This window comes from Gorilla gorilla, chromosome 8 (assembly GCF_029281585.2).
Source record: "Gorilla gorilla gorilla isolate KB3781 chromosome 8, NHGRI_mGorGor1-v2.1_pri, whole genome shotgun sequence".
Taxonomy (NCBI): domain Eukaryota; kingdom Metazoa; phylum Chordata; class Mammalia; order Primates; family Hominidae; genus Gorilla; species Gorilla gorilla.
This window is the reverse complement of record NC_073232.2, coordinates 145,533,829-145,669,706: the sequence shown is the minus strand read 5'-3', so window position 1 is coordinate 145,669,706 and position 135,878 is coordinate 145,533,829. Positions and strand designations below refer to the sequence as shown.

Sequence of the window (135,878 nt, the reverse complement as noted above, 5' to 3'; positions counted from 1 at the left end):
GTTGTTGAAATATTTTCAAAAGATACATTAGTGATGTGGAAATATTATTTCTTTACTAATGGACCAAATAAAATCTGGTATAATGGGCACCTTTAAAGAAAGCACCTTCACACTTGAAGTGCGTAAATGATGTTTGAAGTTGTTCAGATGACGACGTGGAGATGTCTGGTTTCTGTTAATGTTGGCCCCGCCTACCCCACACGAGCATCATTTTGGGTGTCAGGGCCCCACGCACCCCATACGAGCATCATTTTGTTGCCTGGGCTCATCATGGAAGGAAATGCTAAATTCCAAAAAGAGGCGGGTGCAGATAAAGACAAATCAGTTTCCCACCTATCTCTGCGGACCGTACATTCTCCCTGAGCCCAGGTTAAATACTCCATTCCAGAGCGAGGTTTGTAGGTTTGTTGGTTTTCTTTTTTTTTTTTTGAGGCAGTCTCGCTCCGTTGCCAGGCTGGAGTGCAATGGCATGATCTCGGCTCGCTGCAACCTCCACCTCCCAGGTTCAAGCGATTCCCCTGCCTCAACCTCCCAAGTAGCTGGGACTACAGGTGCACACCACCACGCCCAGCTGATTTTTTGTATTTTAGTAGAGATGGGGTTTCACTGTGCTGGCCAGCATGGTCTTGATCTCTTGACTTCGTGATCTGCCCACCTCAGCCTCCCAAAGTGCTGGGGTTACAGGCGTGAGCCACCGTGCCCGGCCCCTAGGTTCGTTTTAGCCGAGAAGTGTTGGGGTTACAGGCGTGAGCCACCGTGCCCGGCCCCTAGATTCGTTTTCGCCCACAGTTGAGAAGTACCTGGTAGATTAGGCTTGGCCCTTGTGGAACGTTACTTGGAAGTGTGCTGGCCTCTGTTAACGTCCCTGCGCACTGCCGGCCTGGAGAAGTGTCGCCTGCCTCAGGCGCCCTTGCTTTGCCTGTGACCGAAGTGCTCCCTGTGGTTTTAGTGAGTTTATGGTCGAGGAGCACGAGCTGCGGAAGGAGAGGATCCAGGAGGATTACAACGACAAGTACTGGGACCAGCGGTACACCATCGTCCAGCAGCAGATCCCGTCCTTCCTGCAGAAAATGGCGGACAAGATCCTCAGCACAGGTGCGGGGCAGCGGGCGGGGACCTGGGGTCCGCGGTGCAGCGGGCGGGGACTTGGGGTGCGCAGCACAGCTCTGCCTGGAGAGTCTCCTGCAGCCCAGGCCCTCCCACCGGGAGCCTGCGCCTCAGCCTGTGGGCGCCCTGAGCCCTGGTGTCCGTGAATGTGGGGCCGAGGTCAGGACTGGCCCGTGGGCTGGGCTGCGGCGCTGAGTTAGGCCTTGAGATGGTCTCTGTTGCCAGGTTACCTCAGGTTTCCATCACCAGGACTCTGTCCCTGACCCCGCGAGGCTCTCTCACAGGTGCCTTCTCTATTTCTGTTTCTGATTTCTAAAACTCCGCTAGCATGTCAGGAAAAACCAGCAAAGACACACGCCTGGCGGCCGGTAGTGTTTCCAATCTCTGACCACACAGGTTAGGGCCTGACCTGGACCCGGGGCAGTGGCGCGGGGACTTGGACTCGGCACGTCGGGGCCGTCACGAAAGGGCTGGGAAGCGATTAGCCATCCGGTTCTCATAATGCCTGTTCGAAATTATTTCTGTGCCCTTGGTTAGAAAATTCCAGATGTGCAGAGCCACGGCAAAGCCCTGCCACCACCAGCTCAGTCTGTAGCCGCTGACAGTGATTTACCGGGAAGGGGCAAGGGTGTGGAGCCGCCTCATGCAGCCCAGTTTCCATTCCACTGCCTCCTGTGTAGACAAAGACAGCTGGGGCCTGAGATCGACCATGTGGAGAATAAAATTTTGAATTTCTGTGTTTGCAGGAAAATATCTAAATGTGGTCAGAGAGTGTGGCCATGACGTCACCTGCCCAGTGGCTAAAGAGATCATCTACACGTTAAAAGAGCGGGCGTATGTGGAGCAGATCGAGAAGGCATTTAACTACGCCAGCAAGGTGCTGCTGGACTTCCTGATGGAGGAGAAGGAGCTGGTGGCTCACCTCAGGTGATTCCGTGCCCTGTCCCTGTGCGGGCGCTCGCCTCCCTCTGAAACCGCAGCAGGTGATTCCGTGCCCTGTCCCTGTGCAGGCGCTCGCCTCCCTCTGAAACCGCAGCAGGTGATTCCGTGCCCTGTCCCTGTGCGGGCGCTCGCCTCCCTCTGAAACCGCAGCAGGTGATTCCGTGCCCTGTCCCTGTGCGGGCGCTCGCCTCCCTCTGAAACCGCAGCAGGTGATTCCGTGCCCTGTCCCTGTGCGGGCGCTCGCCTCCCTCTGAAACCGCAGCAGGTGATTCCGTGCCCTGTCCCTGTGCGGGCGCTCGCCTCCCTCTGAAACCGCAGCAGGTGATTCCGTGCCCTGTCCCTGTGCGGGCGCTCGCCTCCCTCTGAAACCGCAGCAGGTGATTCCGTGCCCTGTCCCTGTGCGGGCGCTCGCCTCCCTCTGAAACCGCAGCAGGTGATTCCGTGCCCTGTCCCTGTGCGGGCGCTCGCCTCCCTCTGAAACTGCAGCAGGTGATTCCGTGCCCTGTCCCTGTGTGGGCGCTCGCCTCCCTCTGAAACTGGAACCTGTGGGACCTGGGGCTGAGATCGCTGGGTTTCTTCTGGCAGCTCCGCCTTGTCTTTTTGAAAGTGGGCAATGCCGGATGGTCTCTAGCTCAAGGACCTGGCACTCACAGTGGGTGGTGTAGGCCCCCGGTCACCTTGTCCAGGGGCCCCAGCTCCCCTCCTTGCCCAGGGCCCACCAGCCCCTTCTCAGCTCCTCCTGCCACAGCTTGCGTGGTGGTTGTGCAGCCCCTGCCTGAGAGCCAAGCGCTTAGCCTGTTGTAGTGTGTTTTAGGGTGATGGCTATGGCGAGCATCTGCGGGTGGGCACGTGCTCACGCCTGCTGTGGCGGGCACCTGCGGGTGGGCACCTGCTCACGCCTGCTCCCTGGCTGTGGCGGGCACCTGCGGGTGGGCACGTGCTCACGCCTGCTCCCTGGCTGTGGCGGGCACCTGCGGGTGGGCACCTGCTCACGCCTGCTCCCTGGCTGTGGCGGGCACCTGCGGGTGGGCACGTGCTCACGCCTGCTCCCTGGCTGTGGCGGGCACCTGCGGGTGGGCACCTGCTCACGCCTGCTCCCTGGCTGTGGCGGGCACCTGCGGGTGGGCACCTGCTCACGCCTGCTCCCTGGCTGTGGCGGGCACCTGCGGGTGGGCACGTGCTCACGCCTGCTCCCTGGCTGTGGCGGGCACCTGCGGGTGGGCACCTGCTCACGCCTGCTCCCTGGCTGTGGCGGGCACCTGCGGGTGGGCACCTGCTCACGCCTGCTCCCTGGCTGTGGCGGGCACCTGCGGGTGGGCACGTGCTCACGCCTGCTCCCTGGCTGTGGCGGGCACCTGCGGGTGGGCACCTGCTCACGCCTGCTCCCTGGCTGTGGCCGGCACCTGCGGGTGGGCACGTGCTCACGCCTGCTCCCTGGCTGTGGCGGGCACCTGCGGGTGGGCACCTGCTCACGCCTGCTCCCTGGCTGTGGCCGGCACCTGCGGGTGGGCACCTGCTCACGCCTGCTCCCTGGCTGTGGCGGGCACCTGCGGGTGGGCACGTGCTCACGCCTGCTCCCTGGCTGTGGCGGGCACCTGCGGGTGGGCACCTGCTCACGCCTGCTCCCTGGCTGTGGCGGGCACCTGCGGGTGGGCACCTGCTCACGCCTGCTCCCTGGCTGTGGCGGGCACCTGCGGGTGGGCACGTGCTCACGCCTGCTCCCTGGCTGTGGCGGGCACCTGCGGGTGGGCACCTGCTCACGCCTGCTCCCTGGCTGTGGCGGGCACCTGCGGGTGGGCACGTGCTCACGCCTGCTCCCTGGCTGTGGCGGGCACCTGCGGGTGGGCACCTGCTCACGCCTGCTCCCTGGCTGTGGCGGGCACCTGCGGGTGGGCACCTGCTCACGCCTGCTCCCTGGCGCAGGTCCATCAAGCGCTACTTCCTCATGGACCAGGGCGACTTCTTCGTGCACTTCATGGACCTCGCGGAGGAGGAGCTCCGGAAGCCGGTGGAGGACATCACGCCCCCCCGCCTGGAGGCGCTGCTGGAGCTGGCGCTGCGCATGAGCACGGCCAACACCGACCCCTTCAAGGACGACCTCAAGGTGGGTGGGGGTGCCGGGGGCTGTCCCCTGTGGCAGAGGCCTCGGAGGGGCTGGGAGGAGAGCGCAGCAGAGGCCAGCCCTGTCCCCCACTCCCCGCCCCGGTGAGGCGACCGCAGGGTCTGTTTCCTTCACTCGGCTACGGGGGCCGGCTTGCCGGGATCGGGGGTCTTTGTGCCTGTGCTCTGGAGGGGCGCGGGTCTCGGGTTTTCCTGCAGTGCCCTCGTCCGGGCCTGGCTTTCAGGTCATGCTGGCCTCGTGGAATTGTTTTTACGTGTCCCTCCACCTGTCTTTTGAAAGGGTTTCAGGTCTTTTGAAAGGGTTTCAGGAGTGGTGTTAATTCTTTTTGTTTTTGCCTTTTTGTTGTTGTTGTTTTTTGTTTTTTGTTTTTTTGAGATGGAGTTTCGCTCTTGTCACCCAGGCTGGAGTGCAGTGGCATGATCTCGGCTCACTGCAGCCTCCACCTCCTGGGTTCAAGTGATGCTTCTACCTCAGCCTCCCGAGTAGCTGGGATTACAGGTGCGCCCCACCACGCCCAGCTAATTTTTGTATTTTTAGTAGAGATGGGGTTTCCCCATGTTTCCCAGGCTGGTCTTGAACTCCTGACCTCAGGTGATCCACCCACCTTGGCCTCCCAAAGTGCTGGGTTTACAGGCATGAGCCACCGTGCCCAGCTGTTTTTTAAACTATATATATATTTTATCTGTTTTTTACTATTTTTAATAGAGACGGGGGTCTATGTTGCCCAGGCTGGTTGAACCGCTGGGCTCAAGCGATCCTTCATCTGCGCCTCCCCAGGAGGGTGTTGATTCTTTGGATGTTTGGCAGGGTTTGCCTGGGAGCTCTTGGGCCCTGGGCTTGTCTTTGTTGGAGACTTTTGAGGGGGACTTGGCCCCTTGCTGGCCACAGGTCTGCTCATCCCTTTCCTCTTGGTCGGCCATCCGTCTCGCATCTTGTCTGGTGCACAGTTCATGGGTTTCTAGTATCTGCTTTTTATTTCTGTAAGATTAGTAGTTATATTCCTTCTTTTTCTGATTTTAGTAATTTGAATCTTCTTTCGTCTTAGCTGATGTAGCTAGAAATTTGTCGATTTCATTGATCTTTTCAAAGAACCAACTCTTGGGTTTGTTGACTGTATTTTTCTGTTTTCTCTCTTCTGTCATCTTTGTTACTGCTGTCTGCTGCTTAGGGGTTCAGTGTGGTCTTCTTTTTTCTAGTTTCTTAATTTGCAAAGTTAGTTTACAGCTGTAAACATCCCTCCGAGTGCAGCCTTCGCTGATCCCCTAGCGTCGTCATTTCTGTTTGTCTGGAGATGTTTCTGATTCCCTCTGATTTCTTGTTGGAGCCGTGGGTGGTTTATGTTTAACTTCCACATGTTTGTGAAGTTTCTGGTTTTCCTTCTGTTGCTTGTTTCTAACTTTATCTCCTTGTTAGAGAACAGACTTTTTGTGATTTCAGTTTTGTGAAATGTATTGATTTGTGTAGTGGCCCCACATCCATCCTGGAGAGTGTTCCGTGCGCGCGGGAGGAGGACGCGCCCTCGGTGCTGTTGGGGTGGTGTTCCGCAGGTGGGTCCTGAGGCCGTGTCTTTCCTCACTGATCTTCTGTCCGGCGGTTCCCTCCGTGGTTAGAAGTAGGGCACTGAGTCTCCCTGTCACTGAAGAACTGCTTTTCTCCTTGTCATTCTGTCTATTCTTGATTCAGATATTTTGGGGTCTCTTGTTAGGAGCAGGAATATTTTCGTAGGAAAAATTCCTGGTAGTGAAATTGTTGGGTCACAATACATGGCCCTTGTATGACTAGGCTGACCTTGCTGGAGTTGATGGAGTCCAGTCTCAGGACGCTGCTGTCTGCACACCTGCGAAAGCTCCCACCTTGGCTACTCGATGGAGAAGTGATGTCAGGGGCTCATTTCTGCGTTCGTGACGGTCACGATTTCGTCTGTCCGCTGCTTGTTTCTTCTTGCTTTATCCCCTGCCCTTCATTTCCTGTCCTGTCGTTGTGCGATGGTTTTATAGGAACTCTGTTGCGGGTGGTTGGAACTTAGCAAATACTTGAATGATTAACGTGAGGACAGTATTACTTGCTTATAATAAGTACTATGTCCCTCATCAAATACGCTTCATTTTTCAACCTGGGCCTGGTGCTTATCATGGTACAAAGGTTTTCGTCCTAAGAAATCACGTTTCTTTCACCGTCCTTAGCGGTTTTTCCCTTGTATCACCCACAGCAGCAGTGGGTATTTACAACGTAATTCATCTGAATTTTTCTTGTTTTGTTCTGATGGGAAGTGGTTCAGTTTTGAATTTGATTTATCAGTAGATGTTTGGGTTTTTGAAAAGCCTCTGATATTTAGAATCGGAATGTAGGGAACCTTACGTCAGCGCTAGGTCTGTGAGCGAGGATGGCGATCGGGACGCGACTTCGGGTCTTTTCCTTAAAACTGGATGCTTTGTTTCATTTCCTTCCCTCCAAGATCGACCTGATGCCCCATGACCTCATCACTCAGCTCTTGCGCGTTCTGGCCATCGAGACCAAGCAGGAGAAGGCGATGGCCCACGCCGACCCCACGGAGCTGACGCTGAGCGGCCTGGAGGCCTTCTCTTTCGACTACATCGTCAAGTGGCCCCTTTCGCTCATCATCAACAGGTGCGGGTTGGCTGCTCGGGCACTTGCTAGATCTTCACTCAGGTTTGGCAGAAGCGAGAACTGTGCCACGCAGTGGCCACCTCGTCCCACAGAGGACCCAAGGCGGCTCTCCCCGGCCTTCAGTGTCTGGGAGATTCACGGGCTGTCCAGGGGCCACGGTGCAGACTGTGGAGTACGGACGCCATGTCCACGACGCCGCCGGTCACGGAGGCCCGCCTGAGGTGCCGCCACGTCTCTTGCAGGAAAGCCCTCACTCGTTACCAGATGCTCTTCAGGCACATGTTCTACTGCAAGCACGTGGAGCGGCAGCTCTGCAGCGTCTGGATCAGCAACAAAACCGCCAAGCAGCACTCGCTGCACTCCGCCCAGTGGTGCGTTCTTCCTCTGCCCCCTGCATGCCCTCCTGAAGCAGCACTCGCTGCGCTCTGCCCAGTGGTGCAGCGCCCCCCTTGTGCCCTCCTGGTAGACAGCTTTCTAGGCTTCTGGAAGTGCACGTTGGTAGCTTTAGATCCATAATGCTTCATTGCTTCATTTTCCTGTCTTGGGGCTGCACGGCACTGCCGTCCACCCCACAGGGGATGCTGGCTCTGTCCCTCAGCCCTCTCTGGAGCCTTGTGGTGACTGCACGGGCATGGTGACTGCCCAGGTCGGTGTGCAGGACACTAGCTCCTCCCGAGAGCGGGCAGCCACATCTTGCTTGGACCAGAGGTGCTTTGCAGCTGGTCTATGGCTCTAGGGTGTTGAAAAAAGGGGTCGATGGCAGAGCTTCTTAAGAATTTGTCCAGTCGGGTGCGGTGGCTCATGCCTGTAATCTCAGCACTTTGGGAAGCCGAGGTGGGAGGATTGTTTGAGCCCACAAGTTCGAGACCCGGCTGGACAATGTAACAAGAGCTCATCTCTTAAAAAAAAAAAAAAAAATTATTTTAATTAGCCGGGAATGCCTGTAGTTCCAGCAACTCAGGAGGCTGAGGTGGGAGGGTTGCTTGAGTCCAGGAGGTCAAGGCTGCAGTGAGCCAAGATCGTGCCACTGCACTGCAGTCTGAGCGACAGCAAGACCCTGTCTCTCGAAAAAAAAAAAGAAATTAGAAGAAAAAGAACTCATCTCGATGATGAAGCACAAATATGCATCTGTTGTGTGGCACTTTCCTGGCGTGGGCTCCGAGGGGTCCGTCCACCAAGGAGCCCGCATCCCAGTCTCCACCGTCCAGCTGGCTGGGGGTGTCCCTGCAGGGCACAGGTTGGTAGACGGTGACAGCTTGTGCTGGGCAGACGCAGGAGCAGCGGCCGTGAGTGTCTGGTGTGCTGGGAGGGGCGCCTGCTCTGCAGAGGAAATACCCACGTCCAGAGAACGTCCTCCATGGCTGTCCTCCGTCCTCCGTGTCACTCGGTGGGCGCTGTCGGGGCTGCGTCCTCCATGGCTGTCCTCCGTCCTCCGTGTCACTCAGGTTTGCTGGGGCTTTCACTCTGCGGCAGCGAATGCTCAACTTCGTCCAGAATATTCAATACTACATGATGTTCGAAGTGATGGAACCGACCTGGCACATCCTGGAGAAAAACCTGAAATCCGTGAGTTTTAGCTCCACAGATAATAACGTTTGAAAGCCACTTTCTTTTCACAGGGAGACAGGAAGTGCAGGAGAGGCAGGGAATGCAGGGAGAGGCAGGGAGTGCGGGAGAGGCAGGGAGTGCAGGGAGACCGAGTGCAGGAGAGGCAGGGCAAGGGGAGAGGAAGGGATCCCTCGGGGCGGGGCTGCACCCACATTGCTGGCCACACACGGGACCCCTTGCTGCCTGCCGTCCTCTGGGGACTCTGAGCCGTCTTTGCCCCCAGGTTGTCCCTCCCACATTGCGCATCTGAGGCTGAGGGGCCTGAAGGCAGAATCTGTTAGTACCAAATTCCAGAAGCTGCCGCAGCCTCCCTTCCTGTCTTCTGCCTTAAGAACTGAAACCCCTTCGGGGTGTGCCCATCATTTTTTTAGTGGTGTTTGGAAGTTTTCCCCTAAAAGCCCAAGGCCCATTTAAGAGGTAGAAGTGCGTAAACAGGAATATGCAAAGCCAGAACTGAGCACGTGCGCACGCAGGGCCCGTCTGTCAGCCACGTCTTTCTGAGAAGGGGCTTGGCCTGTTCCCCGCAGGCCTCCAACATTGACGACGTCCTTGGCCACCACACAGGCTTCCTGGACACCTGCCTGAAGGACTGCATGCTCACCAACCCCGAGCTGCTGAAGGTCTTCTCCAAGCTCATGTCTGTGTGCGTCATGTTCACCAACTGCATGCAGGTGCGCGGGTGTGGGTAGCACCATCGGGTGGGCAGGCGCGGGTGGGGTGGGCAGACCATGTCCCGACCGTGGCCGCACGCAGCCTGCTCACGTTTTCCTGCCCTTGTGTTCGTGGAGGAGCCGCTGGGATCTGAGTGTTTCCAGAACTCCTGGTCTTCCTGGCCGGGTGGTTCCCTCCTGTAGCCCCTGCCCCGGCAGCGTGGGCAGAGCTGTGTTCCTCCCGAACCATCCCTCAGCCTCTGTGGTGCTGGTCTCTGTCCGGGGCCTTTGCTTATGGCCCTTGCATGCTCTTTTCCTCAGCACTTGAGCTATTTGATTCCGTTAAGGACCTGCAGGCACTAGTCACAAGCAGCTGCCGACTGGCGATGGTGCAGAACCTGCGCGTCTAGTGGCAGAAGCAGGGGTCTGAGAATGAGGCTCTCCAGGCAGTGCCATGGGGAGGATCCAGAGGAGGGCGAGTGGGGAGGTGGAGGAGGGCATGGGCACTGCGAGCTATTGTGAGCCATTGCTGACACGTAAGAGCCACTTCAGGGTCCCAAATAGGGAAACACCAAAATAACTGTTCTCAGGAAAATCAGTTGGTCACCGTGGAAGGCAGACCCGGGAATTCTGTCGGCACAGATAAGTCATTTCCCCTGCAGCCTCAGAGATGCTTGTGTGTTCCTCCAGCCGCAGGCTACAACAGAGGTGCGGAGGGTGACGTGCCTGCAGGACTTGTTTTTTCTGCAAAGCGTTGTGGTTGTAACTAACAGAAGCATTTCCTTGCGACTCTCCCCCCCCAGAAATTTACACAGAGCATGAAATTAGATGGCGAGCTGGGTGGGCAGACGCTGGAGCACGGCACCGTCCCGGGGCTGCCCGCAGGGGCCGAGGAGCGGGCCCGGAAGGAGCTCGCCAGGAAGGTGCGTGGCCTCCAGGGTTGGCCAGAGAGAGACGCTTCCTCCCGGTTGGGCGGCAGCCTTGGTGTCCTGACGCAGGGAGAACAAACCTCCCCCCTTTTACTTCCGTCTCCTCTCGGATTGAAGAAAAGACTTAAAATTAGCTTCCAAGCACAAGCACAAGAGGCTCTCACAATCTTCTCAGCTCTCTGGTCCCCACTTCAGCCAGTCGGGCTCGAGGGAACCCCCACAGATCTTCAGAGCAAGCGCTGTGCAGGGCGCCCGGGCGAGGGCAGGGGCCACACCCACTGTCCCTGCTGTGCGCGGTCCTGAGTTAGAACCGTCAGGCTCTCAGCAGGCACGGACAGGCCGCATGTCCTCGGAGGCATGGCCCTGCGGCACCGGCTCCGGGATGGCGTGGTGGGGTGGGCAGTCCCGTGTTCACACGCTGGAGCTGGAGCTGGAGCTGGCAGAGAGGAGTTGGGTTTGGAAGCATGTGGGGGCCGGAGGTGAGGGACACTGAGAGGCGCCCCGACCTCCTTGCTGAGAAGCGGCTGGGAAAGCTCGTGCTTTGCTTGTAGATCTCACCCCAAAGAGTGACCACCTCATCCCACGAGGCCTGGAGTGTTTCTCTGAGTGCTGGGTTCTCAGGAATGTTTTTTGATGTCTTTTTTACCTTGAATCTCCTGAAAACATCATGGAACCCATGTTTTCTATTTAAGAAAAGGGGAAGGGAAAGGACACCGGCCTGCTGGGAACAGTGTGGAGCCGAGAAGGCCCACGGTGGGGGTGGGCATGGCTCACGCGCCCCGGCTTTCTTTCCAGCACCTGGCTGAGCACACGGACGCTGTGCAGCTGGTGTCCGGCTTCGAGGCCACCATCAACAAGTTTGACAAGAACTTCTCAGCCCACCTGCTGGACCTCCTGGCCCGGCTGAGCATCTATAGCACCAGTGACTGTGAGCACGGCATGGCCAGCGTCATCTCCAGGTGGGTGGGCGCCACCCAGGCTCAGCCCTTCCTCAGCTCAGTCCAGCGCCTGCCCCTGCCCAGCACCGCCCTGGCCCAGTGCTGCCCCGGCTCAGCCTTCCCCCAGCTCAGCCCAGTGCCTGCCCCAGCCCAGCACCTGCCCCGGCTCAGCCCTTCCTCAGCTCAGCCCAGCATCTGCCCCAGCCCAGCGCCACCCCAGCTCAGCACCTGTCCCTGCATCCAGGCCCCATCTCCCCTGCACCCTCCCCTGGTCTACCTGGTGTAGCCTCCTTCAGAAGGTGGGGCAGGTCTGTGTCCTGGTGCTAGTGCTGGTCATATGCCACTCCCTGAAGTCAGGCTAGCCCGGCTCTCCCTGGGGTGTGACATTCTGTGCAACTGGGCTGCCCCATTGGCACCCTGCGGCTGTGTGTGTGTCCTGTGGGGCTGATCAGGCCTGGGTCAGCTTCCCTCATGCTGCACTAACACCTAGCCTGGGGGAAAGGGCCAGGTGGCCAAGCTGCCAGCCTGGAAGGGGTGGTGCCCTTGGGGGTGCTATCCTTGGGAAGGTGCCTATTTGTGCTTTTGGACCACCCTGTGCCCTGTGCCCCCCACAGATGTTCTGATTTTATGAGCAGGGGTTTCTGAGGCCACCCTGCATTGAGAACCACTGCTTGGTTCTCCAAGCCCCTGACACCTCAGGCCCCATTGCTAGGCCCTGTTGGGGTGATGGGAGCCCCAACTTTCTGGGGCCAGGAGAGAAGAAACCTGTGTTTGTGCCTTTGAGCAGGACTGAAAACCTTCCTGTGGAAACGTTAGTTAGGAGCGTGCCTCACCCTCACCCCTGCAGGGCCTCTTATGGTCTCTGTAGCTGAACACTTCCCCATGGTAGGAGCAGGGCTGCTCAGGACGCACCCACAGAAGGGGTGTGCACCCTAGCTCCACTGTGCTTCCACAGCCCTGCTGCCCAGCACGCACCCGCAGAAGGGATGTGCGCCCCAGCTCCACTGTGCTTCCTCACAGGCTTGACTTCAATGGTTTCTACACGGAGCGCCTGGAGCGCCTGTCTGCAGAGAGGAGCCAGAAGGCCGCCCCGCAAGTGCCTGTCCTGCGGGGGCCCCCAGCTCCTGCACCCAGGGTCGCAGTCACCGCACAGTGAGCCCTGGCTGCAACAGGAAGGAAGGGTGTGGGGTCAGCAGGGACTGGTGCACATGGGTCCAGAATTTTCAAATCGAATGCTCTGTGTTCTGTCTTTGCAGTTTAAATATAAAGCAGGAAAGATTGACTCAGCTCATTTTGTTTCTCAAGGCGCTGGGTTTCGTTTTATAGAAGCTGCCCAGGCAGGGTGGATGTCTCCCTGGATTTGCTAATCTGTTTGCTTTTTGAAATTACACTATCACCTTTTTGGGTGTTTTTGGCCTCAAAGTGGAAATACATGGTGTTTAAGCCAGGAGCAAGCAAAGATGCATGTGGGGTAAGATCCAGGCCTGGTGTCCACATCTTTCCGGGTGAGCTGGGGCCGGGCTTCCTGAGGTCTGTCGGAACCGGGACAAGCCTCTGGAAACGGTCAGGGAGTTGCGGAAACCCACCGGGCATCGGGTGTCGGGTTTGCTTTGGCCCCAGAGGCAGCCCCGTTCCTTCTCCTGAGGACTCACCCGCCTCCACACCCCTCCTCCTGCTGCTGCTCCAACTGGTCCGGGGCAGGAGGCCACAGACAGGGCCCTCAGGCACCCTGGGAGCCCACACCTCCCCCTCCATGGGACGCAGCCACTGAAGAGTGGTCGAGAGGCAGGCTCTGCTGCTGGCTGGAAACCCCACCCCGCCCTATCCGGTACCGCCTTGTTACGTAGAAGTTACTCAGCAGACGGACACCCTACCCAGTCCCCCTCGGGCAATCATCTGCCCTGTCTTCCCACCTCCAGAGCTACAGTGGGCAGCACCGCCATCCCCAATGTGACAGGGCCCTGGGAGCCTCAGGGCTGCCCGGCCAGGTTGGTCTGCTCTGGTTACATTCTGGCCAAGCTGCCCCTTCCTGCTGACCTGCATGTGTATTGCTGTCACCTTCAGCTCTCAGCACCTCGGCCCCCTTGGGCAGTGAGGAAGGGCCCTGGAGGCGAGGTTGGGAGAAAGGATAGCTAGAATAGGATCCTGCGGGGAACAAGGGTGTGGGTGGCTCTCACCCGGGGCTGCCTCACTGAGAGCACCGCCGAGTGGGGGTGGGGGTGTCCAACTCTCCAGCCACAAACCGCTTCCTCCTTGTCTGCAGGCTGTGCAGGTCTGGCCTGTGAGTAAACACATTTATCAGCAACCCAAGCTGTCACAGTCTCAGTGTTGTGCAAATGCCGGACCGGTGAGCAGAGGAGCCTGCTAGCTTTCCTGCCTGGCCCCGAGGCCCAGAAACCCCTGATCTTGTGTCCTGGGCTCTGGGAAGCCCTGGGCCTTGAGAAGTGGGGTTTGCAGATGGTGACAGGAGGAGGGGAGGGAAGCCTCCAGGGCTGTGGGGTTCAGGCTCCCAGGCCCCCCGGCGCCTGCTGGAGAGGAGAGCTGTGTTCTGTGGGATTGGGTGGAACTTCCTCAGCCCGGGAGGAGCCTGTTCTGGCCCGAGCTGGCCCTGTCTTTTTAGGAATAAATCCCTGGTAGCTCAGCATCGGCAGGGGCCTTGCTGTGCCTGATGTGGCCAGCGTGCCGCCTTTGCACTTTGCTGTTGTGTAACTTGCACCACGAGGTCAAGGAAGGGAAGTGTGATCGCCAGCTGGCCATTGTTTTATAATAACAGGGTCACCTACATGAGCTCAGGCAAAGGCCAGTATCCCCAGCCCTACCTGGGAGCCTCTCGGCAGCCTGGGGGACCTCGTCCTGTGCCACACAGGCAAGCGGACACACCCCCAGGCAGCAGAAGTCACCTGCGGCCCAGTGCCAGCCCTTACTTTCTTGCTTTTCATGCCATTCACATTAGGGTAAGAATGGCTTTGAGACAAAATGTGACAGCATCACTCATGCCAGCTTAGATCCTCAGGGTTCCCTGTCCTCCCAGGATAACGTCCGAGGCTCCGGCCTCTTCTTGCCACTGCCCCTTGACCTCTGTCCTCTGCCCCTAGGCCTGTGCAGTTCCCTGACTCGCCCTGCCCTGGTGCCCTCTCTCCAGGCAGGACTCCCTCCAGCCCCTGGCTGGCCCTGCCCTGCCTCTCCCCAGGGAGGCCCTGAGGCCACCCCCCCCGCCATGTGATCTCTCGAGCAGCGCCCTGTGTGGTCATCTGAGCTGCCTTTCCTGCCACCACCACTGTTCCCACCCCAGGAGGGCAGCCTGGCTGTGAAAGCCCCAGGGAGGGGTCCTGGGTGGACTGTCTGGGGAGCTGTGGTGTCAGCCCAAACCTGCACCCTCGAGGCTGAGCCCACCACGGGGAATGTGGCCACCAAGGGCAAGCACGCTTGGCCGCAGGCCTGGAGACGCCAGAGCCAGGCCACGGTGGGCTGCTGCAGGCTTTGGTCCACGTCGGCCAGCGTCAGCTGCTGTCTGGGGATCTTAGGCTAGGGACAGCCCCTGCACCTGCCATCACCTGGGCTGGGACCCCCACCTAGGGCTCCCCCTCCCCACTTGGACGCCTGCGGGCCCATGCCTATCCCACTTCAGTGAGGCCTCAGCCTGGTGGAGGGGGCGCAGGCTTGGGGGGGAGGGTGGCAGAGCTTCCCACAGGGCTGAACCTATGCCCACAAAGCCATGACTTGCCCCTGCCTGAGGCTTTCTGTTCCCCAGGAAATCAGAGACCCCCCTCTCCTGAAACCACCAGGTGGCCCTCACAAGTCCCTTCCCCTCCAGGACCTGCCTGGCGCCACCTCCTTCCAGCCGCCGGGTCCGCCGAGAGGCCCCCTCTCAGGGCTCTGGCCGGACTTGGGACAGGCTGTGCCTGAGTTTCCTCACCTGTGCAAGGGAGGATGCTGGATTGTGGGGGGAGGGGAAACGGACCCCGCCCCCAGGTGCCGCGCGCCCCGCCCCTCCCACCGGCCGAGGGGCCCATTGGCTGCGGGGCGCCGGGGCGGGGCGCGCGGAAAAGAGCCTCGGGCCAGGAGCGCAGGAACCAGACCGTGTCCCGCGGGGCTGTCACCTCCGCCTCTGCGCCCCGACCTGGCCATGCGCGGCCTCGGGCTCTGGCTGCTGGGCGCGATGATGCTGCCTGGTGAGTGGTTCCAGGGAACCGTCCCGGGCGCAGCGCGGGGCAGGGTGGCTCTCCCCGCAGGACGCGAGGCGGACCCCGAGCCCCTGGCCTGCCCGCACCCCGCACCCTGGCCCGGCTTCGGGCTGGTCCCTGGGAGCGGGCCATCAGGTGCACAGTGGTCTCTGGGTGGAGAGCCCCGGGCCGGGGAGGCCGGGGAGGTCGGAGGGAACCTTCAAAGGTGAACTATGAGAGGGAAGTCCCGCCTCTGAGCTTGTTAGTGGGGTCGGGGCCGGGCCAAGCAGGACGCTTCACCTGCTGCGCGAGGCGCCCTGGGTTCCTGGGATTCACCTGTGGGGCTACCCACCCCCACTATTTAGCCAAGGAGGGAAGGGAGGGCAGACAAGCTGAGGCCTGGAGTGCAGGGGTGTGGGCTGAGGGGACCCGTCTCCTGCCTAGGGGAGGACATGGGGCTGCTGACCCTGGATCCCACCCCTGCTCCTGGAGTGACTTGGGCTGGGGTGTGCTGAGGAGCTTCAGGCTGGAGGCCGGGTTGCTTCCCGCCAGTTTCCTGGGCGGATGGGGGCTGGCTGCTCCCCTGCTGCCTCTCCAGGTTGGAGATGTGGTCATGGAGACACGTCCACTATTGTGTTTTAACGGGAGCAAAGGGTCCTGGGGTTGGTGGTCTCCGAAACCCTGCCCATTGCGTGCTGGGTCCCTGCCCTCTGCTCTCGGATACCAGGGAGTTTCCAGTTCTTGGGAGGTGAATAGCCTCTGGGAGGCCCTTCCTGCTCCCCAGTTAGATGTGATCAGATGATCAGAAGAATGGAGGAGGAGATGGAAACGGGCAGGTCAGTGGCCCGAGTCCTCCTCCCTGGGGGGAAGGTTCATCCTTGCCCTCGGGCCCCTCCGGAGATCTGAGACAGCCTGGAGACCTGTGGAGTCACTGGCACCCGCTGGCACCCACAGCGTCTCTGAGCACTGTGTGTGGGTGCTGCAGGACACAGGCCCACCGGCCATGCCTGGGGGCACTCCTGGGGTCTTTTAGGCACAGAACCCTCACTTGAGTCTTTGTCCCCGAGCTATCTGGTGAGTTCCCCAGGGGAGGGTCAAGCCCAGCAAGAGACAGAATCTGAGGGCCCAGGAGGCCTCTGGGAAGGAAACCTGCCCCCCGGCCCCTCATGCCTGCTGACCCTCCCTCCTGCAGCGATTGCCCCCAGCCGGCCCTGGGCCCTCGTGGAGCAGTATGAGGTCGTGCTGCCGCGGCGTCTGCCAGGCCCCCGAGTCCGCCGAGCTCTGCCCTCCCACTTGGTGAGTCTAAGCTGGCCTGGGGAGGGTCCCTGGCTGGCCCCTGCGCCTATTTCTGTGAAAGGAGCTTTAGCTTACGGAAAGTGGTGAGAGGCCAGTGGGTGTCTGGGGCTGCCCTGTACAGCTCTAGCCCCCTGGGGCCCATCTCCCTTCCTCCCTCCAGCACTGCCTGAGGGCTCCCAGCCTCCTCGTTCCTTCAGGAACTCTATGGACCCCTGGAAGGGAGCAGGGGCAGGTTGTGCTGGCCCCAGGCCCCTCCCCAGTTTCACTTGGCGAGGCTGATAAGCCAAATTCCTCTTTGAGAAGTGACGCTGGCTCACCGCAGAGTTGACACACCTTCCTGTGTTGGGGGGGGGGCCTGGCGGGGGTTTCCCAGCGCTAGAAACTGAGAATGGCCCCCCTCACCGACTGGGGCTGCCCGAGGGTGATTCCTGAAGCCTGAGTGGGTGGGTGTGCACACATGTGCACGGCATATGCATGTGTGTGCCTGTTTCCAGGGAGGGCAGTTCCTGCCCCAGCCCTGTCCTTACCTCAGCATCCGGGGAACCTACTACCGACCTGCCCGCTGCCCTGGGCTCATCCAGCCGGTGGCACAGCTAAGGCTGTCCCAGGGCTCAGCAGGCTGAGCCCCAGCCTGCACATGGGGGCTGGAGATGCAGTGGTCGAGGAGGAGGCTCTGCAGGCCGAGCCCCAGCCCGCACATGGGGGCTGGAGACGCAGTGGTCGAGCAGGAGGCTCTGCAGGCACCACCAGGTCTGGCAGCTGCTGGAAGGGATGGGTCCTGGAGGCAGGCAGCTGTCGCTGGAGGGGCCTGTGCGTGCTATCCCCGCCACCGACCTCCTTTGCTGCCTGGCTGAGGCTATGCCTCCCCCACCCTGTGCTTTCTCGGGGAAGGGGCATTGTCGTTACCCATGCGTGGTCAGATGGGGAAACTGAGGCCTGGGAGGACCGAGGAGCACCGTGTCCTTCCTGTCTACCCAAGTGCTGGGCTCCGCCGGTCGCCTTCAGCACAGCCACGCCCCCTACCCTCCACCCTCCAACCCCTGCCCCCCACCATCCAACCGCCACCCTCCAACCCCACCTGCCACCCTCCACCCCCCGCCCCCCACCCTCTGCCCTCCGCCCCCCACCTCCACCCTCCACCCTCCACTCTCCACCCTCCACCTTCCACCCCCCATCCCCTGCCCCCTACCCTCCACCCTCCACCCTCTACCCTGCCTGAGGCTGTGGACCCTCCAGGATGGAGCCTTGACCTGGGGCTGGAGGCCGGCACCCCTTCCCCCCCAGCTGAGCTTCTCTGGCCCCCAGGATTGAGGTGGGCACAGCCCGGGCAGGCTGCTCACCTGAGACCCTTCCCTCCTCGCTCAGGGCCTGCACCCAGAGAGGGTGAGCTATGTCCTTGGGGCCACAGGGCACAACTTCACCCTCCACCTGCGGAAGAACAGGTGAGTGGGTCTCGGGTCGGCCCCCCTGCCCGGGCCTGGCTCCAGCACACTGGTGTCCCCGGCGTCCAGCCTCTGGGCCAGCCTCTCTGCACCGAGGGGGCCGAGGCAGCCACAGCACTTCTTTTCCAGGGACCTGCTGGGCTCCGGCTACACGGAGACCTATACGGCTGCCAATGGCTCCGAGGTGACGGAGCAGCCTCGTGGGCAGGTATGGGTCGGGCGGAGCAGCTGGGCGGGCAGGTAGGGGCTGGGCGGCCCTCCCCGAGCCTGTGGGGCCATGGGGGCACAGCCTGTGGACCCCTCTCCTGCTTCCCCCGCAGGACCACTGCTTCTACCAGGGCCACGTAGAGGGGTACCCGGACTCAGCCGCCAGCCTCAGCACCTGTGCCGGCCTCAGGTGGGTGTGGCGGACGAACGCCAGGGCTCCCGCAGGTGGAGAGGAAGGCCTAAGCCTGTGGCGGGGGTGGGGAAGGGAGGCAGGGAGGGTGCCTCCTCCTCCCACTCAGGCCTTTGCTGTCTTGCATGGGGGTCTGCTCAGGGGACGCCAAGCCCAAGAGCCTCACCCTCCTGTACCCTGGGGCCTGAAGTCACCTGCGGGGGGCTGCTGGTGGCAGGGTAGGGGGAGCTGTAGGCAACAAACTGGAGCCTCTGGTCCTTCGGGGCAGGACCAGGCCGCTCTGAAGCCCACGACACACCCGGCTCCCACTCCCCTCAGGGGTTTCTTCCAGGTGGGGTCAGACCTGCACCTGATCGAGCCCCTGGATGAAGGTGGCGAGGGCGGACGGCATGCCGTGTACCAGGCTGAGCACCTGCTGCAGACGGCCGGGACCTGTGGGGTCAGCGACGACAGCCTGGGCAGCCTCCTGGGACCCCGGACGGCAGCCGTCTTCAGGCCTCGGCCCGGGGTGAGCACCCTTGTCTCCCGTGTTTGGCTGGTCCTGCCGGTGTCCGCTTGCCTGGCCTGTGAGTCCTCCTGGCTCCCCATGCGCTGGGTGCTGCCCATTGTCTGCAGCCTGGAGCAGGCCTGGCCACGCTCCCCCAGCACTGGACAAGCGCTGGACAGTGGCCCCCGGTCCCTGAGGGAGGGTCCAGGCCCTGGCGCTGGGAAGGCTGACTGGCTTCTTGTGGCTGTTCCCCAGGACTCTCTGCCATCCCGAGAGACCCGCTACGTGGAGCTGTATGTGGTCGTGGACAATGCAGAGGTGTGCTGGGGGCAGGGAAGGTGGGAGAGCAGCCGGCGGGGGCGGGCATGGGGAGTGTGTGGGCTCCAGCCTGAGGGTCTCGTGTCCCCAGTTCCAGATGCTGGGGAGCGAAGCAGCCGTGCGCCATCGGGTGCTGGAGGTAGTGAATCACGTGGACAAGGTGGGCAGCAGTCCTGGCTGCAGAGGTGCCGGAGCCCCTGGTGGGAGGTGGGGGGGTGTTGCCACGGGGTTCATTCCACCTGCTCCAGCTCTGCCCGCCACCTGTGCCTGGCCCCACCTCGCCGTGGGACAGGTGCATCCTCCGCCACCCACCCTCCCTGCTGCACCTTCCGCCACCCCGCCTGACCCCCAGGACTCCACCACCTCTCCAGCTATATCAGAAACTCAACTTCCGTGTGGTCCTGGTGGGCCTGGAGATTTGGAATAGTCGGGACAGGTTCCACGTCAGCCCCGACCCCAGTGTCACACTGGAGAACCTCCTGACCTGGCAGGCGCGGCAACGGACACGGCGGCACCTGCATGACAACGTACAGCTCATCACGTGAGCTGGCGGAGCGGGCAGGGTGGGGAGGGTTGGGGAGGGAGGGCGGGCAGGGTGGGGTGGGAGGGAGAGCAGGGCTGGGGTGGGAGGGAAGTGGGGAGGGAGGGCGGGCAGGGCTGGGGTGGGAGGGAGAGCAGGGCTGGGGTGGGAGGGAAGTGGGGAGGGAGCCGTGTCCAGGGCATCTGTGTCACTCCCACTTCCAGGGGCGTCGACTTCACCGGGACCACTGTGGGGTTTGCCAGGGTGTCTGCCATGTGCTCCCACAGCTCAGGGGCTGTGAACCAGGTGAGGGTGCTCCTGCCCGGGTTTGCCAGGCCGAGGCCAGAGCTGGATAGGGGAGGGGACGCTTCGGTCCAGGTCTCTGGAGCAGGCCACCTCTCCTCAGGCCAGGTTTAATGCCTGGTTTAATGCCTGATTTTATGTTTTAAGGTGGTGTTGGCGGGAAGCTATGCCAAGTCCTGGGCCCTGGTGGGGTGAGGGTGGCAGGCGTGGGGAGTTGGCCACATGGTTCCTGAGAGCACAGACCCTCCTGCAGGACCACAGCAAGAACCCCGTGGGCGTGGCCTGCACCATCGCCCATGAGATGGGCCACAACCTGGGCATGGACCATGATGAGAACGTCCAGGGCTGCCGCTGCCGGGAACGCTTCGAGGCCGGCCGCTGCATCATGGCGGGCAGCATTGGGTGAGGCGGCCAGGCCCTGCAGAGCCAGGGTATGCTGGAGGTACGAGGTGGGTGGAGAAGGGGCCGGGCCGCCTCCCCCAATACTGCCCCGCCTCCCCAGCTCCAGTTTCCCCAGGATGTTCAGTGACTGCAGCGAGGCCTACCTGGAGAGCTTTTTGGAGCAGCCGCAGTCGGCCTGCCTTGCCAACGCCCCTGACCTCAGCCACCTGGTGGGCGGCCCTGTGTGTGGGAACCTGTTTGTGGAGCATGGGGAGCAGTGCGACTGCGGCCCCCCCGAGGTGCGTCCATGCCCCATACCTGCTCCCGTCAGCACTGGGTGCCACAACCTCTGTCCCTTCAGGTCAGGGTGACCGCTGCACATCCACATGTGGAACTTGGGGCTCCCTGAGTGTCCAGAGCGGTCACAGGGAGGGAGTGGCTGCAGGGCACGCCAGTGGTCAGGGGAGGCGGCCAGGTCCGCCCTGGAGCCCAGCCCGGCCCCAGTGCAGCCTGCCAAGGCCTTTGCCGTCGCCCCAGGACTGCCAGAACCGCTGCTGCAACTCTACCACCTGCCAGCTGGCTGAGGGGGCCCAGTGTGCGCATGGTACCTGCTGCCAGGAGTGCAAGGTGAGTGCAGCCTCCCACCGGGGACCCCCAGAGCCCATGGCTGGCAGGTGGGAAGGGACCCTGGGGCGCCAGGGACCAGGCAGCTTGCGTGGACCTGTCCCCCTGGTGAGCTGTTCTCTGCTGGGCCAGGTGAAGCCGGCTGGTGAGCTGTGCCGTCCCAAGAAGGACGTGTGTGACCTTGAGGAGTTCTGTGACGGCCGGCACCCTCAGTGCCCGGAAGACGCCTTCCAGGAGAACGGCACGCCCTGCTCCGGGGGCTACTGCTACAACGGGGCCTGTCCCACACTGGCCCAGCAGTGCCAGGCCTTCTGGGGGCCAGGTGAAGTGGGCACAGAGCTGGCCTGGCAGGGTGGCTGCAGGCCTTGCCAGGGCTAACCCGCTCCTGGTCCCACAGGTGGGCAGGCTGCCGAGGAGTCCTGCTTCTCCTACGACATCCTACCAGGCTGCAAGGCCAACCGGTACAGGTGAGCTTCTGAGACCGCCCTGGGCCCAGGACATGTGCTGTTCCCACAGCGGGGTCAGCCCCAGAAGGGCCTCCGCAAAGGGTCCTGCTCCCATGAGGGTCTGCTCTGGACCCATGGACCCCAGGCTCAAGCGCACCGTGTTGTGGGAGGGAGGTGGGTCACTGTGGCCCCAGCCTGCTGTGGCTCCTGGGCCCCCCAGCATGCGCCCGGGCAAGCTGGCCCACGACCTGCCCTCCATCCACAGGGCTGACACGTGTGGCGTTCTGCAGTGCAAGGGTGGGCAGCAGCCCCTGGGGCGTGCCATCTGCATCGTGGATGTGTGCCACGCGCTCACCACAGAGGATGGCACTGCCTATGAACCAGTGCCCGAGGGCACCCGGTGTGGACCAGAGAAGGTGAGCCCCTGGCTCAGAGGCCGCGCCACCCCCCCAGGCATCCTGGGCATGTGCCCCACGTGGGTGCAGATGCGTTTCTGAGCTTGGCAGCTGCTTGAGGCTGTGGGAACAGAGTTCTCTCCGCGCTTCTAGTAGAGACTGAAAGGTTTCCGGGGGTGGGGAGAGACATGGCTCTCAGTTCATCTGATGCCCATCGCCGGCGGCCACGTGCCCCAGGAGGGCCATTTCCCAGGGGCTTTGGGGGTAGGCAGCCGGCAGATGGGCTGAAGCACAGCCACCTTGGACGTGGTGACCATAGCCCACCCCCAGCTTACCCCGCAGTTTCAAGGGACACTGGCGGGGCAGAGGTCCAGAGCGACTGCCTGAGAGACGCCTCCTACCCCCAGGTTTGCTGGAAAGGACGTTGCCAGGACTTACACGTTTACAGATCCAGCAACTGCTCTGCCCAGTGCCACAACCACGGGGTATGTGTGGCCTCTGGGGACAGGGCCCCTGCACAGAGGCTGCCGCTCTGAGGGAGCCGGTGCTTGGGACAGCTATGGACACGGAAGCCTGAGGCTGGGGGAGCCTGGCGTGTCCTGTCCATGGGGGTCTCTGTGGAGCCCCTGTCGGCTGAGGCCTGGCCTGGGTGGCCTCCGTGGATGGAACCTGCATGGTCACCGGGCAGCGGGCAGGGGCTACATGGAGAAGCCTCGCCGTCGGCGCATGCGGGCAGGGACCGAGGGGCCCTCGGGGGTGGGGCTGGCCCGGGGCCCTCATGCTGGAGGCACGGCCCCCACGGCCCCTTGGGGTCCACAACAGGGTTGGCCCTGAGCCCAGCCATCCCCGCAGGTGTGCAACCACAAGCAGGAGTGCCACTGCCACGCGGGCTGGGCCCCGCCCCACTGTGCGAAGCTGCTGACTGAGGTGCACGCAGGTAGGCCTCCCTGGCCAGCGCGGGTGGGGCTGGGGTCCAAGCTCAGAGGGCCCGAACAGAGCCCAGGCAGAAGCCGCGGGCCCGGGAAGCTGGTGGTGTTCACGGTGCCAGTTTGCTACCACAGGCATCGACACACAGGTGTAGGCAGAGCCTGTCTGCCCCCAGGCTGATGTGAGGAGGAGAGAGCCCTGTCCCAGAGGGAGGCAGTGGCCGAGGGCAGGGCACGGCGGTGAGCTGAGACTCCAGTGTCCTCAGCCTGTGTCTTCCAGCCCCTCCTCGGCCCGGGGCCCTGAGGCCACCCAGCATTTCCTCCCCGGCGGCCACTGAGCACGTGGTCGTCCAGAGCATCAGGCCTCAAAGGCACAGCCGTGCCCACAGCACTGTGGCCCAGGGCCACCCTGCCAAGCTCTCCAACCTGTCACTGGTGAGCTGGGAGTGCCAGTGTAAGGTACCAGGTCCTCCCTGAGGGGTCCACAGGGCACGGCCTGGGGGTGCTGAGAAAGACCATGTCTCTGGGAACCTCCCTGGCTCCTGCCTGAGGTCGCGGCCTGCCTGCCTGATGTGGGGCCGTGTGTCCCACAGCGTCCGGGAGCCTCCCCGTCTTCGTGGTGGTGGTTCTGGTGCTCCTGGCAGTTGTGCTGGTCACCCTGGCAGGCATCATCGTCTACCGCAAAGCCCGGAGCCGCATCCTGAGCAGGTGAGGGTGGCAGGGGCTGTGACGGAGGGTGGCGGGGACTATGACGGAGGATGGCGAGTGCTTCCTGTGCTCAGCTGCCAGAGGAAGGAGTGCCCAGCAGGGGCCCATGGTGGACGGCACGGACACCCAGGCTCCTCTGTGCCCCGACGTCGTGACACCCCCCGGCTTGGGCTGAGTTTGAAGGGCCTTCCTGGCTCCACTCGGCCAGTGCCACTCTGGACTCCACCTTCCCCCGAGGCTGGGGCGTTGGGCTTGGGGGAAATCCAGAGAGGCCCGGTGGGGTCCCCCATACCCTGACCCAGCCCCGTGAGCACCCTGCCAGTTTCCTGCTGAGCCCTGCTCTAGGGACCTGGACCCCCATACAGCAGGAGACCCCCACGCAGCAGGACACACTGGCCCCACAGCCTCCAAGCATCTCCCGCCCACATGATTGGGGCCCCCAGGACATGGAGGGGGTGTCCCTGCCTCTTCAGGGTCCGCCCCGCCTCCTGGGCCTGTCTGTCTCTCATGGCCGCAACCTCTCGCCCTGAAGCCTCTCGGGTCGGCTGGAGCTGGGAGGGACAGACTCGGGGTGTGGTGCTGGGGCCCCATGGCTGGACACTGACCACGCGCCCTGTGCTTCCTCCCCAGGAACGTGGCTCCCAAGACCACCATGGGGCGCTCCAACCCCCTGTTCCACCAGGCTGCCAGCCGCGTGCCGGCCAAGAGCGGGGCTCCAGCCCCATCCAGGGACCCCCAAGAGCTGGTCCCCACCACCCACCTGGGCCAGCCCGCCGGACACCCGGCCTCCTCGGTGGCTCTGAAGAGGCCGCCCCCTGCTGTAAGCACCACCCCTGGCGGGTTCATAAGGCTGAAAGCAGTGCCCAGGCCCCATCCTGCGACCCCAAGTGCAGCCCGAGGCCAGCAGAGCCTTTTCATTAAATTCATGCACAGGCCAGCGGTGGCCCCGAGGCCCAGAGCAGCTGCTGTGGTCGCCCTGCTGGGAACACTGAGGCTTTGGGAGTGGGCACTTCCCAGACCCCTTTGAGCCATGACAGAATCTGAGCTTGAACTTAAACTTGGGGGCTCCGAGCCCAGGGAAGCTTCCTGGCCTCCACAGAGCCCATCTGAGGACAGTAGTGTCGAGACACAAATGCTCTCTGGCCCCCTGCTCGGGATCACACGGCTGAGGGGGGAATGGGGTGGGGCCTCATCTGGGGTGGGGCCCTGTGGGCCACGCAGACGCCTCCAGCACACACAAGAGGCAGGAACCTCGGATCCTGGAGCTGGGGGTGCTGGAGGGGCACGGGGGTCCCAGCTCTGACCCAGGCTCTCGGCCCTGTCTCCTCCAGCCTCCGGTCACTGTGTCCAGCCCACCCTTCCCGGTTCCTGTCTACACTCGACAGGCACCAAAGCAGGTGAGCAGTGGTGATTGGGCGGCCAAGCCGTCTGAGGGTGTCCAGGCCTTCCTGATGGGATTGGGGTCTGTGCACTGCACCGGGGGCCAGGGATCCCCAGGTGGCCCCCCGCTGTGCACAGAAGGCTGGTTAGCCCGACCTCATGAGGACGTCAGACTGAAAGGCGGTTCAGCGAGGCCATGGGAAGGCAGGAGCTCAGTCCTGCCCTGCGTTGGAGCTGGTTTGGGGGTCCTGGCTCCTTCTCCTTCCACTCAGACGTGCTCCGCCCACCAAGCCCCTCCCAGAGCTGAAGCTCTGGCAGAGAAGAGGACTCCCTGGGGCCCTGCAGGACAGATGGGTGGGTGGGCTCAGGGCAGGGACACGTTCTGCGCTTCCCTTGGGTTTGGGGGCTTTGGGGGTTTTGGAAAGATCTCTCAAAACCCGAATCACTGGAGCCCTGGCATGCTGAGGGTTAACTCCCAGGCCTCCGTGTCCCCCCAGGGTTGGGGTCCTGTCCCTGTGCCCTGGCTCCCACCTCTGGGCTAACCTTGGAGCCCTTTTTGGACCCCATGGGGGCAGCTCATTGGCCTCAGCCCTGGGAAACCGCTCTGGCGGTGGGTGGAGAAGGACCCTTGAGCTCCCTTCCTGGGGCCACTGACTCAGCTAGGGCAGCAGAAAGGGCCAGGCTTTCTCTCTGGGGCCTGGCACGGGGCCCCAGTGGTACCATCGATATCCACCTGGCATTGCGGGACATTGTGAGCAGCCTCTGTCCTCAGAGAGGGCAGGACGGTGGCGGGCAGGCCGGGGCTGGGGAGGTGCCTGTGTGAAGAGGTCCCACGGTGCATCTCCGGGGACCCCCTCCACAGAGGTTCGTGGTCAGCCCTAGGACTGGGCTGTGCAGGGAAGACCTGGGGCAGGAGAGCCCCTGCCCTCTGGGTAGAGGCTTTTTTTTGTTAACATTTAATTTTGAACAAATTTTAGACTTACAGAAAAGTTGCAAAAATAGCCTAGAGAATCCTGCATGCCCTTCGCCTGGCCTGCTCCCGAATGGCCACAGTGTGGGCGCACAGCCAAGGCGTCACGTATGGCCACAGTGTGGGCGCGCAGCCGAGGCGCCACATCCCGGGTCAGCTCCCGTATGGCCACGGTGTGGGTGCACAGCCGAGGCGTCACGTCACCCGTGCGACCCAGTCAGTACCGCCCGCTCCCTCTGGACGCCCTTCTCCAGCCATGGTCCCCCCAGGCACTCAGCCCCCAGGCACTCAGCCCCCGGCCCCTCTGCTTTTCCTCAGCTTGCACTTTGGAAGTGTGGCCAGCAGTGCTTTCAGAGTCCCTCAGCCTGGGTTTGTCCCGTCTTTCCTCGTGTGGATGAGGGCCGTGCACTGTTGGCGGGGGCAGCACTGGACACACCCTTCCCCAGGCACAGCCCAGGCCTGGCCCACATGCAGCTTCGGTCACGGGTGATGTTGACACAGTGCCTAGTTGGAGCAGCGTCCACAGATTTTTCCTTAGAAAGCTCCTGTCTTCTTTTTGTAGTGAGCAGATGCGTTGGGGAGATGCCTTGAGACTCTTTGAACCTTAAGCTTGGACCCACTAGTTTTGGCACCCATTGGTGAATATTGGCTGCAGTAGTTGTTCTGTGCTGTTTGCCTAATAGTGATTTTCTCTCTTTTTTTTTTTTTTTGAGATGGAGTCTCGTTCTGTCGCCCAGGCTGGAGTGCAGTGGCGCGATCTCGGCTCACTGCAATCTCCGCCTCTCAGGTTCATGCCATTCTCCTGCCTCAGCCTCCCAATGTAGCTGAGACTACAGGTGCCCGCCACCATGCCTGGCTAAATTTTTGTTGTTTTTTTTTTTTTTCAGTAGAGACGGGGTTTCACTGTGTTAGCCAAGATGGTCTTGATCTCTTGACCTCGTAATCTGCCTGCCTTGGCTTCCCAAAGTGCTGGGATTACAGACGTGAGCCACCATGCCCGGCCCTAAGAGTGATTTTCTATTTCTCTCTTTCCTTTTTAACTTTTTATTTGAACTAACTTCAGACTTGTACGTGAGTTGCAGAAATAGTCCTAGAAGGGGTCTGGACAGGCAAAACGGGTGCCTGAAGGGGGCAGAGAGATTTCTGGCCAAGGAAGTTATGGTTACCAGGCATGGCGGTGGATGGGGCAGAGGCTGCAGCAGGAGCTGGGCGTGGAGATAGATGGGGCACAGACTGCAGCAGGAGCTGGGCGTGGAGGTAGATGGGGCAGAGGCTGCAGCAGGAGCTGGGCGTGGAGGTAGATGGGGCAGAGGCTGCAGCAGGAGCTGGGCGTGGAGGTAGATGGGGCAGAGGCTGCAGCAGGAGCTGGGCGTGGAGGTAGATGGGGCAGAGGCTGCAGCAGGAGCTGGGCGTGGAGGTAGATGGGGCAGAGGCTGCAGCAGGAGCTGGGCGTGGAGGTAGATGGGGCAGAGGCTGCAGCAGGAGCTGGGCGTGGAGGTAGATGGGGCAGAGGCTGCAGCAGGAGCTGGGCGTGGAGGTAGATGGGGCAGAGGCTGCAGCAGGAGCTGGGCGTGGAGGTAGATGGGGCAGAGGCTGCAGCAGGAGCTGGGCGTGGAGGTAGATGGGGCAGAGGCTGCAGCAGGAGCTGGGCGTGGAGGTAGATGGGGCAGAGGCTGCAGCAGGAGCTGGGCGTGGCGGTAGATGGGGCAGAGGCTGCAGCAGGAGCTGGGCGTGGAGGTAGATGGGGCAGAGGCTGCAGCAGGAGCTGGGCGTGGAGGTAGATGGGGCAGAGGCTGCAGCAGGAGCTGGGCGTGGAGGTAGATGGGGCAGAGGCTGCAGCAGGAGCTGGGCGTGGAGGTAGATGGGGCAGAGGCTGCAGCAGGAGCTGGGCGTGGAGGTAGATGGGGCAGAGGCTGCAGCAGGAGCTGGGCGTGGAGGTAGATGGGGCAGAGGCTGCAGCAGGAGCTGGGCGTGGAGGTAGATGGGGCAGAGGCTGCAGCAGGAGCTGGGTGTGGAGGTAGATGGGCAGAGGCTGCAGCAGGAGCTGGACGTGGAGGTAGATGGGGCAGAGGCTGCAGCAGGAACAGGTGTGGCAGTAGATGGGGCAGAGGCTGCAGCAGAACTGTGCAGGAGGGAAGTCACTCACTCTTCACTCCCACGGGCCTCCCCTGGCTGCTCAGTAGGGTCCTTTGGAAGCTGCTGAAAACTGCAGATGCTTAGCCCACCCAGGCTCTGTGTGACACAGCCAGGAGTGAGCTCCACAGCTCTGTGTGGTGGACATCCAGCCTCCCTACCCTGGGAAAGCTGAAATGCAAAGAAACACGTGTTTTAGTAGCTAATTATTGGCCTTTGAGCTTCCAAAACACCACATTCCGGCAATCTGTAGAGCTCTTCAGGCCAGGCGCATTGGCTCATGCCTGTAATCCCAGCACTTTGGGAGGCTGGGGCGGGAGGATCACTTGAGCCCAGGAGTTCAAGACCAGCCTGGGCAACATAGGGAGACCCCGTCTCTACAAAAAATAAAAAATTAGCTGGGTATGGTGGCTTATGCCTGTCGTCCCAGCTACTCAGGAGGCTGAGGTGGGAGGATCGCTTGAACCCAGGAAGAGGAAGCTGCAGTGAGCCAACATCACGCCACTGCACTCCAGTCTGGGTGACAGGGAGACCCTGACTCAAAAAAAAAAAAAAAAAAAAGGAAAGGAAAAAAGCTCTTGGAGGGTAATATGGGGGTTGGTTAGGGAATGTGGATGGTGTACTGGGCAGGTGGGCCCAGGATGGCGTTCTGCCACTGATGGGCTTTATTCTGTGGGCAGTGGCAGCCAGGAGGGCTTTTCTGTAGCGAGCTCAGTGGGGGCGGAGCCTGCAGGCTCCCTGTGGGGCAGAGCGAGGTCTGTGGGGACCTTTGTTCCAGGTCCAGAGAAGGTGATGTCCAGGCTAGAGCCGGGACTGCCTGGGGGACCCATGTCAGCTGTGTCTGTTTCCTCCCAGGTCATCAAGCCGACGTTCGCGCCCCCAGTGCCCCCAGTCAAACCCGGGGCTGGTGCGGCCAACCCTGGTGCAGCTGAGGTGAGGCCCCAGCACACACCAGGCAGAGTCCACTGTGCAGTGGACGGCACAACCTCCCCACGGGGCTGACGGTGGCACGGCCTCCCCACGGGGCTGACAGTGGCACTGCCCTGGAGGGTGGGGCTTTTTTCTGATTATCTGTGGATAAACTTGGGTGACTGAAAGAAAAGGGAAAGGCATTGGCAGTGGCTATACTGTGATATCTGTGCTGTGATCAGAGGACTTCTCAGCAGATGCTGACCCCGGCTGTCAGTGGTGCCTGATGTTCCCCCAGCAACTGCAGGGAAGAAAGTCTGTCCTCTGTGAGCTGTATATACTGTGACTGCCACACCTGCCATTGTGTGCATGGGCCATGTTGTTGGTGGATGAACCAAGAATCCACATTTTAAGAAATGTTAAAGGACGTAAAATTTCGTTGTACCCTTTATATACCTTTTATAGCAGGTAGTTTTTCAACATCGGTTATCTTTTCCTCCTCCCAGGGTGCTGTTGGCCCAAAGGTTGCCCTGAAGCCCCCCATCCAGAGGAAGCAAGGAGCCGGAGCTCCCACAGCACCCTAGGGGGGCACCTGCGCCTGTGTGGAAATTTGGAGAAGTTGCGGCAGAGAAGCCATGCGTTCCAGCATTCCACGGTCCAGCTAGCGCCGCTCAGCCCTAGACCCTGACTTTGCAGGCTCAGCTGCTGTTCTAACCTCAGGAATGCATCTACCTGAGAGGCTCCTGCTGTCCATGCCCTCAGCCACTTCCTTCTCCCCTCCTTGGCCACGGGTAGCCCCAGCTGTCTGCAGGCACCAGGCTGGGATGAGCTGTGTGCCTGTGGGTGCGTGTGTGTGTACGTGTCTCCAGGTGGCCGCTGGTCTCCCCCTGTGTTCAGGAGGCCACATATACAGCCCCTCCCAGCCACACCTGCCCCTGCTCTGGGGCCTGCTGAGCCGGCTGCCCTGGGCACCCGGTTCCAGGCAGCACAGACGTGGGGCATCCCCAGAAAGACTCCATCCCAGGACCAGGTTCCCCTGCGTGCTCTTCGAGAGGGTGTCAGTGAGCAGACTGCACCCCAAGCTCCCGACTCCAGGTCCCCTGATCTTGGGGCCTGTTTCCCATGGGATTCAAGAGGGACAGCCCCAGCTTTGTGTGTATTTAAGCTCAGGAATCGCCTTTATGGAAAGGGCTATGTGGGAGAGTCAGCTATCTTGTCTGGTTTTCTTGAGACCTCAGATGTGTGTTCAGCAGGGCTGAAAGCTTTTATTCTTTAATAATAAAAAATATATATTTTACTAATAAATTATTGACCGAGTTCTGTAGATTCTTGTTAGATCAGCGGGGAAGGATGGCGGGCTTCAGTTCACGAGATACAAAGGTCGGCGCTTGGTAAAATGCAGACTGCGAATAGATGAGGTCAAGCCACCTTCCTTTCTCCCTGGATTTCTCAGGCCCTCCCCAGCGTAACTAACAGTCCCGCCCCTCCCGCGGGCAGACGATCCGATCCAGGAACCCACGCCCAAGAAGACTTCGCCGCGATGCACGGAGGAGCCCGCGCTCCCCCCGCCCCGCCCCGTCTCCGGGCAACGGCCCCGCCCCGTCTCCCGGCAACGGCCCCGCCCGCGCCCCGCCCATTCCGTCTCGTCTCCCGGCAACGGCCCCGCCTCTTCCGGCCCCATCCCCTTGTCCGGGCCACTGCCCCGCACGCCCGCCGCCATGCTGGGCTCGACCCCGGCCCCGCGCGGCCTCCACGCCTGGCTGGACGCGCTCCCGCTCAGCCACCCACGCGCCGCCTGGCCCGGGACCTCAGCTATGGCGGTGGGCGCGCGTCCGCGAAGTCGTGGAGTCCGAGGGGCCCCCGCGGCAGGGGCCTGCGCCCTCGGCCCAGGAGAAGCGGCGAATGGCCCGCGGCGCCCCTCCCGGCTGCTCGCTGACCCCCCCCCCCTCAGAGTCTGGGGCTGCGAACCCCGCTTCGCCTTTGCTGCATCCGACTCAGCCTTTCAGATCTGTAGGATCCGGGACTCCAGTGTCCGACCACAGGGCGGGGCTCACGGTCCACACGCGCCGCAGTACCCAGCCCGATGCGCACGTTCCCTGTGGGCACCCCCTGAGAGCGTCCTCGTGGTGCCAGGCTGGCGCGCTGGCCTCTGAGGAGGCGGCTTCTGCTCTAGGCACCTGAGCAGCAAGTCTGAGTGGGCGCCCACGGGGCGGAGGCTGTTAGGACGCATCTGGTGCTGCACCGAGGAGGCCTGACGTCCCCTGTGGCCAAGCCCCCACACCCATGGGTGCTGCCTCCGGGTGGCTCCTCCGAGGCAGAGCCCTGAGCTGATAGCGCCCATTCGTTTCGCAGGCCTGCCACGCCCCCAGCTCCCTTCAGCACGAAGAATGAGAGCGTTCTGGAGGGGACAGGCCACTGCACTTGCAGAGGGTGGGTTCCTGTCTCTCAAGCTCTCCAACCGCCCATACCTCCCTTCCTCCCGATCTCCCCAGCCTCCGCCGCCCACCCGATTTCCTCGACAGTTAGATTCAAGGCTGGTGTCTGCCTTGTAGTGGGGACCCAGCCGCCGGGCGCCAGAGCACCCAGACCCCGGAGTCCAGCAGCTACTGGAGGACAAGGAGCAGGCACTGTCCTTTCCGCAGGAGACAGTCAGGGTGCAGGCGACCTGGCGCCCTTGTTGCCGGGACACCCTGTGGCTGAAGGACTGGGAAACGGCCTGTGCCGAGCCTTGCAGAGAGGGCATGGCCTTCATTTTCTCCAGCCCTCCCCAAAATGCAGACATTTGCTGAGTACCTGTGGGCACCAGCTCTTATCACCTGGCGGTGCTGGCTGGCAAGTCTGCCTGGCTGCCCTCCAGCCAGAGCCGAGCCCCTTCTCCCATCCCCAAATGCACAGAAGACAGCCAGAGAGCCAGGGTCCTGGGCAGCACCTGCCCAGCCCAAGACTCCACATGAGCACTTAGATATGCAGTGCACACCTGGCTCTCTGTGCACACCTGGTTCTCAACAGACACCTGGCTCTCCATGCACACCTGGCTCTCTGCACACCTGGGTCTCAACAGACACCTGGCTCTCCATGCACACCTGACTCAGTGCACACCTGGCTCTGCAGTGTACACCTGGCTCTCTGCAGACCTGGTTCTCAGCGCACACCTGACTCTCTGCAGACCTGGTTCTCAGCGCACACCTGACTCTGCACACACCTGGTTCTCAACAGACACCTGGCTCTCCATGCACACCTGCTCTCAGTGCACACGCGGCTCTGCAGTGCACACCTGACTCTCTCTGCACACGCGGCTCTGCAGTGCACACCTGACTCTCTGCACACCTGGTTCTCAGTGCACACCTGGCTCTGCAGCGCACACCTGACTCTCTCTGCAGACCTGATTCTCAGTGCACACCTGACTCTGCACACCTGGTTCTCAGCGCACACCTGCTCTCAGTGCACACGTGGCTCTGCAGTGTACACCTGGCTCTCCGTGCACACCCGGTTCTCAGCACATACCTGGCTCTGTGGTGTAAACCAGGCTTGACAGGCTCTGTGGACCCATGCCTGGCTCTGCAGGTGCACACCTGGCTCTTTCACCAGGGGTCTCCAGTTTTCCTGCGTGCAGGAAGCCCCTTGCCATACCTGCCTCCCCCAGCTCCAGCCATCAGGACCCTTAAGGGATGCTGGACGGGAGCCCGGGCTCCACACAGACGTTCACTCCAGGCCTGCTGGGCAGTGCACGGCCACATCCAGAAGAATCCCTCTCACCCCGGGCACCTGCCTCGGGCACAGTGGCCATAGGAGAGGCCTGCTGACTGCCTCCTAAACCTTCCTATACTGGAAGCACAGACCCAGCCAGTCTCCAGCAGCAAACAACGTGACCCACTGTGGAAAAGCTGAGCTGCCTCAAAGGACATTTCCCAGGTGAAGCCCAGGAATGACGGCCACATATGGGCAGAGCTGGGTGGCAAGGGGCAGGCCTGTGCTCAGTAGACTCAGCCGGACCAGGGCCCCCATGTGGACCCAACGCCACTCGCCGGTCATCCCAACAGTGTCTCTCGCTCAGAGACAAACTCCAAAGGGCAGGGGGGCCTCGGCCTGCACGTGAGGAGCACGGTCCAGGCTGCTGGGCCTCTGCCAGAGGACACAGGAGGTGCCTGGTCTTCATGGCCCAGGCCACTCACTGCCCCTGCCAGGGGGTCTCTGCTCACTCCTCCAGGGCATCCATCTGACCCCATGCTGTGCAACAACTAAGCCAGGGCACTCCGTGGAGTTGCCTTAAACTGCAGCTTGAGCTGCTTTCCCTCTGGGTGTCATAATGCAGCTGTGATTCATGCTGCCACACGTGGACCATGGAGGCCGTGACTGGGAAGCCAGCAGCTTCACTTCCTGCCACCATTCCCTCTCTGCCAGGCTGTGGTCAATCTGAAGCCACAAAATGACGTCACTTTCCTGCTTTCTCCGGAAAACAGCTCATCCAGATCTGGATGTCGCTCAGGAACCGTGATGTCGACATCATTTCCGAGAGCCCCTTTGACCCCGAGGCCCCTTGGGCACAGCCTGCACACCTGCCCCACACACTCTGTCCTGTGTCCCGGGCCCCTGTCTTGAGGTTCTGCCCTCCCTGGTGCCCCTGAGCCAAGGGCTTAGTCCCCTGCGGGGTCTCAGGAAGGAACTTCAGGGCCACAAACCTCAGGAGGGTTCCAAAGCCGCCTCAGGAGGCGAGGCGAAGGCAGCTGAAAGCAGCCGCTTCCTCCCTGAGCCAGAAGGCAAGGCCCCCTCCCCCTGCACAGCCAGCTGCTGCACTGCCCTGCAGGGGGACTGAGGCACAGCCCTCTCCACCCAGTGTCCCTGCAGTGCATAGGCTGAGAGGGAGGCTTCCCAAAGACTGGCCTGGTCAGGTGTGGTCAGCTACCCGGGGCCGCCTGTTCCCAGAGCCCCTCTGGAAGCCAGGCCAGGGCTGCCTCTAGGAAGGGGCCATTCCCAGGGGAGCAGCCTCTCAGTGCCACAGTGGGCTGGGGAGGGCCCCAGCAGGTGCCAGCCCCCAGGGTCCGCCGCTTCCCCACTGTCAGGGGGACTCTTGGTCCTGGCTCAGGAGTCCGGGTCATGCTGGGTCATGCACGTGGCAGGCTGCAAGCGGTGCTCCTGGAATGAGGAGACTCAGGTTTTCTGGAGTCACTGCAGTGACCCCTCAGAGACAGGGCTCCCACAACACAGATTTCAGCAGGTCCTGCAGCTGGGGCTGGGCAGGAAGTGCTGGGGAAGGGCCTGGCCAAGAAGCCCGAGCCAACCCAGGCCCAGGCAGCTTCCGTCAGGAGCTGTGGCAGTGCCAGACCCTGCCCTGCCACCCCGGGTGGTGACAGCACAGGCCACCGCTCAGGTCCAGGTGCCCCCACACGCTCATGCACACACAAACAGGGCTGCCTGCCACCTGCGAGCAACCTGCTCTCTCCAGGGACTCAGAAGCAGGCGCCAGGCCAGAGACACACCACAGCCAGAAAGGCAGGTATCAGGAGCCAGCGGGTGCTTGGTGCCTGGAGGCCACACCCCAGACACCCACAGGCAGGGCCAGCTCAGCTGCCGGAAGACAGGCCCAGGAGGCCCTCTGCAGGGTCCCTAGGATGACCAGGGCCCTGGTGGCATGAGGCTGGTGGAGGGTGTTGAAGCCAGGAACCCTCTCGATGGAGTATGGACCCCATCCTGGCTGGAGGAGAGGTTGTCAGGGCGGGGCTGGCCCTTGGGAGGCGCCACAACCCCTGTGCAGGGTACCCCAACTGGGGAGAAGCCACCAGGCCACGCTGGAGTGGGAGCCAGGACCTCAGCGCCAGGTCCCCGCCGCGTCTGCCATGCCCACCCCTAGAGGGTGCTGAATCCCGGCCCCTCCCAGCTCTGGGTGTGTGGTGGGGAGGAGCTGCTTCTCTCCGTCCTCACCCAGCCTTGCCCTCGGCCAGCGAAGACCCCAGAGGAGAGTGAGACCCTTGGGAGCTCCCTGGGCTCAGGGGTTCTGAGTGCCTGTGCTGGGAACTTGGACGGCCAAGACGCCGCTTGACTTCCACCTCCTGTCCTCCGGCGCCCGCCTGCACCTGGTCCTCTGCCTGCCCACGCGGCCAGCTAGAAAGCACGCGCCCTCCAGTGGGAAGGAGAGCAAGGAGTAAAACGTCCCGCCAGGGAGTGGGGAGTGTCAGGAAATTAGGAGGAAGTGTCGGGGCTGCGGCTGGCTGGGATGTAGGAGCACAGGCCCTAGGGCAGAGGAGGGGCAGGGGCAGCCGTGAGAGGCCCAGAGGGAGCAGGGGAGGTGGAAAGGAGCTTTCCCCGGTGGAGCTGGCAGGAAGAGTCCCAGTCGCAAGGAGTGCATTTTAGAATTCCAGGACTCGGGAGGAAACCTGCAGGATGAGGGCTCCCCTTGGGGGCGGCCTGCATTTCTCAGCGGGAAGGTGGGTGTGGGTGCCCCCACATCACCTGGCGTTTATTTTTGCATGTGTGAAATATAACAACAATTTCCTAGGGGAAAACACCCTAGGGTGCACAAAAGTTGTAAAAATGGGAACATATGGTCCGAAACTCACTGCTGTCATGAAATTTACTTCAAAAACCCCTCATGGAGTACAATCTTGGGTAGACGAAGGAGAAAAAAAGTAAAAATGAATTAAAAAATCTCTTAAAGCTTCTGTTTTTTGTTTTTTATTTTTGAGACAGATCTGGCTCTGCTGCCCAGACTGGAGAACAGCTCACTGCAGCTGGAGCCGTTCTCCCACCTCAGCCTCCGGCACGTGCCACCACGCCCAGCTAATTCTTTTCTTTTCCTGTTTTTTTTTTTTTTTTTTTTTTTTTTTGAGACAGGGTCTCACTCTGTTGCCCAGACTAGAGAGTAGTGGCACAATCTCAGCTCACTGCAACCTCCACCTCCTGGGTTGAAACGATTCTCCTGCCTCAGCCTCCCAAGTAGCTGAGATTACAGGCGCCCGCCACCACGCCCAGCTAATTTTTGTATTTTAGTAGAGACGGGGTTTCACCATATTGGCCAGGCTGCTCTCAAACTCCTGACCTCAGGTGATCCGCCCGCCTCTACTTCCCAAACTGTTGGCATTACAGGCGTCAGCCACTGCGCCTTGCGTAATTCTTTTCATTTTTTGTAGCAATGGAGGGGAGGGGGTCTCACTGTGTTGCCCAGGCTGGTCTTGAACTCCTGGGCTCAAGCGATCCTCCTGCCTCTGCTTCCCACGGTGCTGGGATTACAGGTGTGAGCTACTGCGCCTGGCCAGCTTCTTTAGATCAAGCTGTAAATAACTTCAAATAGTAAATTAGCAGAGCAGACACGACTGACTGAAATTATTAGCAATGAAAGCACAAAGGAGTAAGCAGGGGAGAGGCCACCCTGAGCATGTCTGGACGAGGAGCTCGCGTGGGGAGTCCACGCTCAGAGCACCCCACAGGTGTGCAGGAACCGGCGTGATCCACAGTGATTGCCTTTGGTGGCAAAACTTATTTCTTTTCTGCAGTACTCACAATTCTCCATCATTAACAATGTGTCGTTTTACAAGCAGGAATAAATGAAAACGATGGCTGTTCAAAGCTTGCTGGAGAGAGGCGGCGGCAAAGCTCTGCTGCTCCCCGTGTTTCTGGAATCTGTTGACAGTTGTATCTGAGCTTCTCACAGATTCTGAGAAGGACACGTATGTTTAACAAATATACATAACTTCCTCAGAGAACCACTGAAGGCCAGGTGCGGTGGTTCATGCCTGTAAACCCAGCACTTTGAGAGGCCGAGGTGGGCGGATCACCTGAGCTCAGGAGTTCACGACCAGCCTGGGCAACACAGCAAAATCCCGTCTCTACAAAAAATACAAAACTTGGCCCGGCGTGGAGCCCGTAGTCCCCTCTACTTGGGAGGCTGAGGTGGGAGGATCGCTTGAGCCTGGGAGGTGGAGGCTGCAGTGAGTCGAGATTGCACCCCTGTACCCCAGCCTGGGCCACAGAGTGAGACCCTGAAATAAAGAAAAGCTGTCGACGTGGCTGAATCGTGTGCACCGCTGACCCCCAGCACGCGGGCCTCACCCACCATCCACGCGATGCCCTCGCCAGGAAAAACAGAGCCATGTGACCGGGGAGGGTTGATGGGGGTGCCCAGAGGCCAGAGTGCCCTGGCAGGGTGGCCCCCACCCCATCTGTCCCTGGAGGCCTTTGTCTCCTTCTGTGCTGAACTCCACCCTCCAACAGCTCCCCGTGGCTGCCCAAGCAGGGGTGGCGGGGTGTCAAGGAGGGTGGGCGGCGGGACCACGGGGCAGAGGGGCTGTACATCTTGGGTAATCCCACCCTCGCCCTGGGTGGCCACCAAGCGGTGCCGGCAGCTGGACCTGGGTGCGGAGTGTGGAGCCGAGTTCACCTGCCTTTTTGTGGCTCCCAGAGGAACACGCAGAGACCCAACTGAGGCCAGCCTAACTGGGGCTGCTGAGGGTCAGCCCCGGCATCGGCTCAGGGCACCAAGGACCCAAGGAGACTGAGCAGGGGCTGCAGCCGCTAAGCGGGGGTTGGAGGTGGCAGAGCCCTCCTCAGCCTGGGGGAGCTCCTCCCTGTCCTCAGTGAGAAAGACCCCAGCCCCCGGCAGCGGACGGCAGTGACCACACAAGGGCCTGAGACCTGGGACTGGGACCTGGGCCGAGTGTGGGTTCCAGACCCAGGTGGTAGAGAAAGGGGTAGGCTCTGCAAGTGAGTGTGTGTGCATGTAGTGTGCTTTGTGTGTGGGGGGTGTGTGTGTAGTACTAAACACATCATGTGATGTGTATATGTGTGTGATGTGTGTCTACATGTGGTGTGGTGTGTGGGGTATGTATATATGTAGTGTGTACATGTGTGGTGTGTGGGGTGTGTATATGTGGTGTGTATGTGTGTGGTGTGTGGGGTGTGTATATATATGTGTGCACATGTGTGGTGTGTGTGTTATATGTGGTGTGTATGTGTGTGGTGTGCAGGTGTGTATATATATGTGGTGTGTACGTGTGTGGTGTGTGGGGTGTGTATTATATGTGGTGTGTATGTGTGTGGTGTATGGGGTATGTATATATATGTGGTGTGTAGGTGTGTGGGGTGTGTATATATTTGTGGTGTGCACGTGTGGTGTGTGGGGGGTGTGTGTGTGGTGTATGGGGTATGTATATATATGTGGTGTGTACTGGTGTGGGGTGTGTATATATATGTGTAGTGTATACATGTGTGGGGTGTGTGTTGGGTGGCACGTGTGCACATGAGACACAGGGGGTCCAGCCTGGTGGCCCCAGCTCCTGGCCAGGCGCTCCCAGGGGACAAAGGCTCCTGGACAAAGTGGCTTTGGCCCCTTCCGCCCGCCGTGGCCTTGGAGGGCAGAGGAAAGTTCTCATGGCCCAGCGAGTGCTCCTGATATGTGGGTGTGCACAGGAGAAGAGAAAGAAAATATCAAGAAGCCGTGATTATCTCCTCTGAGGGAGTCACAGACACGCAGCCTTGAAACGCCGGCCCTGAGCTTAGGGCAGGGCTCTCCCAGCGCCGGGGATTAACTCTTTGCTTCCCTCTCCCTCCGGGGCTGGGGGCTGCCTATGGTGGCTCAGCTGAGCCCCTGGCCCACCAGCCCCTTGAGACCATCCCAGACCCTGCCAGGGGCCAGGCGGTGATCAGCCTCTGGGCACAGGCCCAGCCCTCCATCTCCCCTACAGCCGGCCTGGAGCACAGATTCCAGGGCCTGGCTCCCAAGGGGACATCCCATGGGGTCCCAGGGCCTCAGGAGCCTCAGGGCCCGGTCACTCAGCTGCACTGCCCTCCACACGTGATCTGGGGCAGCCCCAGCACGCCTCAGGTCCTCAGTCTGACCTGGATCCCGGGAGCCCCCTGAAGACAGACGAACCGACCTGGGTCCTGGTCACTGCTCCAAGCTCATGCCCTCTCCATAAACTCGGTGTGGGGCCACCAGACGTAGCAAGTAAAAATTCAGGACACACAATTAATTCAAATTTCAGTGAAACAATGAAAACTTACAGTGTGAATGCATCCTACATATTTCATGGGACATATTTATCCTAAGAAATGGTCTGTGTTCTTCCGAGACGCAGATCTGACCCTGGGCCCCGTGTTATTCTGACCAGGGCATCCCGGGGTCAGCCGACCACCGCAGAGCGGGCACCCCCACGGCTCCGCCGCACAGCCCCAAGTTGTATTTCTATTTTATTTATTTTTTGCGGAATAAACAGTCTCAAGTGCACAAGCCCAGGGCTCTGGCAAATGCGTCCAGTGCGTAACTACCTCCTCCTCAGGCCACGGAACATTCTACCGGGGGGGCACTGTCACCCCATGTGGTTTGGCCTGCTCTGGGGAGGCCCGAGACCCTGTGTGTCTGCTTCTTTCTTGTACAGTCATCATGATTTTTTATCCATTTCTGTGTGGATGAAGGAGACTTGGGGACTTGGAGTGGTTCCTGTTTGAAGACCTTCTCCTTCTCCTTCTCCTTCTCCTTCTCCTTCTCCTTCTCCTTCTCCTTCTCCTTCTCCTTCTCCTTCTCTTCTTCTTCTTCTTTTTTTTTTTTTATACAGAGTTTCACTCTTGTTGCCCAGACTGGAGTGCAATGGCGCAATCCCGGCTCACCACAACCTCTGTCTCCCGGTTTCAAGCGATTCTCCTGCCCCAGCCTCCCGAGTAGCTGGGATTACAGGTGCCCACTACCACGCCTGGCTAATTTTGTATTTTTAGTAGAGACGGGGTTTCTCCATGTTGGTCAGGCTGTCAGGCTGGTCTCGAACTCCCGACCTCAGGTGATCCGCCTGCCTCAGACTCCCAAAGTGCTGGGATTACAGGCGTGAGCCACCATGCCCAGCCTTCTTTTTTTTTTTTTTTTTTGAGACAGGGCCTCGCTCTGTCACCCAGGCTGGAGTGCCTTGGACCATCACAGCTCACTGCAGCCTCGAACTCCTGGGTCAGATGATCCTCCCGCCTCAGAGTCTCGCGTAGTGGGGACCACAGGTGCATCCACCACACACAACTAGCTTATTTTTTAATTTTTTGTAGAGACAAGGTCTCACCATGTTTCCCAGGCTGGTCTCAAACTCCTGGGCTCAATCAATCCTCCTGCCTCAGGCTCCCAGAGTGTTGGGATTACAGGCATGAGCCACTCACCGCACCCGTCCCAGAGCATTCTTACTGAAGTCTTTCTGGGGACGGATGATTTCATTCCTCTTTGCAAATGCTTAGGAGTGGAATTGCCAGGTCACACGGTGGACACAGGTTTCATTTGTAAGACTCTGTCCATCTCCGAGGGAACCCTATTTCCAGCACCTCCTTTGACAGGTGGGGAAACTGAGTCCAGGAGCGGTCAGCTTTGCTCTAGGCCTCGGCTGCTTCTCTGGGGTAGCCATTGACATTGCCCGGCCTGCAACTCAGGGGTCGGTGGGGCCAGCACATAACCTGAGGGAAGTGCTGACTCCCGGGACACTGGACCTATGGGGTGGGGGCTGCAGGGCAGGGTCAGGAGCAGAGAGGGACAGGGTGCAGGGCAGGACAGGGTGCAGAGAGGGATGGGGTGCAGGGCAGGACGGGGTGCAGAGAGGGATGGGGTGCAGGGCAGGACGGGGTGCAGGGAGAGCTGGGGTGCAGGGAGGGATAGGGTGCAGGGCGGGCCGGGGTGCAGGGTGGGCTGGGGTGCAGGGTAGGCTGGGGTGCAGGGTGGGGTGGGGTGCAGGGAGAGCTGGGGTGCAGGGAGAGCTGGGGTGCAGGGTGGGGCGGGGTGCTAGGAGGGCTGGGGTGCAGGGAGGAATAGGGTGCAGGGCGGGCCGGGGTGCAGGGTGGGCTGGGGTGCAGGGTGGGGCGGGGTGCAGGGTGGGCTGGGGTGCAGGGTGGGGCGGGGTGCAGGGCGGGCTGGGGTGCAGGGAGGGATGGGGTGCAGGGCAGGCCGGGGTGCAGAGCGGGGCATGGTGGGGTGCAGGGTGGGATAGGGCAGGATGAGGTGCGGGGCAGGACGGGCTGCTGGGCAGGATTGGGCCCAGCCTCAGGGTGTGGCCAGTGTAGACTGAGGTCTCCACGTGCGATGCAGGAGGAGCAGGCCACCCTCTTTGGGAACTTCAGCAGGGACAGTCCACCAAGGGTTAACAGTGGGCTGCCTTTGGCCAGAGACAGCTGCAGGGACACCCCCGCCACCTGCCTCCACCAGGCCCCACAAGAAATGGAATGGAGGGAGTGGAGCCGCCTGAAGGCCACCCGTTATCACCGCCAGCTCCGTGCCAAGCACGTCTGCCAGACCCACAGAGATCCTTTCTGTTTCTGGTGGAGGGAGGGAGGGTGGCTGGTGTGTTTGGTGTGGAGGGGCTGCTGTTGGGGTCTGAGGCACCCAGGGAGTGTCTGGACCCACAGCGGGGCCCCTGCCCAGGTGGTCATCCTGACCCCTGCTGATGGGGGAAGGACCAGGACACAGTCCCCGGCTGGTGCTGGCTGGACTGCTGAGGCCTTCTTGGGATGGGCGGTGCAGCAGGAGGCCGCGGGATGGTGGGAAGGATGCCCAGGGTGGGGGTCGTCTGCTTTCAGGCCCTTCCACCCCTACTCTGCAAATCTCCGGCAGGAGGTCCCCAGGATGGGTGGGAGCCAGGCTGTGCGGCCTCCAGTGGGTGAGGTGGGGCCCTGTCCTCCTGCTCACAGGCTGGGTTTCATTCAAAGCACTGGGGAGCCACAGGGAGCTCGGGACGGGGGCAGGTGTGTGGGGTGTGCCTGTCGGGAAGCCTGGGGTCCACCTGCGGGTGGTCCCTCGGCCCTCAGGGGCTGGGGTTTGCTCTGAGTCCCTCCCTTCACCTCACAGAATCCCCTGAGGGGTCTCAGGACCTCCAGGACTCGTAGCCAGGATGGCCAGGCGACACTGACACCTGGTCCCTCGGCTGCCTGCCCCTCTGACCAGTTCCACCCGGCAGCCCGAGCCCAAGACAGCACAAGACAGAGAGACAGAGACAGCGGGGAAGCAGGGAGACAGAGAGACACACAGAGAGAGACGGAGACAGCAGGGAGGCTCTGGGCTATTCTAGGGCATCGCCCAGTTCCTCACTTTGTTTCCCTAGCTTTTTTCTGGATTATAAACCCACACCTGCTGATCAGGAAGCACTTTCATCATCCACACAGGTTTAAAGGGGCATCCAGGGACCGGAGGGTCGGGCTGTGCACAGGTGTGAGGACGGCCACCCTCTGCCCACTGCCTGGCCCACAGCCTTCTGTGGCTCCTTGCGGCCTAGGGGGAAACAGAGGGGGGTCTGGGCCCCCACCCAGTTGTCACCCCAGCTCCCAGGCTCCAGCCGATGGGGCCAGCAGGAAGACGGGCCCTGGGTTCCTCCACCTGCAGAGGCAGCAGAGGGTGGCCGTCCTCACACCTGTGCGCAGCCCGACCCTCCGGTTCCTGGATGCCCCTTTAAACCTGTGTGGATGATTAAAGTCTTCCTGATCAGCAGGTGTGGGTTTATAATCCAGAAAAAAGTTAGGGAAACAAAGTGAGGGACTGGGCGATGCCCTAGAATAGCCCAGAGCCTCCCTGCTGTCTCTGTCTCTCTGTGTGTGTCTCTCTGTCTCTGTCTCCCTGCTTCCCCGCTGTCTCTGTCTCTCTGTATGTGTCTCTCTGTCTCCCTGCTGTCTCTGTCTCTCTGTATGTGTGTCTCTGTGTGTGTCTCTTTGTCTCCCTGCTCTTTCTCTCTGTATGTGTTTCTCTGTCTGTCTCTGCCTCTCTGTCTCCCCACTGTCTCTGTGTCTCTGTCTCTATCTCCCTACTGTCTCTGTCTCCCCACTGTCTCTGTCTCTTTGTTTGTCTCTTTGTCTCTGTGTCTTTGTCTCTCGGTCTCTGTCTCCCCACTGTGTCTCTCTATCTCTGTCCGTGTCTCTCTCTCTTTGTCTCTCTGTGTCTGTTTGTCTCTCTCTCTCTCTGTCTCCCCACTGTCTCTGTCTCTTGGTCTCTGTTTCCCCACTGTCTCTGTCTCTGTCCCTCTATGTCTGTGTCTCTCTCTGTGTCTGCTGATCTCTCTCTCTCTGTCTCTGTCTGTGTCTCTCTCTGTGTCTGCCTCTCTCTCTCTCTGACTCTGTCTGTGTCTCTCTCTGTGTCTGTTGGTCTCTCTGTCTCTGTCTCTCTGGCCCTCTGCCTCTCTCCTCCTTCCCTCTTGCAGAACCGAGGTCAGGAGCCCAAGGTCAGGGTTTGCATTATGTGTTTCCCAGAAGCCTCGCCGGGCAGCTGTAAACGGGGAGAAATGGGGAGAAACAGGGAGGACTGATGCTGGGCGGAGGCTCAGGATGGAGGGTTCTGCAGGGGCCTTTTGAGCCCAGGGCCCCGAAGTGTGATGCTGGGGTTCTCTGTGTAGGTTCTAGGTGTCTGGAGGAGTGGGGCCCCTCCCCTGCTAGCCCCCCAAGGACCCTTCCTCGGATCCGCGGACCTCATGGAGGTGGGGGACCATGGGCGTGTGTGAGTGAGGGTAAGCATAAGTGTGTGAATTGTGCATGCGTGTGTGTGTGGATGTGAGCGTGCCTGCAGGAGTGAGTGTGGGTGAGCCTGAGTGTGTGAATTGTGCATGCACGTGTGTGTGGATGTGAGCATGCCTGCAGGAGTGTGGGTGAGCCTGAGTGTGAGCATGCGTGTGTCTGAGCTCCACGTTCCCTCCTCCCCCAGAAGGCAACCCTCAGCCTGCCAGCAGGTGGACGGAGCCCAGCAGCCCCCTGTGCCCACTCTGGGCCTCATTGTGGGAGCCCAGTCCCCAGCCCCGTGTCCCCACCAGGAGGGCTCGTGACCGACTGATGTGCTCACCCCCACCCCTCTGTGGCCATCGCTGGTTGTGACGATCACCTGCTTGGCCTGGCGTGCAGATGAACGGTTTGCACAAGGTGGGGGCAGAGGCTGCTCCCGTGGGGGGTCTGCAGAGCGGCCTGGCAGGTGGCTGGGTCATCATCCATCGTCCATCATCCCCATGGTCCCTATGGCTCCTCCTGCCCAGCAGGGCCCACTCGTCCTTCCCCAGACGGGGCTCCTGGCCTCCTCGGGGGCCATCAGGAGGGCGCTGGATGGTCTTACAGCCCCACCTGGCCCCTCATGCCCCCCGTGCCCCTCCCCACTCAGGGGACAGGAGACTCTCGCGTACAACAGCCAAGGCCCGCCGCACCTGGGGGGTGTGTGGGTCCATTGTGTGCGTGTCTGTGTGTGTCTCTGTGTGTGCCTCTGTGTACATCTGTGTGTCTGTGTGTCTACATGTCTGAGTGTGTCTCTGTCTACATGTCTGTGTCTCTGTGTGTGTCTATGTGTGTCTGTGTGTGTCTATGTGAGTCTGTATGTGTCTACGTGTGTCTGTGGGGGTCTCTGTGTGTCCCTGCCGCATGTGGGTGCTGCATTGGGTCAGTTCTGAGACTCTGGCCCTACAGATCACAGGTGCTGGGGCCAGGCACCCGCATGGGCCTGCCTAGCGACGTTGAGTCTCCCCAAGGACATGGTCACTGCAGAGGCCTCTGAGGCCTCAGCCTTGTTCCTTCGCCAGCCTCCACTTGCCTACGTCCTGGGGAGAGACCACTGGCTGGGGTTCAGAAGCCCTGTCCCTGGCCACCTGTGGAAGCCCCGTCCCCTGGCCTCCTCTGGGCCTCTTCCTTGTGTCCTGAGCCTGGGACACAGGGACAGCCCCAGACCTGCAGGAGTTCTGCTGCCTGCCTGGGCCCTTCGGCCGGGGGCTCCCTGGCCCTAGGAGAGGGTGTCTGCCTGCCTGTGTGGTCTCGCTCTGTGTGGGCAGCTGTGGGTCTGGCCAGCTGTCCCTGAGGGGCCCTCTCCCTCCGACCCTGCACTCTTGCCCCCAAGGCTGCAGAGCGTGGCCCCTCTCCACGTGCTCGCGGGCTCTGTGGCCCGGGGAAGGCTCTGGGCCTCACTGGACCAGTGTCCGCCTGATGCCGTGAATCCTCAGGGAGCCCCAGCTGTGGAGGCCGCCCCAGGCCAAGCAGGGCCACCTACCCTGGAGGTGGGGTCTGGTTCCCAGTGGCCAGGACAGTGTTGGACACGCTGGCTGGGGGTTCTGAGAGCCCCTGTGAGCCAGGAGGCTGCGGGTGCAGCCCAAGGTGCTGCTTATTGCTGAGCTGGGCAGGCCCAGGAAGGAGAGTCGGCCCCTTCCCCGGACAAGCGATTCTTGCTCACGTGTGCTTTCCGGGCCCATGACGCAAGCAGAAGCGCGTGGGGAGATAAGGGTTGGAGGAGGCGGGGGGACAGGCTGGCCCCGTCCCAGCTCCCGGGCCAGCAGCCCCCGGCCCACAGCCCTCGCCGCCCGCCCGCCCGGCCCTGGCTCAGCACTCTTCTCACAGCAGGTCTTTGTGCCCCAATCTGGCAGGTGCGGGGGTGCGACGGGGTCCTTGGCACAGAGCAGCCCTCTGGTTGCATGTGACAGCGGCGGCCAAGGTCTCCCCTGCGCATAAATGTGGAGCTCGCTCGGCGGCAGCAGAACTCCCGGCTCAGAGAGTTCTCCACCGCTCCTCCCAGGCTCACGAGGCTCACAGACTACCCAGCGCCAGCGGCCCAGGAGGCTGGACCACAGGTAAGACGAGGCCCAAGGCCTGCCTCTGGGAACTCGGCCTTGGCTTGGCTCTGCCCTCCTCACTCCCACAGGATCTCTGCGCCCACCAGGCCTCAGTCCCGACTTCTCCCTGCTGCCCGGCACGGGACCCTCCCCCAGGACAGACACCTCCCGGTGCTGAAGAGCCGGCCCTCCTCAGAGTCGCCCGCCGTTCCTTTTTCCTATGCATATACTTCTTTGAAGATCTGGCCTAAAGAGGTATAGGGCATGGGAAAACGGGGCGGTCGGGTCCTCCCCAGCGGCACCTGCACCAGTGCACCTGCACCTGCTCCAGCAGCACCTGCCTCCTGACTTGGGACTCCACCTGCTTCCTCTCTCCTCGGCCGGGACCCCCGGGGCTTTGACCCCCGCATCCTTGGGGCAGAAAGGGGCCAAATATTCTAGAACAAGGAAAACGTGGATGTGTGCTTTTGTGTGGGTTCTGGAAGTGTCTGGGGAGGACGTGGTCCAGGCCTCTGCCCTGGGTTGATCTCTGCAGCCCCCGAGCTGGGACCCAGGATGCAGAGAGGAGGGCTGGAGCTGGGCGGTGCTCTGTGACCAGTATGACCGGAGTTGGGGGTGGACGCATTACAGGAGGTGGCGGGAGGGACAGCCTGGGCTCTGGGGCCGCCCGGTGGTCGGGGGAAGTGGGGCGGGGTGCCTGGGATCTGGGCTCTGGCTGGGAGGATCCACAACTCATTCTTTGGACATTTTCTTTGCAGACTACGAAGCTGCACCGTGTGGGGCCCACTTTTTATACAAGCAGGTGGCGGTGGATCCAGGCGCACAGACGGGAGTGAGGCGTGGCGGAGACGCGTGCACGCTGGGTCTGTGCGCTTTTGCTGCTGCCTTTTTTTTTTTTTTTTTGAGATGGAGTCTCGTTCTGTCACCCAGGCTGGAGTGCAGTGGCGCGATCTCGGCTCACTACAACCTCCATCTCCCGGGTTTAAGCGACTTTCCTGTCTCAGCCTCCCAAGTAGCTGAGACGACAGGCGCCCGCCACCATACCCGGCTAATTTTTGTATTTTTAGTAGAGATAGGGTTTCACCTTGTTATTCAGGCTGGTCTTGAACTCCTGACCTCATGATCCACCTCACTCGGCCTCCCAAAGTGCTGGGATTACAGGCGTGAGCCACAGCGCCCAGCTGGCTGTTGCTTCTTAACACCTTTATTACTTTTGTAATCATGAGTATGAGTTGATTTTCTGGTCAGAAATTTCAGTAGAGCTAATTTCATTTAAATGTGTGAGATGTGGTAAAGTTTTGACAATAAATACAGATTTTGACAAAGCAGCTCTGTCGTGCTGGTCTCCTCTCGTTCACAGTGGTTGGATGTCACATTAGTCACGTGTGGACTTGGGGGAACTTAGTTAAAAATGCATAAACACAGCGGGGATGAAACAGCTCCTGGGGCCTTAGTTGGGGGCCTGGGCTGGGCACTGGTCTGGGGCCACACCCTTCTGATGACCAGAGCCTGGGACCGGCCGGCAGTGTTGGGAGAGCCCAGAGGGACGGTTTGTGAGGGTGGGGGGCACTGGTCTGTCCTGGGCGGGGGCCCCGCGGCTTCCAGGCCTCCACAATGGCCAGGGTGGGACTGCGGTCTTGACTTCCCACTGAAGAAAAATGGACAGGGGGTCCCTCATCAGCCCGGTTTAAAGAATGACAGTCGGCTGCTGTCTTAAAAGGAGGCCTGAACGGGAGTCGGGAAGGCCCCACCCTTCAGCCAGAGTCCTCGTCAACCGGCAGGGCCACACCCAGGTCTTTGAAGGCCGCAGCCTTTATCACCAATGAGCCCAGCAAATGGAGCAATGAGCTGGCTGAGAGGCCCCCAGGCCGGTTATCAGGGGCTGCCTCCCCAGGCTGCACCTCCTCTCCAAGCCTAGCACTAATCTCATCTGATAGTCACCTCCCACCTCCCTCACAGCCCGCAGCCGGGGTGTCCGAGGGGAAAGATCAGGCAGCAGGCAGAGGGGTGGGTGCTTCAGGCCGGGGGGGCCGCAGGCCACATGGGGAAGGGCAGCCACGCCCCCCACCCCAACGAGCTCGGCTGCCCCCCTGCCCCCTAGGGAACGGTGGAGGTCGGGCCAGCTGGGGAGTCTCTTGCAGGCCTTCGAGTCACTCTCCTGAACATAGGGTTTTAAATCTGCACAGATAAAGCAGGTATTACCTCGCTGTGCTGTGCGGACATGCAGCAGCAGCTGTTACTCCAGACAGTGTCGGCAGAATGGGGATGCAGGCACGGCTGGATCCAGGGAGCCAAAGGCTCTGCCTCACTCTGCGCTCGTACCCCGCCCGGCTCCGTCCCTCCGCCTCGCTCTGCGCTCATACTCTGCCCAGCTCTGTCCCCGCAGGGCTGCGGTGTAATTAACAGCACCTGCTGGGCTGTGACAGGAGAGGCCCCACTCTCCAGTATGGTGCTCATTTCCCCAGAAGAGCTGTGGTTCTGAGGGCCATGCCCTCCCTGGGCTCTGGGCTGGGTGAGCTGGGCCGTGTGCCCTCACCTGTACTGCAGGGTGGGCGGCTTCCTGGGCAGGGAGAGGGGTGAATTCCCCCAGGAAGATGGGCAGGGCTCCTGCCAAGACCCCACCAAGGTGGCTGTCCAGGCTTGCCAAGACATGCCCACGTATCAGGTCCAGCCGCTGAGACCCTGCTGAGGGCATTGGCAGGAGCACAGGGGCCAGGACGGGGCTGGAAGGTGTCCCAGAAACGGAGGCCTCCTGGCCACAGCCCCCCGGTCCTGAGGCCATTGTCCTGTGAATGGTAGGTGGGGGCCGAGGGGCACCATGGGGGAGTGGCTCACTGTGGCTTCTGTGGACAGCCAGGCTGGGAATGAGGGTCCTCCTGGCCTGGGAACAAGAGGAAGCCCTCTGAGACCCTGCCTTGAGGAGTACTCAGGAGCCCCAGGAGTCCCCTGAGAAGCTGACCGCCACTCCGGGGAATGAACGGAACCTTTCTGAGGTGGGGGTGGCAGAGCCTCCCAGCCAGGCTGCAGAGGCAATGGGAGGAGGGCCAGCGTTTCTGGTATTTACGCTTTTTTTTTTTTTTTTTTTTTGAGATGGTGTCTTGTTCTGTTGCACAGGCTGGAGTGCACTGGCACTATCTTGGCCCACTGCACCCTCCGCCTCCCGGGTTCACGTCATTCTCCTGCTTCAGCCTCCTGAGTAGCTGGGACTACAGGTGCCCGCCACCGTGCCCGGCTAATTTTTGTATTTTTAGTAGAGACGGTTTTCACCATCTTGGCCAGGCTGGTCTCAAACTCCTTACCTCGTGATCTACCTGACTCGGCCTCCCAAAGTGCTGGGATTAAGGGTGTGAGCCACCGCGCCCAGCCCAGGTGATTTTTCTTTGACTGGGGGCTGTGCAGGGCCCCACCAAACACCCCTAAAGGAGGCCAAGGCCTGCTTTTTGTTCAGTGAGCCCACTTTGCTCCAGAGGTCCTGGCGTGGCCTAGGAGGCCCTGAGCACTCTGTCACTTCCTCACGGCCTGGAAGCCGACAAGTCTGGGCTCAGAATGGGAGTGAGTGCTGGGCCTCGGAAGAGACGCTGGGGCCAGCTAGGGGCCGAGTCCAAGCAGCCTCTTCCCTGCAGTTTCCTGGATAGTCTCAGGTGCAGAATCGAAAAAAGAAGTGCACGAGCCCTGTGGACTCCCCACGGAGAGGGGAGTGGATATTCTGCCATATTTATGTCATGCTATGTCTTGAACCCTTTGAATGTCAGTTTCAGATCTGAGGGCCTGAGCGCTGCCTCTGGAGACGGTGTTCTCCACACCTGAGGACCTGAGGACTCCCCAGCACCGTCCCGAGCCCCTTGGAATCATCCCCACCAGCTGTGCAGGGCTGTGCTTTCCCACACTTCTTTGTCAGGGCTCATGTGTGCACCTGCGGCTGCGTCTCCCCAGCCTCTGCATGAAGGGCACCCCGCCCTCTCTCACAGAGGCTTCTGCAGGAGCCCAGCTGAGCGCCCTGGGAGCCCCCGAGGGTTCCTGTCCACTGGAAGTTAGATGTGCAGGTTCCCAGAGATTCTTGGCAGGACTATTTCATAGCGACTGCACCTCCCACCTGATCCCGTGGGGAAGGAGCCGGCATAGCCCTCGGCCCCATGCAGTTGGGCAGCTCAGAGGGAAAGGAGGGTGAGCAGGAAGCCTGGTGGCATCGCAGGCCCCGGGCCCGTCGGCAGCCTGAGTCCCCGGCGTCCACACCCGGCCCCACAGCCTCCCTGTCCTGACAGCCACTCGGGTTACAGAGAGGACAAGGCAGAGTTGACAAAGTGTGTCTGGGGCTTGGGAGAGACACACAACATATGCACAGCACACACGTTCACTACACACGACACACGCACAGCGCACGCGTTCACTACACACCCACGCACAGCGCACGCGTTCACTACACACATGCACAGCACAAGCAGACACGACACACACGTGGTGCATACAACACATACACAGTACACACATTACACATGCACACAGGACATGCACACGCTACACACAACACAGCACACATTACACATGTACAGCATACAAGATAACAGTAACACCACGCGTGCATACACTACACATGCACCAACACATATACACCCCACATCCAGAGCACAACACGGAATTCTCACATCCATGACATGTACGCACTCACATCACACGTGACACACCCACTCACACGCCACGTGCAGCACGGGTGACACACCCACACGTGACTCAGCTTCGGCAGGAATCACTGTGGAGCTCAGGAGTTCTGGCATCTAAAGACAGTTGTTTCCGGATGCATCTTGGCTGGACCCCAAGACTTTCTGTCTCGCAGAGAGCTGGACCCTGAGGGGCCCTGTCCTACGCCCTGACCCCTGCCCTCCGGCGCGTCCAGGCTGCACCCCTCGTGCCCAGCTGTGCTGAGACCTCCTCACAGATGCAGCTTCTGACCGCCTTCCTCTGCCCGGGATGTGTGGGTGTCTCTGCCCCGCCGCCCCGCGCCCCCAGTCAGGTCAGTACCCCCAGTGCTCGTAAGATGTCCACATGGGGATGTTGAGTGGGGTGGAGCCAAGAGCACCTGGGGCACTGTGCTTGTGGGGGCAGCTGGGGGCATCCAGGAGCAGAGGACTTGTCAAACTCTGGGACTGACGTCCAGCAGTCAGCCAGAGGACCCCAGGGGAGAGCAGGAAACAGGCTGTGGGGATGTGAGGAAGGCCCCAGGGGAGAGTGGAAACGGGCTGTGGGGATGTGAGCAAGGCCCCAGGGGAGAGTGGAAACGGGCTGTGGGGATGTGAGCAAGGCCCCAGGGGAGAGTGGAAACGGGCTGTGGGGATGTGAGGAAGGTCCCCAGGGGAGAGTGGAAACGGGCTGTGGGGATGTGAGCAAGGCCCCAGGGGAGAGTGGAAACGGGCTGTGGGGATGTGAGGAAGGTCCCCAGGGGAGAGTGGAAACGGGCTGTGGGGATGTGAGCAAGGCCCCAGGGGAGAGTGGAAACGGGCTGTGGGGATGTGAGGAAGGTCCCCAGGGGAGAGTGGAAACGGGCTGTGGGGATGTGAGCAAGGCCCCAGGGGAGAGCGGAAACAGGCTGTGGGGATGTGAGGAAGGTCCCCAGGGGAGAGCGGAAACAGGCTGTGGGGATGTGAGGAAGGCCCCCAGGGGAGAGCAGAAACGGGCTGAGGCCAGCGGAGTGGTCACTGCATCCCGGCCAGCTGTGACGCAGCAGGTGGGTGGAGTAGGGCTTGGGGGCATCTTGGTCTTCAAGGTCCACCCAGATACCAGCAGCCCATGGGGCCTGGGCCAACTCACTCTGCAGCCCCGGATGGGGGACAGGGAGAGAAGTTTGGAAGTCACGGGTGGCAGAGCCTTCCCTGGGCCTGAGGGCCTTGTGGATCCCCCAGAACTCAGGGTCTAGGTCCCTGCTGGACACTTAGAGCCCGCCCCACTCCTCAGCCTCCGGGACTTTGCCCTTTTCCAGAGCTCCTCATCTGCAGGATGGAGCCAGGGCCCTAAGAAGGCCCAGGTGTGCCTCCGAACAGGCCCAGCTCGGCCCCAAGGGGCTGCCCACCTTGTAGGGCCCAGTGTGCTGGCAGGACCTCGAGACACCACCAGGCCAGGGCCCTTACTCACCGGGAGAGTTCAGGACCAAGACGGTGTGGTTTGTGGCCTGGGGCCACACAGAGGACCAGAAAGCAATCTCCACGGGCGGTGAGGGGCACTTGTACTTTTATCATGGACAACGTGCCCCCATCCACATCCACAAATCAGTGCTGTCCAGGCCAAACCCAGTAGCCCCTGTCCAGCTGCTGCCCTCCGAGGGCCTTGCCCAGGCTTCCGTCACATTGTCACTCGCCAGGATGATGTACAGCAGCTGTTCCCCTCTTACCTGACGTTTAAAAGCACATGCCAGTTGTAAACACTTCCAACAAGGGAGAAACGAGCAAGGGGAAAGTGAAACTCGCTGGGGACACAGCTGCAGGACCCCACTTCTGTTCCTGTTGGGGTGCCCGGGTGGGTTTCACAGGTCGCCTCCAGTTCTGCAGGCTGAACCCGTCTGCCTGGGCACCCCGCACTGCCTGCCTCCTGGGCACTCTGGGGCGACATGGAAGGAATTGCACTTGTCTCAGGTTTCATGCACACAGTCAGGAGTCTGCACCAAGAACGGTCCATCAACGCGGGAGTCCTCCCCAGGAGGGGCTTCTGTGCCTCCCATTCTGGGCACTTCCAGACCTTCTGCGAGAAGTGCTGTCCTTGAGTCATTGTTTTGTCCCGAGGCTGCTGCGAGGAGGGGGACAGGTGAGCACATGTTGGAGGGTGGGGACCTGTGAGACAGCTTCAGTCCAGGCACAGCCGCAGGTCCCGGCTGCCCCGCTTTCCCTGGCCCGAGAAGAGCAGCCCTCAGCAAGCTGTGGGTACAGTCCCGGCTCACGCACGGCCTAAAGCGCACTGCAGGGCCCCAGCATCCTCGCCTTCATTTTCACCTTTGTTCCCTCCTGCTTTCCAGCTTTGGAGTTCTTGTTAAGAGGGACTTGAACCACAACGCTGTAAACACACCTGCATTCCCTGTTTTCTTTTTTACACACAAAGCTTACAACCTTTACTGTTTCCAACTGGAAAACCAGTTTTTCCAACCCCTTTTAAAAAACAAATGATCCTTTTATCGTACGCCGAAAGCCCTACCCATGACAAGCCCACTTCTGCATTTGACTCTTCACTGACCCTTCGTTTCCTTCCTAAACCGACTCTTTCGGTAACTTTCAGTGAAGAGGTGGCTTTAATAAATATATTCTCAGGGCCGGGTGCAGTGGCTCACGCCTGTAATCCCAGCACTTTGGGAGGCCGAGGCGGGCGGATCACAAGGTCAGGAGTTTGAGACCAGCCTGGCTAACATGGTGAAACCCCATTTCTACTAAAAATAGAAAAAATTAGCCAGGCGTGGTGGCGGGTGTCTGTAATCCCAGCTACTCGGGAGGCTGAGGCTGGAGAATCGCTTGAACCCAGGAGGTGGAGGTTGCAGTGAGCCGAGATTGCGCCATTGCACTCCAGCCTGGGTGACAGAGCAACACTCCGTCTCAAAAAAAAAAAAAAAAAAAATATATATATACACACACACATATATGTGTATATATATTTATATATATACGTATATGTATATTTATATATATTCTCCAGAAATCTCCAGAACCTTTGTGTGGGTCAGGGTGAGAGGTGCCACCAGGATGTAAACAGAACAACTGAGTCCTCCAGGTAGGAGCCAGGTGCGATCAGCAAGACCGCGAGTGTGGGAGTCAGAGGTGCCTCCTCAAAATGCATCCCCTGTCTGTGGCACGGCACACAGGCCCCGGGGCCCCGTGGACAGGGCTGGTCCCAGCGTAGGCCGGCCTGGGGTAGGGGGGTGGGACGCCAGAGGTTGCCTGCAGCAGGAAGCTCCCGCAGATGCCAGGGCCTCTTGTGCCACTTGGCAGAGACCCCAGAAGGAGCCAGGGGGCAGCATCAGAGCCTGGGGCCCGGACAGGGGTGCCCAAGGGCACAGCAGCTGCAGGCCATTGGCAAGGCCAGAAGACGGTGAGTAGAAAGCTGGGGGCGCGTGGAGAGACCCCGAGAAGGGGCTGTGCAGCTGGGGGTCCTGCATTTGCCGTTTGTGTTTCATCCGGCGATTCTGAAACCAGGTTTTTATCTGTAGGAAAAGCAAGATCAGAGCAGGGGTGAGACTAGGCCACCGGCCCACCCCTGCCCACCCCAGCCTGTCCGGCCCACCTCACCTGGACCTCTGAGAGCTGCATCTCCCTGGCCAGCCTCTTCCGCTCCAGAGGGCTCAGGTACTGGTGGTGCTGGAAGACGCCCTCCAAGGTGCGGACCTGCTCCATGGTGAAGGCTGTGCGGACACGGGGGGCCCGCAAGGTATTTGGCTCCTTACTCAACCCTGACATAGAGGGTAAGGGCATTTGGCTCAACATGCCACCCTGTGGGGCAAGCTCGCGCCCACGGGTAACAGGTGAAGACAGCCATGCTGGGGGCTGGGCAGGGCAGATCTTCTCACCTCACAGTGACCAGCAGCACCCCCGCCGCCTCCCAGGTCACGTGCGGAAAGGGGACTCAGAGAGGGGGCTCAAGAGGGGAGGGAATGTTAACAGCAGCTTGGGCCTGCCCTCCGCTCAGTCCACTCAGTTCCGCCCCATCCCACACTTCCCTTCCAGAAGCCGGTTCCCAGGATGCCCTTCCCGCAGCCTTCCAGGCAGGTAAGGTAAGAATCCATTATATGCAAAGGCCTGGTGACCCACCCAGGGGCACCCATCCCTGTCCCGGCTCCGTCTCCTCAGCCAGCGGAGACCAGCTCAGTTAATCCCCAGGCCCACTGTGGTCAAGTCTGTTTCCTAATTTCTAGGTTAAGGAATGAGGGCTGGCACTGAACAGCCCCAGGAGGTGGTCTGTGGAGCTGGGTCTGGGCCCCAGGAAGGAGGCCAACGAGGCCAGTCGGGCTCGACATTAAATGCAAGTCTGACCAAAATGCTCACTGGAGTTTCTGCGGAAGGAAGCGTATTTTACAAAGTCTGTCTTAACGTTAGCCTGAAAGCACACGGTAGACCCAAAAAGCAAATGCCTTCTGGCAGGGAGGGCTGTAGGACTGGCATCAGAAAGGGGGTTGCGGGACAGGGATGGCTGGCTTTTTTGGGGTGGGGCAGGATAGCTAGCTGGGGAGAATACATTTAAATTTTCATTTCCCTTAAGTACAAAGTCACTCCATAAGGATCAGTCAAATTTTTAAAAATGAAAACTTGTAGATGATGTCAACCCCACTTTTGACCAAGTACTACCTTAAACCTAAAAGTGGTGATGATGTCACAAAGACTAAAACACAAACGCAGAGAACCTTTGTTCTCAGCAGACAACAGAGCATCTGGGCGGCCACAGAGGGAACTTCAGAGTTTCTGCAGGCATCGGGGTCACCGCCACCCCTGCAGCGAACCTGCAGGCTCTTTAAAGACAGCTGTGCTCCAGGTGACCTAGAATGGGCTTGAGCCTAGACGCTGAGCAGGCACCGGCTTTGCTGGGGGGCGGGGGCGGAGGGGCTTGGCAAATCATCGAGACTTTCAGTGAGCGCCCGGAATCAGGGCAGGGAGGTGCGGACAGGGACCCCTTGGACGGTCCCTCGGCACCAGTCCGGGGTGGGGGACGAAGACACAGCTGAGGAACGGGGTGACAAAAGGAGGCAGAGGAGCCCACCGGGGGCTCAAGGAGAGGAAATCCCCGTCAAGGCTTTGGTTTCGAGGGAAGCTGCGCTCCATGAGGGCGCTGGCAAGGCCTCCGCCGGCCCTCATGGAAACGCCCCCGGCCCTGACCTAGTCGGCAGGGCACCGCGGGGAGTGCAGCCGCCGGGCTCCTGGCCTCTCCCCCACTCCCATCTCCACCTGGGAAGGAAGGGACCCCCCCCCCCCGCCCCCGGACCTACCGGCCACGGTCCTCTCCGGCGCAGGCAGATTTGAGGACCTGGCGGCCTCCTTGATGCTGACGGCTTGAGGGGGCTCCCGGGCGCCGGATGTCTGGCCCGGGCCAGGGAGGCTCCCCAGGGAGAAGTCGGCAGGCCTGGGGGTGTGGGTTGGCCCTGAGCAGCTGCTCTGGGAGAGCCAGTCCACGGAGCCAAAGCTGGAGAGCTGCTGCCGGCCACGAGGTGGGGAGGAGGAGAGGCGCATGGCGGCCAGGTGGGCCGGAGGGAAGGCCAGGCGGGGCTGGCCAGGCGCAGGATCCACCTCGGGCCTCGCCAGGCGGCGGCGTTTATAAGCCCGGGAGGAGGGGGCGGGAGCCCGGTTTGCATACACGGCTAATGCCCAGATAAGCAGCGCCTAATTGCCTTCGATTCAGAGGCACAAAGGAGGCCGTTCACACCTCCCCGGCTCCTCGATGTCTGGGGGAGGGGCGGGGCTGCGGGCCCTGGTTAATGGAGAGGTGATGGTTCGGGATCGGTCATCTCCTTTCATCTCTCCCAACCCCCCACCCCGCGGGCCGAGGCTGCGGGAAGGTAGGAGGGTCCCACTCCCACTTGGGCCTGTCCTGGGAGGTGCCGGGCGACCTCTCCTCTCCAGGGGGACGCTGGCGCCTGTGCCCAGCCCGGACACCCGAGGGCGAGCAGGCTTCAGGCTGGGAGAGTCAGGGCGGACTTGGGTTGGGAGCAGGCTTCAGGCCGGGAGAGTCAGGGCGGACTTGGGTTGGGAGCAGGCTTCAGGCCGGGAGAGTCAGGGCGGACTTGGGTTGGGAGCAGGCTTCAGGCCGGGAGAGTCAGGGCGGACTTGGGTTGGGAGCAGGCTTCAGGCCGGGAGAGTCAGGGCGGACTTGGGTTGGGAGCAGGCTTCAGGCTGGGAGAGTCAGGCCAGTGCCCGCGTGCGCTGCGTCCAGGCTGTGCGGCCGCGCAGGAACCGAGGGAGGCTTTCCCGGAAAAGAGACGCGGAGGACCCGGGGAGCGGCGCGCGGGGACGGGAATGTCGGGAGGGGCCTCTCGGGGGACTCGGCCGCCTCCAGCCCTAATCCGGCTTCTCTGGGGGACTCACTCCCGGGCCATCGCAGGAGCCTCTGCATTCGGGCGCGGGCGGCTCCCTGACTCCATCCCGAGCTGGAAGGGCCGGAGCCACTGCCTCGCACGGCGGGGTGGGAACTCCGCGTCGGCGGCGGGACTGGTGCGTCCCCGCCAAGCCAGGCTGTCCCCACTGTGGCCAGGCCGGGGGCAGAGCCGCCGGTGGCTGTGGCGCCCAAACCTCACGGGGACGCCCTGAGCACGGGCCCCCGGGACGGTCATAGCCACGCCCGGTCGCTGCTCCCACGAACCTGAGTCCCGAGCTGTCTGCGTCTCCGCGTCCCCGGGTCGCCTGCGCGTCGGCGTGGGGCGCGGGGACCGACGTGACCGGGTGGGAGGCAGCCACGCCGAGAGCGTTCGCTCCGGCCTCGGACCAGCTCCCCGCGCGCCGGGACACACGGACTCGCGCTGCGCCCACGCCGAGGGTAGGACGGTGTCTTCCGCGCACTGGCTTGGGGTCCGCACGGCGTCTCCGGCGGCCGGAGTTAGGCGGAGGCGCAGGTCCGGCCCCCGAAGCCATGCGGGGTTTCGGCGCAGACGGGGTCCACGGAGCAGCCCCGACTCCCGGCCAGGTCCTGACCGCGGCTGCCTCGGCGCCCACCCCGCCCGCGGAAATCAGAAAGACCGGCGGGCCTCGCTCCACGGTTACGCCCACCCCAGCCAGCCGAGCCTCCCGGGCTGAGCAAAGAGGGAGGAGCCCGGGAGGCGGGCGCTGGGGCGGGACCTCAGCCGGGAACCGATCGGCGGCCGACCTGGGGTCACAGGAGAGGGGTCGGGGAACGGACCGTGCTGCCGCTGACCCTGGTCTTCCTCGGACCCTGCCGGCGCAGTTAGGTCACTGGGCCCTCAAGGAGGAGGCTGGCGGGGGTGGGGCGCTGGGGGCTTTGGACGTGGCCTCGGGGGTAAAGCCAGGAGGGGTGGGGGGCCAGGAAGCCGGCCTAGACCCCCTCCGCACTTCATCTCCGGAGAGACCGGGTCACCCCCGGTAGAGGGGCTTTGAGCCACTGCACAGGACCGGCAGTGTGTCCCGGCCAGGGGCAGCGAGGGCCCAGATGCCTGTGGCCACAGGGCTGGCCCCGAGGATGCCCCATGGGGCAGGTCCCCAGCACTCCCGCAGTGGGGGCGGTGCCTCAAAGTGGAGCAAGACAGCACACTCTCACGCATCCCGCAAAAACATACAGAACGTTCGACAGGCAGGGAAAAGGCCCAGAAGCATCCCTTACATAAAGAGGAACACCGCGAGCATGGATTTCCGAAACGGCAGCACCCAGCCTTCCATTTCTCCATTTCTAATTTCCGGGGCCCTGGGCCCCGGTGTCTCAGCCCCCTTCTGTACGTGGTTCAGCACCCCCACCCCCAGCTCTGCATAGAGCCCCTCCTGCCAGTTTCCCAGCCCCCCCCCACCACCTCCACCTGAACCGCCCCCTCCGATCCCCCCAAGTCCGAAGACAACCTCACCTTCACACGGCAGGGTCAGGCAGCCCCTCTCTCCTGCCCAGCGGCCCCACCACCGTGGCTCAGGCCTCCCCGGCTCCAGCAGCCCGGGCCCCTCCCTCCACCCTCCCTCTAGAGCCCGCCGAGGCTGCTCTAGCCCAGGCCTGGGGGTCCCCAAAGCCTCCGCCTCCAAGCCTCCGTCCGCCCCCGGCTCTGGGACGCGCCCTGATGCGCTGCCATGGGTAGGAGACTTGGGCGACCCCCGCCTCCTTCCTCCCAGCCCCTGGGGCAGCCCAGCCACGTGGATTGCGTCCCGCACGCCCCAGAGCGTGGTCCCCGCGGGCGTCGCCCTGTCCCCCACCCTCGGGGCCAGGCCGGGTTGCGCTGGGCAGGAAGTCCCGCGTCACTCCCAGGCCGGCAGCACCGCCCCCACGCACAGCCCGGAGTCCAACTAGTCCCGGAAACGCGCTCCCCCCGAGTCCAGGGCCTGAGGACAGGCACCGGGCCCAGCGCGTGCTGCCGGCCCCGTGGCGACTGGCCCGAGCCTCCTCCGAGCACTCTGGGACCACCTGAGGGGGAGGCCCCAACCCCTCCCCAACACCCACCGCTGCGGCCTCGGCCTCCCTGACACCCCACGTGCCCCCTTCCCCGACGCCCCACGATCCCCGCTCCCCAACACCTCCACGCCCCCCTCCCCTACACCTCCATGTCCCCCTCACCGACACCCCCACGCCCCCCTTCCCCGACACCCCCACGCTCCCCTCCCAGACTCCCCCACGCGACCCTCCCCAACACCCCCACACTCCTTCCCCCCTACACATCCACGCCCCCTTCCCCGACACCCCCACGCTCCCCCCTCCCTGACTCCTCCACGTGACCCCTCCCTGACACACCCACGCCCCCCTCCCCGACACCCCCCCTCCCCCTTCCCCGACACCCCCCCTCCCCGACACCCCCACCCCCCCTCCACTACACATCCATGCGCCACACTCCCCAATACCCCCACACCCCCTTCCCGACACCCCCACGCCCCCCTCCCCGGCACCCCCATGCCCCCTTCCCTGACACACCCACCCCCCCTCCACTACACATCCACGCGCCACACTCCCCAACACCCCCACACCCCCTCCCCGGCACCTCCACGCCCCCCTCCCCGGCACCTCCACGCCCCCCTCCCCGGCACCCCCATGCCCCCCTCCCTGACACACCCACCCCCCCTCCACTATACATCCTTGCGCCACACTCCCCGACACCCCCACGCCCCCTCCCCTACACATCCACGAGCCCCCTCCCGGACACCCCCACGCTCCCTCCCAGACACCCCCACGCTCCCCTCCCCGACTCCCCCACACTCCCCCCTCCCCGACTCCCCCATGCTCCCCGCTCCCCTACACGTCCACTAGGAAGTGCGGCTGGTCTGGTGCATGGCCGATAAACGCTAAACCGGCCAGGTGCGGTAGCTCACGCCTGTAATCCCAGCACTTCGGGAGGCCAAGGTGGTCGGGCCACCTGAGATTGGGAGTTCGAGACCAGCCTGACCAGCATGGTGAAACCCTGTCTCTACTAAAATACAAAATTAGCCAGGCGTGGTGATACATGCCTGTAATCCCAGCTACTCGGGAGGCTGAGACAGGAGAATCGCTTGAACCCAGGAGGCGGAGGTTGTGGTGAGCCAAGATCGCACCATTGCACTCCAGCCTGGGCAACAAGAGCCAGACTCCATCTAAAAAAAAAAAGGCAACGCTAAACCAACTGTGCTCAGACACTGGCCCCATTAAACAGCACACAGGAGGCTAATCCTGCCATGCCTACAGAGCACCTTACTTATTTTGGAGACAGGCTTTCACTGTTGCCCAGGCCGGAGCGCCTCATGTGATCACAGCTCACTGCAGCCTCGATCTCCGGGGCCCAAGTGATCCTCCTGCCTGAGCCTCCAGTGAAGCTGGGACTGCAGGTGCGTGCCACCATGTCCAGTTACTTTTTGTGTATTTTGTAGAGATGGGATTTTATCATGTTGCCCAGGCTGGTCTCAAACTCCTGAGCTCAAGTAATTCTCCTGCCTCAGCCTTCCAAAGTGCTGGTATTACAAGCATGAGCCACCGCATCTGGCCCCTAGACTGATTTAAACAGCCAAAATATACTCTCTGCACCAGATTAGAAAGCATTAGGGGTCCGGGGCCCATGTATTCAGATTCATTATTCCGATACCGGGCTCAAGAGGATCATAGCACGTGGCCCCTGCCCCACTACCTGAGTAGGAAGGCAGATTAATTCTGCTTGGTGCCCCTAAATTGCTCCAGCCCAGAGATGGGTCCTTCCTCCAGGGCCGAGTGTCCAGTAACCCGAGTGATAGAGCGGCACAGCCCCCACCCTTACGGTGTTGGTGTGTTTGCTGGGATGTGGCTGTCTGGACCTGGGCTTGCTGTCAGGCATAACCTTCTGGAGCGACAGGGTCATGTAGGGTGCACCTAAGCTCTGTTTCAGACCCCACTGTGGCCTCAGCCTGTGACTCTGACCTTTGGGGGCTGTGTATGTGAGGGGGAATGTTTGCAAGCTTGGCTCATCCAACAGGCTTTTAGCAGCTTGAAGAGTCTCAGGAAACACGGCAGGGTGGAGCTGATGTGAGACAGGTCTCGCTCTGTCACCCAGGCTGGACTGCAGCTACAAAATCAGGGCTCACTGCAGCACTGACCTCTTGTGCTGAAGCGATCCTCCCACCTGTTTCCCTGAATAGTTGAGACTACAGGTGCATGGCACCATGCCCCGCTATTTTTTTGATTTTTAATAGAGATGTGGTCTCACCATGTTGCCCATGCTGGTTTGGAATGCCTGAGCTCAAAGTGATCTTTCCGCCCAGGTCTCCCAAAGTGTTGGTATTATAGGCGTGAGCCACCGAGCCTGGCCTAGAGTGTCTTTTTTTTTTTTTTTTTTTTTTTTTGAGACGGAGTCTCGCTCTGTCACCCAGGCTGGAGTGCAGTGCACAACCTCCACTTCCCAGGTTCAAGTGATTCTCCTGCCTCCTCCTGCCTCAGCCTCCCGAGTAGCTGGGATTACAGGCTCACGCCACCATGCCTAATTTTTGCATTTTTAGTAGAGATGGGGTTTTACCATTTTGGTTAGGCTGGTCTCAAACTCCTGACCTCGTTCGTGATCTGCCCGCCTCTGGCCTCCCAGAGACCTGGGATTACAGGCGTGAGCCACCGCGTCTGCCCTCAGAGTGTTTTTTTGTTTTTTGAGACAGAGTCTCTGTTGCCCAGGCTGGTGTTTAGTGGCGCAATCTTGGCTCACTGCAACCTCCACCTCCTGGGTTCAGCATTTCTCCTGCCTCAGCCTCCCGAGTAACTGGGACTACAGGCACCTGCCACCACACCCGGCTAATTTTTGTATTTTTAGTAGAGATGGGGTTTCACCATGTTGCCCAGGCTGGTCTCGAACTCCTGAGCTCAGGCAATCCACCCACCTCAGCCTCCCAAAGTGTTAGGATTACAGGCGTGAGCCACAGCGTCCGGCGCCTCAGAGTTTCTTAAATGAGGTGAGGCTTGGAGTCAGTTCTTGCAGGCGTGGTCTCACGGGCCTCCCCCTCAGACCTGGGCAAGCCGTTCATTTCCCCAGGAGCTGCCTTTAGCACTAGCGGGAACTATTCTTCCAGATCCCCAGAAAAGCATGTGCAGGAGGGGCTGCAACCGTACCACCCACAGGGAACCCCTCAGGACTGCTGGGTGCTGGGGCAGCGGGGACCCCCCCAGCCCCATTTAGCTGCACGGCCCTGGGCAAACCACTTGTCTTTCTGGATGGGCCCACTAATTTGCAGGCATTGTTATGCTAGCGGAACTCCTCCAGGCTACATTTGTATCTCCGGCTCCAGCCAATCCCCCTTCTGACTCAGGGGTCCAGGGTGGGGCCCTCTATTGCTACTTAGAAAATGCTTCCTGGGCAGGTTTGCTTCGGTTTTCACAAAATTGCAAGGACCCTGCCCTCAGCCTCTGCCCAAGGATCACACCCCAGACGCTCAGCGCCTCCCTAGGCCCACCCAGACCAGAGCCACCTCCTTGGAGACAAAACCAGCATCCTCCCTGGAGCTGTGTGGCTCCTCTTCCCCTTCTGTTTCCCAGGACCTGGGAGAGTTCAGGCGGGTGGTCCAGGACTGCCCGAGGCCATGGGAGGACCTTCGGAACCCCCTATGCTACTCCTGGGTCAAAGGGGGTTCTCTGCTGGGCAGTGTGGAGGCGACCACTCTAACCCCTACCCGTGTATTGAGTGAAGAGGTGGGGTCAGCCTCAGTTTCTCTCCGGACCCCCAGCGGAGCTCACCCGTCCCCTTCGTTTTACTCAGTGGGGCTCCCTGGGAGGGGCAGGGAGAGTCCGGTGTGGCCTTGAGAACCGAGTGTGTGACCAGGACCCGGCAGCAGGCACCACGCCCACCACCCTCGAGCCTGGCCTCCTCGGCCTACATTTGGGTGCGCCCCACGGAGCTCTGTCTACACCTCAGGAGCGAGTGGGAGCCCCTCTCTGTGATGAGAGCGTTGCAACCCTGCCCTGACCTTTGCAGCCCCAGCACTGCAGGGCGCCACTCCCTCCCCGTCTCCAAACCCGCACTCCTACACAGCCCGGACTCTAAGGAAAACAATCCTTTTATTGAACGTACCCAAGAACGGGGGTGGGAAGGCAGCAGGAGGGGTCAGGGCGGAGGGGCCTCGGCCTGGAGAGGGGAGACTGGCCACAGCCGAGACTCACTGGCACGGGTCTCTGTGGACCCCTCGCTCGGCGGCCGCGCTGCCCAGAATGAAGCCCACGGCCAGGGACACTGTCTGGTCGAAGGCGCCGCGCAGCTGCTCCACGTGCTGGTTCAAGGTCAGCAGCTGGTCGCGCAGCGGGCCCAGGATGTTCGCGATGTCGCCCAGGTGCCCCAGGGTCTGCAGCAGGGCGGTGTTCAGCGACGGGGGCGCGGCCGGAGGGGGCGCGCAGTCCTCGGGGCGGCCGGGCGGCGAGTCGGGGTCTTCGCGGGCCGGGGGTGGCGGCGGAGACCCGGGGCCGCGGACGGGCGCGCGGTCCTCGGGGATGCAGGTGGCGAGGGCGGTCGGGGCGGGAGCTGGCGGGGAGGCGGGGGCGCGGGAGGCGTCCGCAGACTTCGGTGGGGACGGGCTGAAGCGGAGCGTCCAGGTGGGGTCCGCGTCGGGGTCGCGGGCGGTGGGCAACGGGGTGGCGTCTGGGAACGCGGAGCAGGCGGTCGGGCGGATTTTCGCGGGGCGCGCCCGCCCCTCCCCCGCAGCCCTCGGCAGCCCCCGGTTCCTCCGCAGCCCTCGGCCCCACCTGGCCCCCCAGTCCCCCGCCTACCTGGTTCGCTGGGAGCCGGCGCGTGCGCGTTGGGGACCGGGCGGCGGACGCGCTGGGGGCGCCCGGACCCCGGGGAGCGGCGGCGAGGCCGTTTGCGCCCGTTGTCGCCCAGCAGCCCCATGAGCTTCCGGATCTGCTCGTCGAAGGGCCCGGGCGGCTGGCCGTGCGCCTCGCGAAACTTGTCTTTAAGGAACTTGTAGCGGCGGCGGCACTGCGCGGGGGTGCGGCGCACCTGCTGCTGGGCCAGCGCGGCCGACACGCGGCGGTAGGTGGGCAGGGCCTGGCGGCGGTCCAGGAGCAGCGCGCGCCACACGGCCGGTTGCAGCAGCGTCCCCAGCAGCAGCTCCGTCTCCCGGGCGCTCCAGGGCGTGCGCTGCGCCGAGCCCGGGGACACCGGCAACCCGAGTTCCCCCAGCGCGCTGGGCGAGGCGGGCCTCCGGGGCGGGGTCCCCGGGGCGTCTCCGGGTGTCCGCGGCTCGGGGTCGGGGCTGGCGGGCGAAGGCGGCGCGGGGGGCGCGAGAGGGGGCGGCCTGCGGGGCCGGAGCAGCATCCCGGGGCTGGGGCGCGGCGCGCGAGGATGGAGAGAGGGCCGGACGCCGCCCGGGCCGCCCACACGCGTTCTGAGCATCCCGCTCCGCCGTCCCTCCGTCCCAGCCGGGTCTACGCGACCCTCCCACCATCCCCGCCCCGCCCCGCGCGCCCCGCCCCGCCCGCCCGCTGGGTCCTAAGGGGTCCGTCCTGGCGCTGCGGCCGGGAAGACGCAGAGCAAAGACTGGCTTCGGTTGGAAACGGAGGGTCCTCAGGGGTTCTGTTCTTAGACCAGTTCAACGGAGGTGCCGCGATGCCTAAGCCCCGGCGGCTCCGTTCGTTTTTAGCCTGTGCCGAGCCTACCCCCGCCCCCGTCGAGGTGTGTGCGTAGCCCCTCCCGCTCCGGAAGGCGCTGGCGCCCCCTTGTCCGGCCCCCAGTGCTGCCCCCGCCCCCGCCGCCCCCGCCCGGGCTCAGCACCTGTACGCGAGGGGTCCCGAGGACCTACCCGGGTCCCAGGGGGAGTCGCCAGGCCAGGGGATGGGTCCGAGGAGAAGCCACGCCAGCCGCGGGAATGGGTGTCGGAATTCACGCGCTCGCAGAAGTAACTTTTAAAATCTGAACTTCTTCCATCTGCAGCGCGTCTGCAGCCAGCATCCCTGGGAGGAGGAAATTCTCTTCCTATTAAATGCTCTTCCTCCTTGCCGCACGGCGCCGAGTCCTTCTGTCTCCTGGGTCTCCTCTGGGCCGTGGCAGCTTCTCGCGTCCTCGACACGGTTGAGGACGGGCCAGGTGTTTTGTTGAATGTTCCTCGACTTGGGTTTGCCTGGTGTCTTCCTGTGATCTGACTGGGGTGGTGGGTTTTTGGAAGGAAGGCGCAGGGGTGGAGTCTCGCCCCTCCTGTCTTGTGGCTCAGCACCGGTGAGGTCTGCTCCGTGCTGGGGTGCGGACTGTCTGCCACTCTTGCAGTCTTCAGGTATCGCCTTTCCGTCCCTGCTCTGGTCACTGGAATCCGGCCCCTCAGCCCATCCCCAACTCATGGGGAGAGTAATTAGGCCCCACCTCCTGGAGGGGTGTCTGTATTTTCTGGGATTCTTCTGTAAGGTTTGTCTCTCTGCCTGTTGATTTATCTACTCAGTCATTTATTTCTACAGTGTGGGCTCGTGTATATTTATTTTATCCTTTAGGTCATAACCCGATGCTGTTATTATTTATTTATTTTAAAAGTTCTGTTTGTTTTTATTATTTTTTTACAAATGGGGTCTCTTTCTATCACTCAGGCTGGAGTGCAGTGGCCCGATTACAGCTCACTGTAGCCTGGAACTCTTGGGCCCAAGTGATCCTCCAGCCTCAGCTTCTTTGGTAGCTGGGACTACATGTGTGCACCACCACACCCACCTAGTTTTTTTTTAATTTTTTTTTTTTTTTTTTTTTTTTACTTTTTGTAGGGTCAGGGTCTTGCTATGTTGCCTAGGCTCGTCTTGAACTCCTGGGCTCAAGTGATCTTCCTGCCTGGGCCTCCCAATGTGCTGAAATTACAGGAGTGAGCCCCTGTGCCGGGCTTTTATTTGTATTTTTGCGCATATTGTTCCTGCTTTGGCCATTGAAAGTCTTCTCACCTCTTCCTCTCTTCCTGTGTCCTTTTGAAACCCCCTCCCAGCTCCCTGGTACTACAGGATGCTCCTGCCTCATCTGGTCCTTTGCCGACCCTGGTCCTAGAATCAGCTTTTCAGACACTTCTCAAGAAATCTGTGGTTCCTGGCCAGGCACTCATACACGGGGCTCACACCTGTATTCCTAGCACTTTGGGAGGCTGAGGTGGGCAGATCTCCTGAGGCCAGGAGTTTGAGACTGACCTGGGCAATATAGTGAGACCCCCATCTCTGCAAAAAAATAAAAAATAGCCGAGTGTAGTAGCAGGTGCCTGTAGTTCCAGCTACTTGGGAGGCTGAGGCGGGAGGATGTCCTTTTGCTCAGGAGGTTAAGCCTGCAGTGTACCGTGATCACCTGACTGCACTCCAGCCTGGGTGACAGGGCAAGACTTTGTCTTAAAAAGAAAAGGGGGGGCGTGCACGCGTAGTGGCTGTGATCCCAGCACTTTGGGAGGCCGAGGCAGGCGGATCACCTGAGGTCAGGAGTCTGAGACCAGCCTGGCCAACATGGTGAAACCCCATCTCTACTAAAAATACAAAAATTAGCGAGGTGTTGGGTGTGCACCTGTAATCCCAGCTTCTAGGGAGGCTGAGGCAGGAGAATTACTGGAACCTGGGAGGTGGATCTAAAAAAAAAAGGCCGGGCGTGGTGGCTCAAGCCTGTTGACACCCAGCACTTTGGGAGGCCGAGGCGGGCGGATCACGAGGTCAGGAGATCGAGACCATCCTGGCTAACACAGTGAAACCCGTCTCTACTAAAAATACAAAAATTAGCTGGGTGTGGAGGTGCGCGCGTGTAGTCCCAGCTACTCAGGAGGCTGAGGCAGGAGAATCGCTTGAACCCAGGAGGTGGAGGTTGCAGTGAGCCAAGATCGCACCACTGCACTCCAACCTAGGTGACGGAGTGAGACTCCGTCTCAAAAAAAAAAGAAAACATAGAAAGATTTTTAATAGCTGAGGGTTGGGGGTGCTGGGGGCATCTGATGGGTGGAGATCAGAGATGATGGTGCACGGGACGCCAGCGCAGACTGTCTAGCCCACAGTGGCACTGCAGTGCACAGCACAGCCCGCCTTGAACCCGTCTGGGACAGAGCCGCGGAGTGGATGGCGGCGTGGGGGACAGAGCCGGGGAGTGGATGGCGGCGTGGGGGACAGAGCCGGGGAGTGGATGGCGGCGTGGGGGACAGAGCCGGGGAGTGGATGGCGACGTGGGGGACAGAGCCGGGGACTGGATGGCGGCGTGGGGGACAGAGCCGGGGACTGGATGGCGGCGTGGGGGACAGAGCCGGGGAGTGGATGGCGGCGTGGGGGACAGAGCCGGGGAGTGGATGGCGGCGTGGGGCACAGAGCCGGGGAGTGGATGGCGCCGAGAAGCGAGGCTCATGAGGTTGCTGGCTGTCAGCTCTCCAAGAGAAAAGTCCTGTGCTCAGCGGAGCTGAATTTATTGGAGCCACTGCAGTGAGGGGTCCGGCCTGCATGGCGTGGGGGCGAGGACGCACCCATGACCAGGACCAGGGCCCCCTGTCTCGGGCAGCTCCTGTCCAGCACAATTGGACTACACCATCTTGTCTTCTCGGCTTCTCCTGGGCCTCCCTCCAGGCGGATAACCGCACCGTTCATCACGGGAACTTCCCGAAAGACCCATCAGCTCTTTTCCCAAAAGCATCCACAGTTTACAACCCCAAAACCATCGGAAGCCCTGGCTGTGAGCCCCTCCCTGAGTGGTGTCCACCAGTCTTACCCTGTGACAACCGTGAGAGCGTCCTTCCCCGGGCCACAAGCCCCACCTGCAGGAGCTCCCCCTCCTGGCCCCCTGCTCCACTGTGGTCAGAGTTATGGCGAGCTTGCACCGTGATGACGGGGGACCCAGCTCTGTCTTGCCCACAGGGCTGCCAGGTGGGAACTGGCTGGGTTGGGCAGAGTTTAGCGCAGATTGACCCAAGAACAGCCGTGGGTCTGTGCAAATAGCCTGTAAGAACTGATGGACAGACGCCCGTCCTGATCTTGGATGAAGACACTGCACGTCCAGCATGAGGGACGTCCTTTTTGTCAATGGAGGGGCGAGCCTGGACGTGCGCACACAGGAGCGTGGTTACGGGAGTCCGTTCTTTTAGGCTGTTTGCAGTCACAACCGGAAGCAAGTGTTTCCTGCCCCAGCCGGTACGTTTGCTTGTTCCCACGGCCTGGGAGTTTTGGCGGCAGCTTTTCTCCTGGCGGGGCCTGAGTTGTGACACACGTCTGGCAGACCCAGGCCTTTCTCTGCGGCATCAGAGGGCGTCACTGTGGACCGGCAGATTGGTTTTCAGTCCTGGGTTGAGCACATCTTGCACCTGGAGTCCTTGTGAGCACCTGCAAGGGGCCTTCGTGCGGCCATGAAGGAAAACATCTCGACCTGCAGAGGTCACCTTGGGGACCCCCAGAGTGACCACACAGCAGCGGCTGGTAGAAAGGACTTTATTCAGAAATTGGTGCCAGGACGGGAGGGAGCCATGCGGACAGTCGCGCTGAAGCCTGAGCCCAGTGCTCCCCTGGGGTCAGTCCTGACCGCTGGAATGTTGATTTGCACTGGGCACTGTCTGTTAAATACAAAATCTGAAAATGCGGGCATGGGTCAGCAAAACATAATCCATATAAAAGCCTAAAAAAAAGTGAACTGCATTTCGTGGCCAGGATGCCGACTTCCTCTCATGTTACATCGAAGCAGGGCCCGGATGTCTCCGGTGAATTTATGTGGGAAAACACATCTTGACATTAAAAATGCAGCGATTTATCACAGGTCACAGTTTTCCTAGAAATGCCACTAGCTGGCTGCTCTAAAGAATGACTAATTCTAAAACTCAAAAGCACAACCCTGGGTCTTGTGATTGGCACCGTGAGAGCCCCACAGAGCTGGGGCCGTGCCCGGGGCTCTGGTCACCCAGCTGCAGAGGCCAGCGTGGAGCTGACTGCGCGGGTCTCCCATGGCCCTGGCCAAGGGGCTCCACACCAGCTGCCTGGGGTCCAAGAACCTGAGCAAGGGCAAGGGGCCGTGGAGGCAGCGCACTTCCTGTCTCTGGCGAAGCGTGAGTGTGTGGCGAGCTGCGGAGGCAGGGCTGCGGGCGCACATGCGTGGCTGCTGGAGGCGGTGGGCAGCGGCGGCCCCTGGGGCATGAGATGGGGGGGGCACTCTCAGGGACCCCCGCCACAGAGCCTCTGTCTTGGAGCTGCTCTGAGTGTCCTTTCCAGGAAGCGGGGCCTTTGCCCGGGCACGACCACCTCACCAAGGGCTGTTCTAAGCTGGGGGTCCCTGGGCCCTGGGGGAGCAGGCCCAGCCCAAGGTGCCTGCTCCAGCAGCAGGCCTTGGGCACCTGAGGGTCTGGGCTGGGGAGGAGGGGCACTGGGCAGGGAAGGGGAGAGGGTTTCTGGGTCTGGGTTGTGGGGGGTGAACCCAGGCAGGGTCTCGGACGGGAGGTCTCGGAGTCCCTGGGAGCTGCAGTTGGCCACTCAGAGGTCAGCTTTGGCCCTTCGTTGCTCAGCCAACCCAGGCTGGCTCAGAAACCTGCTCAGGGAGGAGCTACTCTGAAGTTTGTTGAGTTGGCGGTGGAGGCTGTTGCTGTTTTGTGGGGGAGTCACTGAGAGTTGGGTAAGAGCCACTTATCTGTGTGTGAGAGGCGCAGACAGGCACAAAACTCCTGGGAAGCTGTCTTTCATTTTCATTTTTAAATTTAACTTTTTAATTCTAGCAGAAACACGCAAACCTCCAAGACTCTTGTGCCCGTCCTGGCTCCGTCTGCTGGGAGGAGACCAGCTCTGCCTGTCCCCGTGGGGTCCCCTGAGCCTCCACCTCCTGGTCCAGCTCCCCAGGGTTCGGGGGCGGAGGGGCCTCAATAACGGCCGGGCCTGAGACGTGGCTCCCACCTCCCGGCCCGCCCCCCACAGTTGGATTCGGATCTGGAATTCCACACCAGGCCCGAGCTCGGCTACTGGAATGTAGCCTTCATCCTCCGTAGCTTGTCCTGAATCTTCCGTGAGTGCTTCTCGCTGGAGACCTGGTGGAAGTTGGCCCTGCTATCTGCGGCGAGCGTGGAAATGTCGGCACCGCTGAAGCGGGCAATCCTCTGCTTGAGGTACGACTGGAGCTTGGGGTCGGGGCTGAAGGTGTAAGGGTTCTCCTGGAACGCGTGCACCTGGCTCACCACCTTCGCGATGTTCCTTCCGTTAGGAAAGAAGAGACGTTAGTTTGCACAGGGCAGGGGCGCGGCTTCCGTGGGGAGGGAGTCCCCCCGCGTTCTTAGGAATCATTTGGACTTAAGTCTTTTCACCGTGTAAATTCTGAAGGGTGGGTTGTCTGTATTTATTGGCGAGGTGGAAAGGTCACTACTCAGACCTTTCCGTCTGTCTGCCTGTCCATCCTTCCACATTTCAGTCCACACACGCTTATGGAAACCCTGCAGGCTCAGGCTCGTCCCTGCTGAGCGTCCCAAGAAGAGTCAAGCCCAGTCTGCCACAGGGGCTGCAGCTGAGAGGACGAGGCAGGCAAGGGACTCTCTGCTGCCGTGCAGAGAGTTCACATTCACACCTGGGAATCGCCACGGCCGGGGCCCAGGGCCGGATGCCTGGGACAGCTGGTTGTTGACAGTGACCAGCACACCACAGAATATAATGGAGAAAGCTGGCCAGTCAGGAGCAGGAGCCCTCAGCCAGGCGTGGGGACACTGATGCCACAGACATACGCCCTGTCCTGATTTTGGATGGAAACACTACATGCCTAGTGTGAGGGACAAAGAAAGGGGCGTCCATTACGGCAAAGAGAGGCCAAGCCTGGATGGGTTACAGGCGTGAGTGGCTGCACCCGGCCTGGCCTACCTAGGGTTACAGGCATGAGCCGCCGCGCCTGGCCTACCTTAAGTTTTTAACTTCTCTTTTGCTGACATGGGTTTTCTGATCTCTTACGATAAGCATACATTTATGGCATATTATAATTATTGTTTTTAAATTGGTGCCTATCTAAGAAGGGGACCTTCACCTATCAGGCTGAGGATCCATGGGCACCTGGTCCACTGAGCATTGCTCCCCAAGTGAGGCCATCTACCGTGGGGGAGGGTGGAGCCGCCGTGGCCTGGGCAGCCTCCACCTGACCGTGTGTGGACAACGGCAGGCGATGAGATGAGACGGGAGGGTGGGAGATTGTGTCTTGAGGGAGAGAGTGAGGCTGAGCTTGGGGCTGTGGGTACCTGAGGGTCATCGGACACAGGCCTGGGGCTCCGAGGAGAGGCTGGCCCCTGTGCCTTACCAGGTGGAAGAGCCTGTGTGGCCTGGGGTGTGAGCCCTGTGGGTCATGGTGGTAGGTTTTACAGCCAGCCCCAGTCTGCACCTCCCAGGTGGTGTGCAAGGTAGTTGGTCCCAGGTGCTAGGCAGGTGGACAGCAGGACCACAGGAACAGGCTGAGGACTGATCCTGGGTCCCACCTGGATGTCTCTAGGGAGAGGGGTTTGAAGGGGAGCAGGGACACTGTGGCACCCAGCGGTCAGGACAGGTTGCTGCCGGGCAGCCTCTGTGCTGCAGAGACCCTCCAGGTGGGGTGGAAAGTGTGCCTGGGTCCCAACACAGGGGTCCCTAGAGACCACGGGGAGTGTTTTGGGACCATGGACAGCAGGAGTGCAGGAAATGCTCCAGATTTGCAGAGAAGGAGGTGGCTGGAGGTTATCCTGGGTAGAGGGAGGTCTGAGGCTGTGAGTGCCAAGTGAGGGGCAAGGTACCCAGGCCTCTGAAAAGCAAGGACAGGAGGAGAGGTGCCACCTGAGCGTGCCCCACCTGGGCATGCGCCCATCTGAGCCCCTCCTCTGCTGGATGCGCGGCCACCTGAGCCCCTCCTGACCTGGGCGCGCGGCCACCTGAGCCACTCCTCACCTGGGCGCGCGGCCGCCTGAGCCCCACCTGACCTGGGCGCGCGGCCGCCTGAGCCCCTCCTTACCTGAGCTTGCTCCACCTGTGGGCCCCGTTGGTCATGGTGAAGCCGCCTGTCTCCAGCTGCTGGATGTGCATGGCCAGGAGGTGGGCCGAGGGCAGGGTAGGCTGTGCCCGGAAGCGCCGCCCTTCCATCAGACACAGGCTGTCGCTCTTCAGGAAGACCTGGTGGTCCAGCCGGGGCGTGGGCCGGGGAGAGACAGGGCTTGGTCAGTGCAGGAGCCTCAGCCGGGGCCAGCGCAGCCCAACCAGTCCCAGCGGGTCCTGTGTTCTCCACGCACGGGGTCTACCCGGCTCTCTGAATTAGCTTCCAGTCCCGAATGTGCCTGGATGGTTGGACTTGGCTCACACCTGCAGGGTCTTAAGCTTTCACAGCCCTGACAGCCGCTGGGAGGTTTTGTGCCTCCTGCTACTGAAATGGTGAGTCCCTTTCCTTGCTCTTTGCTGGACTCCAGGAAGTGCCAGGTAACCCAGCTTCCCTAAATGAGACCCCGGCTGACCAGTGCTGGGCCCCGTGTCTGCGTGTCCAGCAAAGACATGCAGGAGCCGTCCCACCCGCAGACAGCTATGGCTGGGGCTTGAGGCCGAGCTCTGAGACCCAAGACAGGGACAGGCTGTGGCTGCTCTGGGACTCGTCTGAGTCATGTTTGGGGATGGCCGGTCACTTCCAGCAGCAATTCCTTGTTCATCATCTCATGAGGCCACCCCTGCCTTCCTGGAGGAGGTCCAGGTCGGTCAAGCTCAGGCCCCAGCCACAGACCTCAGTGCTGTCCTCTGGGCACCTGTGCTCTGTGTGAGGAATTCAGACCAGCAAGGCCCCGGGACCGAGCAGGTGGGACACCTCTGCCCAGGTGGCAGCAGAGGCCCTGCCGGGAGATGACTCCAGGGCCTCGGTGAGGCCACCCTGGCTGGGCCACCTGCACACACTCTGTGGTGCCTGCATCTGGGTGCGGCAGGCTCTGCACAGCAGTTCGTTTAGGAGAGGGCCTCGAGGGACCAAAGCCGCCCGGCCACGTAAAGTGCTGGTACCTCCACGGCTTTCAGCTCCTCCATGACCTCTGCTATCTTTGCAGGCAGAATTCTCCAGGCCTGAAATGAAAGCACAGGTGAGCCTCCTGTGGCCGTGCGGGTACCCACCCCCGCCTCGGGGCCCGAGGGGGACGCACAGGGGACTGCCTCACGGCCAGGTGCTCCAGCCCGCTCAGGATCTGCATGGCTGTCGCGAAGTTTCTCTGCTCATAGCAAGATTTTGCAATCAGCAAAAATTTGGACAGCAAGTTCACCTGCAGCTGCAATAAGAAAATGACACATTCAACGTCTTCTGGTTTAAGATGAACAAAGGGAATATTTGAGAACCTGTTAAAATCACCCATCTCCAAGACACAAGAGCGTGCACTGCATCACGTGTGTGGAAAGGAAGCGGCTGTGTGGACGCAGGTGAGCGGTGGCCATGGAGGGGCTGGGCTGGCGGGACGGGGTGGGCATGACTTGAAATAAAACAAAATAAAAGCAAAGCCTGATACACGGAAAGACTTGAAAAGAAGTCCGCCCTCACTTCTCCCTGATATGCGGAGAGATTTGAAAAGAAGTCCACCCTCACTTCTCAAAAGCAAGATTGTGCCTGGATGCACCTCTCCAGGCAGCTTCAGGACTGGGAAAGGCGTCCCCACCCAGGGAGAGGCCGCTGTCGTGTCCACAGGCAGATGGGGAGCCACAGGCAGCTCCTTGCCCACCCCCCAACCCGCTGCGCCGAGCCCGTGGCAGGAGTGTTTGGGTGCAGTCCGGGGTGGGTGCCTGAGTGCTGCCCCCTCCTCCGGGGCTCTGTGGCTGGCGGTGACGACCTTGCTGGCCTTGGTTGGAACACCCCATGGGTGGTGAAATGCCTCACCCAGCAGGATTCGTATTCTGAGCTGTCCCGAAGGGCTGCGTTCCTGGATCCACTTCCAGGGCTTCAGGAAGATTCTGGAGAACTCAGCTGACCCCTCCTGTTGTAGCTGCCTGTCCCTGAGGAATCACCTTGGCCTGGGCCATCCTTTGGTGGAAACCAAGGCTGCAGAGTCCAGCTGGACGCCGTCCCCCGGATCGACTCTTTTTTTTTTTTTTTTCAGATGGAGTCTTGCTCTGTGGCCCAGGCTGGAGTGCAGTGGCGCAATCTTGGCTCAGTGTAGCCTCCACCTCCCGGGTTCAAGTGATTCTCCTGCCTCAGCCTCTCAAAGTGCTGGGATTACAGGCGTGATAATTTTTGTATTTTTAGTAGAGACGGGGTTTCCCCATGTTGGTCAGGCTGGTCTCAAACTCTTGACCTCGTGATCTGCCCGCCTTGGACTCCCAAAGTGCTGGGATTACAGGTGTGATAATTTTTGTATTTTTAGTGGAGACAGGGTTTCCCCATGTTGGTCAGGCTGGTCTCGAACTCCTGACCTCGTGATCTGCCTGCCTTGGACTCCCAAAGTGCTGGGATTACAGGCGTGATAATTTTTGTATTTTTAGTGGAGATGGGGTTTCACCATGTCAGCCAGGCAGGTCTCGAACTCCTGACCTCATGATCTGCCTGCCTCAGACTCCCCCCCCAAAGTGCTGGGATCACAGGCGTGATAATTTTTGTATTTTTAGTAGAGATGGGGTTTCACCACGTCAGCCAGGCTGGTCTCGAACTCCTGACCTCATGATCCGCCTGCCTCGGCCTCCCAAAGTGCTGGGATCACAGGCGTGATAATTTTTGTATTTTTAGTAGAGATGGGGTTTCACCATGTCAGCCAGGCTGGTCTCGAACTCCTGACCTCGTGATCTGCCCGCCTCGGACTCCCAAAGTGCTGGGATTAGAGGCGTGAGCCACCGCGCCTGCCCCCAGGCTCAACTCTTGTCTGCAGGGCCCCTGTGCAGCTGAAGGCGCCTCATATGATCCTGGGCTCACCCTGACTGCGGCCCCAGCTCTCCTGCCTGAGAGCCTTGAGAGGAGCTTGAGAAGTGTTTACCGGATACACTTTCTACGCTGACGTCTCAGTCTGTTTCTTCATCGGTTTAAGTAGATGCAAAGTATGTAATTTTTAGATAAAACTATTTCGCCACACTTTTTCACTGTTGTTTTAACCTTTTGATTTTTAATTGTAAAAAGTATGTAATAGAGGATTTACCTTTGTAGCCTTTTCTGAGTGCACGGTTCAGCCGTGTTAACTACATCCACATTGTGCAGCATGTCTGCGACTCTCCATCTTCCCAAACGGAAACTCGGTCCCCGTTCAGCACGAGCTCCCCGTGCCCCACTCCCAGCCCCCGGCGCCCACCCTGCTACTTTGTCTCCGTGAATCTTGCGCCTCCAGGCGCCTCGTGTACGTGGAGCTGTCCAGTGTCCGTGCTTCGTGACTGGCTCGTTTCCCTGAGCCTGAGTCCCTCGAGGTTCATCCTGCTGCCGCAGGCATCAGAATTTCCCTCCTGTTAAGGCTGAATAACTTCTCAAGGTACAAAGAGGCCGCATTTTCTTTATCTGTTCTTCTCTCCGTGGGCTTTCAGGTGCCTCCACCTCTTGGCTATGGTGTTCCATATTTTTAAACAAATCTAAAGAAACCAAAGCCCTATTCTGCTTTCAAACTCCCCATTTTTAATTTTTTTTGAGATAGGGTCTTGCACCGTCGTGTAGGCTGCCGTGGTGTAACCTCAGCTCACTGCAACCGCCACCTCCTGGGCCCCGGTGATCCTCCCGCCTCAGCCCCCTGAGGAGCTGGGACTCCAGGTGTGCGCCACCAGCCTGGACAATTTTTTGTATTTTCAGTAGAGACGGGGTTTTGATATGTTGTCCAGGCTGATCCCAACTCCTGGTCTCAAGTGATCTGCCCTCCTCAGCCTCCCAAAGGGCTGGGGTTACAGGCATCAGCCACTGCGACCGGCCTGCGTTTTCTTAAGGTGAGAAATTCTACGCCGTTTCTTCCTGCCCTTGTGTCTCCACCTCGCCTCACTCCAGGCATCGTCGGAACGGAGCCACTGAACCCCGAGCATTTTTATTGATCACTGCTGCCCTCTGTGCTCAAATTTTGTATTTTAACGATTTTCTGGGGTCCTGAATTTACAAATGTGAAACTCAGTGTCCTGGATTGTTCCGACCTCAGAGCCATTGAGACACAATACGTCAGGACATCGTGGATCTAACCCTTGTTAGATGGACGAGTGTGGTGCTTTTAGAAGTGGGTCTCTGGCGAGGTCTATCCGCTCCCGTGAGGAGGTGAGGGGCCTGTGGTCTCCGGCGAGGTCCGTCTGCTCCCGTGAGGAGGTGAGGGGCCTGTTCTGAGCGATCCGCAGCTCCCTTTTGCTAACGGGGATGTGGCAGCAGTGCCGAGCTCTGTCCCGGCCACGCTGGGTGCCAGCAGCCCTGGGTGTGAGCCTGCACGACTCTTGCCCACCCTGCAGACCTGTACACGGTCGCGTGACCAGGACGAGCGGCCATCCCGGAGACCCTCAGGCAGGGCCGCCGCAGGCTCGAGGTGGGTCTCAGGCTGGGAGGGGCAGTCCTCCACCCGCTGGGGCAGCTCGGGGTGAGGGTGCGCCCAGGACGATGCGGGTTGGCCAGGTGACAGCCACCTGTCCTTGTGCTCATCCTCATGAAGCCTGGCCACACGGGCCGTGCGTGAAGGCTCTGGTTTAGGGAAATCGCATTTTCATGTCCTTCACGATATGGTGAAAACCATGGATCCGAGGAAAGAGGCAACCAGGCTCCCTGTTCCCACGCCCCGTGCTGGCGTGCCCTGGCGACGAATCCCCAAAGTTGGAAAGTTCTCCCCAAGGGAGGAGAGAAGGCGGAGCCTCTGACTTCGTTTACGGCCCGGGGTTGCCTGCGGGCTTGGAGGGGCGTGAAGGAATAATAGGAAGGGAAGCTCTGTCCACTGTGGAGGTGGCTTTGCTGCCTGGCAGGGAGGTACTGCACCTTGGTGGACTGTGAGCAGCTCCTGGTTCCCCCAGAGCCTTCAGCCCACTCTGGGACAGCAGCAGGGACGGCAGTGATGGGGTTCGTGGCCGAGAGTCCTGTTCCTTGGGCTCAAGTTTGCTTTCAGAGAGCTCCGGCCCAGGAGGGGGTGGGCGTCCACCTGCCTGCTGTGGGGGAAGGGGCCCTGTAATCCTGAGTCTTACTTGGAGCGGGACCTGGTGACCCCAGCCCACGACAGCCAAGCCCCAGCTGAGCTCAGGTGTGAGGAGATCACAGGCCTCTGTAATAGGCTGTCCGTCTGCTGGGTGAAGGCATCCGCTGGGTGAAGGTGCAGACCCCTGGGGCTGGGGGACTCTGGCCTCCTGAGAAGCTGTGGACCCTCATGCCTCCTGGGCAGGTAGGCCCCGTGAAGGATGAGCTGGTTGAGGCAGGTGACTCTCTAGGGGCCGCACAGTGCCCTGCCTGACAGCAGGTGGGGCAGGTCAGGGGAGGAGCCCCCAATCCAGCCCAATCCCCACAGGACCTAGAAGAGGCTGAGACTGGGCCCCGGCGCTGGAGCTTGACCTTGACCTTGGTCAGACCACGGAGCCGATTCGTTCCACAGACTAAGAACCCACAATGAGCATTCGGCCAGGAGGAGCCCAGGGTGGGACGTTGGGCATCACAAGCCCCAGCCCAGGGGCCAGGCTCAGGCACAGAGGGGATGGGGCCTGGGGTGGAGTAGGGTGTGTGGCGGAGCCCGGTGCTGGGGGTGGTGCGTCAGGACTCTGTGTGTGGTGAGCACAGGTGGGGGTGGTAGCAGTGGTGGGTGCAGCTTGTCCTGGGTCTCCAGGCGGCTCACAGCCAAGGATCACCCACCACTGAGGGGAGCTATCTCTGGCTGCAGATGTGGACGTGGCTGTGGAAGTGGCCGTGGATGTGGATGTGGCCGTGGATGTGGCAGGCAGTGCTGGGGAGAGCTGGGAGGGCGGCTGACCCCCCTCCTCCTGATGTAGTGAAGCCTGTGCCCTGCTCCCCTCAGCCTTGGGTTGGGTGTGGCTCCAAGGGACACAGAGTTGGGTTCACTGCATTGGGAGAGGGTTCAGGCCACGGCCTTACAGGAGGCGCTGCCACCCCCGGGTAGGTGGGCTCCATGCCCCGTGTTGGCCTCAGAACTGTAGGGTGCCCACCTTGGAGGTGTGGCTGGTCACAATCTCTGCAGCCACCCAGGTGCTGACGTCATCTGCGTTTCTTAGAAGCTGTAACAGATACTTGTCCTGAACGTAATTGGGCAGAAATAAGCTGCAGGTTTTGGCCGAAAGAGACTCAGAAGAGCTGGTTCTGGAAGAGAAATATGGTCCCCGTCACCCCCAGGACTTGTGCAGGTGGCCCTGCCCGGCCCCGGGGCTGCTGGTGCAGGGTGGGCTGGGGTCGGGCCACGAGGCCGCTCCGACTGGCAGACACCACTCTCTCGTGTCTCTGGAGACACAGGCATCTCCTGCTGGTCAGGAGCATCCACGAGACTCTTACGGGAAGCCCCCGAGACCCTGCACCACCGCTCCCAGCTGAGGGCCCCGGACGCTCACTTGGGGATGGCAGTGCTCTTGTCCATGACGCCCAGGGCCCGTGAGTTCAGGAAGTGGACCGGGTGGCACTTTTGAAACAACTCCTGCCCAGAACATGGAAACAAGAGGTTCAGGCTTCCATCCCTTAGGGCCTTGTGTCCAAGGCAGGGTCCCAGGGAGGGTGGGTGTTTTCTGGGGGGCCAGCTCTGCAATCCCAGGTTCAATACCCACCCAACAGTCTACAGGGGTCGGCTGCAGGGCTCCCCATGTGCTTGGCCCCCAGGGGCTCATGGCGTCCGGGGCAGCCCTCGTGACAGCAGGTGGATCACTAGATTGGCATCACTGCTGTCACCTGCTACGTGATGTGGGCTCCCGGGATGGCAGGGACCTGGGAAGAGGCCACCTGAGGGCTGGCTGTGGTGGCGGCAGAGGAAGTTGGGCAGGGCCCTGGCAGCTGGGTGGGGGCACAAGGAACCGGGTTGGCCCAGCTCCGGTGGAGGGGCTGAGGGGAGAGACTCAGCACCCCACGCGGCCCTCAGGGCGTCCTCTAGTGCCTGTGAGGCCAGAGTGCTGGGCAGAGGCAGGGCCAGGCCCAGCGGGCAGTGGTCTGGAGAGGAGGACTCAGCTTTGCTGGGGCCTCCCATTGAGGCAGCAGCCGCCTGGACCTGTGCACCTGGCAGCCACCCCCAACCTGTGCACCTGGCAGCTGGCCCCTTCTCTGCCCATCTGTTCCTCTGGAAGCAGCCGCTGAGGGCCCTATGGGCGCGGAGTGTTCTGGGGCCCCGACTCACAGGTGACCTGGGCGCAGATCCTCGCCCTCCTCACCTGCTGTAGCAGCGTGAGCTGGCTGAAGAGCTGGTGAGTGCTGTACTCCGTCAGGAAGTAGGGCCCCTTCTCGCTGGTCTTGGCGCAGGGGCCGTAGAAGTCCTCGAGGAAGCAGGGCTTGGGCAGGGCCGCGGCAATGGTGTAGGGGCGCTCCTTGTGTGGCGGCAGCACCAGCCCGTTGCCTCGGGGCAGCCTCCAGGGGAAGCTCTGCAGGGCAGGCCGGGCACTGAGGGGCCCAAGCTCCGTGTCCCCTCCGGGTCAGGGGTCCAGAGAGGCAGGGTGGGGGGGTGAGGACCAGGCCAGGTGCAAGCCCAGTACTCCTCAGACTGGCCCAGCCAGAGCCAGAGAGCAGCCTGCCCACCCACAGCTGTGCTGGCACAAGGATGCCTGTCCTGGTCGTTTCAGCAGGTCCCCCACGGGCAGGATGCTGAGGTTTAATGGAAAGGGCATTTCTCTCCCCACACTGGCTTCTTCTGCCTTAGTCTCTGGCCCATGGGTCAATGAGTTACAGCAGGACCCTCCTCCCCTGAGCACCCGGGATGGTGCAGGAGGTGCCAGCCCAGCAGGGCTGCCTGGGACCGGGAACATGGGAGGGGGTATGTGAGTGTGCACGTGTGGATGTGAGGGTGCATGCGTGTGTGTGGATGTGTGTGCGGGTGCACGTGTGTGCATGTGTGGATTGCGTGAGGGTGCACACGTGTAGGTGTGGATATGTGTGAGGGTGCAGAGTGTGCATGTATGGCTGTGTGAAGATGCACGTGTGTGTGCACGTGTGGATGTGTGATGTGCACAGGTATGTATGTGCACACAAGTGTATGTGCACACGTCTATGTGTATGCATGTATACGGCTGTGCCCATTTGCACTTATGTGTATGTGTGTGCATGCACCAGTTGTGTCTTTGAGGCTGGGCTCAGGGACCCACATCCGCCTGTCCAGGGAGGACCTCCCCTGAGAAAGGACCCCACCTTCCTGGAGATGCCGTCCTCTGAGAGCCTCTTACAGAGGGCGTTGAAGGGTCTGGCATCCTCCCCGGCCTCCCTGGGGTTCTCCAGGTCTGTGCCGCGAGGGCTGCCCTCGGCCCGACGGTCCATGCCCACCTCCAGGAGGCTCAGCAGGTGCTTGGCAGAGCCGTCCAGGGGTAGGATCTAGGCAGAAGCACGGTGGTGGGGGGTCACTGCCACCTTCTGGAGGAGGGCGGCACCTCCCGCTGCGGGAGCCCCAGGTGCGGCCGCCCAGCTCGGCACCACTGTCACCTTGGAGGAGATGAAGTCCTCTAGCTTCCCCAGCAGCCCGCTGTTCCGAGGGAAGTCCACGGCGTAGCAGTCCTCCACCCAGGCCTGCAGGACGCAGAGGCTCCGCCTGTAGATCTTGGTGAAGGTCGAGGTGGGGTCCTGGTGGGCCCTGGAGACGCAGGGGAGCTGCTGAGCTGCCAGGATGTGGAAGTCGGGGGCAGAGGCCCAGGGGCTGCGTGCGGCTCTCCCAGAGAGGCAGGGTGGGACCAGGCTCCATGTGTGCAGGGGGCTTAGGGGGCTGGGGGTCTTCCGTGGGTCCCTCCCCCGAGGCAGGAGCTGAGGTGCCAGGGAGGTGCCCAGCCTGGGCGTGTGGGGGCAAGGGGGTGCATGGAGTGTCCTGGGGGGGGCAGCAGGTCAGCCCAGAGAGACGCAGAGCCCCTCCCCCCTCAGCCCACCACCCCTCTCCTGACACCAGGTGCTGGCCATGGGTACCGAGGGAGGCTGGCGGCCGGCAGGACCCTCTGCTTAGTGCTCCCCCTTCCCCCAGCTGACCTTCTGGCTCTCACTGCCTGCCCACCTGCCCTCCGCTTTCCTCCTGGGTCAGCAGGAAGAGACCCCGACTCCCCCAGTTCCCCTCCCAGAGCTCCCAGGTGCCCAGGCCACCGCCCTCCTGCCCCAGCTGCTTTCTCCGCATCCCTGTCTGTCCCCCACCTCCAGCCAGGCCTCCAGCCAGGCCTCCCTGGCCCCTCACCCCCTTGGGTCGCCAGGGACCACCTCGTTCTTCATGGTGGCTAAACCAGGCCCATGGGCGCCCACCCTGCCCCAGGGGGAAGCTCTGGCGGGCGTGGAGCTGTGGAGCTTGATACCTGGTCAGCGTGCTGTTGATGCGGTCGAGGAGGAAGTGCAGGAAGTCGTGGGGTGTGCAGAAGTAGCGGAAGGTGTAGAGGAATTGCTGCACGTAGCCCTCCAGGAAGGCGTCGCTGTGGGGCGGGGCAGGCGGCGGTGAGGTGGCGGGGTGGCCTCACCCCAGGGCTCGGCTAGTGTTCGGTGGTGGGGATGTGACTGTATGTGTGTGTGCGTTTTCTTTGTGTATCACTGTCAGGAGAATCCCCGGAGAAATTAAAGGAGGGACATGGATAACCCTCAAATTTCAAATTTCATTTAAAATTCCCAACTACTTCCAGCCTTCCAGCACCAGGGCCTTTTTTTTTTTTTTTGGCAGAGTTTCGCTCTTGTCGCCCAGGCTGGAGTGCAATGGTGTGATCTCCGCCTCCCAGGTTCAAGCAATTTTCCTGCCTCAGCCTCCCGAATAGCTGGGACTACAGGCGCCCACCATGCCCGGCTAATTTTTGTGTTTTAGTACAGATGGGGTTTCACCATGTTTCCCAGGCTGGTCTTGAACTCCTGACCTCAGGTGATCTGCCTGCCTTGGCCACCCAAAGTGCTGGGATGACAGGCGTGAGCCACCGTGCCCTGCTGAACACCAGGGCCTTTCTGAACGGAGCCCTATGCAGGGCTTTGTGGCGTCTCCACTCGCAGGACCCGTTAGCTCGGGAAGCTGAGGGAGCTGGTGCCTCGGGACCGGGCGCAATGCTGCACGCTCAAAGTTTCTGGGTCTTCACTGGGTGAAACCGGGCCACCCTCAGGAGACACTGACCAGGGCCCTGCCTGCAGGTCTGGGACTGTCCTGGGAGCCCGACGGCCACGGTCAGGAAGCGGAGGCCTGGCAAGGCCTCCTCCCACCCTGGAGGAGTCTCAGGCAGGAGATGGTGTGGCCCTGGAACAAGGGGCCTGGTCACCCGCTCACCTGGGGTCCGAGGACACAGGTGGCCACAGCCCCAGCCCCAGGCTGCCCTGCAAAGGCGACGCCCACCAGGTCCACAGAGCGGGGAAGCCCCTCGTGACCACATCACGGCCAGGAGACGCTCCTTCCATGGAAGCACAGCGCTCACACTCTCGCCATGCAAGCCGCAAACTCTACAACCACAGACACGCACGCCACACACATGCACAAAGCCACGCAGAACTCCACAACCAGACGCGCACACCACACACGTGCACACAAGCCACACAGAACTCCACAACCAGACGCGCACACCACACACGCGCACACAAGCCACACTATACCCCACACCACACATACGTGCACACATACTATACCCGCCACACACCACAGATCACACATGTGCACATGCCACACTATACCTCACGCCACATGTGCACACACACTATACCCCACACCGCACACCACACACGTGCACACACACCGCACTATACCCGTCACACACCACATACACACACTATACCCACCACACACACACACTATACCCCACGCCACACACCACATACACACTATACTCCACACCACACACCACACACACACTACCCCATACCACACACCACACATGTGCATACACACCACACAAAACCCAACCACACACGTGTACATGCCACACTACACCCCATGCCATACACACATGCACACCTGCCATGCAATACCCAACCACACACCACACACACCACACAATACTCCACATCACACACCATACATGGGCATGGGCACGCAAGCCACACACCACCCCACACATGCACACACATCACACTATACCTCACAACCACACATGTACCTACTACACCACACGATATCCCACAACCACACACCACACACGTGCACACACGTCACATTATACCCCACGCCACACACACGTGTGCTCACATGCCAGACAATATCCCATCAGCACATACACACACCACACACATCACACACTCCATACAAGCCTAAATACACATCACATTTGTGTACTACACATGCACAATAAAGCACATCACACATTACCCGGACACACCACACATGCACACACACCAAGAATGCACCACACTGCACACATGCCCAGTCACGCACATGGACGTCTCCCGCAACAGCACAGAGACCCTACGGTGGGCGTGGGCTGTGTCTGTCTTGCAGATGAGGAGGCTGAGAACTAGGTCCGAGGGTCAGCCTGGACCCCTGGCTAGTAGGTGGCCCCATGTGACCAGGGGCAGCTCACCTTGGGAGAACGGGGTCGGAGGTGGGGCCACCGTCCCTCTCCAGAGGGTCCTTGGGGTAATGGGGTCGGGGGGAAGGGGCCACGTCCCTCTCTAGAGGGTCCTTGGGGTAACGGGGTTGGGGGGGCCACGTCTCTCTCTAGAGGGTCCCTGGGGTAACGGGGTTGGGGGGGGCCACGTCCCTCTCTAGAGGGTCCTTGGGGTAACGGGGTTGGGGGTGGCCGCCATCCCTCTCTGGGGGCCTCCCTGTCCCCACTGGCTGCTGAGAGCCCTGGCTCCCTGCTGTCCTCCTTGGCGTTCTTTGCTGGGCCCCATGGCCTCTGCTCAGAGAGGACCCTTGGGGCTCCAAGGTGGTGTCATAAGGGTCCCATAAGCCAACATGGGGTTGGCCCCAGTCACTGGCAGGGTGGCCTCTCTGGGAGCTGGTCAGACCAGTGGGTCCAGAGCCTGCTGCAGCTCCCAGTGCCTGAGAACAGGGTGCAGCCCAGGGGCCCATGCAGGCCAGAGTGGGTGAAGGGCCAAGGGGGCTGGTGGGGCGGCCGGGGGTCTGGCCCTGTGGCCCTGGTGGAGGTGAGTGGGCCCGGCGTCTCCTCCCTGCTGCAGGCGTACGTACGCACGCCAGCGTTTACGGATCAGGGGTCTCCTGAGCCAGTGTGCACACCGAGTGGAGGGGGCTGCAGAAACACCCCAGCCTCACCCGTCCCTGGAGCTAATTACCCCGGGCGTTCTGACCCGGTGGGTTGGATGGAGTCCAGGCCACATCGCCGAGCTGCCTGTGCGTGTTATTTTTGGAAGCCATTCCGTGTGTTAATTATGTAGGGCGGTTCCGCAGCACCTCCGGGGACCACCAGGCACACACTGAGACCTGGTGCCCAGGCCCACAGGCGGCGGAGGCCACTCTGGCCAGGGCTCTGCAAAGCTGCCGGTGGCACCTAGTGCACATTGGCCTAAACCCCGATTAAACATTTCTCTAAACTAAAAAGTGCAAACCCAGCCTAGCTGAGCGGCGAGGGCACGTTCCCCACCTCTTCTCAGCACCCCGGGCTACGTCTCCTTTTCCGGGTGAGCTTTTCTCCCAACGCACCTGGAGTACAGGTAGGCCATGAGCCCCAGCGGCGTGCCGGCCTGCAGGATGCGGGCCTTCTGCCGGCCGCCCGGGTGCTTGTTGACGTTGTAGAAGATGAGCGAGGAGGACTCGTCCAGGGGGCTGAAGTCCAGCGTGTCGCAGGGTGCGGCCGCGATGTTCACGATCACCGGGAGGGCGCAGGGCTCCAGGCCCCAGCGTTCCGCGTACATGACCTGCCGGAGCGGGACACGGGCGCTTGGTCACTCTGCCCCTCGCCCCAGGGCTTCCTGGCATTGGACCCTCAAATCAGGGCCCCTTTTATGACTTCACACGGACAGATTTACAGCATCCAACAGTGGGAGGCCCGTCTGAAGCTACTGCCTCACGGGGCAGAGCGGGGCCCGGAGCCCACTTGCCTGCAGATACTTCTTGACCAAGCTGAGGAACTGCACCCTGGATTTCATTTCTTCCAGCTGCCCTTTCAGCTTGGACAGCATGGTCTTGACATCGGAACCTGTGGGTGGAGCAGAGTGGGTGGGGGCCGGGCTGCCTGCAGCCGGGGTCTCGGACCTGTGCCCACAGGGGCCTTACCTTTGTTCCTCTTTTCCTTCTGTAAGAGTTTCTGGTAGAACTTCAGGGTCTTGCGGTAGTTTCTTTTCTCCATCATGAGCTGCTGTTCCAGCTCCTGGGGACGAAACACAGCGCCTAAGCCCCAGGCAGCCCCAACACACGTCAGCCACATCCAGGGCCAGGCCCCACCCCACTGGGGCCTCCTTGGCCTTGGAGATCAGCTGCAGGGCAGGGTCCCATGGAGACAGAGGCCCACTCAGCCAGCGAGGCCAGCCCCGGCCTGGGCAGTGTGGTCTGGGGGGCCCTGGGCTGCCCCCAGGCTCACAGGGCAGTGCCCAGCTTGGGGCCGACTGCCCCCTGCGCCCCTCACCCACAGTCAGGCCCTTGTGGGGGATGCTCAGGGGAACCAGGCCCCACCAAGTCAGCACCAGGCCCTCCTGCCCAAGCAGGCAGGGCTGTGCCACCTCTGGGCCCCCAAGTGCACATTGTGGGCGGGGCTGGGGACAGGGGGTGGCAGCGGGACCTCCCCAACGTGCATCCCGTGTGTCTTCAGGTGTCTGCCTTTTTATTTTTTATTTTTTAATTTAGTTATTATTTTTGAGACGGGGTTTTTCTCTTGTTGCCCAGGCTGGAGTGCAATGGCACCATCTCAGCTCACCACAACCTCTGCCTCCCAGGTTGAAGCGATTCTCCTGCCTCAGCCTCCCAAGTAGCTGGGATTACACGCATGCACCACCATGCCCAGCTAATTTTGTATTTTTGGTAGAGATGGGGTTTCTCCATGTCGGTCAGGCTGGTCTTGAACTCCCGACCTCAGGTGATCTGCCCGCCTCGGCCTCCCAGAGTGCCGGGATTACAGGTGTGAGCCACCACGCCTGGCCATTTTTTATTTTTATTGACTTTTTTATTTTATTTTATATTTTTTGAGATGAGGTCTTGCTCTGTCACTCGGGCTGGAGTGCGGTGGCCCGATTCGCTCTGCTGCCCAGGTGGGAGTGCGGTGGCACGATCACAACTCACTGCAACCTCCAACTCCCTGAGTTCAAGCAGTTCTCCCATCTCAGCCTCCCAAAGTGCTGGGATTACAGGCGTGAGCCACTGCACCAGCCTTGCCTTTCTTTTAAACTTAAGCCCAATGATGTGGATTCCAGCTGGCCTGTGCAGATGAGCCCCCCAAAAACCCTCCTCCCGGGAACCCACTGGCTGGACCATTGCGGTTTGCTGGGCGGCGGCCGCAGGGTTTGCCCCCGCCCTTGGCTGCTCCGTACAGCATGAGCGTTGAGTGTAAATGTGAGTGCGCGCCCGGGTGTGATTCTCCGGAACCTGCCCAGGGTCTGAGTTCCTGCCTGTGAGACGGAGCCAGGGACCTCATCCCCAGGGCTGTCGCCATGAGGGAAGCAGGACTGAGGCCAGACGGGCAGGTCCTGACCGCAGGAGCTGGGGGCAAGGGCCGCCGGGTGCTGCTTCATGCACAGACAGCAGCTGGGGCTGAGTGCCTCCCTGGACGGGACTCTACATTCAGGGAGAGGGCGCCACGTTGTCCCAGGATGCCTCCCACGCCTGGCCGGGCAGCCCTCATCTGAGCACTCCTGTCCTACGGGACAGGCACACGGGCATAGAGGCTGGAGGAGGGGCGCCCTGAGGATGGGCTGCCAGGGCAGTGACCCCAGAGACGGCCCTTCCCTCCAGGGGTACAGGGGCAGATACAGCCTCCTCCTGCACCCGTGGGGCTTGGCCCAGTACTGAGGAGGGTGGTGATTCTGGGGGTGAGGAGGGTGGTGCTTCTGGGGTGAGGGGTCTGGGAAGTCTTGGGGGTCCATGGGAGCTGGGCCTTGAGCAGCAGGTCTTCAGGGGGACTGTGAGGTGCCACGGGGCAGGGGCACCTGGCTGGGGGCAGAGGTGAGAGGCGCAGCAGCCCTCGGCCCGCAGCCTCCTGTGAGGGGTTCACGTGCCCAGGGCCCGAAGCGACCGCCCCGAGGGGCTCATCCGTTAGCCGGTCCACCAGGCTTCCTTTTGTGAAGTGCGGTTGGCTCAGATCCACACAGCCACCCCCTCGCCTTGTCAGCCGCCAGAGACTCTGCTATTGACAGGGTTTATTTTTGAATGTTTTTTGCAAAATAAAAAAATGCAGGCGACATTTCTATTTAACTACTTGAATCCGCTCTATCTGGTGGTTCCATGGAGACGGGGTCCCTGTGCTGTCTTCTCCCACGCACGGGTTCAGCAGCGGCCGTGGCGGTGCCACGGAGGGCCAGGCTCCCGGCTACGGCAGTGTGGGCAGTGTCCCAGCTGGGTAAAGACCAGGCCTCTGCAGAACCTCGGCCACTAAGCCAGGTTCCCCAAGCCCTCCGGATCCGGCTGCCACCCAGCCAAGTTCGACCCCGCCTCCCACACTGAGCTGCAGGCTGCCGTGGCTGCCTAAAGTGCAGTGAAATTAAAACATCAGGTCCTCAGTCACGTGGGCCATGTTTCCAGAGCTCAGTAGCCACACGTGGCTGTTGGCTACCCCGTGGACAGCGTCTAGAACATTCCATCATCAAGGAAGGACCTACCGGGCTGGGCAGGTTGAGGTTGGTAAATGCAGGTGTCCCCATGGAGCTGTGTTCTGCTGCCGGGGCACCTGGTCCTGGCTTCTGAGGATGGTGGTGGCCACGTTCCCCCATGGCCTGCACCATGGGGCCCTCGTCCGGCCCCCTGAGGTCACCGGCGTCAGGCTCCATCCAGCCCTCTCACCCCCATCCATTTGCAGAGGTGCTGATGTCGAGAAAATCTCCTGGGAAAGGTCTGTGTACCCTGACGCATCCGGGAACCTGGAGGCAGGTGCCTGCGAGCCCGATGCCCGCCTGGCTGGAGTGCAGCTCACGCAGATTCGTCTCCGGCCGGCACCTCCACAGCCTCCATTCACAGTCAGACTCGATGTCCGTCGGGGGCGCCCCTCACGCGGGAACCACAGGTGGACTCCATGAGGAGGACGGTCTTGACTGATTTTAATAAATCCACCGGAACTAAAATCCACACCACATGTGGGGCGGTGAGGAGGGAAACACGAGGCCAGGCTTCACCGGTGCGGACAGACGGGGGAGGAACCCACACCAGTGCTGTCCACGCTGACTCTGGGAGCCACGCTTGTTTTAACAGGAGGAGATGCGGATGCCAGCTCCACAGCCCCAGGGCACCCGCAGGGCTGAGCCCAGCACACACGGCCGGCACCGGTAGGTGGGGGTCAGCGCTGAAGGGAGGAAATGCCCACCGGCTGCTCCAGCCGCCCCAGAGAATGGCCCTCGCTGCACCATGTGGGTTTTGGGCTGCGGATGTGAAAGTCTGTCTCCAGGTGGTTTTTGCCCTTGCTGTGATTCTGAGCCTCCTGTTTTGAAACAGACACAGTAGCTCCTCCAAGAGAAACGTGAGGCTGTGGCCATGGACCAGACGCTGTGCATTTGGGGGCCGAGTGCTCCCCGCTGGACGCCGTGAGTTTGGGGGCTGAGTGCTCCTCGCTGGACTCCATTGAGTTTGGGGGCTGAGTGCTCCCTGCTGGACTCTGTGCGTTTGGGGGCCGAGTGCTCCCCGCTGGACGTTGTGAGTTTGGGGGCCGAGTGCTCCCCGCTGGATGCTGTGAGTTTGGGGGCTGAGTGCTCCCCGCTGGATGCTGTGAGTTTGGGGGCCGAGTGCTCCCCACTGGACTCCGTTGAGTTTGGGGGCCGAGTGCTCCCCGCTGGACTCCGTTGAGTTTGGGGGCTGAGTGCTCCCTGCTGGACTCTGTGCGTTTGGGGGCCGAGTGCTCCCCGCTGGACGCTGTGAGTTTGGGGGCCGAGTGCTCCCTGCTGGACTCCGTGAGTTTGGGGGCCGAGTGCTCCCCGCTGGACTCTGTTGAGTTTGGGGGCCGAGTGCTCCCTGCTGGACTCTGTGCGTTTGGGGGCCGAGTGCTCCCCGCTGGACTCCGTGCATTTGGGGGCCGAGTGCTCCCTGCTGGACGCCGTGAGTTTGGGGGCCGAGTGCTCCCTGCTGGACGCCGTGAGTTTGGGGGCCGAGTGCTCCCTGCTGGACTTTGTGCGTTTGGGGGCCGAGTGCTCCCCGCTGGACGCCATGAGTTTGGGGGCCGAGTGCTCCCCACTGGACTTCGTGAGTTTGGGGGCCGAGTGCTCCCTGCTGGACTTTGTGCGTTTGGGGGCCGAGTGCTCCCCGCTGGACGCCGTGAGTTTGGGGGCCGAGTGCTCCCCGCTGGACTCCATTGAGTTTGGGGGCCGAGTGCTCCCCGCTGGACTTCGTGAGTTTGGGGGCCGAGTGCTCCCCGCTGGACTCCGTTAAGTTTGGGGGCCGAGTGCTCCCCGCTGGACGCCGTGCGTTTGGGGGCCGAGTGCTCCCTGCTGGACTCCCTGCGTTTGGGGGCTGGGTCGTTTGGTGTCTGCTGTGCCGGCCGCCCTTTTCTCTCCCCAGCCCCGGGGGAGGCCTGTGTCCTCGAAGCCCCCTCAGGTCTTTTCTCTCCCCAGCCCCGGGGGCGGCCTTTGCGTCCTCGAAGCCCCCTCAGGCCCCGTGTGGGGTGTCCGAGATGCAGGTGCAGAGGCTGTAGCACCGTGCGGGTCTTTCACGTGGCCCAGAAGCTGAAATGAAGTGAAGGCTTCACAGAGCTTAACCCCTGTCCCCTCACCTGCCCTGGAGGGACACCGGGTCATGTTCTGGACTGAGTCATAAAGTGCAGGCCAGGAGGCAGCAGGAGAGGAGCAAGGAGGAGCCCCAGGAAGGGCTCCGATGCCCAGAGGCTGGGGGAGGCTTCCCACGACGGCTCGGCTCAAGGCAGACGGTGGTGGGAGAGGTTCCCGGAGCTGATGGCCACTGGGCCCCTCCTGTCATCCATCCTGGAGTCCTGGGGCTCTCGAGAATGCAGCCCAGGTCGGGGCTGTGGGTCACCGGTCCCACCTTGCATCCAGAGCTCTGCAGGCCTCTCCTGCACCCAGGACTCCCCGGTCTAAGACCTCCTCTCCCTGCTGGCCAGGGAGGAGTTGCAGCTGCTCCTGACCCAGGATGGCACCGCTGGCCAGAAAGCCCGGACCAGGCTGCAGCGACCAGGCCCAGCCTGGACTTGCTGGGCAGGCGTTTCTGGTGTTTTCTTTCACTGCAGAGCGAGGCTGCCCAAGGGCCCCGGAGGCCGTGCCTGCCCCACGGAAGACACAACCGAACGCAACCTGGTCACGAGCATGGAGGGGCCTCCTGTGAACCCATCGCCCAGGCGACCATGAGAGAAAAGCCCTTCCCTGTCCCCAGACGTGGAGCCACCAGGAGCACCAGTGCAGACGAGCCTGTCCCTAGACGTGGAGCTCAACCCAGGGAGGGGGCCCTGACCATCTCGACAGCCACGGGGTGGGCGCACCAGGACCAGTGTCACCCTGTTGGGGGCTCTGGGCACACGGTGCCATCTGTCACCTGCAGTGACCAGGAAGCTCTGCTGGAAGGAGACGCCCTGCCCCACCCTGCAGTGCCAAGGCCTGGGACTCACCGGGCTCTGGGCGTCGGGCAGGGCCCCGTCCGCCTGCTGCCGCCCCAGGTCCTTCACGTAGTTGTGGACGTCGGCCCCGAAGCAGTCGGCCTCATAGAAGGCGCTGCACCAGCCGGGGCTGCAGCTCTGGAATCCGGCTGGGCCGGGGGACAAGGCTGGGCCGACCCCCTTGGACCTGGCCAGTCGGGTTACTGCCTCCACGTCTGAGGCCCCGCCAGCTGGCCGTCTGTCCTCGCCAGCCTCAGGCTGCTGCGCTCTCTCGGCTTTTACGGACCTCTGAGGCCGAAACCCCACCTCAAAGTTTCCCCGTGACAGTGCGTCCGAGTCCACATCTGACACCGAGGTGGGTGAGCAGGGGGCCCTGCTGCTGGTCCTGGCCATGGCTGGCTTCTCTTTTCCTTGAAAGAAAGAGACGCAGGTTACGTGGACAGCGGCTCCTGTGGGCGGAGCCCGGGCAGGCTGTTAATGGGAGGCCGGTAGTGCTTGCACGCCCGACGCCCTTCTGTCTTGCACCCGCCCACCACGGGCGCCCCCCGGGCACGGCTGCCGCCTCCCAGTGCAGGGGAGATGCTGGGACCCTGAACTGCCGCACAGGGCCGGGTGACAGAGAGAGGCCTCTCCCCAGATGGAGCCCCACTCTGCGCCCTCACTGCTTCCAAACTCGTACTCGCCCTGGGGTGGGGCCGGGCCCTGTCCTCGCTGGCTCTGCTATCAGGACTGTGTCCCTCTGCCCCCTCACGCTCTCCTCTTTTCTTCTGGAATTTAAAAAGTGGTCCCCAGCTCTGTCCCTGCGGAAGCTTCCCCTGTGCAGGGCTTTCCTGCCATCCAGGAGTGCACGGGCCTCATGCCCCAGCCTGCCTGCCTGGTCTCCCACTTGATAGGAACTGGGGCCAACACCAAGCCTGGCCACGACCACGGACAGCCTGAGGGTGACCACCGCCCCCACCTTGTCCCTAACACCAAGCCTGCTGGCCGGACGCTGGGACGTCCCCAGCCTGGCACTCATGTGCCCTGGGATCCTGGGGCTAACAAGCCAGGAGCCCAGCCCCAGGGTCTTTTGGCAGCAAGCCCACTTCTGCCTTGTCACCAAAGCCCCGGCTCACAGGCCCCCCTCTGCTTGGAGGGCGGATCCCACCTGGCTCCTGGTGGCTCCCACTGTCCCAGTGGCCGGTGACAGAGGACCCCCCACCTCCAAGGTCCTGGGCTCCTGCTCGCCCCCAGGAGAGGACGGCCTTTGGCTGGGCACCCCCAGGAGAGGACGGCCTTTGGCTGGGCACCCCCAGGAGAGGACGGCCTTTGGCTGGGCACCCCCAGGAGAGGACGGCCTTTGGCTGGGCACCCCCAGGGCAAAGGCAGCCCCGCTGGAGCAGTGCAGTCTGAGGCTGCCGGGACCCTGGGGCGCCCCCCCGCATTGCAGAGAGCACAGAGGAGCCGCCCAGCAGAGCTCCTGCCGCGGGGCCCGCCCAGCACTTACCCAGGCGGTGCAGCGATGGCCTCTTGCTGGACGGGGAGCGGGGGCTTTGGCTGCCCTCGAGCTGTGACCCAGCCTCCTCGGCCGTGCTGATGACGAGAATGCAGGTCAGTCCCCACCTCCGCCCACTGGGAGGAGGCCGCAGTCTCCACAGGACCGGGCCCACAGGCCCACACGTCTATGTGGAGCTCTCGCTGGAGGCGGTAGGAGCTCACCCCTCTCGGTCACTAAGGGGCACAGCAGCCGACGGGATCCCTGGGTCATTCACTGCTCGGGGTCCCTGGGGGGACTCTGGAGCAGCCTCTCAGTGCTGCGAGGCCGAGGAGGCCGGGGCTGGGGTGGGTGCCCTTGCTCACAGCTGTGTTTACTCCACACGCACACGGAGGAGCTGCCCGGGCTGCTGGCACCGCGTCGAGCTGTGAGCAAGGCAATGTGGGGTGGCCGCCGCCCCACCCAACACAGCTCAGTGCTGGGCCCTGCGGGGTCTGGGGCCGCCTGTTTGGGAGTCTCTTCTCCTTGGGGCCCTCACACTGGTCCCTCTGAGCAGGGAGCCCTGTGGCCACCACTGCCCAGGCCCCCTGCAGCCTGCCGGAGAGCCCCTGCCTCATAGTCCCTGAAAGCCCTTTCTTGCTCCAGAAGAAACCCAGGCCCGATGGGAAAGCTGTGAGTAGGCGTCAGGCCCAAGGAGGGGCTGCTGGGACCCCCACCCATCTCCACCAAGGGTGGCCCCTCTGGAGACGGCAGCGAGATGGAAGCCGAGGGTTGGGAGGGGAAGGCTGGGCCCGGGTCAGGGCAGCAGGGCCCGGGCACAGTGGGCATCAGGGAGGGGCGGGGATGCAGGGCCGACCTGGGCACCCACCTTGGGGAGGGTGACGCCTGCCCGTTGACCACCTTAAAGAGGTTCTGCAGCAACTTCTCATCCCAGTACAGGTCACAGAACTTCTCGGAAATGGCGCCACAGAAGGTGGCAAAGGTGAGATCTTTCAAGGCGAAGATGTACTCCCCTGGTTTTGCAAAACCATGGAGACAAGTGAGACGGTGGCAGGGCTGCTCATCTGGTTCCCTCGTGGCTGACGAAACGGACAAGGCTGGTCTCGGCTGGGGGGCTGGGGGACGGGCGTGGGGCGGCCCCGAGTCCCCTGTGGGGCTCTCCCTGGCCCAGGCCTCCTCTGGGGCGTCTGCGGCCCCCACGTACCCATGATCAGAGCCTCCAGCCCATTGTCCAGGTAGCCATCGAAGGCAAATTCCTCCTGGATGAGGCGCGTGGCCTCCTGCAGCGACGGGCAGGCCGTCCTCCCTGGGAGTGGCGAGGCGTCCACGCAGGGCAGACAGAGCCTCCGGTCTGCGGGTCGTGGCCTCTCTGGGACACTGTCTGGGCTCTGGTCATCAGGTTCCCCGGCAGGGGTGGCCCCGGGGCCCTCTGGCTCCCGGCCCAGGCGCTCGGTGGCCTTGCTTCGTGGGGGCTTGGGTGGGTGGCGTGGGCCGTGGTGGGCCGTGGTGGGCCCCAGGGCATCGGGCCTGAGGCCCCCAGAAGTGACTCCAGGTGGGATCGGCTCAGCCGGCCCTTGCTCTACGGGCAGCGCAGATGCCTTCGTGGGCGGGGCGGGGACTGGAGAGCCGGGAGCTGCCGATGAGGCCCCCTCTGGCTGCTTTGCTGGGGCCTGGGGTGGAGGGCAGGGGCAGCCCTGGGCTGAGTCACGCCGCACTGACGCCCCAAGAGGCTCTGGGGCTGCTCCCTGTGGCCCCAGACCAGGCACCGGCCCGTCAGGCGTCTTCAGGCTGGGGGACCCAGCGTGGGCCTCTGGGGAGAGCTTCTCCTCACCTTCTCCCTCCCTCTGGCCGCCCCTCTCCTCGGACTCCTCCTGGGCCAAGGCAGGCTGGTCCCTACGGGAGGAGCAGAGCTCAGGAGGGGCTGCCTGCGCCCGGGACCCAGCAGCTCCGGGGTGTGGGGACGATGCCCACCTGGCCACACTTGCGTCCTGCGCGAGGACAATGGGCTTGAAGTGCGTGGCCTCGGAGGTGAACGCTGCAGGCAGCTGGGTGGCTTCTTCACCGCAGGGGTGCTGGCCGGGCACAGGCCCTGGCACAGCCACAAGCCCGGTGTCGCTGTTCACCGGCAGGAAGCCTGGGGAGCCAGGGGACTGAGGGTGCGGGCGGGCGGAGTGACCCCAGCACGTGCCGCACCACCGGCTCATCCCACCCAGTGCTCATCCCACCCAGTGCGTGGTGCCGCGTCCCCTCCCACATGGCCCTGGGGGCTTCCTCTGTGCTGGGCCCTGGAACGGGAGGGTGGGTGAGACTGGGGCTTGGGGGAGGGCCAGCAGGCGGGGACAGGCCAGCAAGACCAGGCCCCACCAGAAGCCTTGGAGGGGCCTGCTGAGGAGGGCTCAGTACGGGGGGGGGGGGGGTGGGCTCTGTGTGGACTCGGGGGGGTCTCCAGATGTGGGCTTGGGAGGGCCAGCTGCTGGGAGATGGGAGTGAGAACCTGGAGCTGGGGCCTGAGCGACTGGGAGTTTTGGGAGATGGGGGCTGGCAGGGGCAGGCAGGCTGGGCTGCGTGGGCCACGTTGGCCGAGCTCTGGACTTGCTGCCCAGGTTTCCGGGAGGTGCCCGGCTGTGTCTGTCCATGCAGAGGTGGGGGCAGCTGTGGTGTCAGGTGCAGGAGCTGGTGGGGCAGCAGGGGCTGGTCAGGGCCCCACCTGGGCTGGGCTCTGGGGCTGGTGCCACACTGGGCTTCAGTTCAACCACTGAGAAGGCGTTTTGGAGGCTGATGGTCTCTTCCTCCTGGTACACCTGGGGAGGAGGTGACAGCCCTGGGCCAGGTGACCACGGAGCTCCACCAGCGCCGGCAACACCCACAGGGCATCCCCCACCACCCGTCGGTGCCGTGGAGCTTCCTGCTGGGGAGGAGCCGGGCATGGCGGCTGCACGGCCCGAGCTCTGCAGTGGCTCTGCCTGGAGAGGGAGCCGTTGGGGCTCCTTTGCCTCCCAATCCAACCAGGTTTCTGTGGGTTCCGGGGAGTGGGAGACGCCGGCACCACCCGAGACTCAGGGCCCACACTCCCAAAGCTCTCTGCGCCCGGGGTGGGTGCTGGGCCGCCATCCTTGGGATCCTGCCCTGATCCTGATCTGGGTCCCTGGGGGGCCACTGCGGGGCCTTTAGGAGATGGGACTCGAGTGTCCCCCTGCACCCCCAGATGCACCCACCCACAGCTCGGTGGTCAACAGAGACCGGGGTGTGGGGCTGCCGGGAGCGGCCAGGCAAGGGCAAGTGCGTCCAGGTGGGAGGAAGCTAAGAGCGGCGGGGGAGGAGGCGGCCTGGCTGTTCTAGCCCACCTGGCAGATGGAAGCTCTGAGGTGGGCAAGGATTTTCCGGCTGTCCATGCCTCGCTGGAGGAGGTAGCTGCCGCACACCTGGAGGGAGGAGATAGTTCACACTCCCCGACAGGCCTCAGCCACGGCTGCACCGTCCCCATGTCACTGGGTCCCCATCTGAAAAAGCTCAGGGCTGCCAGGAGGGTTTCCTGTTTGTTCTCACCGACACCCAACTACAGGCCCCGGACAAGCCTTTCTTAGAGCATTTCCTGAAAAGGGCTCACAGTCGGCCACTGTCCCCCAGGCTCCCTGCGAGGGCAGAATCCCAAACCCAACGTTGGCCACAGACCTGGTGGCCTCGTCGCCTGGACACTGGCAGCCCTTGGTCACGTTCGCCTGAGCCCCGCGCTCCCTGCCCCCGGCCACTCCTGTCCTCCCTTTATAAGCCCAGGCCTTGTGCACGTGGGAACTGAGCTCAGCTTTCCCAGCTCTCAGTAGTTACTGAATAAAATCTGCTTTCACTGCTTAGCAGACGCCCAGCTGTGTCTAGATCTCATCCTCCCGCGGCAGAGGAGGCCTGAGAGGCCCAGAGGGTCTGAGCAACCCGCCCAAGACCACAGAGCAGTCGAGGCGGAGACGGCTGGACCCAGGTCCCCAACCCCATGGCCGTCTCCGCTCCCCCAGACACGGCTCCTCCCCAGGAGGTCCTCCTGATCACCCACACACAGCTCGGCTCCTCCCCAGGAGGTCCTCCTGATCACCCACACACAGCTGGGCTCCTCCCCAGGAGGTCCTCCTGATCACCCAAACATGGCTCCTCCCCAGGAGGTCCTCCTGATCACTGACACATGAGAGTTTGGCTCCTGCCCCACCTGCTGGTCCACCCGCTGGTCCCCATGCCGGGTGCGGATGCAGGTCCCAGCAGGAGTACGTTAGAACCCAGCCCCAAAGCTTGAGTCCAGCAGGGAGACCAGGCAGGGAGGGGCGGGGCTGGTGGGATCCTCAGAGGAGGTGGGGGTTCGGGGTGGGGGGTGGGGTGTGGAGGCCTCTCTCTGCTCCCCTCCAGCAGGGCCTAAGAGCAGGGATCTGCACGTGGCCACAGGACACCCCTTGCCCCCGCCCTGGCCTCTTGGACAAGCTGGAGAGAGCGGGCTCCGCAGGAGGAATGGCCATGGTGGGGAGCAGCAGAGACCCCCATGCTGTCCACCCACATGGACGTGGCCATGACGCGAAACCCACCCCCTTCCCCATGCGACGGCCAGGCCGACGTCTAGAAACAGGGACCCAGAAACAGACCTGGTGGCCTCATCACCTGGACACCGGCAGCCCGTGCTCCTCCACCCCCAGCTCAGCGAGGGCGGCCACTGCCCACAGTCCTTGGACCCTGGGCTGGGACCATGACTGCGGTGTGGTTACCTTGATGGCCTCAGCCGCGGACGGCCGCTCCGGGGCACTGCGCCTGGCCATGTCCAGGAGGAGGGTCTTGAGCCTGCGTGGCAGGGCCAGCTTGTGGTTGCGGGGGACGCTAAACTTGGCTGCGGTCCACAGAACGGCGGCCACACAGTACACAGAGGCCTGGGCGGGTGGGGAGAGAATAGTGTCGACTGCAGGGCTGTGGGCTGCTGTGCCCAGCAGACCTGCCCACCTCAGGCACCCTGAGGGGCACCCAGGCACTGCCCCCACAGAGGGGCTCTCCTCAGGAACCCTCCTCAGCATCTATCAGGCCCCACCCTGGACCCCTGCATCCGCCTCCAGGTCGTGGTCCAGGAACCTGCAGGTCAAACTCTCCCCCATGGTTCTGTCCGCATTTTAAACACCAGAGGGTTGGAAGCCTCAACTGGACTTTCCCACCTTCCACTCTCCTCACGAAGGCAGCAGCTCGAAGGTTTGATTAGAACCGGCCAGCATAGCCCCCACCTCACGGACCCAGGAGCCCCCCGACTGGTGCCCGCTCCCGGGAGCCCCCGGACTGGTGCCCGCTCCCGGGAGCCCCCCGACTGGTGCCGTGCTGCTACATGGCTAACAACTGGCTCTCCGAGCGAACACACCGCCTGTGTGCAAACTGAGTTCATCCGGCACGTTGCTGATGTAAGGGATGCACAGCACACCATTTGATGCACGTTTTGTAAGTTCCACAAAGCCAGTCAATTCTCACTGAAGGCTTTCATTGATTTTTACCCATGTTCATCCACAGTCCACCACAATACACGAGTGCTTCTGACATGAGTGTTGGTTGATGTTTTCATTCATTTCAGTAAATGAGATGGAAGTGAAGCCGGACAGACCCATGCTGGAATTCGGGGCACCCCTCTGAGCGACGTCTTTGCTGAATCAGATGGTCGTGGTTGATATCGTAAGACCACGTCCTCCACCTTTTGGGCTATTCTCAAGGGAGCGGCCACAGACATGACACACTTTTAAGTTCAATCACATCATCCACGTGTTCTCCATCACTTCAGTAAGTCCAGAGTCAACAGAACAAGACATTTGTAGCATTTGCTGCTTTCCCTGGTGTAAGTACTCCCATGTGGCTCACTTCCAGCTACCAATGCAGTGCCCTTGAGCGTGGAGCTGGGAAGAGGCAGCTCCCCTTTACAGAGTCTCCACCATCCAGGCACAGCAGACGCAGACAGCCCCACGAGCATACTAACAGCCAACTAGAGTCAGGTAAGTAGGAAATTACCCATTTTGAGCACTTGTTACACTTTTAAAAAATTAACCTTTTATTTTGTGATAATTGTAGATTGACATAGTTTTAATAAGTAATAGAGAGAGCGCATGTACTTTGTACCCAGTTTCCACAACAGTAGCAGCTTGCAAAACTATAGTCCAGTATCTCAGCCAGCACATCGCCATTGGCACAAAAATCCTGGTTCGCCATATGTTGCATTTTCATTTTCACTCAGTTCTATATGTTTTTAAAATTTCCTTGAAATTTTCTCTTTGACACATAGAGTATTTAGAATGTGTTGTTTCGTTTCCAAGTGTTTGGAAAATTTCCCTTTTATTTTTGTTACTGTGGTCAGAGAACACATTTGTATGACTTAAATTCTTTTAAATTTGTTGAGGTTTGCGTTATGGCTCAGGATTTGGTCTAGCTTGGTGTATAGTCAGTGGGGCAACTGAGAAGAATGTGGATTCTGCTGTTGTTAGGTGGAGTGTCCTTTAAATGTTGATCCAGCCGTGTTGATTGACAGTGTTGTTGAGTTCCTTCATATTTTTACTGGTTTACAGTCTGATTGTTCTATCAAGTGTTCAGAGAGGGGAAACTGGCATCTCCAACTATAATTGTGGATTCATCTGTGTCTCTATTAATTCTATCAGTTTTGCTTCACATATTCTGCAGCTCTGTTATTTGGTGCATATATGTTTAGGATTGCTATGTCTTCTGGGTGGACTGACCCTTTATTGTTATAGAATGTCCCTCTTTATCTCTGGTAATTTTCTTTGTTCTGAAGTACACTTAACCTGATATTAATGCAGTCACTCCTGCTTTCTTTTTATCATTTTCATAATGTATCTTTTTCAACTCTTTTAACTTTCAACCTACTTACATTGTTTTATTTGAAGTGAGTTTCTGGTAGACAGTACATGGTTAGGTCATGTTTCTAAACATTACTCTGTCAATCTTCCTTTCTTCTTCTCTTCCTCCTTCCTTCTCCTTTTTCCTTCTTCTTGTTCTTCTTCCTTCCTTCTTTCTTCCTTCTTCCTCCTTTATTTATTTAAGAGACAGGGTCTCGCTCTTGTCGCCCTGGCTGGAGTGCAATGGCTGTATCTGGGCTCACTGCAGCCTCCACCTCCCAGATTCCAGTGATTCTCCTGCCTCAGCCTCCCAAGTAGCTGGGATTACAGGCACCCACCACCATGCCTGGCAAATTTTTGTATTTTTAGTAGAGACAGGGTTTTGCCATCTTGGCCAGGCTGGTCTCAAACTCCTGACCTCAGGTGATCCACCTGCCTCAGCCTCCCAAAGTGTTGGGATTACAGGCCTGAGCCACTGCACCCAGCCTGTTTCCTTAATTTCTGAAGGATATTTTTGCTGGAAATAGGTTTCTGGGTTGAAAGTTCTTTCAGCACTTAAAAAAATGCTATGCACTTCCTCTATAGTTACTGATGAGAAATCTGATCATTTGAACTGTTTTTCCCCCCCATATGTGTATATATGTAAGCTGCTGTTTCTCTCTCTTCTTTTTGTTTTTTATTTTTATTTTTATTTTTTCGGAGAGGGGAGGGTTAGTATTCAGAGGTTTGACTATGATGTGTCCTGGTGTGGATTTCTTTGCATTGATCATGTTTGGGGTTTTCTCACCTTCTGAAATCTGTAGGCTTATGTGTCTTGCCAAAATTTGGAAGTTTTCAGCCATTATTTCTTTAAGTACTTTTTATGCACCACCCTCCTTCTCTTCTCTTTCCAGGATTTTGATGACATGGATATTAGATCTTTTATTATAGTCCCACAAGCTTCTCAGGTTCTGTTCAGTTCTTTTGGTCTATTTTCTCTTTGTTGTCCAAACTGTGTAATTTCTATTGTCTCCATTTCACCAATTCTTTCCTCTGCCCTCTCTATTCTGCTATTAAGCCCATTCATTGAGTTTTTAAAAAAAATCAGCTCTAAAATTTCCATTAGCTTTTTCTTTTTCTTTTCTATTTCTTGGTTGAAACTTTGTATTTCTTTGCTGAAACTTTTTCATTTGTTTCAAGTGTGTTTGCAATTGCCCAATGAAGCATTTTTATGATGGTTGCTTTAAAAATTTTAAAGTCACTTTTAACATTTCTGTCATCTCCAGGTTGGTATCATTGGTTGCCTGTTTTCATTCAGTTTGACATCTTCCTGATTCTTGGTATCATGAGTCCTTCCCCATTGCTTGATTTTGTCAGCTCTGTCAAAGATCAGATGAGTGTAGGCGTGCAGCCTTATTTCTGGGCTTTCTATTCTCTTCCATTGGTCTATGTGTTTTTGTACCAGTGCCATGCTGTTTGGGTTACTGTGGCCTTGTAGTATAGTTTGAAGTTGTATAGTTTGAAGTTGGGTAACGTGATGCCTCTGGCTTTGTTCTTTTCACTTAAAATTGCTTTGGCTATTTCAGCTCTTTTTTGGTTCCATATGAATTTCAGAAGTTTCCTCTAATTCTGTGAAAAATGACATTGGTAGTTTGATAGCAATAGCATTGACTCTGCGGATTGCTTTGGGCAGTGTAGCTGTTTTACCAACACTGACCCTGCCCATCTGTGAGCATGGGATGCGTTTCCACTTGCTGGTGTGGTCTCCATTCCTTTCAGCCATGATTTCCAGTTGTCCTTGCAGGACACGCTGCAGGGAAGGAAGGTCCTGGCTCCTGCTCACTTTCTCTGAGGCCACCTGGGGCCAGGGCAGGCACTGGACACTTCTCTGCAGTCTCACAAAGATGAGTCCAGGCTCCAGGCTCGGCCCTTTCTGGGCGGGGCCGTGGTGCTCCTGTGGGGTTTGGTTGGTGCAGAGCAGGGGGTGTAAATGCATCCTGGTCCTCCCTGGTCCTCTGATTACAGACCCAGGCTTTTGTTGGGGCATTTGTTTTATTTACTTATTTTTTTGAGACTGAGTCTCACTCTGTCAACCAGGCTGGAGTGCAGTGGTACCATCTTTGCTCACTGCAACCTCTGCCTCCTGGGTTCAAGCAATTCTCCTGCTTCAGCCTCCCAAGTAGCTGGGATTATAGGTGCACACCACCACCCACCCCTGGCTAATTTTTGTATTTTTAGTAGAGATGAGATTTCACCATGTTGGCGAGGGTGGTCTCAAACTCCTAACGTCAGGTGATCCGCCTGCCTTGGCCTCCCAAAGTGCTGGGATTACAGGTGTGAGCCACCACACCCGGCCCCGTTGGGGTATTTATTTATTTTTTGAGACAGGGTCTCGCTCTGTCATCCAGGCTGGAGTGTAGTAGCACGATCTTGGCTCACTGCAACCTCCTGGGTTCAAACAATCCTCCCACCTCAGCCTCCCGAGTAGCTGGGATTACAGGCGTGTGCCACCACACCTGGCTGGGATTACAGGCATGTGCCACCACACCTGGCTGGGATTACAGGCCCATGCCACCACACCTGGCTGGGATTACAGGCGTGTGCCACCACACCTGGCTGGGATTACAGGCATGTGCCACCACACCTGGCTGGGATTACAGGCATGTGCCACCACACCTGGCTGGGATTACAGGCATGTGCCACCACACCTGGCTGGGATTACAGGCACGTGCCACCACACCTGGCTAATTTTTGTATTTTTAGTAGAGATGGGGTTTCGCCATGTCGCCCAGGCTGGTCTCGAACTCCTGGACTCAAGTGATCTGCCCGCCTTGGCCTCCCAAATTGCTGGAATTACAGGCGTGAGTCACCATGCCTGGCCAGTTGGGGCTTAAATTCTTTTTTATTACTCCAAAAAGCTTCATTTTTTCTTAGTTTTCTGACTCTGTGCTTGTGCCTCAGCACTTTCCCAGCGATTTTCGTTCCTTGAAGGGGAAAGCACTAACCCTGAAGGGATCCTACAGGAACACACACAGTGCACACAGAGCCACTGCAGCCTCACAGACGCGGTTTTTGTTTGAGACAATCTCATAAGAGCTTCAGGTCTCACAGCACCAACCCCCTGAGGTCGGCCTGGGCCACCTGCAGATGACGGTGCTTTCCCAGCCTTCTTGGTGTAAAGGTGAACGATCTATTGCTGGGGTTCGGGACAGCCTCTTTTCGTTACAGGCTAGACTGCAGGAAAGCCTTCGATGGTTTGGCAAATGGCGGACCATTCCGAGTTTCTCTAGACAACATCCCCAGAAGATGAAAAAGCGCGGCTTTTAGTGTGCACCCATTGCTTTTTCCCGGTCACCGGCTTCTTTACCTCCAAGTCTCAATATGTGAGGCAGAAGGAAAACCCAGGGCACTCACAGCTGCCTTGTTCCTTGGTCCAGAGGCCCCTCGCCGGCTGCCGTCTCCTCCCCCTGCAGGTGGCCTGGTGCTTGTTTTTTGCACAGTGTGCAGGGTGCTTACTGCAGGGTACTTAGTGCAGGGTGCTTACTGCAGGGTGTTTAGTGCAGGGTGTTTGTTTAGTGCAGCGTGCTTAGTGCAGGGTGTTTAGTGCAGGGTGGTTAGTGCAGGGTGCTTAGTGCAGGGTGTTTAGTGCAGGGTGGTTAGTGCAGGGTGCTTATTGCAGGGTGTTTGTTTAGTGCAGGGCGCTTAGTGTAGGGTACTTAGTGCTCTTCCTCGGTGGGAGGAGTGGGAAGTGCACATTTCTATCATTCCTGAGTGGAAGTTTTACCTTGATTTTGAATGTAATTTATTGAATTGTATTTACATTTGTATAATTTAAATTTTAAGAATGCTCATGTTTCACAGGTGCCTTATACACATCCCTGGATGTTTAGCTCTTAGTTCTCGTGAGCCAGGAGGCGCAGCTCTAGTGCACATGGCCAGTGCCGTCCACACCCAGCCCTGTCTTGGTGCCCCGGCCAGAGCCACGGCCCTGCTGGCAGATACCGCCTGTGGCCGCCTGGCCAAGAAGGGCTGCCCTGACTCCCTCGAGTCCTGATGGGAGGCTGCTGGACAGATGGGGGACGTGGCATCCCCGAGGGCTGGGGGCAGGGCTGGGGCAGGGTGGGGAGGGCCCGGGTACCTTTTCAGTTACCAGCCTCTCCTCTGCCAGCTCGGGAGCCAGAAAGAACGAGTCATAGGAACCTAAGAGAGAAACCCGACTGAGCTTTCCTCACCCCTGGCGAGCCGGTGCTGGACTCGGCCTGAGGGGGAACCCACACACTCACCGTTGGCAGGGGGTGGCTGGAAGAGCACAGCCCCGTCCTCAGCAACCAGCACAGAGTCCAGACACAGGTAGGCTGTGGCAGAGCTTGGGTCAGGGCGGGTATGCATGCTGCCCCGCACTTGGGGCTGGCTGGGGGGAAGGAGCTGCGGAGCCTCGGTCAGGCCGGGCAGCCCCCCAGCCTCCCCATTGCACGGGCACGCACCTGCCAGTGCACGCACACGGCCTGACCCCAGCCCCCGGGGTCCTCGGAGCTGCCTCCTCCCAGCCCTCCCCGAGGGTAGCGCTGCCCCAGCCGACACAGTGGCTGCAGCGGCATATCGGCGGCTGAAAGGGAGCCGAGCGGCAGGGAGAACACGGTAACTTGAAGCCCCCGTGTCACAGGCCCCGTCCCGAGTCAGGGCCCACGGGGCAGCCACGGGCTCACGGTGGACGGACACTGGAGCCGGGTGTGTCTCCGATGGCCTCTCCCCCAGCCCTTTCAGATGCTGCCCTCATCACCCCCAGGACGTTTTTACGTCTCAGATGCACCGTCCGTCTACTCTGATGTCTGGCAGGGCTGGGCTTCGACGGGGCAGACCTGTGCAATGCTGAAGATTCCCTCCCCACTCCAAAGCCAATTGCTGCCTCCCTGGGGACAATGTCACTGTGTTGAGAATGTGTGGGCGAGGGCCATGGCAAAGTCCCCGTTCCTCTTTACAGCACAGTCACCGGTTTCAAGGCCCACCTGCATCTGTCCCCACACCTCCCTTGGTGCTGCAACCCAGCAGGCACCCACAAGGTGCTCCAGACGGGAGCCGCCTGTTCCGTTCACCAGAGACACTGTCCTGGCTGCCCCTGGGTCCCTTGGTTCAGGTGGGGGCCAGTTACGCATGGGACGGTAGGCGTGATGGGACAGCAGGGGGCGTGGGACGGCGTGGGGGGTGGGACAGCGGGGGGTGTGGGATGGCGGGGGTAGGACAGCCAAGGGTGCGGGACGGCGTGGGGGGTGGGACGGCGGATGGGGTGGGACAGCGGGGGGTGCGGGACGGCGTGGGGGGTGGGACAGCGGATGGGGTGGGGATGGCGGGGGTGTGGGATGGCGGTGGGGGGTGGGGACGGTGGGGGGGATGGGATGGCGTGGGGTGTGGGACGGCGTGGGGGGTGGGACAGCGGATGGGGTGGGGATGGCGGGGGTGTGGGACGGCGTGGGGGGTGGGACGGCGGATGGGGTGGGGATGGCGGGGGTGTGGGACGGCGTGGGGGGTGGGACGGCGGGGGGGATGGGATGGTGGGTGCGTCACCTGGGTGCTCAGGGCGTGTCTGCAGTGCGCGGAGGCAGGCCAGACACAGGGCCCACAGCTCGTACTCCCGGAAGGGCCGGCCCAGCTGGGACAGGAGGTCCTGCAGGGACACCCACTGTGGGCAGGAGAGCGGCGAGGTCAGTGTGGACACCCCTTGCCAGGGCCCGCCGCCTGGAGAGGCATGTCCGGGGGACAGGCCAGGGTGAGGCCCACTCAGCCCGAGTAGGCGCCCCCCTACACCTGACAGAAGGGCTGGGGAGGTCCCTAAGTCAACTCCAGCGTGTGGGGGCTGTGGGGAGACTGGGGCCCTTGGCCCTGTGGGTGGGAACGTCCCACGGTGCAGCCACTGCAGACGACAGTGCTGCCGTTCCTCGAAAAGCTCAACATACACCTCCCAGGTGACAGCAGTTCCACGCGGCCACATTCCCCGAGGAACTGAGGGCAGGGCTCACGCATATGTGCACACCCATGTTCCCAAAAGCACGGCTCGAAATAGCCAGCACGGGGAGCACCCAGGCATCCACAGACGGACGCAGGGGCAGTGTGGATGGCGCTTGGCCTCGGGACAGGGATGGGGGGTTCTCACGCAGGCTCCCTGGGGAGGAACCGTGAGGACAGTGGGCTCAGTGAAGAGACCAGACACACAGCTCTGTCCATCCCACTCCCATGAGGCCCCTGGACGGAGCTCATGGAGGTGGAGGGCGGGACGGGGTGCAGGGGGCGGGCTCGGGGGTTGGGGTTTTGTGTGGGCTGATGAGGACAGCTGTGCAACAGCGTGAACACACCCAATGCCGCTGAGCTGTGCTCTTGCAGAGGGTTGAAGTGGTGGCTTTTGTTGGGTGCATTTTCTCATGTACACACACACTGTGACACCAGGCGTGCGTTCAGCCTGGGAGGCCGCTCTCCACTCCAAGGCCTCACGGACAGCTGGGACCAAAGTCCACCCTCCAACAGGTGGCTGGGCCACCCTGTGCCTCCGTGTGCCCTTCGGGAAGGTAGGCTGTTGTGCGTGGGAAGGCGTGCTGCCAGGGAGAGCAGTGGGAGAGTGGTGGAGGGCGACGGGGCACTGCGCCCTTGTCCTTCAGATCAACGAGGCCTGGTGGCTTGAGGGCACCCCCGTCCCCAGGCCAGGCGCTGCCTGGCAGATGGACTTGCATGCAGGCCACTGACTTCAGGTGACCTTGCCCGGAGGAGCTCACGGGGACACAGCTGGGGGTGGCTCACTGAGGAGCCAAGTAGGGCAAAATGCACTTGGCCAGGCCTTGGCCCAAGCGTCTTCGGCTGGACAGAGGGGCCGACGGACCAGGCCCCCCAGAACACTGGCTCCAACAGCATCCTCCATCCCTCGTGAGGAGCAGCTGACCAGGGGCAGCACTGGGCTGGGGAGGCCCCATCCTGTGTGGAGGCCACGTCCGGGCAGCCGCACCAGATCCCAGCGTCCCCGCGGAGGCAGCGGAGGTGGCCCAGCACCGACACCACCAAGCCCCACAGATGAGCAAGCTCAACCCACAGCTTTGGTTTCTAACTTTTAAACCGTCAGAATAGGAAGATGAGGAGGGCTGTGAGCATCAGGACTGGGGAGACGGAGCCCCTGAAATGACATCACGGAGCCGGGGCTGCTGGCCTTGCTTCCCGGAAGAAAATTAACCCCTCGGGACGGCCGTGCGGGGCTGTGCGAGGAGCCGGGCAGGGCTGAGGAGGCGGCTGCTTTCTGGGTCATCCAGAGGCAAACGTCCACCCGAGAGGCCACGCCTGGGTGACAGCATCCCCAGCCGCAGCCACAGCTTCCTTCAGAAACGGGGCAGCTCAATGAAAATGTCTTTAATTATGGAGCGAGGGTGAAGGTTAATTCTCTGAGTTAAACAAAGCGTTTGCGTCTGTGGAGAAGCCCGGCCCCGGACTCACTGACCGCTGACCCCTCCACCCACACACAAGACCCGGGCACCCACCTGCTCCGCGGCTGCACTTTCCAGCTGCCTGGCTCCTTCTGAAATTCCCTCATCGTCCCTGGGAGTCTGGGCTTCACCGCTAGCATCTCGAGGGTCTGCAGGGCAGGGTGAGGGTCTGGCCTCTGCTGGCCCCTGGCTGGGGTGTGAAGTCTCGGGCTGTCCTGGACTGCCGGGCACCCCAGGGCCCCTGTCCGCGCTGCGGCCTGCACAGGGAACCCGTCCCAGCTGGTGTTCCGGCTCCTGCTCCGGCCACAGCCTGCATTTGGGCTGAGCCTGGAAGCTAGAAAGGCCATTTTTCCTGTCCAGAAAGGCCTTCCTGGGGTCCGGAGAGAATAATTCCGATATGGGCAGCTGGCTTTTCCCGCGGGTCAGCGGCAGGCAGAGGGTGGCCTCGGGGCTGTCGGACAGCAGCCTAGGGAACGTCTGCACCTTCCGCAGGCGGCTTCTCCTGACGGTGTCTCTGTCCAGCTCCCCGAGGGTGCGCTCGGCATCCAGGACGAGGCCGGCCAGCCCCTCCCGGCTGTGGCTCTCGCCATTTCTCACCGGGGTGGACAGCAGAGCCTTGGTTGGGGAGGCTCTGGGGCCCCGGCTGGTCTCAGACTCTGGGCCTTCGGGGGTCGGCAGAACCTCCGGGTCAGTGCTGGGGTCCCCGGGCGGCCTCCTGGGCCCAGCGTTTCCTGGGGCAGGTCTCTCCCGCCAGCTGCTCTCGCTGACATCTGGGCACAAGCAAGATGTGGTCACGGCTGGGTGCCCCTCCCCTCTCCTCCCACCCCTCCCCTCCCCTCTGCTCCTGCCCCTCCCCTCCCACCTCTCCCCTCCCCTCCCCTCCCGCGATCACAGACCCCAACCCAGGCTCTCACAGCGGGGGCTCCCGCCTTCCTCGCCTGCCCTACTCATCAGGTCATCCTGGCTAATTAGAGGCTGGGGCTGCCTCTCCCCCAGGCCAGGCGGGGCTTCCCACTGGGGCTTCCTATGGGAGCCTGGACCTAATTATCTCATCCAAAGGCACGTCGTTTTCCTCGAGGATTACACACGTGAGTCCCCACAGGAAGAACCTGGATGATGTGGCTACGGCTGTCAGCGGCCGCCTCCCACACATGGCATTGATCTCTCTCTGCTGTGTGTGGCTCTGTTCTGCCTACTTCACACTGCACACACTGCCTACTCCACACTGCACACACTGCCTATTCCACACTGCACACACTGCCTACTCCACACTGCACACACTGCCTATTCCACACTGCCTAATCCACACTGCACAGACTGCCTACTCCACACTGCACACACTGCCTACTCCACACTGCACACACTGCCTACTCCACACTGCACACACTGCCTATTCCACACTGTACACACTGCCTATTCCACACTGCCTAATCCACACTGCACAGACTGGCTAATCCACACTGCGCACACTGCCTAATCCACACTGCCTACTCCACACTGCACAGACTGCCTAATCCACACTGCACCCCTCCCGCAGCAGCACAAACCCTGAGCTGCAAACGTGCTCACTCAGCAGGGAGGGCCCTGCCGGCCACCGTGAGGCTCCTCGTGGCCGTGCCCCGGCTACCGTCCTGAGGCCCCACAGGGCTCCGTGCTGCAGGCAGCGATGCCAATGCAGACACGGCCTCTGTTCAAAGGCGGCCTGAGAGACACCAGAATATGCGTGAGCCATGAACGCCCCAGATGCTGCGGCTGCAGCTCTATAACACACCCACCTGGCACCCCTGGTGGGGGCAGGTGAAATTCAGTTGTGAAACATCAACCCATCCGTTTATTGAAATGCCCATGAGACTAACACCCAGATGCCCGGCACCAATGCCACACTGGCACCAATGCCACACCGGCACCAATGCCATGGACTTCTGAAGCTGAGCCTGAGTCACCTCTGCCTGCGTGGGTGCCTGCAAGGCTGGCACAGGCAACATGATGCGCATGAGAGTGTGGAAATGGGTGTGTGCATAGGACCAGCATGTTTGCATGTCTGACCACGTGTGAGGCAGTGGACGTAGTAGGCATGAGAGCAGGCGTGTAATGTGTGCATTCTGGTGTGGGCGTGTGCAATGTGAACAGGCATGCCTGAATTTGCATGTGTGTGACTGTGAGCAAGAGTGAATATGTGTGTATGAGGCACATGTGATCTATTTGAACACTCGTGTGTGACTGTGTGTGAATATGTGAGTTTGTGTGATCTCTGTGAATGTGTGAGTGGGTGTGTGCGTGTGTGCATGTGTGTGCATGTGTGTGCATGGGTGTGTTGCAGTGTGTGTGCAGCACGTGTGCATAGGTGTGTGTGCATGGGTGTGTGTGCAGCGTGTGTGCATGGGTGTGTGTAGCGTGTGTGTGCAGTGTGTGCATGGGTGTGTGCAGCATGTGTGCGCGTGTGCATAGGTGTGTGTGCAGCGTGTGTGCATGGGTGTGTGTGCAGTATGGGTGTGCAGTGTGTGTGCATGGGTGTGTGCAGCATTGTGTGTGCATGGGTGTGTTGCAGTGTGTGTGTGCAGCACGTGTGCATAGGTGTGTGTGCATGGGTGTGTGCAGTGTGTGCATGGGTGTGTGTGCAGCATGGGTGTGTGTGCAGCGTGTGTGTGCATGGGTGTGTGTAGCATGTGTGTGCAGTGTGTGTGCATGGGTGTGTGTGCAGCATGTGTGTGCGTGTGCATAGGTGTGTGTGCAGTGTGTGTGTGCATGGGTGTGTGCGGCGTGTGTGCATGGGTGTGTGTGCAGTGTGTGTGTGCATGGGTGTGTTTGCAGCATGTGCACGGGTGCATACATGGCACACAGGTATATGTGCATGCAGGAGGATGCACGCGCGTGGGTTCAAGAACTCACCCTGCAGCGCTCCGAAGGACTCGATGGAGAGGACCCTCCTCCCCACAGCAGAGAGGCTCCGGCACACGCGACAGGAGGATGTGAGCTGCAGCTTCTCTTCACACAGCGCGATGATGCTCTGGGGACGTGAACACCTCAAACAGGGAGGCTCGGAGGAGGGGCCATCTCCCGCAGCCGCCCACCCGACACGGCCGGATCCTTTGAAGGTGACCTGGGGACAGTCCCCAGAGCCTGCCTGCGCCTGCCTTGCCCATTTTCTAGTATGAAAAGGCAGCACATCTGGGTTGCAGAGAACCAGGAGGCTTGTCACAAGCAAGACCTTTCATAACAAAAATGGACAATAAAAAACCAAGTCCTCCTTTAAGCGAAATGCCATGCCATGAGACTGTGGTCGCGGAACCCAGGTGAGGCTGCTGGGCGTGGGTGTTGTGAGCACACGGTGTCCAGGCCTGTGGGGTCAGGGTCACAGCCTGGGGTGGCCCAGGGCAGCCTCGCTTACCTCAAGGTCCGGCCGGTCCCCGGGGTCCTCCGCCTGCATCCGGCTCAGCAGCGCCTCGAGGTCTTGGCTCAGCCTGGGTTCCAGTGTGGGCTCTGCCACGTACTCGAGGGCCGCCTTCAGCGTGGCCCCCAGAGAGTAGATGTGCGCCTGTGGGCATGACAGGCCGTCAGCTCCAGAGTCTGTGCGTGTGCGCCACCCCGACCGCGGCCAGCACTTCTCTGGGCCAGGAGCTCGAGTTTCAGGGATCGTGAGATTCCCCTGAGGGGAAGCAGCACCCGTGCCCACGCCGCCCACACCCTTGCCGCCCCTGCCGCCACCCATGTCCACGCTGCCCGTGCCCATGCCCTCATCACTTGTACCCATGCCGCCCATGCCGCTCGCACCCATGCCACCCACGCCCACACCGCCTGCGCCCACGCTGCCCGCACCCTCGCCGCCCGCGCAGTTGGGCCTAGATCTGTGCTGGCCACGGCCCCGCCCCTCTGCGCTTTCTGGAGGGACACAGACTCCTCTGGCCTTTCAGTGTTTAGGTCGAAAACTTCAAAACTTCAAAAACTGGATTTCAGTAGAAGGAAAGATGGGTTTTTCTTTTTGTTTGAAAGTCTGGGTTTTCCTCCCTTGCCTGAGAAGGTGGGCTCTGCACGAGGTCCACCCTGGACACGGCCGCACTGCAGGCCCGGACACTTCTTCCCAGGATGGCTGCCTGTGGGGCTTCACCTTTCCCACAAGAGGAAGCAGAACCCAGAGTGGCTCAGGAACCTGCCTGGGGCCACGTCGCAGGTCACACAGCTCACGTGTGGAGCCGGGAACTGACCCAGGGCCTGCTCTGCCCCCGCACCTGTGCTCCCAAGTGTCCACTCTAGTCCAGACTGGCTGAGTGGACACGCCCCTGCGTCCTGGGCTGGCTGAGTGGACGCACACCCGTGTCCTGGGCTGGCTGAGTGGACGCGCACCTGCGTCCTGGGCTGGCTGAGTGGACGCGCACCCGCGTCCTGGGCTGGCTGAGTGGACGCGCCCCTGCGTCCTGGGCTGGCTGAGTGGACGCACACCCGTGTCCTGGGCTGGCTGAGTGGACGCGCCCCTGCGTCCTGGGCTGGCTGAGTGGATGCACACCCGTGTCCTGGGCTGCCCTGGCCCCAGGCCTCTCCCTGGGTGGTCTCAAGATATCGTCACAGAACCCTGAGACCCACCTCCCCAGTCCGTCGTGAGGTCCAGGGTGACCAGCGGAGCATCCAGTCTTCACAGAAAGCCCTGCATCCCGCGGCCCCAGGCTAGCTGGTCATCCTGGCCGACTCCCCCCCCCGTCAGGGTCTGTCTCAGGGTCAGGCTGCAGGGACCCAGCCAGATCCCAGGGCCCCTGACTCCACCTGAGCCTGGCTCCAACCACTATCACCAAGCTCATCCAATTCTGCCTCAATCTCCTTTTTCTCCTGAGATGTCTTATTTGAACAAGACAGAAAGTGTCACAGAGAAGAAACCAGGCGCACCCAGCACCCCACACTTTCTTCTCTGGGGCATAAACTGTGCCTCGCAGGTGGTTCCACTTCCACAGTCTGGTGTGTGTGTGTGTGTGTGTGTGTGTGTGTGTGTGTGTGGACGGTCCTGGGGCTTCCTGGTCTGGACACGGGCACACATGCAGACACATACGTGCACACCCAGCAAACACAGACAGCCGGACACGCATCTCTTCTCTCTCCCCAGCTGCACTCTGCCTGCATCCTGGCTTTTTCATGGCGTGAATCTCCTTCCCGGTCAGGAACCCCGGCTGACCTTCTCTGTCCCATGCCTGGCCCTGCCTCCCCCACAGGCTGGTTTCTGCTTCTCCTCTACCCTCTCCCTCCTGCACCCTGCCTGGTGCCCTGGGGCAGCCCACCTGGCACACCAGCCAGGCCCCCGGCCGCTGGCCATCCCCACAGACTCCCTGCTGTGCACGCGCCTCTGGTAGGGAACCTGGCACCTCCCTGTCCTCTCACGGCTCGCCTGGCACCGGCCCCAGCCACTGTCTCTGACTTTGCACCTTGGGCCAGGAGCCCCGATAGCTGCTCTGCTGCCAACTCCTGGGGTCTCCTGTGCCATCTGGGGGGGACCTGCCAGCCTCTCGTGCCTGGGCCAGGGTCCGCCTCCCTGGGGGACCTGTGACATGCATGTTTGGGCACACAGGGTCCGTCCCCTCCGCTCTGATGCTGCTGTGGGTGCTTCCCATGTTCTGCTGTCGTGACCGATGCTTCCCTGGGTGCCCCGTGTGGCATCTGTGGGTGCCCCGTGTGGCGTCAGTGGGTGCCCCATGTGGCGTCTGTGGGTGCCCCGTGTGGCGTCTGTGGGTGCCCCGTGTGGCGTCAGTGGGTGCCCCGTGTGGCGTCTGTGGGTGCCCCGTGTGGCGTCAGTGGGTGCCCCGTGTGGCGTCTGTGGGTGCCCTGTGTGGCATCAGTGGGTGCCCCGTGTGGCGTCTGTGGGTGCTGCGTGTGACGTCAGTGGGTGCCCCTTGTGGCATCTGTGCAGCCATGTCAGGTGTGCAAAGCCTCAATTCCAAGAAGGGGGATGCTGGGTCCCAGGTCACCTCCACTTACAATTCTGACAGCTGCAACAAACCCTCCTGATAAATGACCGTCCGGTTTACTCACCAGCCGCGGCCAGTCTCCGCGGCTTTGCCAATCTGTTAGAGTAAACTCACTCGTCGAGTTAATTTGCATTTTTGTAATTATGAATGAGACCAAGCATCTGTTCGTATCTACTCGCAGTTTTAATTTTTTCCTCTAAATCCCCATGCAAGGACTATGCTTTCTCCGCTGAGGTAGGACTGCTGAGTGCCCCTGCGCATCAGGGCTCGCCTCAGCCTGGGCGCCGCACACACGCTTGCTGTGTCTGTTGCCAGCTTCTAACATTGTGTGTGTGTCTTCTCACATCCGAGAGCTCTAAGCTCCAGTGTGTGGAATCTGACCTGTTTATCTTCAGCAGCTTTGTAGGGGGAAGTTCTCCACCCCGAGGCGACAGGGACAGCTTTCCTTTGTTTCTGCTAATATTTTTATAATTTTAAAATATCCAGACCTAATCTGTTTGAAGCCTCACTCTCTGGGGTGTGAACTTGGAGGGCACCCTCCGGCTGGCACCGTAAGGAAGGGCTCCTCCTGCCCCTGAGACGCTATCCTTGCAGCCGCGGAGCCTCACATCTCCAGGTCTCTGCATGGCCGCGGGCGAGGGGCCCCTTGGAGCCCAGAGGACGCAGTCGGCCCTCGAGGTGCAGAGCCATACGGGGCCTGCCTTGCACTGATGCAGGGAGCTCAGCATTTCTGCCTTCTGGAAGCTTCTGACCTGAAGGATGGTGCGCCCTGAAGGAGGGAAACACAACTGTGTGCCGTCCGCGGGGGTCAGGAGACAGCGATACACGGAGAAACAGATTTCTGTGAGAAACTGTGCTGGAATCAGAAACTGCAGTATTTGAGCCGCCGGCTAAGAGCAGCCGTTTGAGTGAGTTCCCTGGGGGTCATGTTGCCAGGGAAGGCTCCTCTCAGGAAACAAGGACCTCGGGGGCCCCAGGGCAGCAGGATGAGGCTGGACCGCGGGCAGGCGTCGGGCAGAGGAAGGGAGGGTGGGGCCCACTCTTCAGGCCTGTGGGCCAGAAAACCTGGGACGCTGTCCTGGGAGCAGGGAGTGGCCCTGCCTGGCTGGGCTTGGCCGTCAGCGGAGGGAACAGGCTGGAGGGAGGCCGATCAGGCATGAAGTGATCACAGCTTAGGCCACAGGGCGACAGGGCGACGGGGAGCCGGGTCGAGGAGGTGGACGTTGCAGCTTCCTGCTCCGGACCTCTGTGTGGTCCAAAGCCTGCAGCTCCCACTGCGCCTGCGATCGCGATGGGCATCCCGGTGGCTCTCGCCTCGAGTGGGGACAGGGCCTGGCCACCCACATGAAGTGGACGTGAAAACTTCCCCACGAGATGCGATTCCTGAGCAAACGCGATCAAGCCAAATGGGTTTCAGTTCAACACTGGTTAAAGCTTTTCTCCAAACTGAAAAGGCCGCCTCCCTAGGGGGTAGGAAGCGGGTTACACTCTCCCGAGTCTCACTTCAGGAAGCCCCTCCTCTGCTCTGCTGGAGATTCCTGGATCAGGGTCCAGGTCAGCCCTGGGAGGCTCTTCGTGGCCCTGGGAAGCAATTCCAGTGGACTTGAGGTGACTGGTTCAAAGAAGAATTGCTGGCTGCAGCACTCAGCGTGGTGGGTCCACCACAGCCTGGGCGGGCCTCAGGAGGACACTGTGAACACACACCTGGGGGCTCCCAGTCCACCGCAGCCTGGGCCTCAGGAGGACACTGTGAACATGCACCTGGGGGCTCCCAGGGCCGCCTGGGCCCAGACAGGGCCTCACTGGCTAGGGCTCGGCAGACAAATGGTTGATCAGATTTGGGGCAGGAACCCCACAGAAGGGGCTGGAGCGTCCTGCCACACCAGGAAGTGGGTCAGAGCCCAGCAGAGCTGCGTCCCAAGGACCGGGGTGCCTTCTGAGCTTCAGGTGGAATCAGCAGAACGGACCAAATCCCATCAAAGACGTGCGAATCTTAAATTCATAAGATCATAAAACCAAGCTCACTGGTCCGCGTTGGAGGACGCTGGATACACTCACTGCTTTGAAAACAGGTGGATGAAGAGAAGGAGTCGAGCCTCCCACCTCTCTGTCCACAGGGAATGTCTGCTGCAGCTGCCCAGCGTCGATGAGGGCGGCTCTCCTGACAGCGGGAGCCCTGCTCACGAACCAAGGTGAGGACTACTGTGGCGGCTCCCAGGATTCATGGTGGCTGCTGACGGCTGTCAGGGAGCAGACACCACAGGTCCCCGGCGGGCCCTGGTAGGAACCTGAGTCCTACGGCACCCCTGACTGTCCTGAACCTGGCCTTAGGGACAAACCACCAGGCTTTCAACAAAAACCACAAGGAAGAAAGAGAGTCGGGGGTGTGGGGTCATGAGAGACTCAGGAGGCACAGAGGCAGCCAGGTGTGTGGATCTCACTCAGATCCCATGGGGAAATGGCTGGAAGAGCAAGATTCGGGCAGCAGAGGGGGGACCGGAACCCTCAGTCCATACCCAGCCAGGCTGGGAGTGGCTTGAACGTTTCCGAGCGTGGCCGAGGCTCTGTGGTTACGTGTTAAGAGGGGCCTGATCTTTTCGGGTAAATCCGAGGCTGGGTGGAAAGTCTATTCCTTGAAACTTGCTGTAGTTTCGCTAATGTAGCTTCACATATGCTGTTCTTACTCTCTTTTCTGTATGTTTAAAATGTTTCGTCGTGAACATTAAAAAATAAAAAGCACTATCCACTGAAAGCCTTGTCCTCACCCAAAGACTGAGGATCAATCCAGTGCTGCAGACACGCACCATGCTACACACGTGTGCCTGTGACACGCAACACGCTACATGCATGCACACACCACATACATGCACACACCACACTGCACACACATGCATGCTACACACACAATACACTCGTGTGCCCATGACACACAACAGACTACATGCATACACACACCACACATGCATGCTACACACTGCACACATGCACACACACCACACTGCACACACATGCACGCTACATACACCATGCTACACACGTGTGCCCATGACACATGCCACATGCATGCACACACCACATACATGCACACCACTGCACACACATGCATGCTACACGCACACCATGCTACACATGTGCCCATGACACATAACACACTACATGCATGCACACACAGCACACTGCACACACATGCACACACACACTCCACTGCACACACATGTACACTACACACACACCATGCTACACACATGTGCCCATGACACATAACACAACATGCATGCACACACACATTACACCACAAACATGCACACACCATAGTTCATACACAGGCATGCTACACACACCATACCGCACACATGTATGCACACCACGCAACACTCATGTGGCCACAACACACCATACCACATGCATGGACACACACATTACACACATGTGCCCATGATATACACACCACATGCATGTACACATCATGCAACACACATGCTGACACATCAAACTATGTGCGTGCACACACATTACACACATGTGACCATGACACACACCATACTACATGCATGCACACATGGCATGCATGTACAAGATGCATACATTACATTCATGCACACCATCATACACGTGTGCTTGAAACACACCACACACCATACTGCATACATGTGTGCACAACCCACAGACATAGCATGCCATGCATGTACACATGGGCACGACACACCACACTACATACATGCACACACTACATAGATGCACACAGACATATGCCATACCACATACATGTGCACCCAAAACACACACTATATCATATTGCATGCATATGCACACACCATGCACGCACACACTATACTACATACACGTGCACATGACACACACTATACTGTATACATGTGCACAGAGACACAGACACACAATTGGACATGGACATGGATACATTCTCTGCCAGGCAGCAGCTGCAAGGGTCCCCAGCAGAAGAGGGTGAGCAGCGGTTGGTGCACAGTTGGGTGATCTGCTGTGGGCTGGGTCAGCTGCCATGCAGGGCAGCAGGGAATGTAGACTCAGATGGCAGAGGCTGCATCTGAATTCTGGCCCTGCCATGGCCTGACCAGGCCAGCTCGGGCACATCTGCACATTTCCGAGCTGTGCTCAGCTTGACTGTGGACAGTGTTCCTGCAGAGTGGGCAGCAGCATTCTCGGCTGTGGCCAATGGCTTGAGCAGAATAACCCCAGACGGCACCTCCCTCAGCCTAGACGCAGGGGTGCTGAGCAGCACCAAGCACAGCCCCGGTCTCCAGGGGATCTAATACCTGAGGACCCAGAGCACATTAGCAAAACTACAGCAAGTTTCAAGGAGCTGGAGTGGGGCCAGCCTCTGTGGGCTATGGGTGAGGGAGGATTCCATGGAGATGTGAGTGAAGCTGTGAGAAGACAAGAGAGGACACTCCAGGTCAAAGGAGCAACCTGGGCAAAGATGTGCAGGCAAAAGTATGGACCAGAGGTTTGAAAACCCGGCCGAGCATCCAGATGGCCAGGGCCCACTGCACATATGCCTACCAGGCACTGCTTTATGCACACACAGAGGGCAGGAGACCAGCAACAACCCCCCTGGGATCATGCTCTCAACAGTGATTCCCACAGCCTTGAGAACAGAACTTATCTCCATACCACATGGAAAGCCAGGGTATTCATTCCTTCCCTCCATTCCCCTTTGTTTCCATCCAGGCACCTGGAACCCATCCACCCACCCATCCATCCACCCATCCATCCTCCACACATACATCCACCCACCCACCCATCCATCCACATATCCACCATCCACCTGTCCACCCATCTATCCACCCACCCATCCATCCACATATCCACCATCTACCTTTTCATCCACCCATACACCCACCATCCATCCACCCATCCACCTATCCATCCACATATTAACCATCCATCTGTCCACCTATCCACCTACCCATCCATCCACATATCCACCATCCATCTATCCATCCACCCATCCACCCACCCATCCATTTACCCATCCATCCACGTATCTACCTTTCCACCCATCTTTCCACCCACCCATCCATTCACATATCCACCACCTACCTGTTCATAATCCCATCCACCCACCGTCCACACATCCACCTATCCATCCACATATCCACCATCCATCTATCCATCCACCCATGCATCCACCTAACCATCCATCTGTTCATCCACCCATCCATCCACATATCCACCATCCACCCATCCACCTATTCATCCATCCACATATCCACCATCCACCCATCCACCTATTCATCCATCCACATATCCACCATCTACTTGTTCATCCACCCATCATCCATCCACCCATCCATCCACATATTAACCATCTATCTGTCCATCCACCTATCTACCCACCCATCCATCCACATATCCACCATCACCTGTCCATTCACCCATCCACCTGCCCATCCACCCACCTATCCACCTATCCATCCACCTGGCCATCCACTCATCCATCCCTCCATTCATCCATCATCAATCATCTATGCTCCAACCATCAATCCATTTATTTAGAAAATAACTCAGCAAATAACCTTCTGGTTAGTTATTGGTTGACACTGCCTGCTACACACCCGGTGGTCTCAGCAACCTTCCCACTCACCACCCTTCCTTCCGTGTTGCAAGTTCCCCATCTTCACCGCCCTTCCTTCTGTGTTGCAAGTTCCCCATCTTCATTTAGTGAACCCTACTCAACCTCAGGTCCCAGTTTAAACTCCACCTTCTCACAGTGGCCTCTGGAGGCCTCTGATGCAAACAAGAGCCTTGGGGCCCCATTCTCATGTCCCAGCATTATTGGATCCCCAGCCTGTGGGTCTCACATCAAGTCTGTCACTTGTGTAGACCAGAACCAGCAAGAGGCAGGACCCCACTCACCCTGCTGTCTGTGAGCCCAGACACTTGCTAAGCTTGCATGTCGTGGATGAATGCCAAGGAAACGGGCCAGCGATGGGGGAGGGGTCGGAGTCTTCCAGGCCGGGCCACTGGAGCCCATGGGTGCTCAGGGCAGCGGGGTGGAGAGGGGAGCCTCATGGGGTGGAGGCTGGAGAAGTTAAGAAGAGAATGAAAATGACACATAAAAGCCCTAGTTGTTTGGAAGTTTAGAGACGACTGCTGGGAATAAATGCTTTCCATGGCCACATGGAATAAATCTCACACCCGTGACGCTGGGTGGAGGACTAGCCACCAAAGGCAAGTGCTGCATGAGCCCACCCACCCACAGGAGGCACAAAAACAGGAAAACCGCAACCTCTGCTCTGCGCTGTCCAGACAGTGACCCAGGGAACAGGCAGGAGCTGCTGCCATCCATCTGGGTGCTGCTTACACAGATGTTCAGTGTGAAAATCCTTCAAGTTGTATGTTTGTGATATACGCATTTTTCTGCATGTATATCTCAATAAAAAGTAAGAAAAAACCAATCTGTTCACATTGTTAAAATAACTCAGGGGCTAAAGAAGAAATCCCAGTGGAAATAAAAAAAAATTAGAAGGAAATGATCATGCAAACGTTATGCGGCAAACTCATAGGATGCAACAAAACCTGCGTGTTGAGGAACATTCATAGCCTTAAGTACTCTTACTGATATTGGAAAGGAAGAAAAGCTGAAAGCCAATGACCTAAGTGTCCAGCTCAAGTCAGAAAAGGGATGGATCCTAAACTCAGAACAAGGAGGAAAAGAGAGAATGAGAAACAAGAATCAATGGAAAAGAAAACACAGACAGGCCAGGAGAGCAGATGGGACACAGAGGAGGCTCTTCGGAAAAATGAATGAACTAAACCCCTAGTGAGACTGGGAAGAGAAAGCACAAATTAACTGTCCAATCAGAGAATCGGGGTGACCTGCAGCTAATGCAGTGGCTGAAGAGGAGAGCATCTGCAGCTGAAGGCCAGAGATTTCACAAACATAAAAAGTAGACCCACAGCTGACTCAGTAAGAAACACCAGAGATCAGTCCTATAACTATTTTTTTAAGAGGTGGGGTCTCACTCTGCTGCTCAGGCTGGAGTGCAGTGGTGTAATCATGGCTCACTGCAGCCTGGAACTCCTGGACTCATGCAGTCCTCCCACCTCAGCCTCCTGAGTGGCTGGGGCTACAGGTACATGCCACCATGCCCGGCTAATTTTTAAAATGTTGTGTAGAGACAGGGTCTCACTTTGTTGCCTAGGCTGGTCTCTAACTCTGGTCTTCAAGTGATCCTCCTGACTCGGCCTCCCCAAATCTCCCTGTGCTGGGATTATAGGGGTGAGCCACTGTGCCCAGCCAGTCCTGTAGCTGTTAAAAACTGAGCAGTAGTTAAAAATCTTTCCTAAAGAAAACAGGTGGCCCTGTAAGTGAGTTTTACCAGACTTTCAAGGAACAGATCATCCCATTCTCAAATAAACAGGACAAAGAAAGGGAGGCGGTGATGCCTATATAGGATTAGAACAATCCTGAGGCCAGTGAAAACATCAACAAAATGGGAAATCGCCAGTCCACTCCAATATGCGCAACAATCTGAAGCAAGCGTTAGTAAATCCAATTAAACAGTGTATACGAAAGGCAAGACACTTGCCCAATTTAGGTTTTTCTATATAAGAAAAGATGATTTAATATAAGAAAATAAAGGTGAATATGAAAATCTTAAGAAAAAATTAAAGGATCATGTCAAAGGATGCAGAAGAAACATCTTGTAAAATTGACACACACATTCACGGTCAAACTCTGCATCAAGGGGGACTCGCGGTGGAGGCGGGCGCCATTCTGGGTGAGGAAGGTGAAAAGCGCTCTTTTTAGAATGGCGGATGCGGGGAGTGGTCAGTTTCTCCCTGAGATGGGACAGTGCTCAGCCTCACACTGCTTCTGTTCCAAGACTCATTGCTGTCCCTTGCTGCGTCGAGTAAGAGAAGGAAGGAAAACCTGTAGCAGGACCATCGGATGGGAGGAACCAAAACTTGTTTCTTTGTCAGTGATTGATCGGTTAAACAGGGAAACTAAAAGAATCTGTAAGTTATTAGAAATATTAAAAAAACTTTAGCAAGATGGCTGGATATAAAATAAAGATACTAAAGTGAATTGTGGCCAGACACAGTGGCTCATGCCTGTAATCCCAGCACTCTGGGAGGCCAAGGTAAGAAAATCACTTGAGCCCAGGAGTTCAAGACCAGCCTGGGCAACCTAACAAGACCCTGCCTCTACAGAAATAAAAATAAAAACATTAGCTGGGTGTGGTGGTGTGTGCCTACAGTCCCAGCTACTTAGGAAGCTGAGGTAGGAGGATTGCTTGAACTCAGAAATTTGGGGCTGCAGTGAGCTATGCCACTGTGCTGCACCCTGTCTTGAAAGAAAAAAAAAGTGCATTGCATTTCTGTAGACTAGCAACAAACAAACACAAAAATGTAATTAAAAAGAGGACAATACAATTGGCCGGGGCCAGTGGCTCATGCCTTTATCCTCAGCACTTTGGGAGGCCAAGGAGAGAGGATCACTTGAAGGCAGGAGTTCAAGACCAGCCTGGGCAACAGAGTGAGACCCCATTTCTATAAAAAATTTTAAAAAATTAGCTGGACATGGTGGTGCACACTTGTAGCCCCACCTACTTGGGAGGCTGAGGTGGGAGGATCACTTGAGCCCAGGAGGTGGAGGCTGCAGTGAGCTGTGATTGCTCCAATGCACTCTAGCCTGGGTGACAGAGTGAGACCCTGCCTCAAAACCAAAACAAAACAAAAAGAGGACAATGAATTTTAGAATAGAATCAAAAAACATCACATTCCTGAGGAAAATCTAATAAACTATATCTAAGACACCTACAGCAAAACTTTACAACGTTAAACTAACTTCAGGTGGATCAAATGTGAAACAAAACTTAAAACTCTTCGTAGAAAATATCAGTGACTATCGGCTCAACCTTGAAACGGGAAAGGTTTCTTGTGAAGGTTAGACCCTAACAGTAGAAGAAGCATTAAAACATTTGATTATATTAAAATCGAGCAACTACTTTTCAGCAGAGGACACCGTCAGCCAGCTTTTCTCTGAGTGTGGCTCAAGAGGTTAAACTCTTCCTGTAATGATGCCGAGACGGCATTTGCCTTGGTCATCTCATTCCCTCATGAGCGGACAGTGGAGTTAGGGTTAGGGCTGGGGTTGGGCTTGGGGTTGGGGCTGGGGCCACGTGATGTGATATCACAGCCGACTGAATGCAGAAGCTGCCATGAAAATCCAGGCGTTTTCCACAACCCAGACGTGAAAGATTTACAAATATGCAACCCAATGCCACTCTTCTCACTAATTTTGGAAAGAAAAATATTCTTCATAAAAATGTTATGTATGTTAACATGCAATGGGTATTGTGATTTTTAAGTGAATTAATAGATAACTTAAAATGTCTTGGTTTTAATTTATATCATCATAAACATGAAGAGACAGAACGCACATAAGCAAACGCTCTTAGGAGCAGACAATGCTTTTTAGGGTTATAAACCTTCACCGGAGAGGCATTCCTCACCCACATCCCCTGACGCAGGAAGGAGATGCCGCGTGGCGCTGTCCTGTGTGTGAGACCCCAGGCCCCTGCCATGCCTGTGTCCTGCAGGAGCCAGACCCCAGGCCAGACCCCAGACCCCAGGCCCCTGCCATGTCCACGTCCTGCGGGAGCCAGCGATCCTCACACCGTGTTCTCGGGCTTGCGGTTGGGGGAGTTCCAGGAACAGACGTACGTCCACCTGCCCCACGAGCCACACTTCCCCCTGGGCATGCACCCTAGAGAAACCTCGCCAAGATCTGTTCTTGGTGTACACACCAGGAAACACCTGCGCACCCCTCAGTCCCCCCACAAGCGGGGATTTAAATGTAGCGTTTCACCCGACAGGATAACACACAGCACGTGCCACATTATGGCCACACAGTGCTCTGCAGATGAAGTTTAACAAGAAATACATAAAAGTAAGTCCTGGAAGATCACAGATGGCCTCAAGTCTTTTCAGAAAGTTAAAAATGGCGCTGAGGAAACAATAGGACTTTGAGGAACATGCAATGCGGGATAAAAATGAAGGAATGAGAGTCCCATGGGGGAACCACGGAGTAGGGGGGCCGGGCACGGGCTGGGCTGAGGTCATGTCCAGGTCTGAGCTGGATTATGACGTGACTAGGAACGCAAGCACAAAACTAAAACTCCCTCATGTGCACCAGGGATCACAGCCACCAGGCCACGCGCCATGTCACAGCCACCAGGCCACGTGCCGTGTCACAGCCACCAAGCCATGTGCTGCGTTCACAGCCACAGGCCACAGCCACATCCCAGCCACCAGGCCACACGCCACGTCCCGGCCACCAGGCCACTGCTGCAGGGAGTTGGGTTCTGGACACTGGGGTGCACTAAAATGTAGGACCCTCGCAGCAGAGGCCTCCTGGGGCACCCTGCCCACCTCCCAGGGTGAAGGGCTCCAGCCTCACTTGTTTCAGAGTGAAAGTGAGCAGGGCGCGGGGAGCCATCCCAAAACTCTTCTTTCCTTGTTTTTGAGACAAGGTCTTGCTCTGTCAGCCAGGCTGGAGCGCAGTGGTGCCATCTCCGCTCACTGCAGCCTCGACCTCGACCTCTTGGGTTCAAGAGATCCTCCTGCCTCAGACTCCCGAGTAGCTGGGACCACAGGCGTGCACCACTGCATCCGGCTAATTTTTGTATTTTTAGTAGAGACGGGGTTCGCCATGTTGGCCAGGCTGGTCTCGAACTCCTGGGCTCAAGCGATCTGCCCGCCTCGGCCTCCCGGAGCGCTGGGATTACAGGAGTGAGCCACCATGCCCAGCCCCCAAACTCTTCTTTCAAGGTCAAATTTTAAGGTCATGACACAGCTGATGGGCTTTTATTGGGAAGATCTTTGAGCTCCTAGTTACTTGTTTGTTAAGGATTGCTTTACTTTCTCTGCCCATGGGCTTCGTGACAGTAGGAACCACCAATGGGCCACTCCCTGCCCGCGGACAGAGCCCAGCCTGATGGACTGATCGAGCCTGAAGGCCCCAGGGTGACTCCGCCCCTCTCCAGCCGGCCACACAGGTGCTGACCTTGAGGCGCTGGGCTGCCGTTGCCCGACTCCTCCCACGTAAAGGGTCCCCAAGGGGCTGCGCTGGAGTCTGCTCTGGGAGCAGCAGCCTCTATGACTCTGCCGGTGAGGCCCCCAGGGTGGCCCATGCCCACGCCCATACCCAGGAGCTGTGCCTGGAGGCCTTGTGTCTGGAGAGGCTGTGAGTGGCCCGGCTGCTAACTCCCTCAGGGGAGCTGTGATTCCCTGCTGATCATCACTGGTCATTTTGGTCACTTTTAACATGTTAAGTGTAGTAAATTCACATTCCAGAAAACCTGCTATAAAATGGTAATGATGACAAACGTAGCCAAAGCCTCTGCCCACAGTCCGAGCTGCCCACAGAGAACCCACAGTCCGAGCTGCCCACAGAACCCACAGTCCGAGCTGCCCACAGAGAATGCTGCAGGGGACGAAGCCGGGTGTGCCCCAGAGGCGGTCCCTATGGCCCAGTGAACCGGGCAGCAGCGGCTCCGCTCCCGGCCAGAGGCCATTTGCAGAGGTCGCCCCAAGGCAGGTGCATTTCTGAGTTAATGGCAGAGGCCACCATAGAGGTAAAAGGGGGGTGTGGCGCATTACCCCCACCTGCACTTACCTCAAAGGTGTTCCCGGTCACGTCGAACTCGGGGGGAACGAAGGCACCCTCAGGGTCGTCTTGGGGAGGAGAGAGAGAAGGAGAGAAGGCTTCTGGTCACACCTGCAAACCTGAACCCGCCAGCTGGGAAGGGCCTGGAGAGGGAGCTGCCCCAGGTTCCCTCCCCGCAGACCTGGCGTCCCCAGACCATTTTAGGCCATGAAAAAGGGAAATCAGCTCCTTAACAGTTATGACGGGAAATGGGTTCCAAAGTGGAAGAGGGAAGGGTTCTACCGCTTTCTCAAGAAGGAAGCTGAAGACATTCACCAGGGAAAATCAGCTCCCGGGCAGGGGCCACACAATGGGAGCAGCTGACCCACTGAGGCAGGGGTGTCCCACCCTCCCGGGCCTGCGTCCACTCACGGCAGGGCAGGCAGGACTGGCTCAGGGGAGACAGAAGAGGCGCACAGCCTGCCCTTAGGGGAAGTCCTGAGCGGAGGGGGCTCGGGGCGGGCCGAGTGTCCCTCTGGTGTCTGAGGGTAGGCGTGACTGCCCTGGCACAGCAGGCACCCCCACGGACCCTCGGCCACTCTCCAGCCTGAGTCCCTCCCGAGGAAAAGAAGGTCTCCACAGGAAACCCGGGTCCAGGCATGCTCCTAGCATCTGCTCCGGCAGAGCCAGTGCTCACATCCACCCTGAAAGGCACCTCCGCCCCGCGTGCCCGCCGCCACCGCCACTGCCGCCTCACCACTGAGCTGCTCCATGAAACACACGTTCCCGCTGGTGTTGAAGGCCAGGGTGTCGGGCGTGATGCACAGGCTCTGGAAGATGGCGGCGTGGGCCACGCTCCGCATGGACAGGCTGCACTCCAGGCACACGGCCCAGGCTTCCTGCTCGCTGAGGCCACGGTCCCGCAGGGAGAGGATGTCAGCCAGAGACACGTTCTCCTGCCAAGACAGGCCCTGGCCGTGAGCTCAGCAGGACCCCCAGCCAGGCCCCGGCACCCCCACCGAGACGATTCCCTGGGGAAACGGACGACTCGTGGCAGCGTTTCAACGCGTGGGTCAGGGAAAGGGCTTTAGACCACGTCTCATTTTGTTTCAAGAATCGTCCTGCTGTTCCCTGGACGTCAGAGCCACGGAACATTTGGTGGCACCGTCGGCGTGCTGCCCAGAGCAGGTGTCGGCTCCTGGAGCCTGGGCACGGGGCCTTCCTCCCGGAGGCTCGGCCAGAGCTGCTGGGTCACCTGCTCCGTGGGGCACCCCGGACCCCGCAGGCTCACGGCTGGACTGGCCTGTGGAGGCTGCCAACAGATGAGCGAGGCGACGGAGTGGACATCCCCAGCTGTGGACTCGTGCAGAGCTAACGGGGCGTGATCCTGACACACTCACACGACTTACAACCACACGCGCTGCCAACATTTGTTCCAGGCAATTCACACGGAGGACACAGTCACGGCGGTTCCCTCCACGTGGCTCGGCCGCCCCCATGTGGGCTCACCTCCAAATCCGAGTGGGCTCCTGGACTGCGTGAGGGCTCAGCTGTGATCACGATGGTTGCCACCAACACCCACACCCCCCCCATGCACATGCACAAACATACCCACCTAGCACACGTGCTCACCCTCACACAGACACACGCATCCCCATACATGCATCCCACATCGACACATGCCAACACAGGGCACGCTTACAGAGTAACACTCGGACGCTGGTGCAAGGCGTGTGCACACTCACAGTTCCATCCGCTTCACATACACACACTCATGCAATGAGAACACACATCCTCATACACACACACCCCTCACACTCACACACATACTACATGCCACCGCACACATGCCTAACACTGACCACATGCACGCACACTCAGACACGCACACCCCCATTCCCACACTTGGTGCACACACCCTCACAGGAACACACAAGGCTGCACAATCCACACTCGCACGCACCCGAGTATGGAGCTGAAGGCCCTCTTGGGTGTGCTGCTCCCCGGCCGGGGCACCCCATGTGCAGGTAGGAGGGGGTGGCCGGGGGCTGCAGCCTGGACACTGTGGGTGGGGCAGGTGAGGAGGAGGCAGAGGCCCCTTCTCCCCCATCGCTGGCCCCCCCTCCCCCAGTGCACAGGGCAGCTCTGGCCACTGGGCGGTACTGGAGTGCACAGGGCGGTACTGGAGCCACTGGGCTGACGTCCTGAGAGGCACCTCCTGCCTCCGGTCCCCCTACCCTGCCCCAGCGGCTGGCATTGCAAGAGGCCCCCCAGGCACAGGAAAGGGATGAAGGGCTCAAACCAAAGCAGGAGGCCAACAAACGACGGGATCAGGGCATGGGCGCCCGGTGGGGCCTGGCCATGGGGCTGGGTCTGCGTCTGTTCATGGGGTCCTGGCACATCCCGTCCATCTCCTTCTTGCGGTCCAGGGAGGGGCTTGATGACATCATTTCCCAGGCCCTTCCAGCTCTTTCTATGGCGGGAATCTCCCTGCCCCATTCCTGTGGTCCGTGATTGATCAAAGGTGTTTGATTTGGGCTCAAGCCTGCCGCCCTCTTAGCACTGCCCAGGACTCCTCAGGACTCCAGAGAGCCCGAAGCTCCCAGCGACGCCTGTGAGGCTGGTTAAAGAGGCACCTGGGCACTGTGTACACACAAACACATGCACACACCCATGCACCTGCACACACAGGCGCACACATATGTACACACTCCTGTGCACTGGCACACGCATGCACACAGCGCAACATGCCCACGCACACGTGCCTGCGAACACGGGCACAGACGTGCACTAAGCGGTAAATAGGTCTGAGGACCCCGTAGGTTGTGCTGCTTAGGAGGAAGGGATTCAGCATGAGGCGCGTCTGAGCCGGTCCCCGTCCCCCTGTGGGGTGCTGGGGTGCCTCTGGCTGTCACTCACAGGTCAGGCGCCTGCCGCCAGCTCTCACAATGGTATCGAGACACGTGGACCTGGGAAGGGAGCCCAGGTCAGCCGTGCCAGCAGGGCCACCACTCGCACACAGCACGCCCTCCTGCTCAGACCCGGAGGGGAGACGCCTGGTGAGGGGCAGCCCCCTCCTCCCCTCAGGGAAGCCGGACACCAGGAGCCCCAGCACCCATGAGAGGTGGGCGTGTCTGAATTCCGTCGGAGATTCTCTGGATGACTTTAGCGGTGAATTCCATGGGGTCTGTGGCTGAAGCCTCCCCTCAGGGACAGGATGGTCTCAGCCTCTCTGGGGCTGTCCAGAGGGTGGGCTTCCGCTCACACAGGGTCCTGAGCCCGGCCACCCAGGGGGTCTTGTCATGTGCTGAGGGCTCCCAGGCCTGAACTCTGGGCCCCAGGTCACCTGCCCTCTGGGACCTGCAGCCTCCACCCTGCTCTGGCACAGGTGAGAGGAATTAGCTCCCCCTTGCCCGAATCCACACTGGCTGGGTGAGCGGGGCGGGGGTCAGACAGGCCTAAGAGGCCAGGACAGGACGCGACGACTGGGAGAGACACAGGCAGCACTCAGCAGCCTGGGGATCCCATGTCCGTGGGCTCCCCCTGCCGCATCCCAGCAGACACTCCCATGACCACCCTCGAGGTCGGGAGCTATGTGGGCGTCCTGCAGTCACCTCCAGAAGGGGCCCTTGGAGACCCCGGGGCTCTCAGCCTTGCTACCAGGTAGGTTCAAGTCCACAGCTGGGCTAGGAAGCTTCGTGCTCAAGTAAAATACGCCCAGCCGGGCTGCGGGGCTGCCGAGGTGGCCTCGACAGGAGTTTAATGGGCTGTGGCAGACACTTGGGAAGGAGGTGACGTGCTGTGAATAGCAACGCCGGCCTCAGCTGGCCGACGCCTGTCTGTCTGCCCAGCGCCGCCTCCTGCGCACCTGTCTGCCCAGCACCCACGAGGGCCCCACGGCAGGCTGGCGCCTCGTGACTTTCCACACTTCAGCCTCTCCTGCCCCTGCCAATACAGTCTGACCTTGTGGCTGGCCAGCTTTCAGTGACTCCGTCTGCCGGCACAGACCCAGCCTCTTGGGCAGGCCCAGAGGGTTCTTCATGACCTAGCCCAGCCCACCGACCACCCACCCTGCCCCTTACCATCCCTAGCAGGGCGTGCCTGGGTGAGCCATGGGGTAGGTCTGAGAGCAGGGACCACCTAAGACCTGTTCCTTGCAGGACAGGAAAGACTGGTCCCCACTTTGCAATTGTGTGGCCACAAACTCCACCCCCATCCCAGGTGGGAGGAGGGATTCGGGAAGGCAGGTGGACACGAACCCCACCCCCAACCCAGGTGGGAGGAGGGATTTGGGAAGGCAGGTGGCCACGAACTCCACCCCCACCCCAGGTGGGAGGAGGGATTCGGGAAGGCAGGTGGACATGAACTCCACCCCCAACCCAAGTGGGAGGAGGGATTTGGGAAGGCAGGTGGACATGAACCCCCGGGACTGGGCTGCTCTCCAGGGCAGCAGCACATCAGCCAGTCCCTGGGTCTCAGAGGGCAGGGCATGCTTCCCACCGAGGACCCTTATCTCATGGCAGGTCCCCATTAGAGGCCCTGTGCATTCAGAAAGCTCCCACGCCCCCCGCCACACTGCCAGGCAGACTTCGAGCCAGGGTTACACAGGGACGCCTAGATCATGTGGCACATTTGAAATACACTGTCTTATGACCAGCTGATTTTTTTCAGCCATGGGATTCTAACAGGACTAATACAAAACTCCAATCACTGCTGGGAGCACTGGCTGCCAATCCCCAGGCCTCCTGACAGCTCTCTCCACACTGCCAGGCCCCCACCACAAAACCACCTCTGCTCCCGAGGTGCCTTCTGCTCTGAGCTCATCCTGGCATAGATGTCATATGGACCCTGCAGCGGGGACATCCTCTTCTTGACTGGGAGCCCCCAGCTGTGTGCCCCTCCAGGGAGCAACTGCATCCTGTCCAGCCTCAGATTCTGAGCCCAGCCTGACACCGGCACACAGGAGGTTCTGGGAGGCACTTGCTGAACTCTGGGAGGGATGATAGTGCTGCCTGCCTCTCAGGGACCCGGGACACGTCCTGCTCTGGCACCCAAACCGGTGCACCCTCTTCGTCTCATCTGAATTCCCATGGGGCAGCCAGCATTGCCCATCCATCGACTCCGGCCGCCTGGCCTGTGTGCCTCTTCTGCAGCCGCTGTTCTGCCTGGATTGCACTGTTCTGCCTCAGATCCCATACTCCCATCCACAGTGACTGAAATCTCATGGGAATCCTGGGCAGGACAACTCCTCCAGGAAGCCCTCCTTGCATCGCCCCCACAGAACATCTCCCTGTCTATCGTGTACTGGTGGTTCTTTGCCTGTACTGACCCAGTGGTGCCGCCTGCAGGTGGCCAGGGATCCAACCTGGTCACTTCCTCCAGGACCTGCTGGCCCACTTGCTGATGCTCTGGTAGGTTCCAGCTGAGAGTGTTCTCACACACGCACGGCCACGTGTCCCTGGGGCCCACACCATAGTGAAGTTGCTGGGACACAGGGCACTGGTGCCTTCTACTTCACCAGCGAATGCTGGGCTGTTTTCCAAAGAGGCTGCTCCATTTGTCCTCCCACTGGCGCGAGGGAGAGCTGCTGCGCCGTCCTTGCCAGCACACGCCACTGTCCGCTCTTCAGTTCTTGCCAGCCTGGCGGTCTTGGGAAGGCATTCGTGGGGGTGTATTTTGCATTTTCCTGATTGCAATGAGCAAACATCTTTTCACATGTTCAGCAGCCATTTGGATTTTCTTTGGGACCATGTCAAGGGAGGGACATTCCAGGGGCTCTGGTGGGTGTCCATAGGGGTCTATTTCTTGACCCCATCTTGGAGCCAGCCATTATAATTAGCTGTAGAATGAGTGAGTTCCTACATCTTACGAAGCCTGCGTATGTCCTGGGCCTGGCGCCACCATGCTTTCCCGGCAGACGCCCTGCACCCTTGGCCTTCCGGCATTCTGGGATGATGATGCAGCCTCACCGTGCCCTCACCTCACCCAGGACGGTTTTCCGATGCAAGTCAGGTGCAGCCACTTGCCCCGATGGAGATTTCAGAACCTTCCAAGCCAAACACGTGCGGGAAGCAGAGTCTGAACGCCAGGGGAGTTCTGAGACACGGGGTGTGTTGGGCTCAGTACTGGGCACAGGGTTGGGCCAGGGACCACCCGATGCTTTCCAGGAGTGTCTGCGAAGGGCCCACCTGAACGTTCCCACTGCACGCTGCAAACTCGGTGGGATGACAGTTCACCTGGAGGCCTTGGTGGCCGTCACAGGATGGAGCCCCCCGCCCCAGCACCGTGCCGGCCAGGAGATGTCCGGCCGGCCGGAGGACACTGGTGTGTGTGTGGGGGTGGGGAGCGGGGGTGGGGAGTGTGCAGAAAGACAGCCTGTGGCTCCAAGTGGGCTCGCGCCTGGCGCGGCGTGTTGTGTGCGTGGCACCGGCTGCTGCCTCCGTGTGCGGCGCGGGGAGGCCCTCAAGGCTCAGGCCTCTGATGCACGAAGGAGCTGTGGGAAGAGCTGCGTCCTCAGGGCGGCCTCCCAGAGTGATGAGGAGGCGGCCTACTAACAGATACCCTGGGATGTGTCCTGGGGCGTTTCTGAAGGCTGCGGGCTGCCCCTCCCTCTCGGTCAGAGCTGCGGTGATCTTGGAAGCTTTATTGACTCCCCTGGCTGCTCCTCTCTGCAGCCTTCAACTGCACCGAATCCAGGCCATGGTGGGGGCGGGGGCAGCGCCAACCCCCGCACAGCCTCAGCCGTTTCTAGGTGGCTGGGCCGAGGGCCTCCTGGGGCTGAACCTTCCCAGAAGGACGGTGCTTCCACAGCAGAAACTCCCGGTCCCTTCAGAGCCCACTCCCCTGGGGCAGCAGGTGGGGACTGCGAGGTGGTCAGGCCCGGGGCTGCTGCAGCCGGGATTCCCTGCTCCAGGCTTGCTTGGCCGGCTTTAAAGAGAGGGCGCCACAACATCCCACTAATGGCTGCAGGTGACGACGCTGTCACCCGGAGACACAAGCGCCCAGCGTCTGGGCTCTTGCCTGTTGGAGGTTTGGCAGATCTCGGATCCCCGGAGAATGAGGGTCTCTTTGGGAGCTGCTGTATCCCCTGGGGGCCACCTCTCATGCTTCCGGGCCTGGCTTGTCCACTCCATCCCAGCCAAGCCAGAGCTGAGCTACAGGGTCAGACCCAGCCAAGGTGGGGTCTGGGCAGCCGGTGCTGTAGGGTGGGCGGTTCATGAGCAGAAGCGCCAGGGTATGCAGATGGCAGGCAGAGCCCCTCTGCACCTTGCGGGGTAGGGGGGTCTTGGGTGAAGGCCCGGAGAACCAGAGAGCAGGAAGCAGCTCTCAGTCTCGGGGAGGCAGTCATCCAGCGCTCCCCCCACCCCCCGCTCCTGAACCTCAGCTCCGGGGACCTCATCCCCCAGCTCCTGAGCGGCGCCTGATTGGACTCTGCTGCTCTGCACCCCGCTGGCCTCCTGGGGCCCGGCAGGGAGTAAGCAGACCCCCCTCCGTCCTCCTTGCTGCCCCCACACTGTCCCGCCAGGGTTTTCACCAGGAGCCACCGCGCACCAACTTCTGCAGGGGCTGCCCACCCGCCGCCGTCCCATGCGCATTCGGGGGTGCTGTCCCCTCCGGGTGAAAATCCTAACGCGGGGGCTGAGAACGGCGGTGGGAACCCCTCGGCCAAGGAGAGCGCCTGGGGAAGCGGGAGCTCACAGCCCCTCCCGGGTCTTCCCCCCGGGCGCTCTCCGCGGACCCCTCGGCGGCGGAAGGGGCCCCCCAGTGGGGCCGGGGGCTCACCTCGTCCTCGGGGAGGGTGGGCAGCGGCTCGAAGTCGTAGAAGTCCAGGTCTTTGCCGTCCTCCTCGTAGAGATCCGCCGCGGCCGGGTCCATGGCCTGCATCCTGCGGCCGCGCCGCGCACCGCCCCCGGGGCCTCCGGCTGGGCTGGGCTGGGCTCGGCTACGCGCGCCCTGGCTCCATGGAGACGCGCCCGGCCCTCGCCCGCCCCCGCCCGCCTGCCGCTGCCGCAGTGTCTCCAGGGGACGCGGTCAGGGATACGGGGCGGGCCCGGGGGGCCCGGGGGGCGCGGGGAGCGCGGGGGCTGCGCGGCGCTGTCCGGACCCGGCGCCTAGGGGACGTCGCTCCTTCCTGGGGGAGGCACCGGGGGCGGAGCCAGGCGTGTGGCCTCCGCGGGGAGCCACGGGGTCTGCGCCCCACCTGGGCCCCAAGGGTCGAGGGGCGGAGCCGGCGCCCAGGAAAGCTCGGACGGGCCGACCCCCCTCGCCGGCTCCCGCCGCCCCCGTCCCACCCCAACTGCCGCCGGGCGGGGCTGCCGCAGTCCCGGGGTGGCCTCTGCTGCGGCGTTGGGCAGGGCCGGGCGGGGCCTGGGGTGGGGGCGGGGGCGGGGCCTGGGGTGGGGGGCGGGGCCCGGGAGGGGGCGGGGCGGTCGCTGGGCCGGGGTCTCTCCTGAGCGAGGGTCTTTCGGAGGCCCGGGGGTGTTGGGGGTGGGGCAATAACGCTGCCTCATCCCCACCTGGAGGCGTCGGAGAGACCCACTGGGCACCCGACCCTCCCCGGTCCTGGGGGACCCTGGGGGGTCCTGGGGCTCTTGACCTCTTCCTGCCCCAAAGCCCCCCCCGGGGCTTTCTTCAGCGCCAGGGTGACCCCGGCCCACGGTAGTGCCGCGGTCAGAAGAGCCAAGATAGCCCCAAGCTCGGCCAAGAGGCAGGGAGGGTGGAGGAGAATCTCACCTTCCCCAGCCGCCCCCAGAACTCCCACAGGAGAGAGGGCGGCTTCAGGGCCAGGCTGTCAGCTCTCCCTCCGTGTGGCTGGCCAGGCACACAGTAGGTACTTAATCCATGCTCCTGGCTTGAAGGAGCAGCAGGGCTTTTGACCACAGAGTGGGAGGGTGCAGTGTGCTCAGGGACGTGAATTCCCAGCACTCTGTCCCCTGGTCGGTCACCCGGGCTGTCACTCTGGCCTGGCAGGGAGTTCAGGGGCTCAGCTCCCCGGGAGCCAGGTGGGCACTGAAGCCCGAGGCTGGGAGTGGGGCAGGTGCTGGGCAGACTCCCTGCGTCCAGCCAGGCAGCCCCACCTTATTGAAAATGCCCACCCTGGGGCCCACCCTGGTCCACTGAGTCAGCAGTCAGGTGCAGCCTCCCCCATCCTTGGGTGTTTGGAAGCTTGGGCAGCAAGCCAAGGTGGAGTGGGCTGGAGCTGGAGAGGAGGAGTCTCACAGAGTGTGGCCTCAGCCAGCTGTCCCTGAGCTCTCTCTCTGTGGGCCCCACAGGGCCTGCAGCGCCCCAGTCCCTGTCTTGGAAGGAGGCGGAAGTGGCAGGCAGACTCTGTTCCAGGAGCCTGATCCCACTGCACCCTGGTGCTCAGACCTGGACATTGGAGCTGAGCCCCTGGGCTCCTGGGCCCTCTGCTGCAGGGCTGGGGCCGCCTCCTTTGTCAGGTCTGGATGTGCCCCTGATGCCTCTCAGCTGCCACCCAGACTTGTGCCTCCGGGGGAACGCCGGGCTGACATGACCCCAAAGGGAAGGCACCAGGGACCCCACAAGCACAGGACTTTGTCACCGAGTGCCCAGATCACCTCACGGGCTTGGGGTGAGGATATAGACACTGAATAGGGGGCAAAGGTAACCCCATAATTTGGGGGGCAGCCATAGGGCAAGCACTCCTGGAAAGACGTGCATGCGATTGGTAAAATGCAGAACTCACAGGCTCCTGGAGGCGGCCGTGTCAGCTTCGGCTGTTGCGGCCTAAAACCCCTCAGCAGGCATTTCCTACACCTGGGTCACTCAGCGCTGCTGCTGCTCAGGGCTGGGCACGTGGGCACGTGGGCGCGTGGGCACGTGGGCGCGTGGGCACGTGGGCGCGTGGGGAGGGGCCTCGGGCAGGGGCCGCAGGCTCTTTCTTTTACGCACCTGCTGCTTTCCTTTAAAGATTTGTGGGCTTTGGTCTCTGTTGTTCTGGGGAGTGGTGGGAACTTCCAGACGTTTTGCGAGTTGTCCCGGGCGCCCGCACACTCGCCTGCAGTGATAAAGCTTTGACCCAAGTGGAGGGTGCGGTGTTGGTCCCGTGTCCTGGCGCCTCAGTTATGTTGGACGAGGGCGCAGTTCCTCCAGGGTCTGGATTCATCGCACCACGTCTTCTAGAGCTGGTGAGCAGCTTCTGGGTGCCACGCGGAAACGGCCAAGAGCCCTCCGTGAGCCACAAGGAACGGCCTCCTCATCAAGCCCTCCTGCCTCTCGGTGCCAGCCCTGTGTGCCCAGCATGTGCTGGCACAGCTTCCTCCCGAGGATGCTTGTGGTGGTGTCGGAATTCTGAGGGGCTTCCCGGCTGCACGATCAGGTCCGTGGTCCAGGGCCATGACTTGGTGGCACTTTCGTCCTCTTCCAACTCTTCCATGGCCTCTACCCATCCTCTGCCCCACCCCACTGCCCTTTCCCACCAGACGTTCCCCTCTGCTGGAGGCAACAGCCTGAACTGTGGCTCCTGGCTGGAGCGAGGAACCTGGTTTCTCCCTCCCTGCCCAGGCCCTGCCCACCCTCCCTCCTCCATGAGGGGCCCAGGGTAGGACTCCCAGATGCTTCTCCTGAGACCTTGCTCCGAGGGGGTTACCGGGCCCTTGTCACACCCGGACGCTGTCAGGATCGGCCTTGTCCTTCTCACTTGGTCTCCCGCAGTTGGCGCTCAGCTGGACTGGGCTGCGTGCTGAGGCAGGTGGAGCAGGGGTCTTCAGGGCCTTGGCTCTCGTTTTCCTTAAAACAATTTTGAAAAGCTGCCAAACCACTCACACATGTTGACGTCAACATCTAGGTTTCTTAAAAAATCCAGACATGTAAATGATGGCAAATAATGTCATTTCTGGTGTGATGTAAATACTCACATTTTGAAATAAAATTGTTAGTCCCTCCTGTAAATGTATCTAGGAAGCTAAATGCCAAAATGGTTTTGATACCTACTGTCAGTCGTTTAAAGAATTCGCAAACACATTCTTCTCTGACAGTCCGAGATCTTCGTGCTGACATTTTTCCTCAGACGCATCACAGCCATCTGGTTTTTGCCCAGGTTGTATCTGACGATGAATTATTTTTATGCCCGAGTTTCTGTTGACTCCTCAACACGCTTTGCAACAAATACACACGTAAATTTTAATAAATCAGATATTTAGTAAAGAAAAAAAGGAAACGTGGAAGTAAATGGCGGTGCTCATGTTAGAGATTGGGAGCCGGCACGCGGGAACCGTGGACCACGACTGGCTTCTGTGGGGAGCTGCCCTGTGGCTCTGGCGGAAATACGGTCTCCTCACTTTGTCTCTGGGCGCTGGGCTGGCCCTGTCCTGCCAGGCTCACCCCACGGGGGAACCAATGCGGCTGGGAGCAGACGGAACCCCCGTCCCTCTGTGCGTGTGTGTATTTGTGTGTATATGTGTGTGTATGTGTGTATATGTGTGTGTGGGTATTTCTGTGTCTGTGTGTATGTGTACGTGTATTTGTGTGGATGTGTGTGTATTTGTGTGTCTGTGTGTATTTGTGTGTCTGTGTATGTGTATTTGTGTGTGTATGTGTATTTGTCTATGTGTGTGTATTTGTGTGTGTATTTGTGTGTCTGTGTATGTATATTTGTGTGTATGTGTTTTCGTGTATTTGTATTTGTGTGTGTATGTGTATTTGTGTGTATTTGTGTGTCTGTGTATGTGCATGTGTATTTGTGTGTCTGTGTGTATGTGTATGTGTATTTGTGTATGTGTGTATTTGTGTGTGTATTTGTGTATGTGTGTGTATTTCTGTGTCTATGTGTGTATGTGTATGTGTATTTGTGTGTGTATTTGTGTGTATGTGTATGTGTATTTGTGTATGTGTGTATTTGTGTATTTGTGTGTATTTGTGTATGTGTGTATTTGTGTATGTGTGTATTTGTGTGTCTATGTGTGTATTTGTGTGTGTATTTGTGTGTGTGTATTTGTGTGTATGTGTATGTGTATTTGTGTGTGTATTTGTGTATGTGTGTATTTGTGTATTTGTGTGTATTTGTGTATGTGTGTATTTGTGTGTGTATTTGTGTCTATGTGTGTATTTGTGTGTGTATTTGTGTGTGTGTATTTGTGTGTATGTGTATGTGTATTTGTGTGTGTATTTGTGTGTGTATTTGTGTATTTGTGTGTATTTGTGTATGTGTGTGTATTTGTGTGTGTGCGCGTGCATTTTTCCTCAGTGTCTCTGAGATTCAACCATGTTGTTATGGGTAGTAGTAATTTATTGATTATTGTTACTGAATTGTATTAAATCACATCAATACCCCACAGTGGAGGTTCTCTTTCCAACGACGTCAATGCCCCACAGTGGAGGTTCTCTTTCTGTGCTGGTGGGCACTCAGGTGGCTTCTACATTTGCGGCCTTAGGAATGAAGCTACGGGGGCATCTTTTCTTCAGGTGCCTGTGTTTCTGTTGGGCCTATCTTTAGAGTGGAGTTGCCGGGTCTTAGTTACGCATGTATGAAGTTCCTGTTTTCCCCGCACTGGCGATGGCCGGGCACGGGGGCGGGTGTTGGGGAGGAGCCCTTCACCCTCCGTTTTGCCAGCCTGGCTTCTGCTGGGTCGAGTGTGCCCGGGTGTGAGTCTGTTTCTAGACTCTATCCTTTCCCATCGGTCTGTCAGTTCTGCAACAGCCACAGAAGTCTCCACACAGAGCCCACCCTTGC

General features: G+C 60.2%; 5 protein-coding genes, 2 long non-coding RNA genes and 1 other non-coding gene across 18 annotated transcripts in view; 5 read left to right on the top strand and 3 right to left on the bottom strand.

The window, feature by feature from the left end:
* Positions 1 to 12,206, top strand: part of TUBGCP2 (tubulin gamma complex component 2) — a 29,636-nt gene extending 17,430 nt beyond the window's left edge. The window contains exons 9-18 of one of the 2 annotated variants that reach the window (XM_055353983.2): positions 950 to 1,095; positions 1,854 to 2,034; positions 3,973 to 4,153; positions 6,627 to 6,799; positions 7,042 to 7,170; positions 8,245 to 8,365; positions 8,935 to 9,078; positions 9,861 to 9,980; positions 10,782 to 10,945; positions 11,945 to 12,206. In XM_055353983.2, coding sequence (XP_055209958.2) covers positions 950 to 1,095; positions 1,854 to 2,034; positions 3,973 to 4,153; positions 6,627 to 6,799; positions 7,042 to 7,170; positions 8,245 to 8,365; positions 8,935 to 9,078; positions 9,861 to 9,980; positions 10,782 to 10,945; positions 11,945 to 12,080 — 1,495 coding nt within the window. In that variant the 3' untranslated portion in view covers positions 12,081 to 12,206. Of the gene's footprint in view, positions 1 to 949; positions 1,096 to 1,853; positions 2,035 to 3,972; positions 4,154 to 6,626; positions 6,800 to 7,041; positions 7,171 to 8,244; positions 8,366 to 8,934; positions 9,079 to 9,860; positions 9,981 to 10,781 lie in introns of both variants that reach the window. The other variant, XM_063710596.1, reaches the window with a different exon arrangement.
* Positions 12,207 to 12,298: 92 nt separating this feature from the next.
* Positions 12,299 to 30,040, top strand: ADAM8 (ADAM metallopeptidase domain 8). Of its 2 annotated transcripts, XM_055353981.2 has the most exons (23): positions 12,299 to 15,096; positions 16,280 to 16,383; positions 17,749 to 17,825; positions 17,955 to 18,033; positions 18,146 to 18,222; positions 18,541 to 18,730; positions 18,965 to 19,027; positions 19,119 to 19,187; positions 19,399 to 19,568; positions 19,772 to 19,853; positions 20,104 to 20,252; positions 20,353 to 20,530; positions 20,769 to 20,858; positions 20,988 to 21,177; positions 21,253 to 21,322; positions 21,567 to 21,717; positions 22,104 to 22,181; positions 22,549 to 22,633; positions 23,216 to 23,330; positions 23,961 to 24,150; positions 24,662 to 24,727; positions 28,669 to 28,746; positions 29,229 to 30,040. In XM_055353981.2, the coding sequence occupies exons 1-23, from the start codon at positions 14,640 to 14,642 to the stop codon at positions 29,304 to 29,306; spliced, it is 2,886 nt and encodes a 961-aa protein (XP_055209956.2). In that variant the 5' UTR covers positions 12,299 to 14,639; the 3' UTR covers positions 29,307 to 30,040. The 2 variants fall into 2 exon arrangements, with proteins under 2 accessions (XP_055209956.2, XP_063566665.1); XM_063710595.1 differs by lacking the exons at positions 23,216 to 23,330; positions 29,229 to 30,040 and having other exon boundaries at positions 24,013 to 24,150; positions 28,669 to 28,745.
* A 15,078-nt stretch (positions 30,041 to 45,118) lies between these two features.
* Positions 45,119 to 46,552, top strand: LOC129525165 (uncharacterized). The gene is made up of 3 exons (XR_008669274.2): positions 45,119 to 45,242; positions 45,332 to 45,479; positions 45,983 to 46,552. It is a non-coding gene; the product is annotated as an uncharacterized lncRNA (long non-coding RNA).
* Positions 45,405 to 45,516, top strand: MIR202 (microRNA mir-202). Its single transcript, NR_106510.2, has one exon. It is a non-coding gene; the product is annotated as a microRNA mir-202 (primary transcript).
* A 4,874-nt stretch (positions 46,553 to 51,426) lies between the features above and the next one.
* On the bottom strand, positions 51,427 to 55,419 carry VENTX (VENT homeobox). 2 transcript variants are annotated; one of them, XM_055353979.2, is made up of 3 exons: positions 55,168 to 55,419; positions 53,480 to 53,640; positions 51,427 to 53,394 (listed from the first exon to the last, which is right to left on the bottom strand). In XM_055353979.2, exons 1-3 carry the CDS (start codon positions 55,406 to 55,408, stop codon positions 53,020 to 53,022), a joined length of 777 nt encoding a protein of 258 aa, XP_055209954.2. In that variant the 5' UTR covers positions 55,409 to 55,419; the 3' UTR covers positions 51,427 to 53,019. The 2 variants fall into 2 exon arrangements, with proteins under 2 accessions (XP_055209954.2, XP_055209955.2); XM_055353980.2 differs by having other exon boundaries at positions 53,480 to 53,592.
* Positions 55,420 to 62,329: 6,910 nt separating this feature from the next.
* UTF1 (undifferentiated embryonic cell transcription factor 1) lies at positions 62,330 to 63,933 on the bottom strand. Its single transcript, XM_055353978.2, has 2 exons — positions 63,051 to 63,933; positions 62,330 to 62,922 (listed from the first exon to the last, which is right to left on the bottom strand). Exons 1-2 carry the CDS (start codon positions 63,676 to 63,678, stop codon positions 62,447 to 62,449), a joined length of 1,104 nt encoding a protein of 367 aa, XP_055209953.2. The 5' UTR covers positions 63,679 to 63,933; the 3' UTR covers positions 62,330 to 62,446.
* A 3,733-nt stretch (positions 63,934 to 67,666) lies between these two features.
* On the bottom strand, positions 67,667 to 131,492 carry KNDC1 (kinase non-catalytic C-lobe domain containing 1). 8 transcript variants are annotated; one of them, XM_055353969.2, is made up of 30 exons: positions 130,970 to 131,479; positions 123,945 to 124,143; positions 123,218 to 123,276; positions 108,996 to 109,142; positions 108,497 to 108,614; positions 105,662 to 106,377; positions 103,713 to 103,827; positions 102,434 to 102,505; positions 102,289 to 102,350; positions 96,066 to 96,224; positions 94,671 to 94,748; positions 94,034 to 94,127; positions 93,298 to 93,460; positions 92,531 to 93,219; positions 92,195 to 92,405; positions 91,339 to 91,424; positions 89,865 to 90,301; positions 84,395 to 84,488; positions 84,220 to 84,317; positions 83,822 to 84,036; positions 80,559 to 80,672; positions 79,714 to 79,861; positions 79,426 to 79,605; positions 78,459 to 78,665; positions 77,655 to 77,737; positions 77,259 to 77,409; positions 72,341 to 72,463; positions 72,204 to 72,263; positions 71,182 to 71,339; positions 67,667 to 69,419 (listed from the first exon to the last, which is right to left on the bottom strand). In XM_055353969.2, the coding sequence occupies exons 1-30, from the start codon at positions 131,069 to 131,071 to the stop codon at positions 69,188 to 69,190; spliced, it is 5,370 nt and encodes a 1,789-aa protein (XP_055209944.2). In that variant the 5' UTR covers positions 131,072 to 131,479; the 3' UTR covers positions 67,667 to 69,187. The 8 variants fall into 8 exon arrangements, with proteins under 8 accessions (XP_055209944.2, XP_055209945.2, XP_055209946.2 ...); XM_055353970.2 differs by having other exon boundaries at positions 89,865 to 90,262; positions 130,970 to 131,478; XM_055353971.2 differs by having other exon boundaries at positions 92,195 to 92,339; positions 130,970 to 131,478.
* Positions 72,248 to 74,244, top strand: LOC129525162 (uncharacterized). The gene is made up of 2 exons (XR_008669273.1): positions 72,248 to 72,611; positions 74,045 to 74,244. It is a non-coding gene; the product is annotated as an uncharacterized lncRNA (long non-coding RNA).
* Positions 131,493 to 135,878: the final 4,386 nt, after the last annotated feature.

Coding starts and splice junctions, on each gene's coding strand:
- KNDC1 (XM_055353969.2), bottom strand. CDS start 131,071: ATGCAGGCCATGGACCCGGCCGCGGCGGATCTCTACGAGGAGGACGGC. Junction 96,225..102,288: donor AGAGGCTGGTAACTGAAAAG/GTACCCGGGCCC, acceptor CCACCCGCCCAG/GCCTCTGTGTACTGTGTGGC. Junction 71,340..72,203: donor AGGAGCTGAAAGCCGTGGAG/GTACCAGCACTT, acceptor CTGGACCACCAG/GTCTTCCTGAAGAGCGACAG.
- ADAM8 (XM_055353981.2), top strand. CDS start 14,640: ATGACTTGCCCCTGCCTGAGGCTTTCTGTTCCCCAGGAAATCAGAGAC. Junction 19,569..19,771: donor GACAACGTACAGCTCATCAC/GTGAGCTGGCGG, acceptor TCCCACTTCCAG/GGGCGTCGACTTCACCGGGA. Junction 22,634..23,215: donor GCTGACTGAGGTGCACGCAG/GTAGGCCTCCCT, acceptor TGTGTCCCACAG/CGTCCGGGAGCCTCCCCGTC.
- UTF1 (XM_055353978.2), bottom strand. CDS start 63,678: ATGCTCAGAACGCGTGTGGGCGGCCCGGGCGGCGTCCGGCCCTCTCTC. Junction 62,923..63,050: donor GCCGGCTCCCAGCGAACCAG/GTAGGCGGGGGA, acceptor CCGCGTTCCCAG/ACGCCACCCCGTTGCCCACC.
- VENTX (XM_055353979.2), bottom strand. CDS start 55,408: ATGCGCCTCTCCTCCTCCCCACCTCGTGGCCGGCAGCAGCTCTCCAGC. Junction 53,641..55,167: donor GCCGGAGAGGACCGTGGCCG/GTAGGTCCGGGG, acceptor CCTCTATGTCAG/GGTTGAGTAAGGAGCCAAAT. Junction 53,395..53,479: donor TGCAGCTCTCAGAGGTCCAG/GTGAGGTGGGCC, acceptor CTTTTCCTACAG/ATAAAAACCTGGTTTCAGAA.